Below are 110,731 nucleotides of genomic sequence, written 5' to 3' on the forward strand. Positions count from 1 at the left end.
GAAGTTCCTCACAAAATGCCTCCCAGTCTGTGATTTAGCCAAAGATACTGTCTATGACCATGATCAGTTTTGGAACTTCCAACCTTCTGGTGAAATATAAAGGAGATAAATATCAAGTCATGATAAACTATCTCCAATCTCCCTTTCTTCCCACAAAATGATATTCACACTCAGGTCACCCTGAGACCATAGGTTGTGAGTGGCCTCATTGCTCCAGCATAGAGCAATTGCCATTATACAAATGGGGCTATACATCTGCAAGGTATGGTGTTCAGTGATGACAGGACCTGGGACCTGAATTTCCTGGGGTGTTGCCAGGACCAGATATGTGCAGTGGGTGTATGAGCATGGCAGAGATAGCTACAGGAGAAAATCATTCTTCATGAGACTTAATTTTTCCCAACTTAGTGTTTAAATTCTGTCATGACACTATCCTGTCATGACATTTATATGGAGTTTTAAAACAGCTGCATATTTCTACCATCTAATTAATTAAACATCTCTTGGAATATGGGTCTCTTGAATACAACAAAAAGTAGTATGTGTGGAGAAAAAGAGGAAAATTAAAATCCTAAGGATTTCTTGGTAAAATAAATATGGTCAGTTCATTTAAAAAGCAAAAGAGGAACCGTTCCTTTGGGGAATTTCCACACTGGCTTGCTGGTGTGGAAGTTTAGATCCTCAATAGTAAAAGAAGTTCATTCAGGAGTCACATAAAGGAGAATGTTCTTTCCCTTTTAGAAAGCAAAATTAATGTAGATTCAGACTGAGTAGAAATAGTGTCTAGATCCTGACTAGGACAATTCCTTCCCCCTCCCCAAATCACTTGATTATTTCAGTGAGCGGCCAGTTTAAATCAAGCACCCCGTACACTAAATTACTTCAGAATACTTCTATCACATAATTTCAAACAGTGAATGAACTGTCCACGAGAATGGTCAAACATCAATTTGCAATTCAGAATCTTGAGATCAGGTGGTAGTGCTAGTGGTGATAATGGTGTGAGGTGGTCAGGAGGCTCGGGGACAGGGACGGTTACAGGGGCTTTCCAAACCACCTAACTCTTTACAGGTATTTCATCGCCATTTCTGTTTTCATTCCTTTGAAGCCAAAGCAGAAGAGACTTTGCTGCCATTTGAATCTACCATCCTGCAAAACTCATGGATTTGCGTGTCATATATTACTACGTTTCACCTATTTCAGATCCTGTGTTTCTGGGCTACTGAAGCAAACACTTGACCAATTACAGTTTGGTGGGGGTGCACCTCAATGTTCCTCCTAAGCCCCTGGGAATGGCGACTTCTGTCATCTGTGGCACCTGTCTTGCCTCCTGTAGTGGCCTGATTAAAAAGAGAATTGAGGGGACAGTAAGTAGCAGAGGAGGGTGTCCTTTCACACTCCTTCCAGACTTCTCCACCATTCTTAATGGTGCCTTTGTTTTCTTACTTGGGTTTATCCAACTTTCCATTTAAACAAAGATCTTTGGTTTCCAGAAGACACAGGATTATCATGGCTCATTGTTTCCTATTTCTGCCTGACACGTGAAGAAGTCACTGGCTGATCTTCCTCACCTAGAGTTCATTTTAAAAAGAACTTTAGCAAACATTTACCAATGACAGTTAAATTCCAAACTCTTAAAACATAATGTTATTTTTAAAACGTCACTTCCCCTAGTTCACTAAGCAATCAAGTATATTTCTTAAACTTTTCACTGAAGATTTGAAGACTGAGAAAAGGCAGCACCAAGTTATACAGATTGGTAATAGTTTGTTGAAATATATATACAAGTTTACAAAGAGCAAAGCATGATTTTGAAAAGGCATTTTTATAAGCCTAAGAGCATTGGATATTCTAACAAGAAGGAAATTTTTATAAGTTGGAATTCAGCTTGTGTATTAAGAGGAATTTGAATTATTCTAAACACTGGAAATAAGACAGAGTAATCAAGTGAAGTAGTTTTGAATTTCATCAAAATCTATAAGTTCTAAAATTAGTAATAATATGACAATTAGTATAACAAACCCAGTGAAAACTTTAATTTGTTCATGAGAAGAATAATAATATATGTAAAAAGTTGATACATTTATTAAAGCAATTTTAACACATTTGTAAAAGTACACTCACTTGAATTAAGACCAGTACACTCAACTTGAATTAAGAGGATTTGAAAATTAAAATAAAAGCAATGTCTCTTAATTCAGAGGCAATAAAAGCAATGGCAACAATAAACATAATAAAACTTTAATCTTGTAAACATTTTGAGAGATCCCTCTTTAAACTGCCTAGATCACTGGGTAATACAAAACAATCTGAAGTTACTCCATTTTTATATGTATTTGGTAGAAGTAGATAGCTAATATTTGCAAGTATAGCAAGTAGATGAAAAGGTCAAAATTCATAAACAGTCTATAACTTGTAATAACAAGACAAGAGAAAGTCAATATACTACAGCACACAGCATAAAAACTCTCACTTTTGATTCCAGTTATTTTGGAGGAAAGAAACATAAAATATGCAGTGACAGCAGATAGGAAACTTAGACAATCTATCATTGCAGAAAGAAAGTCCATCCATTCTTGCCAGTTAAGATATAATTTTAGCTGATAGTAGCCATTTCAAGTTCCATTGTAATACATAGCAAATAAAGGAAAATAAAATTTTCCTTCCTTCAGAAATTTTAGAAAACAATTTATGCACCAAAATTAAATAATACATGAAAACATTAATAATAAATCACTGGGTCTAAACATATTCTCTACATCTATTAGCAACTATTTATCTCTTAACATCTTGGATGTTTGCAGCCACCATAAGTGATAGATAATAATTTCCTGGTCTATTGTAAATCATACATTTAAAATTTTACTTCTGCAAAACACTTTGAGAAGAAGCATAAGTAATAAAATGTGAACTTGCTCAGAGTGAGTAGACATGCAGTTTTTCCTCTGGGGATCCTTTGCTGCCTCTTTGGTTGGTGATTTTGAAATCTTAACAGCAGTCACGAAAATGTGTTGACATGCTTGGTGCCACTTTGCAATAGCCTCTAGAACAGGGCTCCCTCTAAGCAAAAAGAGCCTTGTGCTGGGGAGCGTGGCTTGGACTGAACCTCAGTCTCTCCTTCAGCTTTGGGTAGAGCAAACTGCATCATCCCCCGGCGGGGCTGTTTAGGTCTCAGTTAAAGGTTTTGATATCCTTGTTGCTGTGTATCTATCTCCCTTCTATTGCATTCATTCTGAATTGCTCCTACATTTCATCACTCTCTCCTCGGCCCTTTAACATTAGTTTCTGCAACTGTTAAGAATTCATTCAGGCATTGGTACCCAAGTGTGTCACATGGTTTCCTCCCCCCATACCATCGTTTCTCATGGCTAAGGACTTGCTTTCAGTTCTTTTCCTCGTCTCAACGTTCTGTGTGTCCGTATTTACTGTTTTTCATGAACTATTTCTGCCAGTATTAACATATCACGGAAGGGGAAAGTCTTGAAGAATTTTGAGTAATTGTCAAGGAGCTTAAGGGTTTTGTTGTCATACTGATTAAATGAATGGCTAACAATGGTGTTTGTGGCATTTACCTTCCCAAGGAGTGTGGGCCGGATAAGAAAGCTGCTAGTATGTCAGCTGCCAGTTTCTTTGAAAACATAGTCACTGCTTCCCCATAGCAAGCCTTCCTAAATGGACTTCTATTTTGAGAAAAATCTGCCTACAAACTCTACATTCATATTAAATGTAAATTCAGTTTATCTTGTGCTTATCTTTTCTTTTCTGATGATTGAAAGGGCTGTATGTCCTTAGTGGTTTTAAATGCTGGGTCTCCAACAGAACTGGTCTTCCCTGCTATCATAGACTGTTCCCTTTTGCTGCCATTTAAGAGCCATGTTCCTGTGGGTTCTGACATGGAGGTAGGATTTCTTTTTGGTTAAAAAAACACAGGCAAGGGCAATGATACCTTTACATGTTGCATCAATTTATTCACTCATTTTGTCATGTATTTTCATTCATCCAATAAATGTTTATTGAACAAATGCTGTGGGCCAAGCATTATTCTAACTGCTGGGCAAAACAGACAAAATCTCAATCATGTGTAATTAAAAGTGATCCCAAAAGGTAGCTTCAAATATCTATGAATAATGAAATGATCCCATACATGTTCTAGTTCCCAAAAGATTTCGGAGCACTGATTCCTCCTCTTCTCTCTAGGAAGCTCCATATATTGTGGGAAATGGTATTATACATCCTCTGTATTTACCTGATCCATAATGAGACAGAAGTTTCTAGTAGATAAAATGTGGGGTTCACAAAAACAATGAAAAAGTCAGTCTCCTTTGCCAATGAGATGGAGGAATCCTTTTCTCCAAATAATTTCCATTGTATAATCCCAATCCTCTTTTTTCCTAAGATATTTAATTACATACATTTGCACTTTCTGCTTTTATGCGACAATATACTTTCAATACTTTTCTCCTATAATTCTATGTTATTTATAATAATGCATGATCAAATGGCTATTTAGTTCTCTATTTCCATTGATAAACATATTTTGAAATATTTTCTCCTGAAGAATATCAGAAATTTTTTCTATGCTGGCTAAAAATATTTATGACTTGTCTCCTAGCAAAGGAAAACTGCATAGCCAATATATATGAAAAGACGTTTAATCTCACTAGTAATCAAGGAATTACAAGTTAAAACTGATATTATTTTACACCCATCTGATTGGCAAAATTTTAAATTTGGTATTGGCAACAATACCAAGCATTGATAAGGGTGTGACACAAACTTTCACACCCTGCTAGTGGGGAACTAAATTAGAACTTCTTTGGAGAATAATTTGGCCACATCCAGTAAAGTTAAAGATGCATATACATGTTGACCCAACAATTCCATTCCTAGATATATATCCAAAAGAAACTCTAGCATGGAAGCTACATTTATACAAATTTATATAACTGATTCATCAGTGAAAGTGGTTGAATTAAAGCTATGTGTATTAACATAATTAATTCTCCAAAACACACTCTTGATCAAAGATGGAAAATTGCAGGTTACATGGACAATAATGCCATTTATATAAAAATTACAGATACACAAAACAGTAGTGTTTTTGCATTCATTTAAAACATGCATCCATTTTGGGTAAAAATGATATGTATAGAAATAATGAATACCACTTTAAGGATCATGGTTACCCCTAAACAGAGAAGGAAGAAAATTGGACTGGACAAGAGAGTATAGGGGACTTAAATTCATATTTGTAATTTTACAAAAAAATCTGAAGCAAATGTACAAAATGGTTAGATTGGACAAAGTTTGGTTTTGGATTCACAGTTATTCATTATTCTAACTATTTTTCCTGGATGTTCAAAATATTCTAAAAATAAAAAAAGAAAGTATATGTCAATGGAACGCAGGTGGTTTGCAAAAAAAGCTAGAAAGCCTGGGGTCAGAGACAGCAGCAATGTGTCTTGTTCAGTGAAACAATGAATTTGGAGGGAAGTGAATGTCTATTCAGCAGAGAAGCTGTCTCATCAGGTCATACATATCAGGGCTTGGACCAGTGGCTGTGTATTAGATTCATATGAGAGGTTTATAAGAATAAATTGGGGCTCACTCCCAGAGACTCTGATTTAATTGGCCTGAGAAGGACATCAGTAATTTTAAAATTACTGAGTGATTCTAACATATAATCAGGGTTAAGAGTCACAGGCTTGGGTGAAATCAGGTAAAATATCCCTCAACATCGTTTGTCTCTTTTCTCTGATTCTAACCTAAGAAGTGACTTTCCAAGGTCTCGACTTGAACACAGAGAAGGGAGGAGAGGCTCTGTGAAGGAGACATGAATATACTGGTCACTGGAAAATCCATAAAGTTTACAGAAAAAGTTCCATAGAAGTTCCTGTTCGTGTGAGTCTATCCACCAGAGAACAATCCATGGTCCTTATGCTGATGAAAACTAGCTTCTGAAACTGTGATGTCAAAGATTAGGCCTTGGATGTGGGGACACAAAAATTAACCTTGAGAAACCTTGTCGCATGTCTGGCCAGCCAGAAATCCTCACATGTCACCCTTCCCTTCTACCTAATGGTAGGATTCTATATAAAATCTTCGATTTATCATTGTCCTCAGGTAAAGGCCACATATTTTAATATGACCGGTGAGATTTCTGATCAGGGTCCTTCAGGCCTTTAGGTCTTGTCTTCCCTCCTACACTGCTGAATTGCTCACTTCAGCACCTGAAGTTGCCAAGTCTCTGAGCTTTCATCCTGGAACAAGCTGATGCCTTGCCTATGAGACTCTTCCAAATCCTCTTCCATGACCACTGTCACCACCCCCATTTTGGATGACTCATCTCTCAGTTTCCAAACTTAGAACTTACATTGCCTGGGGATCCTTCTCTTTTACTCAGCGTTATCAGAGCTAGAAGGAAGGACACAGTGGATTGGAAGGAAGTGCACTTTTTAAAGTTTGCAGTCACACTTCTATCTCTTGGAATGAATAGTTCTTTTCTTTATTATCAGTATTGTTCATCTAAGATGGAGGGTCATGTCTTTCCCATCCATACTATGTCACTACCATTTACCCAAATGCAAAGTGATTTCTCCCAAGACATTCAGTCTCCTATATACTTTTTTATCCCTTGTCACTTTACCTCTCCACACCTAAGGCTGTTAACTGCAAACACTGGGGTCCTCTATCCTTAGGCTTTTTTCTCACTATGGAAGAATGCTGGGCTCAAAGACAGCAAGTCAGAGCTGTTGGAGAGTCCTGTTCCCCTAAGAAATTCTCAACTAATGACAAATGGGGTGCTGGTAGAAAAGCACCCCACCTCCTCTGCCCCTTTGTTGAGATAAATCTGAGGTGGGTTCTCCACTGTCAGAGTTCCCCAGTGGACCTGAGTGTGATAATGCTCACTTCATTGGTTTCTTTCCTTTCCGTGTCTCATCTTCTCATATCCCTACTAGTATTTCCTGGAATTTCCTTCCCTGTAGGTTATTTGCACTGAAATTTGCTTCTGGGGCAACCCAAATCAGGATGGGGCCAATGAAAGAAGCATGTAAAGGGCCATTTAAAAACTTGAACCATCAAGATGTCTGTGACTTAGAGAAGCATTTTAAAAAAGAGAATGTCCTTAGTCCTCCCCAAGCTGTATAGGGTTTTTATGGTGAAATCAAAACAACCCAGAGTGGCATCTGTGGTATATATACATACATATATATATACGCTAGGATTTTCTTCTCCAACAGACTTGAGACTGGAGATTTGGATTCTAGTCCCAGTTCTAACACTATCTAAGGTGAAAAACTTCGGTCAAATCATATTCCTTCACTGGACCTTTGTTTTATTTTTTGTCTGTAAAAGGGGGGTTAAACTCTTTAGTTTTCAACTCTTGTGTCTTATGATTTTTAAATCTCTTAGCACTTTCAGGACTGATCTATTGAAAATAGGCTTATGGCTTCATCCATAGAAACTCCTGTTATCCCAGCTTTGTCAGTTCAGCTATCTTTGCTCTGAGGAAACAAATTACTGTCCAAGGTCCTGGGGCCACATGTTTGAGCACACACAATGGAACCTGAATTCAGAAGTAGATAACAGATGTTGAAGAAACAATTCCTGAGTGTTACTGGTGTATGTTCATGCTGACTAAAGGATATTTGTGCTTTGTGAAACTCTTAATCATAATAGTTTTCCTTCTAAGTTTTTTAAGTGAGCAGCAAGAGTAGACAGTACAGTTGGCTATCTGGACAAAAGATCCTTTGCTCCCTTTTGGAAAATCCCTACATCGAGCTAAGAAAGACCGGTGCTTTCTGCAGGGTGGCAAAGGAGTATTATATCTGACCCCAGAAATTTCATGACATCCAACAAACATCAGTGTTCTTAACTAATCCAGTGGAATAACTAGACATTAAACAAACTAGTGTTTGTTTTTGTTTCTTAAATCTTCCAAATTTTCTTTCAGGTCATGTTTTTGGGCTATTCATGTAAGTTAGACAAACTAATAAAAAAAACTAATAAATACAAATTAAGTCTTAACCTCACTGAATATTTCATTAGATCATTTGGCCAACAGCATCATCTTTTGTCAAGTATTTGGAATTATAGTGCTTAGAGTTGGAATAGATTTTTGGAGACTATGATTCAAATATGGCTGGTCATCACAGTAACCTGGGAGCATGTTAAAGACCCAGATTTGTGTGCCACAATTCAAGTAAGTCCAAATAACTTAGAAGCCCCAGATGAAAGACCTGGGACTTTTGTTAATGGTCTCCCAGGTGATTATTTTGATGTAGTCAGTTTAGCACCAATATTTGAACAACTTTAGAAGGTCAATGAACGTTTAGTTCCTCTACCTTATGCAAGACTTTCTATGTTAGTTATTATCCCTAAAGAGTATTAGTCCCCTTTCGGCTTGAAATTTGTTAAGCTATTGTCTTCTTACTTGTTTCGGCATATGGACAAAATTCATTTACCTGCTCTTTTCCCATTGACCTTGCCGTCAGTTGGAACTGCACAGAATGAATCTAATGCTACTTCACATATTTGACACCATCTGTGTCTTTCTCTTCTATAGGCCAAGTATGTTACTATTTAATTAATTATATTATGAATCCAAGTTCTTGCACCATTATCTTCATTCACAGCTGGATACAACCCACTTTGCTATGCTCTTCCTAAAACATGGTGGGCAAAGTTGACCTCAACATCGTGCAGTATAATCAGTGAACAGAAGAATGAGAATCATCATTTCTCTCTTCCCAAACACTGTAACTTGTCTTAATGTGTTCCAAGACAACAGAAGTGGTTTAGACCATTTCATCACATTACTGGCTAATACTGAGTTCATTAAATCTTGAAGTTGTTTTAACATGTGCTGCTTTTAAGCCACATTAGTGCTAATATTGAATATATCAATTTAAACATTTGAAGACATTTAAAAATTAACTAAGTGTAAGTGCTTATAGTTATATTTACAATATTTCTTTATGTTAGACTTGACAAACTTCTCCCAGGTCAGTATTACTTGGGATCCTAATCTTTTCAACCAGCTCTGGCTATTCATTCCTACTTCATATTAGTCACATATTTTATACACATGCTATGAATAATTCTTCCAAGTCACCCAGAGGGTCATAGTCAGGCTTTTATTTAGGGTGAACTATCAATTGCAGAGAATAATTATTTTGTAAATATTAAGGTAAAAATAAAAAGAATTTACCTGAAGCACAAAGTGGATCATGCATGTGCTTTACAGTAGTGTTTTGTAGTCACTGAACTATATTTCCCAACATGTGAACTTAAAAAGGGTTTAATTCCTCTACCTGGAGTTGGTAAGTCTTACTACTATTTTATTCTAGCTTTTCTCTGGTTGACCTTATTTACATAATTGAATTCACTTCCTTCCTTCCCCCATGGGTTTTTTCTTAAATTCTTGTAAGACTTCCCATAGGAAATAGGAACCAAGGTACATTGCACTTGCTTCTCAATTCTTCTTTTCCTGATCCTTTTTAGGTTAAAGAATGTGACAATAGCAACTTTGAAAGCTGGTTTTAAGTCTCTGATTTTTTTGTTGTTGTTAAAGAAAAGCTAATATTATGAATAATCGTATAATTCGAAACAGCTAAATGTACTGTCTTTAAACCAAAATAAAAAAGCTTTCTATTTTGGGGCACTTAGATATTAACTCATTTGAAGTTAGTTTTAGGTCTCCAGTAGAAATCAGAAGGTATCTCTATCCTGTCATAAATCACTTTTAATTTTCTCTCTTCTTTGGGTTCCTTTTGCTATTTTTGTATTTTCTGCCACCATTATCTCTAATGTAGTCTTCTACAATAGCTTCCCAAGTTCCCTCTCTTTATTCAGTCTCCAAAAATCAGATATGGAAGAGAATATTTTAAAAAATACGAAAACTCTGAAATTGATATCACAAATAATTATACTATTTTATAGTAAATTCTATCATATAATTATTATATAGTAATGTCACAATAAAATTATCATCTGGGTGTTACGCTTATAACAGAGAAATTGTGAAATAGCCCTTTCTCCTTTTTTAAAGACAACCAGAAGATAAAATTAATTTACCAGAAGGTAAAAAATAATAAAATGTTTCAATATTTTAAATTATTCAAAATCCATCAATTAGCTCCATAAAATGTAAATTTTGACTCCATTTGTTTATAGTCTATCGCTCCTCCTCCCAGCACTCCAGCTGGTTTCATTGACATGTCTATCTCCTGAGGTTTATATTGAGGAGCTGATAAGTCAGGGGCAGAATACTTCCCCTACCCACCAGGGCAATGGTTGCCATCCCTGGCGAATTGTCAGAATTACTTGGGTAGCTTTTTTTTAAATATACAGATTCTCACACCTCACCTGAGAACTCCTGAACCTGGTTAACCTTGGGCAGTCTGGGAATTTATAAATTTAAGTAACTCCACAGGTGATTCTGATGATCAGCCAAGGTTATGAAACCACAGCAGCTTTAGCAGCACCGGTAAATGGTAAGAGAAATTTGCATGCCATTGAGAGGAAGTATGCTATCTAAATATAAAACTTTACTGTTGCTAGCCGGTGGACACATGTAAATGAAGTCTATGAGAAAGGATTCAGAGACTGAACATGCAAAGCTATCCCTAGTGGATTTGTTAATTTTTTTTAATAATATAAACTCCAATGTCAGGGTTAAAAATGATTATTGCTATTATATTGAACTTGAAGAATGAGGTTAAAATTCAGCGTGGTTTCCAGAAAGTTTTCCTAACAAACTACACCCTTGGTAACACCCTAGACTTTGTTACACATAATATTGCACCACAATATTGCACAAAAAATTACTAATTCGAACATCCTCTTCTTTGTCTATAACCTCCTCTAAATTCAGCTTGCTTATTTAACTACTCACTCTTGACCTCTGTTTGACCTCATTGGGACCTTCTGTTGCTCTTCCCTACCCTTCTGATCCACCAGCCCACTCTTTCTTTAGTTCCTTAATCAATTTAGAGACTATAAAGCGCAAATTCACTAGCACTCTTGCCAGTAACACAAGCACATTTACCTTTCTGTTTTCTTATTACAGGTGTTTAGAAAGCCTCAAATCTGAAACAGTCTTATTTTTCTTTTTCTCTACAACTTCTTTTTCAACTGCAGGTTGCAGTGGCAGATAAATTTAGGGTAACCAATTTCAAATAGGTCTTCCACCTTGCATGGCAACTTCAAATTTTTTTTCTTCTTGTTAATTCACTTTCTCAATGATTATTTTGTACCTTCTTTATACGCCTTACCTTTCCAAACATATTGCCTCTTTCCTGCTGTCCCACCTGATTCTTAGCAGAGAAGTTTGTCTCTTTCTTCACTGAGAAGCCATCAGAGATATATTCTCCCATATCCTGCCACCAGTTTTATTAACTTCCATCTGCACTCATGTTTTCATTCTCTCCTGTCTCTACTCCTATTTAAGGTCAGTCATTTCAGCAGGGTCTTGGATTCTACTCTTTACTGATTTTTCATAAATATTACACTACCAAACAACTCTCTCTCTTCTGCATGTTAAAGTGCTTCCTAACATTGGATAATTCCCATTGACATTTAAACATACTTAAAATGTTTTAAAGTCTTTTTTTTAACCTCTATACCCAAACCGCTTTCTAGCTAACACCTCTCTTTCCACCTTTCTCTTCATTTTCAGAGCCAAGAATTTTAACCTCTTTAAAGAGTTACAGATTTCCTGTTCTTTTTAACACCTTTTATTGATGTTCAATCTACTTTAACTTGGCCTCTTCCTCTTGCCCTCAGAATAACAGTCACCTCCATACTGCCAAGCCCAGTGGACATTTTTCAGTTCTGAGTAGATTTTGACATTGTTAATCACACTTTTCTTCTTGAAACAGTTTGTTCTGCTGGTCCATGGATACTATTGGCTTTCTACCTACCTCTCTGGCCATTATTCCTTTCTGCAATTAAAAACTTCATAGTTTTTTCAGATCATCCTCCACTACTTGTTGATTCAATGTCTGAGTTTCTCAAAACTCAAGCCTAGTCTCTCTTCACATTCTACTATAACTCACAGGCAAATGATCTATTACCAAATATATGTACATAACGTAAAAAATTCTAAATCTAGCCCACACCTCTTTTAAGCCTAAGATGCTATAAATCTCATTTCACATCTCCATGTGGATGCTTCAGTCTCAACATGCCAAATACCAAACTCCCTCCAAAGTTCATTTGTTCTCTCTAATGTTTCTTATCTCATTGAATAGTTACATCATGCATATAGATGCATAACTTAAAAATCTTCAGATTCATCCATGATACTGGACTTTTCACATTTCAAAATTTAATCCATCTTAGAGATCCATCTCTTCTTGGTTCTAAATCTTTCTTCTATCCATTCACACTTTCCATATCTTCTGCCATTGTAGTCTGAGCTACCATCATCTCTAACCTGAAATAATGTCCTAGTCATTTAATTAATGTTCCTTTAATAACTGTGCATCACCATTCTCATCCATTTTTGACAACGTACTTAGTAATCATTTCCAAATGCAATTCTCATTTTGTTCTTCTCAGTTAGGAAAAGTCCCTTACTATTATTGAAATAATAATAATAATTTTAAAAGAATGTTGCTATCTCCCTTAGTTTTACCAATGCCTCAGGCTTTAAAGTCTTTAAAATCTTTCCAATGTTTTTAAGTTAAAGACCCAAATCCTTACCATCCTTGAAATCCTTGGTCTACAAGAAGCTGAATTGTCTGGCCCTTGGCAATCTTTCAAGTTTTGCGTTCCACTGCTATCCTCCTGGCTTTCCCTCTGTTCCTAAGTTATGCCACAGGCCTGTAATATTCTATAGAAAGGAGATATGATCAAGATCCCTACAGGCTAGATTAAGATAGAAGTGTTGAGAGTTGATGTAATAAGTAGAACAGAAAATGTGTATTGATGGCCCTTCCAGGTGATAGCAAACTACTTCTGGTGGTTTTTACTAACAGGTAGAAAGAGAAATATTTTCTGGATCAACAGCAATATAGCAGATGGGAAGGGCTGCGTTGATTGGCACTGTCAACTGGAGTCATCATCTCATTAAGTTAATGATAAGCCAATAACATTTTTATGACCCTTTCTCTTCTTCAGGAAAATGAGACTGCTTTTGGTTTACGCTTTTGGTAATAGCAGCAGTCCTAGGGGTTTCCACATTATGAGCTATATTTTCTTGTTTTTTGGCATAGGTGGTAATCTTTTATTGGATGCTAGACGTTATGAACTTCACCATATTGGGTGCCAGATATTTTTGTACTTCTATATATTCTTGAGTATTTTTCCTAGGTGCAATTAACCTACTTAAAAACTTTAATCCTTTTGCGTCTTATTTTTAATCGGGATCAGAGCAGTGCTCAATCCAGGGCTGAAAACTCTAGTGCCCTACATAATGCCCCAGGAGTTTTGAGGTTATTTTCTTAACTGGACTCTTCTATGCATTTAGAATCAATCAATGGACCACCCAGTCCTTAGCGTCTCTTCATTTCCATTAAAATTAGTTCCATAGGCTGATGAAAAAATAGAAATACATTTATTTCCTCCACAGCTGCATGAGGCACAGGTAATGTTTGTTTACAGATCTCCTAAGCGTGGAATTGTGCAGCTTTGTCTAGTGTATGTTAAGCAGCTGAAGTCTGCAGCAAAGTTACCCAGGTGTTTCCTTGTGGACAGTTACTGTCATGCTCCATTAATAAAGCCTTGAAGAACATGCACTTGAAAATCATCACAGTGATTCTTACCCGGAATTTAAAAGCTAAATTCCACAAGATTTTGGAACAATAAAGTTAATGTTTTGAGTTATAATATTTTAGTCTAGTTTAAGTAAGATTAGTTTAGCTTTTGATCTTGGTTATATAATTAAAAGTCCTTTAGTCACAGTAAAGGTTTTGTCTTTTGAGTTTTCTAGAATCAGTACCATAAGTTTCATCTAGAACTCTTGCCTCAAGAACATTTACAGACATCTCCCAAAAATGATTAAGAGCATACTTACGTAATATTGAGAAGTGAAACAAGCAGCATGAAGCAGAAAGAAAACCTGCCAGTTATTAAAAAAAAAAAATTCCCAGGGGCTGCTTCAGCATTTTAGAAGAGTGGCAAAATTCTTCTGAGAGAAAAATTGCTCTTCCATTTAGGAAAAGTTGATGAAGGGAGGTCTCTGGCTCTGAAAAGGATGGTCATGGGCCAGTCTCTATAGGGAGACAATCAGGAGCCAAATTACTCAGCATATTAATGGAACAGGAGTTTTACGTTTTTGCACTGGCAGCCTAAAACATAGAAAGTTGGAGCACTTGATCAGGAAAGAGAGAAGTAAAAAAAAATAAATAAATAAGCAAAAAGTCCAACACTACAGCAGCAGGCCAGAGACTAAGGAAAAGTTGCTTTTGTAATTAAAATGAACATCTAATTTCATAAAAATACTCGATCTAATTTTTAACTTTACATCACATATATTTGTATTTACATGGTGTTTACAATTAGAGGAGAATAATAAATGTTCAATATCAGTTAACATTTGGCTAAAAAAGATAATGGTTGCTTCACCCATCAGCTGCAGAACTGATAAACTAATTGGTTGGGTTCATACACTGGGCTTGCAGGTTAGTGACCTTGAGCAACAGTGACACCTGCTATTTGTCTGTAAGCTATTTTCTGTGTTTTGCAATATTCCCCTGCTATTACTAAACGTTTATAAAATATGTATTTTTTTTTGACATCCAGCAGCAACGTGGTTTTAGTGTTTTGGGGAATGTGAGAGTGCAAGCTAAGGTATTGATGAGAGGAAATTATAGCATTGTGGGGAAGGCATCAGATGAGTTTGGGTGACCCTAAGCAGCGCTGTCCAGTGAAACTGCCTGCAGTGATGGAATACTCTCTGTCTGCGCTACTACAGGAGCCACTCATCACATGTACTTATTGAATATTTACAATGTGGCCAGTCTATCTGGAGAACTGACTTTTCAATTTATTTAAATTTCCCTAAATTCAACGTGAGTAGCCACATGTGGTTAGTGGCTATTATAGTGTCAAACACAGAGTGCTTAGATAAAACCAGAAACAGTGGGTGAAAAAAAAATCAGAAGAACAGAAGCCGGTTCCCTGTCTTTCAGAAACCTCAGAACTGGTAGAGACAGCACTCAATTTCTGGGAATCACATGAAATAGAAGCTTAAAATATTTTATTTAGTTACATAAGAAAGAATGACTGAAATGTTGACTGGGACTATATATACTGTGTGAACTTAAAGTTGTAAAATACATTTCTGTGTTCAGAGAAAAGACTGGAAGGTTATTTTTCAAAATGTTAACTTTAGGTGCTATGATTACAAGTAATTTCTGTTTTTTCCTTCCTGTTTATTGTAGTTCTCAAATTTTCTCCATAAGCATGTATAAGTTTTTATTTTTGTTTCAAATCTAAGAATTTGTTAGGCTGGATAATATTTTGAAGTATTAATGGTGCCCTCTACCCAAATCTTCCCATTTCCTTCCCCCATTCAATAGATCATTCAATTGACCAGACCATGACCCATATTGCTTCTGGGAAAATATGTGGTTAACAGAAATGCAGAAGTTATAGTCAAGGTTTCTTGTTTTTTGTTGCAAGGTGTGAAGGTCTGCAAAATTTTTAAGAGAAATTGGGGATTTGAAAGAAACAAAAAGAAGGGGTGAAACTTGCCTCCAGAGAGCAAAATGAATTCTAGAGATTGAGAGAGGAGTCTGTGCATTTCAGGGTACCAGGGACCAGATTGGGCTTCTAATAATTCTGGGGCTTTCCATGACCTCAGAGGGAAATGGCTGCACGTTACATGGAGAAGAACTTATAGACCCTGGGGTTTCCTGCCTTGTAAGAATGCCCCATGTCTCCAGGGTAGTGGACGCAACAGAACTCTGCCAACACTGAAGGTGTCAAATAGAAGAAAAGAACATTTCAATGATAACTTGTGTGGACATAAGGGCCCAACTTCCAACACTGTGCCCCTTGGACTTCAACACAGCCCTGGGGTGAATGTGGAGGGCACAAGAAGGAATGAAGAGGAATTTTCAACCAGCTGGGTAGAAAGGATTTAAGAATTAAAATTAAAGTGACTTTAGTTTTTGAAAAGAATGGGAAGAAAAAGGAACCCTCATGCATTGCTGATCAGTATGGAAAATGGTGCAGCCCTGTGGAAATAGTTTGACAGTTCCTCAAAAAGTTAAACATAGAATTATCATATGATCCAGAAAGTCTACTTCTAGGGACACACCCAAAAGAATTGAAAGCAGGGACTCCAAGATATACTTGAACACGAGTGTTTATTGCAGCATTATTCACAATAGACAAAATGTGGAAACAATTCAAATGTCCATTATTAGAAAATGGATTTTTTTAATGTATATATATACATATGAATGTGTGTGTGTGTGTGTGTGTGTGTGTGTAGACAGACATACACAATGGAATATTATTCAGCCTTAAAAAGGAATGGAATTCTGACACATGCCATAACATGGATTAAGACATTATGTTAAGTGAAATAAGCCAGACACAAAAGGACAAATACTGTATGATTCCATTTATGTGCTGTACCTGGAATAAGCAATTTCATAGAAATAGAAAGTAGAATAGAGGTTACCAAGGGCTGGAAGGAAGGGATAATGGGAGCTATCATTTAGTGGATATAGAGTTTCAGTTTGGGATGATTAAAAGATTCTGCAAATGGATATGTTTGGTGGTGATGGTTACAAAATATGGTGGATGTATATGAATAATGTCACTGAACTATACACTTAGAAGTGGTTAAAATGGTAAATTTTATGTTATGCATATTTTATCATAATAAAAAAAATCCTGAAAAGAAGGATTAGATTATTCTTCTGCCCCTAAGTTTTATTAAATGGGTTCAGAACAGTCTATACTTGACTTACTTTGGCCCTGGTGTAAGGCAATAATAATACCTTTCTAGGGTTCTACCTAATCGCCTATGTGTCGAGGTCTTCCCAGTGAGACAGAAACTATTCTCAGCCTGTTGAGCTTCCAGAATGTTCTGCCTTTGTCCCCCCAGTGTTGTTTCCAGTATCCTTGAGAGGACCTCTCTGTAGAATTCTGTGCAGCTCCTCTTCTCTCTGATACTCAACCCTGCAAATTCTAGTCCCCTTGCCCACACTAAACTCCAGTCTCTGCCTGTCCATCCAGCAAGACTGCTGGCTCCCAGCGCTGGAGCCTGGTAACCGCCTCCAGGTAGAAGGTGTTCCTGCAGTGAAACCTTGTCTGTTTCCTTCTGTCATGGATTACCCTTCTGCACTGCTGCTTCTACAATATCTGATGCAAGGTGACCCTCAGGTGGATTTCAGGAGATCTTTCTGGGGGTAGCTCTCTCCACTCTCCCCAGAAAACTCCTGCCACTTCAGACTCCCTGAACTCTGATCTCTTCAAGTCTCTGAGCCCACTCTTCTCTGCCTGGCCATGCCCTCTGCCAGCTGTCATCCAAAGTATGTCTCCACATAGAATCCAGAGTGATTGTAGAGGTCAGCTAATTTGTTTCCCTTTTCTCTGGCTGTTATTTCATGTCCAAAAATAATTATTCTCTATATTTTACCCAACTTACTTGTTTATGGAACAGGGCAAGCCTGGTACTAGTTACGCAGTCTGGTCAGATATGGAAGCATGAATTACTACATTTTTAATTTTTAGAACTTCTGTTTTGCTCCACATGTCTGATCCTTTTCATTATGTCTTGCTCTTGCAATACGATTTCAACTGTTTTCTTTGAACATAGTAAATATTCTTAACTGAAGGCATGTTCGTATTTTTCTATTATCTGTGTTTCTTTGGATGTGATTTCTCTAGGTCATTGCCTGCGCTCACACTCTCTCTCTCTCTCTCTCTCATTCCTAGTTCTTTGTCTCCTCTTGTGGGTTATACATTTTTACTAGGAACTCTTCTTCAGTGGAAGCTGTTTCCACAGGAATGAAGTGTCATAGTTTGTGGTTTCCCTATGGGACAGGAGCACTTTTGACTCTGCCAAGGCCCCAAGGGTTTCAGTGTTTATAAGACTTTACCATTTGGGGTTTTCCATATAGACCAGACAATGCAAATTCATACAACACAGTGACTGAGGTTTAGGGGCAGTCTTTTGATTTTTTTCCTCCTTCTTGCTTCTTTACTGACTTACTGGCTGAGGGAGCAAGGTATTCTACTTTCCATTTTGTAGACTGGCTCTCAGGTTTATGAAAGGGCCCATTTCTAAGTGCCAATGTCTGAGACTTTGGGCTCAAGCCCAGAACTCTGGTCTGTGTCGAAACCATCGTCCCCCTAAGGACTGACTTCATTCTGTCTTCTCCACGGGCCACTGGGTTTAGCTCTTTCTCACTACACTGATTTTGAATATTCATTTCTTCTACTTGGGGCTTTCCCATTCTTAATTTCAAGGTCACGTGTATTTTCAAAATTAATTTGGGTTTATTGTATCCAGTTTTTCTAATTATTTTGTGTGGGACGGGAAGCTTCAAAAGTCAACCCAGTCTACCATATTGCCTTGGTGCATGTACAGTATTAAGTGCATTATTCTTCCTCTCAAGTCATACATTTTCCAGACTCATGGTTTTTAACTTTTGATGAATATATTATTTATCCCATACTTTGCTCCAAGAAAGAATTTTAAATTCTAGCATGTGAGTTTATTATCTCCTTATTTGATTATTAGGTACTTAAATGCCATGGAGCATGTTATTTTAATTTGCATACTCTCAGACTCCTAATGCAACACCAGCCTAATATAGTGTGAAATGAGTATCTATTGGAAAGAACACAAGGGCATTTTCTAAAATTTTATTAAAAACTTGTGTGCATGAAGTTCAACTTCTTTAATGTGAAACTTAAGACAAAATTTCACCTTTTTTATTTGGCTCAAGATGACTATTAACTATTGAAGCATGTAAATGTTCCTTAAACTAGTAGCTATTTTTAAAATTTTCTCTATTAATCTGATAAGAAAATATAACATTAGAAAAAACTCAGTAAGAAATAATACTTCCTGAAAAGAAGCAATTTTCCAGTTAGCTAATGTGGGAAGTGACAAAATAGGTCTAACCCTTTGAAATTGTTTTGGTTATTATTAAGTAATTCAGATGCACAAAGACCCATAGAGAATCATAAAATAAACATCTAGCAAGCAGCATAAGAAACAAAGCCTCACAAATGGGGATGGGAGATCAGGAAGGAGTGGGTGATGGCACCTTTGGGAGTCTGTCATTGGACCAACCAAGGACAACCTAAGGATCTGGACCCAGAGCAGGGTGGGATGCAGGGGCAGGGGACCATTCTGTGAGGAGGAGCTCTGAATTCTCACACTTGTTACTTGTAACTCCACAAAGGGTGGTGTGTCCCAGAGGGCTCGTGTAATGCAGGGCCTCCAGTTGAACTTCTGGCGGGAGACCTCAGACCCCATTCCTCCTTGCTTTAAGAAAATCCCTGGAGATACTTAGCTGGAAATTTATGCAACTGGGTTGCCCCAGACTTTCCTGAAGGAGGAGGAACTTCCTGCTGCTTTCTGCAAAGGAATGAATCATTTGGAAAACTTGGGACTCTCAATAGTCTTTGAGATGATTTACCTAAGAGAGAATGGGGAGGGGGTACATGATAAAAATTTGAGAAACCTGGGGAGCCCAGCAGGGGGATAATTTATTTGGGTGTCTGACTCCTATGTCAGGATCTTAGGGAACTTCTCTCCAGAAGGATCCAGGAGCAAGGCGGCTCCAGCACTAAGCACGACAGACTTGATGGATCCACTGCCAAGCTGAGAGCAGAGACAATGTTCCACCGCACAGGTGACTCCTCCTTCAGAGAGGTGATTGAGAAGGACCCTTAAAGAAAAAACCCAAGCTGCTACTGAAAAACAGCTAAATTCAATCCAATATCTGTGGTTTCCACGTATTTTTAAAATTTAGATTAGAGTTTAATAAAAATAAATAAATAAATAAATAAATAAATAAATAAATAAATAAAGGGAAAGAGGCCATGATACCAATGATTCTCCAAAGGCAGATAAAGACATCCCTGAAGTGGAGTCTGTCCTCTTGGCACTTGTAAAACAAAAGATCGACTTTGCTGACAAGGCAAATGTTAAATGCAAAGGGAAAGAAGAATCCTGTCTTGGAAGAACGCATGCCAAGCTGGCTTCGGTTATTTTTACAGCAGACTCTCTGGAAGGATGGCTCATAGAATTGACTCACTCCATTACCAGGGACTTTTGCAGCAAAAGTCAGAAATTCATTTCCAGCTCTCGATTAAACTGTAGAATCAGCTTAGTAATGCCAGAAGAAACTTTTGAGAGTCTTCAGTTTAGCTCATTTAATTTGCAAGAGAGGGCATTACGGTTCTGAAAGGTAGGTGAACATTCACATCAATGACAGCTAGGGCTAGAAGCTGATTTCCTGACACCCAGCTCGTGTCCTTTCCGTATACAACTCAACAGCCCTTCTGGGCTGGAGAGCATGCTCAGAGTTGGCCGATCTGTGAAAGACAATTAAGATAGTATTGACCTCAAGTTGGGAAGTCACGTGTCCAGACATAATGGAACCTTTCCCAGGGCAGAAAAAGGTATGGACTAGTCTGTACTTATTCATTACCTGTGATAGGAAGGAAGAAAGTCTAGGTTTCCAAACTCAATTTTAGGCCTAAAATTAAAATCTTTTGTGATTAGCTTTGAGTACACCTGGTTGGATTATTTAAGGCCACAAGTCATTCCAGTCCCCTCTGTCTTCAGTAATGGCTGACACGGAAGACTGAGTTTGCGATTAGACCTTTGGATTTTGCATCTCACTATTTTTAAAAGGACTGCATGTGGGACGGTGGCAGGGGGGAGGCAGAAATTGAGCTTGTAATTCAGTTACCCTCCGACGTAGAGTATGTGCTCAGAATCTGCTTTTCTACATGTACATGTAGCAGGTTCCTAAGGCATCACAGAGTAGAGGGGAACTCCAAGTGGATTTGGAGACTAGCTGCTCAGATGCTGTAGTAACTTGACAGGAACAGAAAAGACATGACTCAGCATTTATCTTTGGCCTCCATTCCTGTTGTCTCACAGTTTTATATAAGTCACAATCCCTTTGGCGAGAATAGAGTGAAATGGGAAAGGGAATTGTAGGAGGAGGGGAAACAAGAACTTTTTCAAGAGAAAGACCCTGACTTTACCCTTCTCCACAACTAGCCTCCAGCCCCCACGTGCCAGCTTCTTACATTTAGTGCCTTATAGACACAATCAAAAAATACGGACACTTAGCTTCTTTCTTTTCCTTTTTTCTTTCATTCATTCTTTCTGTTCTTTCTTCCTCTATTATAAACAAATAGCATGTTCAGCTATATAGCATCTTCTCCTAGTCACTCTTCTAATTTATGACAGAAATCTTGACTTACCAACAATTCCCCCAATAGTGTTTTAAGATGACTATAGGAAAAGAGTGGGGACATAGAAAATATATATTTGTATAGATTGCATGTATTTAAAACCTCTCAAATTTCTGGAGGTTTTTTATTTTAGTGGTCAGTTCAATTCTACCTAATATATATAGATATATCTCAGGTATGTATGTATATATATGTATACACATGCATTCACTTCTATGAAGTATTTTTCTGTCCTATCTGCCTAGAAACTTCTTACATTCTGAGACCTTTATTATGTAATTTAACTTATATTACTATTTCATGTAAGCATTTGTATGAATATTAGCTCACTTAATCATTATCATTGCAAGTGGGAAGAGGTCTCATAAAAAGTCCTGAATTTTCCATCAGGAAATCTACCATAAATTTCCATCTCTGCCATTTCTCTGTTAACTGAGGTTGGATAAGTTATAAGATCTCTCTGCACCACCTTTTCTTCATCATAAGACAGAGTCATAAACACATTTTTTATCCTCCTGGCAAAGTTGTGGGAAGACTTAAGTGAGACCGTGTGTATAAATGCAGGGGGTGCTGCAGATTTGTTGAGTGTTTACTGATACTGTTATGGATATGAAGGCTCAGGAAGATTCAGCTGGTAATTGAGGGAGAGTCATCACAAAGGTATTTAAATGTTATACCTGGAACTTTTTATTTTTAAGTAAAGTGTTAATAACTAACTTCAGCTCTAAAGTTTAGGACCAGGCAGAGCTGATAAAATGGCCATCTAGCTAGTCGACTTCATCACATAAAAAGCACAAGTATCTTTAATATATGGTTTTAAATTAGAATTTTATATTTTATAGGGAAAGATCTTGTTCGTATTACAAAAAACTTGATGCTACTATTTGAATGGAAGAAAGTAAAATTTAAATAAACGTATCGCTCAGCAGAAAATATTCCTTCCTGTGTAACAGCAAGATAAATTGTGGCGGCCCTAGTGATATGTACCCAATAGCAACCACCGGAATTCCTATTTATTCAGCACTGCAGACGTATCACAGTGTGAAAATACAGGAAATAAGGAAAATAAGGTTTCCTTATAGAACAAGTACTTGAAATATATTTCTACCACTAGATGGAGACATAACCATAGCTGATCAAAATTCACTTACCTGTTTGAAAGTACATATAGAAAACATATAGAAAAGTACGTGTATCTTGGCTATACAATATAATAACTTGACAAATCATGTTTTAAGTAATTATATACAAATATAAAACAATCACAATTGTGAAAATTACAATAACTCTCAAATTCGGTGTAACGTCTGCACATTCGATGACGAAGATAAACAATTTCACTTGTTCCTCGTTCTGAGGCGTCAGGTGTTGTGAATCTAGACCATTCCTAGTTTTCCTCAAACCTAAACACAATATGGTGCTTTTTGTTTCGGTAATTTTTCCACAATGAATAGTTCTATTGTCTTGGTTTGAATTTTTTTTTCCCCCTACAGTAAATAATTGTTTTCTTGGGAGCAATGCCACATATTGCCCTGTCATAAATTACCCAAACTTAAAGAAAGACCTTTTTCTCTGAGTGGGACTTTCAGGAGGGGAAAGCCTCTGCGGACTGCTTAACTGTAAGTCAGCCTGGTTAAAACGTATTTCCCACAGTCTCTCCTACCAAGACTCTCAGAACCACACTATATAAAAGGTACCCTACAGTTAGCAACATACCCCCTGAAAGCATGGGAGTCTGATTGGTTATTTTAATAATGTTGTTACCCCTAGTTGTAAAATTTAAATTCATGTATCTGTTTTATCAAAGCTATGGATACTTATGAGTCTTATTTTGGGGGAAGACAAGGGGGTGGTAATTAGGTTTTTATTTATTTATTTATAATGGAGGTACTGGGGATTGAACCCAGGACCTCGTATATGCTAAGCATGCACTCTAGCACTAAGCTATACCCTCCTTCTCTGAGCTATACCCTGCCCCATTGTGAGTCTTATTTTGAAAGAAGAGGTTTGAAATTTTGTGGGCTTTTTTCCCCATCATTCAAAAGATAAAGTAAAATCCATAGTTTGGTTGAATTCCTTATTTAGACAGAGAATTAAGATTCCTTGTCTCTTAAATTAACAACTGTTTGAGGGTTGAGTGATTAAGCCGAGGTGGGGGTGTATGCTGACAGAGCTCCATCTGGGGCTCAGAGGGAAGGCTGTCTGAGACCCTCTGTCCCAGTTGCTGGTTGTTACTGACGGTGGATCCACACGGCCCAGTTTTGTTGTTTGTTTTTTGTTTTGTCTTTCGTTTTTAACGATGTGAGGAAGTCTACAAGCCTTCGAACTTGAGGATGGGTGGTTGAACTCCTAAATTCCGCGTTTCTGGTGTGATAGTTCACTTGACTAGAAACCTTAGTCTGATAAAAGGCAGGCAACAGGTTTCTTTCTTTGCACAAAGTGAGGGTCCAGCCAGGGAGGTTCTGTTTTTGCAGAGTGAGTGGACAGCAGTGGACCTCCGGAGCTCTGGAGACAAACCGCAGGCCTCCCTAGACACGTTGCTTACTAACAGTGCCCTGCCACCCACCCTCGTGGATGAATATGCGATGTGCCGATCTGGTTCCCTGAAGCTCACTCGGCTTCTATTGTGAAACTTCTGGTAGAACGGTCCTCTGCAAGGCCATCCTCTACCTGCCTAGTTCGGAGTTTGCTCTCTCTTTCCATTCTTTCTCTGGGCAAAAAAAGATGGACATAACCTCCACTTTGCCCAAGTGTTTGATGAAATTCTGATCATGCTTTCTTCCCTGAATTGAAAGACAGGGAATGGCTTATCCGAGTGAAACTCACAAGTTCTAAATGCGGTAGTGGCCACAAGTGGGACTTCTATAGAGGAAAAAAGAGGGTAGAAATTGGGGATTACTTTTAGAGGCTTCAGAGCATGCTGGTTAAGTAGCACTGCTGGAGAGTATCCCGTCTCTACTCATTTGCGGAACCACAAGTAAGCACTTACCTAGTCTCTGTGCTTCAGTTTCATCATCTGGGAAAAGGAGATAACATTGGTAACACAGGACTAGAGCACTGTACACTTCATGTTCAAATTCCTCTCTGCCTTTTTCCTTCTCTTCTGAAATTTTATTGTCTAGGGGTTCTACGGGAGTTCTAGTCTTTAATTTTGGAAATATACCACTGAAACAAATCCCAGTGAGATAAGAAAATGAAGAGAAAGTCAGTTCTGACAAACTGGTGAATTGAGAACAAACAAAACATAACACCAGCCTAACTCCTCTGTTCAATACAGAAGATCGTATAAAATGCTATAATCCTGTTGGCTTTTGTTTGACAAATATTTCTTTAAAAACATCCAGGCATCACAATGATTGCAAACTCTTCTGAACTTTCATTGAAATAATCCCACAAAGTCTGCAGTTGTGACTAGCTGTCTTACTTCAAATTTGTTGACCTGATAACTTAAATGGACACCTCTGTTTTCTTAAAGGTATTAAATAACTTATGAGAAGTCTTTGTGTTGTGAGAGTAAGAATTTAGCAATTTCTTTTTTCCCCTTTGTGCAATAAATATAAACAGAATCCTTTACTCTCTTGGATTGTTTATTAAAACACAGATTCTTTAAGGTCTTTGTCTTGTTTCCATTAACAAGTAACAACTGCATTGTAAAGTACAGGACAAAACATAGTGGAAATGCCTCTAAATGAACCTGCCTTCTTCTGCCTTCTCACCCCCATTTTTTCTGAACCATCTCAAACAAAGTGTCTGCTGAGAACACCTTTATCATACTGTGGGAAAGCAGGAGCACTGAGGAATTATGTTCTTGCAGCTTCTGCCCATTTTATTTGTAGAAAGCCACAGAACTGGTGCATCCAGCATGTAATTTTAGATTTATTACTTTACTTACTGAAGTTGTAGGGGTGCAAAATTCACCACCCCACATTGTGTCTCTTTGGCATAAGGATTAGTTTTGCCTGATTATTTTTAAGACCCAAAAGTCTCAGGAAGAACTTCTGACCTTCCCCCAACTGCCTACCAGAATGTAGATAGAGGATGTGTTCCAAGAAAAGAGCTATCACCATACAGGACTACAGTCTGCGCAAGGTGTGATAGGCAGGGAGGAACCTCGCAGAGTCTGTCAGTTAAAAGCCCTCTCTGTGTCCCAACGTCTTTGCCCAGCTCAGCAAACATTTGTTTAACAAACATTTGCTTTTCCATCTCCATGTAAATTACCTACCTCCCCTTTGAAGTTCCAAACCCCTACCCACAACTTCCTCTTTTCTCCTTAGCTGAAGGCAAGGTGAGCGGTTCACTCACTTTGATGAGTTAGTCTGCCTGTGTCATTTGTATAACAAAGAATTATTCCCTGTCATTTTTCTATTGACTTTGTTCATTAAATCTGATTTTAATTTTCCCAGTGTCAGAAATGTCTGTACTTCATTGTGTAACTCTTAGGATTCTCAACTTTAGGTTGAGATCATAGATTTTATTGAATGTTTTGTTTTTGTATGTATCCTCACTGAAATGTTAGACCTTATTAATTCTCTTCTCCTGATGACTTTTGATTTGGTTTGCTGTCCTTTGTTTAATTTTGACAGATGAATTACGTATGTAGGTGTGTGTGTATGTATGTATGTATGTATGTATGTGTGTGTACGTATGTATGTATGTATTTAGGCTTAAACAATGGAACTTTGTTATCATAGTTCTGGAGGCTGGAAGTCTGAGATTATGATGTTTGTTAGCAGCAAAAGAATAGGAAGCTAACTAACAAAATGGCTTCCCTGATGCTAAAGCTGTTTGCTGATTCATTCTGACTTAAAAATCTTGCAACTTGTTTTTCTCTTTTCTCTGACAAGTCCCCATCTCTGCTTCACTTGTTCAACTGCTTTTGCTAAACAGCCCCCAGCCTTCCCATTATACTCTCCACTCCCTATACATTCGTTATCCAGAATAATTTATCCTTTAACCCAGAAGCTGTGTTACAGGAAGGGGGTCACAGGCTGATAGCTTCAAAAGAATGAACAGATACTCTGGAGTTTCTCTTGATGGCAGATGTATTCATCAAGATTAAAAAAAAAAAGATACAGCATCTGGAAAAACACCCTGATTGTTGTCACCTTTCTGGCCAATCTGGTTTTTCTGTAAAACCTCAGGACACCAACCCCAAGATGGACTCACAGTCACTAAGGCACTAGCCTGCTATGACTCCCCTTTGCCTGGCAAAGCAATAAAGTTGTCCTTTCCCAGTTGTCCCCAAACTCTGCTTCCAGTCTCAATTTGGCTATTGGGGTTCAGAGGCCAATTTTTCAGCAACAGCAGGATAGACTTTATCTGAGAGCTGTGAGGGAAAAATCTGTTCCCCCTCTTTTTGGTTTGCAGATGGCTGTCTTCTCACTGCATCTTCTCTCCTGTTTCCGTGTCCAAACTTTCCATTTTTATAATTACACCTGTCATACTGAATTAGGTTCCACTCTAATAACCTTACTTTAACTTGATTACCTCTGTAAAGACTCTATCTCCAAATGAGGTCACACTGATGTAGGTTAGGACTTCAATATATGTTTTGAGAAGGGGATGGGTAGAGCACATGCTTAGCATGTACAATGTCCTAGGTTCAATCCCCAGCAACTCTATCCCCAGGACCTCCATCAAAAAAAAAAAAAATGACTGGAATAAGTTTTAAGGGAACACAGTTCATCCTATAGCAATATTTTTTTCTCTTAGAACTTCTAAACTACTCTTTTCTGATGTTGACTGTAGCTATGAAGAAGTTTGAAGCCAGCCCGATTTTCCCCCTTATGTATAATTTGCTTTTTCTTCCTAATCGCCCAGAAAGTCCATCTTGACTTGAAATCATTTTACCAGAATATGTTTTGAATTTATTTATCTTTATAATATTTTTCCTGGGACACAGTTTGCCTTTTTGATTTTCAGACTAGTTTTTATTTGAGGGTTTCTTTTTTCCTGTTAATAAATATTTTTCTTGTTAAAGCTTTGAAAAAAATTATTCCTGTTCTGTTTCTTCTTCTGAATCAATAATTATGCATATGTTAGATCTCTTTTTGACTTCCACGTCTGTCATCTCTCAGGTATTTTTTTTAATCATGGTACCATTTTTATGTTGTTTTGGATGCCTTTTCAAGACTAACTACCACAATTATGACTATATTTTCCCTTCTGTTCTGTCTACTTTTTAGTATGACTAAGGAGGCTATTTTTATTTTATCTTCTTTTTAATCCAAAGCTCTGCCATTTTGCTTATATCATTATCCGTACATGTTTTCTGTTGGCTTAAAATCTCTCTTTTGACTTCTCTTTTAGAGATCACATTATTATAATTTCTTTAAGATTGAAAAGAACTATATTTATCTGAACTCCTCCACTGTTTTCTTGATCTTTCTTTGATAGAGTTGGAGAGGTTGAGAAGAGACAGTATCCATGCTTAGGTTGCTTGCTTTTTCTTTCTATCTTTACTAATCTTTAAGTGAGGCCAGGTATTTTTCAAAACACAAGGTGGGAGGAACAGGCTGTTGTCTCGTGCATCCTACCAGCATGTCTGTTTGTTATGTCTGCTGCTGGAGATGCTCTTTCCCCAGTTTTTAGCATTATGGGAGGTCATTTTGGCTCCTACTGGAGTCCCTTTTTCCACAGTTTCCTGTGTTGGGATGTAGTCATTGCTACTTCCCCTTCCACTTTCACTCTGCTTCACCTCCAGCAGCGTTCCTCGGTAGATTACTGGTTTATTATAAAAGGGTACAGCTCAGGCACAACCAGCTGGGAGAGAAGCATGGGGCAGGGGACTGTGAAAGGGCATGGAGTGCCCCTGCCCTCTCCAGTGCACCATTCTCCCCGCATCACCAAGTGTTCACCAACCTTTATTTTTAATCTTTTTTTCCTTAGTAATAAAAGCATTTAAAATCTACAAAAAAACAGTTTTCTCTATGTTCCACATTGTTTGGTGAAAATTGTTCTTCTTTTCACTATTCTTTTTTTTTTTGACATTCACTATTTATTATTGGCTTTGTGCCCTAATTAATCACCATTTTCATCATTTTCTAAATTTTTTTTTCAATTTTCTCTTTGACATAAGGGTGATCTAAGAGGGTGTTTCTTCATTTTCAAGTAAAGCTTTTGATAATCACCTTATCTTTTCTTATCATTTCCTATTTATTAATGGAACATTTTTTAAAAGCTAATATACTTTGTGACCAAGTATATGATGTCATGTACAAATGTTTCATGGACATAAGAAAAACAAACAAAAAAACCCTATTTTTTTAATTCTAAAACACATTTCCACCCACATTTGGATGTTTCTGGAATTGAAATGCATCTCTTTATGGCTGTCAGTCCACAGCACTGGTCATGCAGTTGTGTAAAACACTCAGTTTACACATTCCAGTAAGATCAAGAAGCCAAGACAGCACCAGCATCAAAGTGTCTTAGAGCAGAGGAAAACCATCATATTCTCTCTTTGAGTGATATAAGATTCTTTTTCTATGTCCTGGGTTTCTTTCTGTCTACTATATCTGTCATCTATCTATCTATCTATCATCTATCTATGATTGTGACAGAGATATATTGAAATCTCCAGTCATAATTGTATTTTATCAAACTTCGTGAATGACTAAAAATTTTATGTATTTAGATAGCTGCTATGTATTTCAATGTCTCCATATTTATGAATGTTTTATTTTTTCATAAAATTTGCCTATTATAATCATTCTTAACCTTAAATTTTATCTTTGCCCATCCTTCTATTTTCCACCTTTCTTTACTGATGTGACTGTGCCCCTTGTAGACAACTTTTGTTTTCTAGCCCAAACCACCAGTCTGAGCGCTTTAATGGAAGAAGAGTACTGGAAGGAGAAGATAATCCATTCACATTTTCTGCAACACCTGTAACTTATTTTGTTGTTACCTGTTTTATATTCTTGTTTCCTTTTTTAACTTTTTCTTTTTGGGGGAGAGGGGGTTAGGTTTATTTATTTGTTTTTTAATGGAAGTACTGGGGATTGAACTCAAGACCTTGTGCACGCTAAGCATGTGCTCTGCCACTGAATTATACCCTTCCTTCTTTTTAACTTTTTTCCCTGTTCTTCTATTTTTTTTTTTGTTTGTATAGATTCATCTCATTCGTTCTCTCAAAGATCAGCTATGTGTTTCCATCTTTTCCATTGTTCATAAGACCACTTTCAAGGCAGAGATATATGAATATATGTCTCTCCCCATACAGCTGCATTAGCCCAAATTACTTCCTACATCAACTAGATGAGATCTCTGGAACACTTCCTTCTTCCTTCCTTTTTTTCTCTTTCCTTCTCTGCTGATGAGACTTTTTGGAATGATTTTTCTTTGTCCTTTTGCAGACTTCTTCAATCCTTAACATCTCACAAGTCATTATTTAAAACTTTCATTCCAAAAGAGTCTATATTTATTGAGAGTCAGGGAGGGTTCAGCCTACCTCTTTAGCACCTTCTTGAACTTTTTTATATTCATAAACAAAACTGCAATTGCAGGAATTGTTCATACAATCTTAGTGAAGTGTTATTTTTTATTAACTTTACAAAGTGAAATGGGAAGCTTTTCGATTTTTTTATGATTTGGAATACTTTGAATAATAGCAAACAACTTATAAGAACTCACTTAAAAACCATCTGGTCTTAAAACTGGTGCCTTTTGAAATTAACAGTCTTTCTAATTAAGTTTTTTGGTATTTTTGAGGCATTCTGTCCTCTTGGGTCAAATTTTTGTCATTTATGCTTTACTAAGATTTTTTTCTAAATTTTCAAATTTCATTGTCAAAGAGTTAATTTTTTAAACTAGTGTATATTTAGTGATAATATGTGCCAGGCTCTATCTATGCAATGAACAATAGAATGAAAAACAGTCCCATACCCTCATAGTTATATTTAGTCAAGTGGAGGCAGAAAGAAAGCAATCATGTCATTGTGTAAGTGTGCAAGGGTGTTTGTTTTTTCATCACATAGTTAAGTGACAGTGTTCTTTCCACAAATATTGAATTATATAGTATATATTGCATAGTTTTATTAATGACAAATGTCAATTTTCTCTAATTGTGTAATATGGGGAAAAATTTTACACTTTTACAAGCTTACACTTGGATAACAGGAAAGAATAACATATCTTTAGTAAATCATTAATTTCTGTGAATCTTATGATTGGTTTATATTCTTAATCTATAAGCAATAGACCCCAGTGAAAGCATCATGGTGGGATATTATTAAAGCATTTGAGGAATGCATATGTAGATGAAGCATTACAGAATAAATAATTTAAGGTTTAGCACTATTTTTTACAACTATGTGTCTGTTAAATGTATTAATAAAGTTCAAATTCATTTAAATGAAAAGAAAAAAATTATTTGATCACCAGGTAAAGTGGTGTCAAGCCTTCAGAAGCTTCCCAACCCCCTGACAAATTTTCATTAAAATAACAAAAAGAAAAGAAAAGATCCTAAACAATCTGTATTATCAGATGGCTGAGAATGAAGGGTGGCTATAGATTGTCATATGTAGTGGCAAGTAGATGATGACTCCCCTTTCAAAAGGAGAAAAACAAAACTAGACTCAGATTTAAGGTAGAAAAATAGCCCCATAAAACGGATAAGTATAACTTTAAAAAAAAAAGTCTGTAAATATATCATTAAAGTATTTAGCAATCCACAAAACAAAACAAAAAAAATCTATATCACAAAGGAGTACTTCTGTGATCTTGCCAGTCTTGAATTTAAATATAATTTTTTCAATGGAAACAGAATCAACTGATTTTATGCTCTTTGGAGAAGAAATGTGTATAGAAAAGGTGGATGATCTGTCTGGCCAAGATCAGGAGAAAATCAAAGATCTTGGAAATATTCCAAACACAGTAGAGTTAAAGAGCCCCATGACACAGCTTTTTCCTTCACATTCCATGGCAAATTTATCACCACTGTGAACTTTATATCTAATTCCACTCCGTTTTTATGGAAATTAATAATGAGCATTGTGTTCCAAGAAAACTTAATGAAGATGAAAGCACATATCCAGATATTACTTCCAAATTTGCAGGATAAAGAAAAGATACAAGAAGCATCCAGGCAAATTAATTGAGTTATCCTCCAATAATGAAATTTCAAAAAATTACCCCTTTGTAACTCTAAACACAGTAAAATAATAGCATAATACCAACAGAGCTTTCAAGGAAAAAAATGATTCTAAAGTTCAAAACACTCATGAAAGCAACTGCATACAGAATGGTTGCAAAAACCATTTTCTTCTTCTCTCTTCTGAATAGAACTCTCTATTTCTGCATCAGTACAGAGCCACATAGAATAGACAATGTACCTCCCAGCCCCCATTGAGTTGCTATGGGCTTTTGACTAAGTAGAGGTCAACTGGATAAAAGGAGAACTGGTATGTGTTATTTCCAGAAAGTGACCTTAAAAGAAGAGGTGTATACCCTTTCTGCTCTTTCTTAATGTCTTCTCTCTGTAACGCAGACATAATCTTTGTGTTTTCAGCAGCCGTCTTGGATCATAAATGGAAATTATGACTGAGGACGGCAGAGAAACAAGACAAAATAAACTGGGGTCTGTAACGATTTTGGTACCAGTCTTGAACTGTTTTCCTCTGAAGTTGGTTTATATAAGAAGCACATAAACTTCCATCTTACTTAAGCCATTTTTATCTTTGTTTTCTATTCTATGCAGTTGAAACTAATTCTGAGACAGCAATAAAAATTTATTCTTAGCTATAAAACAGTAATAAAAACTACTGGTTGCACACTCTGATACAAAAGCTCAAGTCTTTCTTTTATCACCCTGATTTTTCTCTCATCCATCCTGTTTCTTCCTGTTCTTCACGGTATTTAGTTACATAGTAACTAATCAACAATATGCTCATTTATAAAGGAATGCACAAAGGGTATCTCGTCCCTAATGAACACAGAGAGACACATGCTTCCATTACGAATAAGGATTTGAATAATTCAGCTGAAATTTAAAAATTGAAATCAAATTGTGTCCTTAAAGTAATATTTTTAAAAGGAATGTTAACTTGCAAAAATAAGTTCTTATATTCCCTGCTTCCCTCTCAAGAGATAATCTTGAAAACGAAAAGTGAAATCAGAGAAATGATATCAAAACATTGACTCTTTTGTTCGCAGCACAGGACACCTGGGATCATGAATCATGGCCACAGGAAAGCAGGTTCTTGCTTACCAGAAAAAAATCCAGAATTACAAGGAAATGTTGCAATAGCTATATATATATATATATGAATCAAAAAGTAGTCATCCATTTAGAACAACAGAGAGTTCACAGAAGAAATAAAAACAGAAATCATTTTGTAAAAATAATAAATGAGATTTTAAAAGGCTATCTTCCTTTTATTTCACATTTTGAGAAAAAACTTAGAATATATAAAAGTATAAAATAATAAATATAACAAACACTCATGTACCCATAACTTCAAATTAGGTAGATTAAATTTTTTGTCAAATGTTTCAAATTTTTTCCTTTTTAATAAAATAAATAAAACATTACAGGTAAAGCTGAAGCACTCTCTGACTCCTACTCATTTCTATTTCTATTTGTCCTTTGTGTTCCTTACATCGTAAGTCCTTATCCTCTGACTCTAACTATAAAGATTTTAATATACATGAAAGTATTCATGAACTACATATATATCTTTTTTGGACTTATTATTTTAAATTACATGTATTTTGTCCTTGTGACATGTCCTCTTTTTTGCTTTCAACATTACATTTTTCATAGGTATATATGACAAGAGTATATATTGTGCTTAGGGATTCTATTTTTCAATAATGGTGGCCTAAGACATTTGGACTTTTCACCCTCTAAAAAGCAACCAAAGACAACTGGGTTAAAAAAATTAAAATTTATCTTAAAATCCATTGATGAGCCAACAGGACAGAGTGGAAATTGTCAGAGAATATTCTAGGAGAAAAACTGAACCCAGAAAAGAAAGGGGGGATATCATTAACAAAATTAAATTTGCCCTGGGGGCATTTCCCAGAAGTTGTCCCAGCACTGCCTTGAACATGCAAAGGAGTCCACCCTCAGGCTTAGAATGAACCAAAAGTTAATCAGCCTTTTCTGAACCCAAACCCAGAGGACTGCAGAGAAGGTTACCAGAGTATTGAATCAAGCAGAAGAAATTTAAAAGGAATAGAAATATAAAAACTTAACCCCAAGAATGTGCAGCCACTTCCCAATCATTGTGAGGATTCACAGCCAAAGTTTCCATGACCTGGGTGTGTCAGGAAATTCCACGCTCTAAATACGACTCTTAAATCATGCAGTGCCCAAACGATACTGCCAAATACATCTGATAGAGGAAAAATTATCTCTGGAGGGAAGTATCTCCACCCTATGCTTTGGGGAATCCCAACAAGTCATTTTACAAAGAGGAATGAGCAGCACACTCAAAGGCAACCAAGTACAGAAGGAGATAAGCTGTCCTGAATGAAAATCTGAAGAAATAAGTGAAAGAATGACCGGGTGACTAGGAGGCAAAGAGACAATTCAGGCTTGAGAATTCTATTTAGCAAATTACTTGGTGGTGGCAACTGTCCCATGGCGTGCACTAGAAGCAAATAGACGAGAAGCCTACTGGGTTTTTGAGAGGATCGCATAGTCAGAGAGATTAAGAACATGGACTTAGGAGGATTTTGACCGTTCAAGCTTTTGGGTGCCCCATATTTCATGTGCAGGAAAAGGGCTTCAAAAGCTGTACATTCCCCAAGGAGAACATAGACCCTGACCTCCATTCATGGTCGTTCTGAAGTGGGCATGGAGGGAAATGAACAAGGAAGAGCCTCCCTGGGGCAGATCCACACCACCAGTGACAAATGGTGTTGACTACAATGAGACTTAGAACAATACGGAAATCAAAGTGAGAGCAGAGTGTACAGGGTTCCTAAGCCCTTATTGATGTCCCACAGAAAGAGATGTTTGGGCCAGCCGAGCATAAACCCTGTGAAAGGTAATTTAACATAAGAAATCTTACTCTAGCACCACTTTACACATTTATAGGTTGGTCTAGTGGAGAGTATGGAACACCAGTATGACAAAGGGTTTCATAATTCTTTTTGAAATATCTATCTATTCTTAGTCGCCTCCTCTTTGGGTAAACCAGGCTTCTTTGTGTCCATGCCATCCAAATCTGTTCAAAAAGATAAAACCATCTGCTAGGTATTACCTTCATCCTTTCAGAGGTCTTAATAAAGTGTGATGACAACACCCCTGCACTGGTCTTTGATGCAAGGCTATGTCTTAGATTCACTCTAAATCCAAGTTTTCTTAACTTTAGCTTCTATTATTTGGAGAAGAGAACTAGTTCCATTTCCCTACCCTACAAGTTTTGGACATTCTGGGCTCTTTATATATTTTTTTCAATTCTTTGTGCACACTGGCCAGTTAAAGTCTGAAAGTATCTTTTTCTTCTTGTCACATATAGAAATAGTAACCATTTATATTATAAAAATTCTGCCACAAACCCTCTTTGCTCAGCATCACAAGTTGAATGGGTACATATCTGTCTTCCAAATTATGTCAGGCGAGAGTGATATCTAATGCATCACCACTTCAGGGCTGCTATGTTTCCAGCCTCCTTTAATAGATGCATGTTTTAGGATTTTTTACAGCAGAAACCTGCTAAGTATAAATTTCTTAGTCAATCTTTGCTGTAATATAACTCCAAATCTTAGTGGCTTACAAAGCCAACTGTTTTCCTTTCTTTAAAGTTGCAAAGCAGGAGGCTGGATGGGGTTTTGCTAGGATTAGCTCCAGACTTCAGGTCTGGCTCCAGTTTGTTCCCAAGCCTTGGCTCATGCAGATACCCAGCGCATCTTCCTCTCACGGTTGATAATATGATCAGAAGAGGCCATGCCAAATCAGGTAAGGCATTTAAAGTGCCTGCTTCCATTATGTTTGTTAACATTCTGCTGGCCAAGTCATACAGCCTCCCTCAGTATCAGTGGAGTGGGAAAGTTCATTATGCCTCTTATAGCGGGAGGTACTGAAAAGCCACCTAGCAACGGGTGTCCAGGTAAAGTCTGTGAAATGGAAGGGGTGAGGAGTTATGACATTAATACAGTTTACAGGAGAATGAAACAAAAATGAAAATCCACTTTTAAAAATTTACCGCCTCTCTGACAGGTGTTCCCAGCATCCCTCTCTGACGAGGGGCATCCTCTCCTCTGAGGGTGTTCCCATCATTCTTCTCTGACAGCCTGTTCTCAGCATTCCTTTCTCTGATGGCATGTTCCCTGCAATCTTCTCTCTGACAGGTGCTCCCAGGTTCCCAGCAGGACACAGCCAGCCCCATACAGGCACCACCTTCTTCTAGCGCCTTCTTCTAAATAACGATCAACTTTTCAGTTCAAAGGTCTTTTCCAGGGCAGCTCAGTCTCTGGTATCCTCCTTAAAATGACTCTCAAGGTAGCAATGACCAGGGTCTTCTCAGAGGGTCAGTAGAAGAGGGCTGCCATATGTTCACAATCCAACGTGGCAAGTGAGTCAAGTGAACAATAACACTGGCAGGATCAACTTGCTTTGGGACAGGTAATACTCCACACTACACACAACCTTATGAGATAGACATTGTTATCCCCATTTTACAGGTGAGAAAACTCAGGCATGGAATGTTGAAGAAACTTGATGAAGTGGTAAAAGCAGTCTTCAAACATAACGACTGCAGATTGAGAAAGTGCTTGGATGAAAAAGCCAATCTTAAGAGGTTACATGTTGTATGACTCCATTATACGACATTTTTGAAATGAGAAATATACAGAATGAAAAACAAAGTAGTGGCTGCCACAGACAGGGATGAAGGGGCAAGGGAGGGGTGGCAGGCGGGAGCTGGGTGTGGTTGTAAAAGGGCAACAGGAGGGAATCATTGTAGTGATGAAACTTACACTGTATCTAGACTGTAGTGTTAGAGAAATGAATTTACATGTGATAGTGCTGCACAAAACTAGATGAGGACCACTGAGAAGTTTGAATAAGATGTATGGATTGCATGTCAATATCTTGGGTATGCTATTGTACAATAGTTCTGCAATATGTCACCATAGGAGAAAAATTGGTAAAGGGAACATGGGATCCCTCTGGGTTATTTCTTTGAATAACATGTAAATCTACAATAATCTCAAAATAAAAACTTTAATTTAAAAAATAGAGTATTTGTTAAATATGTACATGTTGAAACGTATCAAATTTAGTATTTATCTAAAGGATATTGGATATGCTCTGATGCACTATGCAGAATTTGTTATTGCTTCACTTTATCTAGCAACTTTTATAAATTGTATTTTAAATACACATTGGGAATCTTCAACTAAAAACTAAAAAAATAATAAAAAAAAAGAGTGTTCAGAAATTTTGAGGGAGAAGTCCCTACTTGCTGGTATATTAAGACAGGCTATCTTTTTTAAAAAATTGCAAATCACAAATGCAAAATGTGAAAAAATGGAATGTTAGAAGAGACTGCCAATAGAAGTCAACATTTAGACAGGAATTCACTACGGATGAAATTCTTTTTAATAAAAAACTATGATAAAAACACCAAAATAAACATTTGGGGGAAATTAATGAAGGATAAACATGCATTCATAACTAAACTAAAACAACAGTCAGGTGCGAAGCCCAGACTGTCAAATATGAAACAACTAGAAATCTTAGAAGTGGACAATGTAGTCATTTAAAATTGCAATTTCAATTAATTATATTACCTTTATAGTGGATACAGGTTACGACAGAATCAGTGGGTTGGTAAACCATAATTTATAGAAAAGAAAAAGAAATAGATTAACACAAAAATAATTAAGACTTGTGGAACATTGCATTAGTCACATTTCAGTGCAGAAAACAGAAATCTCTCTGTTTCAGAAAAATAAATAAAGAAGAGCTGGGAAGGCTAGAAGTCAGAGAACCATTTCTAGACTGTTAACTCCAAGGCCACATCACTGAAGTCATGATCTGCAGGTCAGATCTATCTTTCACGGTAGATTTTTATTCTCATGAAGTTGATGACTAGATAGAGGAAAGTGGAAAAGAGCCACCACAAACATTTACCTCTGTCTGCTCTCTCAGTTTTCTGAAAGTAGAAGCAGTAGGAGGAATTTGGACTGTGCCCGAATTCTGATCTCCAAATACTGTAGGACGGCTTTTACACGATAGCCGTAATTTCCCTCCAGACTCTCAGCTTTGATGGAATCTGAGAAATTTAATCTTTAGTTTTCTGACCTCTTTTTAAAAATAACAACTGTGAAAAGAGGATTAAGAGAAGAAATATATATATATGTAAATTATATATAAAATAAAAATTATATATAGTATATATGAGGATCAGTTTCTTAAAAAATCCCTGCTGGGATTATAGATTAATGTGTGGAAAAGTGACATCTTAACATTATGCCTTTTAATTCATGAAGTGATATATCATTTGTTTAAGTTTATAATTTCTCTCAGCAAACCTTTAGTTTTCTTTTTTTTAAATTTTTTTCCTACTTTTAAAAATTGAAGTATAGTCAATTTACACTGTTGGGTCAGTTTTCATAATTCTTGCTATTATAAACCTGTGATCATTGCTTCCAACTTTTAATTTAATCATGGTAGAATAAAATACTTGAAATTTAAAATTTTACTTTTACACTGATCACATGACATACCATCACCCTCTCTCCAAGCCTTTCCTACTTTGAACTTGCTGCACTATTTTCAGCCCCTAATCCTGCCACGCGAACCTCACCTACTTGTCCTTTCTCAATTTGCACCGTGTCTTGAATGCCTCCCCCACCAATACTCACCCACTTAGTAAAGACAGCATAAACACTCCCTGTGTTCTGCACAAGTGATAACTATAACGCAACTCTACATTCTTTCTCTCAATAAGTGTATCCTTTTGGTCTTCCTGTGGCAGACAATAAGCAACTTGTGGGCAGATACTGTGTGGTAGTCATTTGATAACCTCAGCCCATAGCACATGGTAACCTGCACATAGTAGGCTCTCGGGTACTTTGCTGAGCAACTGAATCAGTGTTACCCTTGCCACTACCTCAGGAAGCCCCAGATTGTCACAGAGTAGGCAGAGCAGACCCTCGAATTTAACAAGCGAATGAATTAGTAGGTGGATACGAATCTATTTGTAGAACTTTTAAGAAACTTAAAAGAACTTCCTCATATTAGAAACTGTTAGGAAATTACCAGTTTCCTAATAATTTAGGAAATTACCAATTATCTTGTTAGTTGTGATGGTTGTGGTACTTAGAGGGGAAAAGTATTGTTAGAAATTTACAAACCTAAGTATTTATAGTGAAATGCCATGATGCAACAAAGTAGATGAAGCAATATGACATAATAATTATTGTTAAATTTAGTTATGTGTGCATTATAGTCTATTCCAACACTTCACATGCAAGATGACAAGAACACATAAAGAATCTGGAAATTAGTGTGATTGCCTTTAGGTAAATCAGTAATAAGTAATACATTAAAAGTAACTGAAAATGATTCACACTAGGATAACCAACCAAAGGATAGCATTTAAACTGCTCATGGGAAGCAGGAAAGGACTCTCTTATTTACAAATAAATTATCTACATTTATGAAAATATATTTCAAATACCACATGAGACAAAAATGTGATCAATTATTTATTTCTATTTAGGGAAAATAAATTTTTCTTTACATATCTTCTTGAACTTTTCTTGGTATACATGTAAAACTAATGTGTTTGCTGACATAAATAAATATAAATTAATCTTAATATTATAAAAGAATAAAATTTATGATTTGGCTATGAACATCTCACTTCAGAAATAAAGACGCTTTCCTTATATTAATATCATAATATCTCTGGGTACTTTTAAAGATATTAAGTCAACAAGATATCTTTTGCCCTTTCACAGGGCTCTTTTTCCAAAAAAAATAGTACTAAGAACAAAATTATAGCTGATCCATCTTACAGATAAGAATTCACTATCTGGGCTAGTATGACAAGGAAAGAATTACTCTTTCATTCTGTACTCCTCCTTCGCTACCAACTAACCCAAGAAACTCAACACTCGTGTCATTAGCATGTCTTTTCTTTAAAATATTTTGCCAAATGATGCAAACTCATTTTAATGGAATAAGAAAAGATGAAAATCCCTTACAGTCAAGAAGAAATTACTTTATAATGTGGGTCATCTCTCTTTGGCAATTTTTCTTAGAAGAGACTAGTTTTAGTATTTTGTCTGTTTGTTTTCAATATCCAAATAATGTTTTTCAACTTTATTACCTTTGTAAGTAAAAGTAACATTACAGATTTGATGAAAAAAAAAATCCCTTTCTTCCTTTTCTTCTTGCTCTGATTCTAAGCATGAACAAATCTCTTTACTTTCCCACATTTTTAGGAAAGTAATCACTCTCAGTCTTGGGAGTTGTTCTATTTTCAAGAGTCTTAGGAGTGTTGAGAATGTGATTCCAGGACAGATTCGTTTCTCCTTGCTTCATGGACATTCCTATGCAATTAAAGACAGTGATAGCATGCAAAACAAAGAGCACTAACACATACACTGTATCCACGCCACCAGAAAGTTCTAAGAAACTAGAAATAATCTGTGGTCTTGTGTGCACTTTCTTCTTAACTCTTCTTTGGCTAAGTCAGCTAGCCAATGGTAACTAGCATCACAAGCAAAACTGTCAGTGTTATACATGCATGTCCTGAAAGTTAAAAAAAAAAAAGGTAAATCAAAATAATTTTACTTACTGGTGATATACATTAATTTTTTAGTTACTATGTGATAAACCATGAAAAAGAATTAGTCGGTTAATTTGGCATGCAAAACAAATGCAAAATTAGTTAGTTATAGTATGGACAACCTCAGCCAGCATGGAGTTTAGAGTTCAGTAGCTTTAGTAACATCAATGAAAATATGGCACTTAAGTTTTTAGTTTCTTGGGATTAAGCGGCCAAGTTAGAACCAACCCAGTTACTTTCATATTAAAAATCAATGAAAATCCACCGAAACAGAAGAATGTTTCATCAAAAGAAGACACCTAGAAAGTTTCATAGATACATACAAATTAAGTTACTTTTGCATAATAATTTGCACAACAATGTAAAAGATGTATCTCACAAGATCTACAAACATGACTTATAAAAGATATGTTAAAACAGATTTAATATTTCTTAAACACTGGAAACTCTAAAAGCCATCAAGCAGAAGGAGACGCAAATGCAGTTCAGGCCAATCATCTCAGGATGCAAACAGTCACAATGAAGGCATTCCTATTTGTAAGCCTGAATGTATTTCTGGGTTGTTTTTTTTTCCCCAAATATTTGTAGCATTGTGAGCAGCCAATCATTACAATAAACGGAGTGCAAAATCCAGGATGAGATGATGAGCATATTGCTGAAGAGTGGAGGATGGATGACATGTCATACTAATGGAAGAGTCAATGTGTTAGTCCCTCATTCAACAAAGAGAAACAATTCTGACAATAATAGAGGGTTAAGTCTCTATTATCCTTAAATAGTCACTGATAAATCCTAAGCCAACTATACTGGTGGACATTTTGCAAGACACAGAAATGGGATTTTATAATACCATATACCTTTTATAAATTACCAGAAGGTCTTCCTTCTGTGGCATCGTCATTCACTTACATTTTGAAACCTAACATTAAGCGCTTTGTTGGTCTCACGAGTATCGTAAGAGCTGGATAGCAGAGAAGGAAAACACTAATTGAATTATGAAGGTATTACTTCAATCAAAAAGCAATTATCAGCATTTGCTTACAATCACATTCTTCTTGTAAACTAAAATGTATCATACATACCCAACACTAAAAGATGTGAATAAATCCTTTGATAGGCAAGCACAAAGGATCACCAGGTGAAGGTACATTATCACCTTCAATCATTCACATCAAATTTTTAATTAAATCTGTATGATATTGGGAGAATAAGCAGGAATGTATAAAGTTAGCTCTCATCCTTCACAGCTTCCAAAATAAGGCACATGGAGTGGTTTTAAGAGCACATGAAAAAGGCAAAGTTTTTCTTAGGGGTTCACATGAATTTCCCGATTCAGAAATAGAAGAATTAGATTTGCTGCAAAACCCCAATGAAATACAAAACAAATATTCTCTCCTACATTTCAGCACATTTCATCCTATTAAAAATATCATGGCCAATTATTTTACCAAAAAGTATTTAAAAAAACTGATGCTAGCCACGGGAGAGCCTCTTGTAAACTCATCACGCTCCACCTCCTCTCACCTATTAAGCCCCAAAGCACTGGCTTTGGAAAGTAAATTGATAATGCTCCAATTCCAAAGGAGAGCTGGAAAAAACATAAGAAAGTACACAAGACTGGTGGTTTACTCTTTTTTCCAGAGTGGTTTTCTTGAAGCATCTGTGCCACCTTAATTCACTTCATATGATTTAGAATTTCTGTTTGTTTTTGCTGGGCTCTAAACCACAGTCTTAAAAACTTTCTGAAAAAATCTGAAGAGAAAGTTATATTTTTTCTACATTTGCTGTTACAGCATTTAGAATATTTTATTGGCAATATACAAATATTTGTAAAAACTATTTAAAAAAAAAACCAGGACGTAATGGTCAAATATTTTAGTAAAAGATGGAACCATTGAGTAATTTAAAGAACGTTTACATACTTTAGCTTATAATGAGCTTAAATAATATTATCAATTTAAAGAAAAAGGAAAGAGCAACGGAGAATAAAAAGCAGATCGCTTAAATCACCCAAAGACTTGAAACAGGCAATTTAGTAAGAGTATTAAAATATAGTTGTTCTTAATAAATTAATACAAAAATATAAGAAGCATTAGGGCACTTTGGAAAGAGATCAAGCTTGTGTGAACTCCACAGTTCGTTTTCTGAACAATGAAATCTATAAAACAGAAGAAGGTCAATTTAAATAATACCCTGTTTGTCTACAGGATACATCAGAGCCAACCACGACATTATACTTAACACATGTATTCAATGCAGATCAGATGCTTCAGATACTGACTTTTGTGTATGTATGTTGCCGTTTCACCACAAGTCCTTACCACGCATGTGTCAAGTAAAGTTCTAACCTCTTTACAGGTGGCAATTCATTTGATCTCATGAAGCAGATACTACAAAGTAGGGACTATATTTCCCCCCATTTGACAAATGAGAAAACTGAGAAGTTAAGCTGCTGACAGTCACATGGCACGTAAATAGTAGACCCCGAACTGGAATCAAGAAGTCACGTTCCAGACCCTCCTCTCTTAACCACTGAGCTGATTTTGAACAGACTGGCATCAACTAATAAATACAACTCAGAAAAAGCTCTAGTCACAGGCAACTTAGCCATATGTTAGAGGTTCTTTTCCTAGAATCTTTTGCGTCTGTACAACACACAGACACTATCATAAATTGTATTGAACAGGGGAAAAGGTGAGTTGATTAATAGATTGCAAAATGAGACTCTGGCTTTCAAATCACTATCCCGAATGCCCTTATACATGTTGAGAAATTAAAAAAAAAATTTAAATATATCAATTCTGTTCATCCAGGATAGTAATTATACACAAAAGGAATAATGAGAGAGCATGTCAAAAAATACAATGAAGCTAAGAAAGTAATCTACTGGTACAGTGGCAAGTTTTACTGGAAAGAAGATAAGAAATTTTCTTAAATCATCAGAATTTCTGCTCACCCTGATTTTCCATAGTCCCAGAAAGTTTTGACTAGAATTAGGATACCAATTAATATAGTAGCAGCAACAATTCCTTGAGAGGGAAAAAATTTGGTAAGACAGTTAATACAGAAACATGGGCAATCACATATACAGTGTAGTTTCATAATGACAAATATAGTGATTATGAAGCAAGATCAAGAAAAAAACAGGAAACATGATTTATATTTTGTACATGGCTTACTTATGTCACAAGTTTGACAATAAAAACTGCATGTTATTTATTCTGTTATCTTTCAAGGAAAAATGATATATTTAAAATGAAGTATCACGATGCTCAAATAAGATTGGACAGCTTTGAGAGGATTCTCCCTTGTTTCAACTCCACCACACTCCATTTTAAAGGGTTTGATCATTGATTATTTAAATCTAATGATTGCCTTATGTAATTTCAGCACGTGAAGGTGTCTTGGAGTTCACTCTCATTTTGTAGATTAGTAAACTGAGCCTCAGAAACGTGAAGCTTATATGTGTGGTTAATGGGAAAGCCACTTACTTAGTTCATAGCAAAGATGACAGAAATGGTGGCATTTTTCCATCCTCTTCTTTGAGCATGGAGAGTAAAACTCACTTTGACGACAGAATATGTTTTCCAGAATTCAGTCCATTGCAGATAAAATCTCATATGGGGAAGCTAATATTTACTTTCAAGATTAAATGTATTATTTTGAGTTGAACAACAGCAAATAATTGGTCAATAAGTTGATCAACATCAAAAGTATTTTCTAGTGTATTTTTACACATAAACTTTCTTTTCAAAACCACCCATTTGCCCTTTCCCCTCACCACCTTTGGTCTCCCTTTTCTTCCCCACTTCACCCTCCAAAGTCCTTGAACTCTACTTTTGATCTGTACTATGAAGAAAATTATAGATGACACTAGAAAAGCAACTGAAGTTAATGTGATTAATAAGTCTATCTAGTTCCAAGTGAGCAAAATACTGTAGATGTTGCACAACTGAACCACTGTATGGATACGAAGTTAAACACAGCTATTTCAACCACAGGTTTTATAGTATTTTACCCAATCAACTCCTTTAACTGATCCCTTAGCACCATGAAATTAGTTTGGAAAGACTGTATTCCTAAAATAAATCATGATTCTTCAAAAATATGGGGTTTCTTTTTCTTTCACCACTCCCCATTAATCCCACCATTTTCAAACGTCGCAGAAAAAAATCTCATTTTCAATTTGAATGATAAGTGAAGATAGAAAATTGTAAAGTGAATCAGAATACCTGGATGACAGAAATAAAAGCCTATTCTTAGGTCACTGGTCAGCACATATGGGTAATTCTAGAAGAAAAGTGTGTGAAGGTTGATATTTTAACAGAAAACCAGCGCAAAATACAGAAATACAAGAAATAGAATTCTAAGTAAAGGATTCCTCAGTAAATTAATGAGAGTATTAGTTCCCCAATTAGAAATAAAGAAAACTTCAAAGTACAAAGGCAGTAGTTTATGACCTTAAAAACCATCCATCAGTGAATCAGTGTCAAGATTTACATAACCTGGGATAAGTGAAACTAGGAAATCATAAGTGAAATTATGATTATGATTCTAATGTTCTCAATTATTAATTGAAGAGCTCTTAGGTAGCAGAACTACATAATTTTAGAATATGTTTTCCTCCGAGTAAAAGGAGGTTTTTAGTAATGTTCCCCATTATGTAGAACTGTATTTACATAGTGCTTAAAACACGCAAAGCAGTTTGCCCTAGTTATCTTATTACATCCAATAACTAGCATGGTACTTGGTAAATAGTCAGAAGTGTTTGGTAAATATTTATTAAATTGCACTGAATGACATTCTTTTTGCAAATGAGAAAACTGAGACCAGAAAAGGATAAATCAAATAGTTTATCACCAGATGAAAAACCTATTTCTAACCCCAAGTTCAAGTCATGATTTTAACTGTTCATAATATTCTCAATAAACACACCTGAGATTATTCAAACAGAATTTATATTAGATGGGTATTACATTAATGTCTAGATGATCATCTCTATTCCTGAACAATCCAAGTCAGAATCTAAACACAAGATATGGTGTCATTAAGTGATGCTTGTCTCCTTTTCTGAAGAGAAGTGGATTCATCCTGGCACTTCAAAGAGCCTCACTTATATAACCAACAAAGTGGAAATATAGTCTACATACTATGAAAAACTAAGAAAGCTGGGAGTAGGTTTTGTTCTTCTTTATAATCTTATTTAACATAAAAGGGACTGAGGTCCGTGGACAAGTGAAGTTACAAGGAAAGAGACTTTTGTAGAGAGAAAAAGAGTGCACTCAAGTAAATGTTAAATTTTTAGATTGTATAAATCAGGATTCAACACCTTCCCTCAGTAACATCCACAGGACCCTAGAACTGTCTTGTTGTTATCATTAGATTTTCTGTGCCTCTGTGATGCTTCAAAATTTTTAAGTAAGGGAAATTCACACACTTCTCTTTCCAGACTAAACAGATCACTGAAAAATTGCATGATTATCTGACTTCTTAACTCTGAATAATATGTATTAGATAATTGAAGTGACTTTATAATGGAATTTAAGTTTGGCAGGCGTCAAAATAGGTAATATGACAAATTGAAGACCCCTGTATCAGCAAATTATGCATTTCAAATCACCACTGATGATTCAAGACTCTTGAAAGTGAGCTTCAATTTGGGCTGGTCTGTAACATATGCCATATTCAGGTAGATGTATAAAGCATAAGTAAATATGCATGTGGTATTTAAAGGATACAGAAAAAGTATTTTAGCTATTTCACTAAGTATTCTTGAATTTTTTTTCTTTAATATTCCTTCAATTGACCTAAACCTCATAAAGGATTTATGAATGTCACAATATAAGATTTCAGCAATGGAGAAAAAACAGTAATACTTATAAAGAATCAGGAGTATCTTAATTGTCAAATTTGAGTAGAGCCGTTCTAGGACATGAATCTTTCTATCCTTTCAAGGACCTGGTGCTAGAAAAACTACTCATCTGCCTCTATTTAAATGCCTAATAGCTGTGTGACCTTGAGTGAGTTAAAAATCTTGCAAAACCACAGTTCTCTCAGCTATAAAGTGGGACACGGCTACATGATACAACTGTAGTGAGAAGTAAATGAAATAATGCATAGAAAATCTTCAGTACAATACTTGTCACACAGCAGACGTGCAAACATTACCCTAGTAAAGGCGTGGCCAGAGAGAATGATAAAATTACCAGAAACCCATCTTAGGATAAAAATAGTGACTGCATTCTATGAATTCTTTGAGCTAATATTTGTTCAATTTTTAGCATTATGCTAGTAGTTTTCACATCTATTATCTCATTAAGCTTCTAAGACTTTAAGCACAAATCATGATCTCCATCTCATAAATTAGAAAATTGGGACTCAGAGAGATTAAGTGAATCACTTGGGTTGAATTATTACTAAACGAAAAAAAAAAAGTCAATCCAGAATTCAAACCAAGCTCTGAGTCCAAAGCACAAGCCTTCCTTCCATAAGACACTGCAAACAAAAACGGAAGCACGAAGCCCCACAACTACATGGAGAATGTATTTTCAATGGGGGTTGTATCATCCAAAGAGAGTGAAAAAATACTACTTTTTTATATATAAAGTACAGATATGCACATGGCACATAAATAGATTTACAGTATATCTGTAGTATTAATATTTCATGAGGATGACTAGGAAAAAAAATACCTAAAAAGCTCCTTGAGGAGGAAAGGGCAAGGATAAAAAAAAAAATTGTTTTTGAAAATCACTGATACAGACCCAGCAGACATAGCTTTAAAATTCACAATGCAGGCTTCACTTAAACGGCAGATGAGGAAGTTCTAAGACTAGTCAGTCTCTCTTTCTCAGCGGAATTAAATAGGAAAAAAATTCAAACACTTGCAAAGTGCTAATATCATCTGTATCATTCATGTACCTTGCCGTACAATCAATAAGAGAAATTTCCTCACAGTAGAGTTTGCTTATCTTTAAAATACGGAAACTGACCTCATTCACATAACAAATTGAAGAAATAAAGATAATATTCAGGTTTATATTTTGTAAGTATAGGATCCCAAAGAAAAATATTGCCATATGACTGATTCGGGAGGGAAGGAATTCCTCTATTTCTGAGCACAAGCTGGAATTGCAACTAACATTAAGATAAGGAACGTTTCTGGGAAGTCACACACTTAAAGAATTTCAGAGAAAATAGTAAGCACCTCCACCCGTCACTGAATGCTGCTGAGCTGGTAAGAAAAAGCTCATCTATTAAATTTGTCACTGTTGTTAACAGTAAATCATTAAATCATGAGATTTTCATTTAGAATACACTTCTTTTTATTTAAAATATAGAATGAACACAGTGAATTCCAACTGTTGGAATCTTTCCACAAAATCTCTTAGCTTAAAAAAAGTTTCATCTAAAAAATAAAAGGTTAAAAAAGTTCATTTAAAATATAAAAACTAAAATAAATAATAATAAAAAATAATAAAGTACCTGCTTTCACTTTTAGAGTCCCTTGGTTAATTCACGCATGTGTAAGATATCGGACTTCAGCTTATAAGTACATACATTCAAATACACACTTTTTTATAAGTGTACTTTCTGTTAGACATTACTTATCAATATGCCAATTTTAGCTGTAATTGTTTCTCAACAGACATTTCTTTTACCATCTTCTTTAGGAGCTTATGAATCTTGTTAATGCATAACATCAAATAATATATTCATGAACAAAGAAAGACTGGACCAAATGCTAGAAGGAATTGCAACACGGGTATTTGTTTTTGGCTTCATGTCTAAGCAACAGAATATTTCTTTAAAGATAACTTTACTCTAAACCACTGACAAGGAAAGGAAAAGGGAGAGGTTATAATCAAAGGTAGCATTCTCTTTGTTTTACTTGGGATAGGATGGAAATTTAGAAATGGTCAAAAAGTAGTGTATGATTAATTATAAAATATTTGAGGATAAAAACTATATTGATAATGCTCTCCCTTTCTGATTTGTTAGCCACTAGAATGATGAATTGAGACAATAGGCACGTAATAATACTCGACTGATTGGCCAAATGACCTGAAGTTGTCCTAGAATTACCTTGGAACAAGAACATGGTTGGGAATACTTAGGAACATACCGAGTACCTAACGGTGTCCACAAAACATGTCGATAAAATGCATTTACCTGCTTTCTCTTTGGCCCCCGTAAACACTGCATTTTAATAGTATTCCTAAGACATTTGAAAGACAATATTCTTTTCCAGGAATATGGATGGTACATTCCACAGTAATAACAATTTCTTTTAACTGCTGGAGAGCCAAACTTACCAGATGCAATGATGCTAGCACCTAAAGGAGAAAAAAAAAAGAAAAAATTACAAAAATAAAAATATTTTGCAGTCACTGATTTGCAAGCCATTTAATATATTTATAGATCAATCAGCTGTACTTGAAAGTTCAAAAGTAACTCAGACTTTCATAACTAAAAGAAATAATTATAAGCGAATTAATGAAAACAATTAGACATTACTAACATAATCAAGAAACAGGAATACCAGTGCCTAGATCTATTAAACAGTCAACACGATAAACATAAAACATGAAAAAAAGTTATTGAACACTGAAACAAACAACCTGTAAATCTGGTTATATGACTTGATGGCAAGTCAAGGTTGTTGTAAGGCCTCACTCGTGTTGACAAATGGAAGGTGCATGATGTAGGACACCATGTTACACAGTCAATAAGTAACCACTATGACTTTGTAAATAAAAGCAAAGGTATGTAACATTTAAAGAATAAATTAATTGTACATAAAAGACAAATTTGATCCAGACATTGATTGTATTTTTATCATAATAGTTGTTGACTCAGGTTCAAGTTAAATTTGTTAAATTATCTTGTATTTTTGCGGAAAGACAGTTCGACAAAGTTAGCTCTGTAACAAATTTGCATAAGTAAAACTTGTTTCTCTCTGCCTTGTCTCATTAAAAAATTGGACGTATTCAGCCTAAAGCATTTAGGCCCAGAGATGTCATAAAAACTTAAGAAGTCAGCAACCCCATATAAGTGTGAGAATTGATGAACTGAATCTAAAATGTGTGAATATAACCCAGAAAAACAATGTTGAGTGCAAAAAGTCGTTAGATAATGAAACATATAACATAATGTGGACATAAATTATAAAAAAAAAATACAAAAACAGTATTATGTATTATGAATGGTGACATAAAAACAGACAGGAAGCCTGCACACCAAACTTGAGGCAGTGATGGCCTGAGAGCAAGTGAAATGGGAGTGGGGAAATGTGCGAGGAAACTTTACCAATAATATCTGTAATATTTAAATTCCTAAAAAGATTCAGGTAATGGCAAAATCGGCTTCCGGATAACCATTATTAAATGTATGAAATCATTATGAAAACATGGGCATGATGGGTAAAAACGATTTTAAAAAACAACTATTTGATGCCACTAAAGAGTGCTCAAAAGCAGGCAGGAATTGAAGTTCCCCTTTTAAAGAGGGGAACTAAATGGCATGAGATTCTGTCTGTCTGTGTGTATTTGGCTTTTTAGCTAATGGAATAAAGAAACATACAAAGGGAATTTCAATGATAATAATGTTTTAAGTTCTTAAAAATTCTGGGTGATGGCCAAATGGACTTGAGAGTGGCAATTCTGAAATCTGGACAAAATCTTGAAAAACAACAATCCACAAATACTTGAAGGCAGTAAGAGCAAAGTCACTCAGGCAGAAATTTAGCGAAGCCTTGAGAGCTCAGGCAGGAAGTAAGTTGCCAGAATGAGATTTGCATACATGCAGCTGAGGGAAATCCCTACGTCACATGGCACAGGGAGCAGAAAACCAGAGTCTCACTTCAGAGGATGGAGTCCATGACCAACAGAGCATCTGGAAAGTGAGGGGCTGCTGATGCCCTATTTCTCAACATGTGTGGTGGTGATATGATTATTTGCTTCAGAAAAGTTATTAAGCCTTATATGTATATTTTACACAGCTTTTTGCATGTCTGTGGATTTCAATGAAAAATTAAAATAATTTAAAAAATTATCTCCTGGTTCAGTGTCAATAAGATTTTCCAAAGAACTAAAAAAAAACAAAAGTATCTCTATTCGAGAACAGAAATGTCCATAAAAATGGCTAATACATTAGGCAAATTGTAAAACAAGAAGGCATCCTGGTGGCCCAAAGCAGCATGAATTAGGCAGAAGAGTTTCATTCACTCAACAGGTTTTTCTAAAGTCTACAGCATATTTTACTCTGCTTTCATAAAAACTGTCATTTAAAGAGTTAATATAAACTATTTCAAAGAACTTTGTGTTTTCAATTACTGAGAGGACACTATTAAAGTGCTTTACCGTGTTAGCAACTCTAGTGGCTTTGGAGAGTTCCTTTAGTGGCTTTGTCAGTGAATCAGACCCAGAAATCAATTTTAAGGGTTATATATATTTGGTTCTTTGAAGAGTCTTGAAGAATTAAATGACTCTCTAGAGCTACTATTAAAAAAAAAAAAAACAGCATTTCTTCACCATCCTTAATTTAGCATTGCTTTTCTGGACCCACAATGTTTTTTCTATATTATTGCAGACTGTTTCTTTCTTAAAGATTTGCCCTAGCACAATCCAAGCCCACCTCTGAAAGACAGGCAGAACTTAAAAGTGTGAAGAAAAATTCTGCCTACAATACATCAGAGACTGCCTACTTTTACAACCCCAATCAAGTGGAAACTTCCACCCAAACACCTCAGATCCATACTCAGAAACTTGAACAGTCAACTGACCTGAAGAAGGGCTTTTATGTCCTTTCGAGGTGCTTGTTGTGTGAAAACGCGTGGTTGCCTTGGAAACAGTTGGACTCTTCGTTGCTGTAACATGAGCAGAGGTCAATCTTTGTGTTGTGTGGAAACCCTTGGTCACTGGGGGATGTAGAGCAGTGGAGTTTCGTGTTGCTCGAAGATTCTGTGTAAGCGAAGCTTTTGCTGTGGTGAATTTTTGGGTTGTTGGTACAGCCTGTGTAGCAGAAGCATTTGTCTTGAAGGGATTCTTGGCTGCTGGAGAGTGAGTGTTTGGTGTGGGGAAATTTGGGGGTTTTGTGACTGAATTATTTGTTTTGGTAGGTTTCTGAGGAGTTGGTGGGACTTCTGCAGCTGGAATATTTACCATAATGGGTTTCTGAGGAGTTAGTGGGGACTTTGTAGCTGAAGAAGTTATTATGATGGGTTTCTGAGGAGTTGATGTGGTTTTTATAGCTGGAACATTTACAATGGCGAGTTTCTGAGGAGTTAGTGGGGACTCTGTAGCTGAAGAAGTTATTATGATGGGTTTCTGAGGAGTTGATGTGGTTTTTATAGCTGGAACATTTACAATGGCGAGTTTCTGAGGAGTTAGTGGGGACTCTGTAGCTGAAGAAGTTATTATGATGGGTTTCTGAGGAGTTGATGTGGTTTTTATAGCTGGAACATTTACAATGGCGAGTTTCTGAGGAGTTAGTGGGGACTTTGTAGCTGAAGAAGTTATTATGATGGATTTCTGAGGAGTTGATGGGGTTTCTGTAGCTGGAACATTTACAGTGGTGAGTTTCTGAGGAGATGGTGAGGACTTCGTAGCTGGAGAACTCACTGAGGTGGGTTTCTGAGGAGCTGATGGGGCTTTGGTACCTGGAACAGTTACTGTGGTGGATTTCTGAACTGTTGGTCTGAACTCGTATACTTGAGAAGCTCCTATGGAGGAAAAATGTTACAAATAAAATTAGCTGAAGAAAGTATCCAAATTAAGATTTAGGAACCAACTGTTTGCTCTATGACTCTTCTCCTTCCCCACAAACACCAAAACATGACTTTTAGGAAACCGAGTCTTCTCATATATTTCCCAAGGAGCCAAAATGCTCTACTGTCTTCATTTTGATATAAATTATATTTATAGTAAACTAAAGTAGATTTATACGAGAGTAGAACCGCTCTTAAACTGTTTTCTATGTGGGAAAAAAGGAAACCAAAGTCAGAGCTGGCAGCGATCTCATTCTGTGACACACCCAAACAGAGATAGTTTCTCTCAAAGACTTTCTTCCTTGCCAAGACCAAAGAACAGCAGGATGCAACCATGAACCAGCAAAGATCATCCCAGCACAGTTACTTTTCCCAAAGCTTTCAGGACACGTTAGTGGCCTTGAAAACTTGTTTTGTTTCACTTCTTTTTTGAAGCAATAAAGTCAATCAGAATAAAATAACTTCCTTTCCCTCTCCTGATATTGGTTACCAACTTTCTATACATTCGTTTAGTTTCCCTTTGGATTTTATATGAGATAAACTATCTGAAATGCAAATTCGGTGAGGATTCTATTCTGAGAATCAAAAATCTAACGACATTAAAATTTTAGGTCTTTAGTGCCTGTTTGACTTTGTGTTGCATCTGCCTCCTAAGGCAGGACCCATCAGTACCTGAGTCTGTTTGACCACATCCTAGAGACTGTTTTCAAGTTTTCTAATCCCTCTAAGCTTCAGTTTTTTCATCTGTAAAATGAAGATAAAACAAAGCAGATCTTACAGCGTTATTGTAGGGAACCAGGAAAATAAGTTAGCGAAGTTATCTCACAGTGTCTGCCCCTGAAGCAATACACTCTACCACCCAGTAGGTGCTGCCGCTGCCAGCAACATCAGCACGAATTCTGCCTACCACTCAGATGTTGTGTGTCATTTACTCTGCTTCCTTTACCTATCTCACAGGATGCTATAAAGGATACTTATAAAGCATCTTCATGTTTTACCTGGAATTATTTTCATTCTACTTGAAGGATTCCTTTTAGTTTTTCATTTTGTACAGTTCTGGTCTGCTGGTGACAAAGTCCCTTAGTTTTTGTATGAGAACATCTTCATTATTTTGCATTCAGTTTTAAAGGATATATTCATTGAGTCTAGACCCCTAGGTGAGCAGCAATTTTCTTACAGTATTTTAAATTTCCTCCTATTGTCTTTTGGCTTCCATAGTTTTTGTTGAGAAGTCAGTTGATCAGTATTATTGTTGCTTCTTTGAAGAAAATGTGTCTTTGTTTCTTGATGCTTTGATCATTGCTTTGAGTTTCCAAAATCTTGCTATGAGGTGCTCAGAAGTTGGAAATTTTTCAGTCATTATCTCTTAGAATATTTCTTCTGTTTCTCTCTCCTACCCTCCTCTCTCCTTTTTTTTTTTTTAACATATGTTAGAAGAATTTTACATGTCCCAAATATCTCTGAAACATGATCTATGTTTTGCATTCTTTTTCCTCTTTGTGTTTCACTTTGGGCATTGTTAATTAACCTCTCTTTCAGTTCCTGATACTGTCTTCTGCTATGTTCAAATTGCTGCTAAACTTATCTATTATGTTCTTAAATTTAGATATATTTTCCAGTTGCAGAATGTCTATTTTACTCCATTTTTATAGATTCCAATTCTCTCTTGTAGTTCTCTATTTATCTTTTCTTTTAATATCATAAATATATTGATCACTTATTTTAAAGTCTCATTTCTCTAACTCAATTATCTAGATTTTCTTTATCTAGTTTTGATTTCTTGTAATTTGGTTATAATTTCTTGCTTCTTTGCATGTCTAATCATTTTTATTGTATGCCATACATTGTATATAAAACATTCAGATGATATGCTCTTACAAAGGGAGGGTCTCCTTTTCTGACAGGCAGATTAGTTTGAGGTGATCACATCCTCAGCCTATGAGAGACTGAGCTAGGTTACAGTTTCAGTAAGATTGCCGCTCTTGCCTCTGCTCCTTGTAAGTGGCTCTTCTGGGTTTTTAATCTGACAGCCTGGTGGATCTGTTTCCTCAGACCTAAGAGACTGCAGGAGATCCAGGTCTGTCCTTTAGCAGTGCCCCAGCCCAGCAACCTAGCCTCCTTCACCACACAGTTTCAAAGTGAGCTTGGATGTCGTAAGGGGGAGACTGTCTACATACTTGATACAGGCCTGCTCCTCCAATGGGTTTGTTGTCCAAATGCCATAAAGTTCAGGGAGATTTCATTTAGCACTTTGGAAGAATTGTGTCCAGCTCCCCAGTCTCACCTGTACCCCCAGAAATCAACAAATGGCTCTTGGGAAAAATTGGGTCTGCATTTGAAGACTTCAAATTTCCAGTGCATTATCCTAACTCACTACAACCATTGAAGGCTTTGTTAGTTTCTCTCTTTCCTGGCAGTGGTCTTTTATCTGAGTTAAGATGGATCCTCTGCCCAGGCACAGCTCAGAATGGTTTGCCCTCACTCCCCAACTCCAAGAATTTTGGTTCATTCAGCCCTAATTGATCCCATGAGAGAAGAACTTACTCCTTTAAAATATGATTTAAAAAAAAAAAAGCTACCCAGGTGTTTTAGTTATTTTGAAGGGAGCATTGATCTGCCATGACCTCCTTAGGCATTATCAGAGTTGTAAACTCTAAATAACTGATGATTTAATAAAACACAGGAAAATAAATATGAAGAGGATCAAGTGGCTAAATTTTTAAAATACCAAACTTCACTCATAATTAAGTGAATTCAAATAATAAAATGAAATTTTCACCACTTATATTATCACATCTCCATATCATAATAACCATTATCATTTTTGGTGCAGACACCCAGCACAATGATTGGTAGGAGAGTAAATTGGTACAGTTTCTTTGGAAACAACCTTAGTGACATCTACCAAAAAGTTAAAGGCATGTACCTTTGATACAGTAATTACACTGCAAGAAATTTATCATAAAATATGTACTTACACACATGTGCAGTGATCAGATGTACAATAATATTTACTGTAGCAAATTTTTTAAAAACTAGAACAACTAAATTTCCTTCAATAGGACACTGGTTAAATAAATGATACATATCCATACAACTGATATGATAAAAAAATGAAATATGTGTATGTACATTTATTTCTAGAATAAAACAAAAATTTGTAAACAGTGGTTACTTCTGGAGGAAAACTAGACAAGATTTTAACTTCTCATTTTATACAATCATCTACATGGTTTTCATTTTGCTTCATTATGTTTATGTGTGCCACTTATATGAAAAAACTATTTTTAACAAGCAATGATATTTAAAAATGCATGCTAATAGACTTCAAGTATAATTATAAAAGTAGCATTTGCTTGAGTCATATTCCACTATGACACTGCTTAAGCAAATGTCTCTTACTGGTCCTGTGAAATGTTACAATTCAGCTTCACTGATCATCTAAATACGTCTTCACAGATGTATTTAAGAAGCAGTTCAAAAGACTGAGAGAACAGCCCAGGTATCAAAAGGCAGTAAGGGTGGGTGGGGAGTTCTAGAAAGATGAAGAAGAGAGCATTCTCAATAAGAGAAATTCTGGAGGCGGAAAATAAATAAATATAATTCAATGAAGTCAACAGACAGGCAAGAGTTTTTCTTAGTTGTCACAACATATATGATCATTATCTAGATCCCTCAGTTCAAGATAAGATTCTCTCCAAATTAAATAAACTTTGTGTAAACAAAGAGATATCTGTATTAACTCGCTGAAAGTAACATGGTAAGAAACAGCAAATTTAAGCTAATTCACTAAAAACATGAGACATGTGTGTATGTGTATATATAACATGTGTGTGTATATATAAACATACATAGATATATTCATAGAGGTCATGTGTCTATTTATTTATTTATATATTACTGTATGTTCTCCACATCAGTGGTTCTTCCTTTTTGGAAGTCATAGACCCACTTAGACTCTGGTGAAAATTTTATCCCCCTGCAAAAATACAAGCATACATATATACAGATTTTATATTCATTTCTCAAGGAGTTCATGGAATCTCTGAAGGCCATATATAGACCTACGGGTAGGAATAAGACAGAAATATTGCTCTGCAAACTGATTACCTCTGCATTCAGGTGGGGGGCCGCTCCACGCTCCTTGGTCATCTTTTACAGTGCAATAGATAGAGTGCTCTCCATACAGGGTGAAGCCTTCCATACACTTATATTTTACAGACTGACTATATGCATAACTCTCCTGTTTCTCTGGAATTATTCCATTGTCAATTTCTGGTGGTTCTGGACAAAAAATTTCTTTAAAAAAAAATCCAACACATTTTAAATTAATTAAACTGGTGAAGTAGTTTTACAAATAAGTAAGACTAAAATATGTTAAAAATTTTATTTTAAAAATATCAAAATCTACCATTTTTCTAAATTCAGGATTAGCAACAAGGGATGCTTCTAAATACCTATTAAGTAATCGGTAGTATATTTGGAGCTTTGGATACGAGGGTTATAAAACATGAATGCTAACTTTGAGACCAATTTATAGAAACAGTAAGATTGAAAACACATATGTAAAACAAAAATTATTGTAAAGCTTGCACATGTTATATATCAAACCAGTGCTAGTAAAAGTAAATGCTGTAGGTTCAGAGGCAAAGGCAGGGCAGAGACTTTAAAGAATAAATGGACTTCAAATTTAAACCTGAAATGGATCCCTCTAAGAAAGAGCAGAGAAGAGGGCTCTTCATTCCAGGTAGTAATGATGCCAAATTAAAGGAGTTGGGAACATAAGTGGCATGCTTGGGAAAGAGGGATAGATCATTCTGAATAGAACAAAAGATTTTAAATGGAAAGTCAAGATTACACTTTGACTTTCAGGTTAAATAGAATTTGTAAAGACATTCAAGCAGAGTTATTTTAATTATATTACAAAAAGAGGCTCCTCCCAGGCAGATGCTCTGATAAAAAATTCAATGGTTCCACATTCTCTGGAGCCAGGAAGTTGTATTTCTTTCCTCTTTTTTAAGCAAGAAAGCAATCTGACCATATTGTGAACATCAAATTATATTACACCAAATGCTCTTAAATGCCCAGAGAACACTAGCAATTTATAAATTACTTTTCGGCCGTTGATCAAAGCAAGGAATAAAAACAAGCTAATCTGATTTACACTGGGCTGGGTGTCTGATGACAACACATATCACCATCAGTTCAGTTCAAACGTTTTCTGAGCACTTAATACATGTCAGACATTGTTCTGTAAATAGAAGGACAAATCCAAGTAAGATAGAGTTTCAGTGTCTTAAAATACAGTGGGAAGAGACATTCAAAGAGATCATTTTAATACAAATGGTGAGGGTTATCACAGAGAGATGCACAAGGGTGTGGAAAGAAAGAAGGACAGTTAACCAGCCTGGGGGGCAGGGAGGTCAGGGAAACCTTCTAGAACTACCAGAGCAGACCCATAGTAAGAAAAGAAAACGCCAAGCAAAAAAGGGGCCGAAGGACATTCCAGGCAGAGGCAGTAGCATAAGGAATGATGTAGATGCATGAAGCGCAATGAGGTACATGGAAACCAGAGCCATTTGCATGCGTAGAGTGTAAAGCATGAAGGCAAGACATGCGTGGAGAAGCAGGTAGACCACGGCTAGCCTTGTACATTATAGGAAGAAGTTTAGACTTTGTACGTGATGAGGAGACACTAATAGACATTAAGAAGGAAAGAGACAGGTCACATTTGTGTTTTGGATGAATCACCGGGAAGACTGAGTGAAACAATAACAGTGTTAAGAATGGAGACTGGAGGCCAATGTAATCAGTGTCATTTTTGCACTCAGGTAAGTGGAACTTCTGCCCTAGCTCCCACACCTAAAAGGCCGTGCCTGGCGCTCCTCTGGCTGTGCCTCTCTCTACTGGATGGAGAATCTGCAGGGCTGAGGGGATGTGTCCAATGAGAGCTCCTCCCCCACCCCATTCTAAATCATTCTCCAGGAATTGGCACCCAGAACTCCCTGTGCCAAAACCCCTTTCAGGGCCTGAGGGCATCCTTTCTCCTGAGTCATATTCTTGAGGATGGTCTATACTTCTGTTGTGTCCACATTTAGGTCAAAGTTCAATGGAGTGGGGATAAGGGTCATAGGGGACACTAACTTGGGTGTGTAGGCCAAGCTGTCCATTTACATGCATCAGAGACCCCACACAGGGCAAGAAGGGGACCCCTTACTAAAGAACGGCTGGGTCTTAACGGGCCTCCATTTATACTCGTGTCCTGGACCCTGAAAATGTTAGGGGTGGCCCTTATTGCAATAGTTTAGATAAGGGATAATAAACTATATTAGAAGTAACACAGATGGAGGATAAAACACAGATTTGAGAAGTAGATTGAGACGGTAAAGGAAAATTATTTAGTGATTAGGAGTGGGAAGTTAAGATAAAGAGAAGGGTCTGGAATGACAGAAATGACACAGCAGGGATTGACCCCAGGCTAGCATGTACCAGCAGGCAACTCAAATTAGTTTTGAAAATGAAAACACTGGCAGAGAGAAAGGGAAACAGATCCTTTTAACACTGAGGCTTCATTCAGAGGTCAACAAGTATCACCTCTGATTGATGAATAACCAAGGATAGTTTTTAAATTGTTTGTTCCTTCTTTGTATGCAAACCTTCATATCCACCTCCACACATGGACATCAGTGCTGTCTCATGTGTCTACAGAAGCCAGGGCTGCATACCTGAGGTGAAACAGCTCATTGTTTAAGAATTTATACTTTCCACTTGATCCTCTGGATACTGTCAAACAGAAAAGCTATGTGGAAAATAAGTGCCTAAAAGAAGTAGGGCTTTAAGTTGAAGGCACTGGCGTTGCTGAGGAAAAAAGACTCTTTCCGGCGGGACACAGATGTCAGTGCTTGCCGAGTTGGAGAGGGAGATAAGAGTCAGAGAGGAAAACATGAACATCAGGATGAAGCTGAAGATACCAGACAGGGAGCAGGGCCTGGCCTAGCCACAGGCAAGCACGAAGAGAGAGTGCATTTGCTCTTCGATGCCGGAATGCGTGCTTGGTGTCCACATTTCTGTGAAACTCATGACAGCAGTTGCTTGTAAAGATACTGGCCTCAGAGGGGGAGACTGCTTGTCCAGACATTGTGACAAGCTGCCTGTGTCAGAAAAAGATATGGTCCAGCTCCTCCTGGCTTTCCATATTTGCTTTAGTATCATTTACAGCATCCCTTACTGGATGGTGCAAGCAGGAAAGGTGATGGTGAGCAGTAATGGATATTTGAAAATAATAATGAGGAAAAAAGGAGAAATAGTAGACAGAGGGTGGGGTGCAAGGTGGATGTGGCAGGAGTCAACTTCTGGTGGACAAGGCTTCATTTTGTCTTCATATCCCATGCATTCCTTACCATAGAGCGTCAATCAATAAATGCTTGATAAATTACACTATATCTACCCTAGTTTTCTGCTCCTAATAACACCAAAGACTTCAACTTAGCGATATTTTTAATGAGGATGAGAGAAAGGAAGCTTACATTTTTAAATACTGTATATATTTATTCCTGCCAATTTTTAAGAGACGTGGCTCTAATGCACATACATTTGACTTGATACATCCATTTATGAAATTATCTCTGTGCCCTATCTCCCCTTGAGAAGACAAGGTTTCCAAGTTCAGAAACCATACTCCTTATTATATAGGCTTATTTCTCTAATGATAAAAAATAATCACACTTTAAAACATTTCTAGATAATTAGCTCAGTTAATAATCCTTAAAGAGGCATGGCGGTAACACCAGGTCTTGAGAAGAATGAAGAATGAAGAATGAAGGTTTGAAGTCAAGCGATCCGGGTTAAATGCTTTCTTTTGCCACATATTTTGGGGTATAGGGTCAAGTGATACAAACTTTCTGATCAGTAGTATTTTAATCCATAAAATTAAAAATTATGGGAGGAAAAAAAGCCACATCTATTTCACTTGACTCTTAGAAGGAATGGTAAGATTATAAATGACCAAGCACAATATAAACCTTAGTTTGTGTTTAATCCTTTATCCCCACTGTCAATAAATTAAGGAGCATTACTAATAAAGGTCTTTACATTAGATAAGACACTCACAGGTTGGAAGGTAAGGGTACCACAGATATATACTGTGGATAATTCTTAATGAGCAGAAAGTAACTTATCATTGCCTATCCAATCCCACAACCTTAGTGCTTAGAATTTTCCAGTCCTACCTTGGCATTTTGGCAATGGATCACTCCACCCAACAGTGTTTTCCACAAGAGAACAGTAAATAGAATCTGCACCAACTAATCTGTACCTAAACAATGAGGGGAGAAAAAAGTTAAGTTCAATGCACACATATTTGGACTTCCCTTAAATTCTCCAGAATATCATCTTAAAATATTTATGGCACCAGTAGGTGTAGATAAAATAATGGCTGATAAAAGTTCATATGGTCCTTTAAAGGAAAATAAAAAATGATATTTAAAAGGGTGACATCAAAGGCTAAAAAATATAAGACGTTCAAAACATTTTTGATTTGGGTGGGGCACATGTCGGAAACTATTACAGTGTTTTAAAACACTTTTAAAGGATACAGATGCTTAAATATTTTCTCTTTCTGAGTTCTAAAAGATTGATACAGACTCCTAGAAAAATAGAATGTACTTATATTTAAAGGGCTCAAAGTACTCCCAGATTTTATATTAATGATATTAATGATCCAAACATCTGTGTTTAGTACAGAAGACAAGTGATGCTGATATTTTTAATTTTATAACGAATAGGGACACACATAGAGTAAAATATCATAAATCAATTTGCAGATACTAAATGTGAAAATGAATATGGAGATTCTGGCAGCATCTGAAACGCTGATGATACTGTATGAGGACATTCCTTTTCCCCGCACAGAGAACCTATGAAAGACCTTAGGTCAGAATGGTATTTTCACACCAGGAGCAATTGTTTTTAACCTATGGTATTTTATAACAGGTTGTTTGCATATAGAAAAAAACATAATCAAATTCATTATTTAAGTACATTAAACATTAGTTTCATATTTGCAGTGAAAGTATTTAATTTCTACAAGTATCATCAGCTTATCACAAGTTTTTTTCCTTTACTAATTACACTTAAAGTTTTATAATGATGCATATATACTAAAATCTAAGAATTGAGAGAATTTTGGTGGCATAAGAAGTCTTCCTTTCTTGCCCCATTTTATTAAACTTAACTGTGAAGAGCTCAGGATGAAGGATCTTTGAGCAGACGGGTTGTTTTACCGCTGCTAGCTTGTGAACACCGGCCACAAATCTAGAAGCTGCCATCTTAAATCCGAATTTGTTTTTTCACTTGTTAAATGTAGCGTTTAGTATGACCACACTTACCCTGTGTCACATGAGAAAGAGATGGACGCGCCGAATAATATGCCGTCTGGTATAATGACACGACCATTTTTTATTTCTCCAGGACTAGGACATGGTTTCTCTAGAAGAGAATACAAATTGATTTTTCTCATTAAATTATCAGGCACACCTATGTAAATTCATCATCTGAACTACTGATATTCCTTCTCTGTAGACTATTTAAATCCTACCTTCATTTCCCCAGTTTCAAAATTTCAAAACTTCAAAATTTATTTAGAATATAAACTTATTTCACTTTAGGTAATCTTAAACTAATTAAATGTGAAGCTAGTGAGTAAATTAATATTCCTATCTCACAGGGATTTAGCTTGTCTAATTTAAAATAAAATGGTTCTAATGGTTCTTTTAAGAATCATTCTAAATGATGTACTCAGACTTCTGCTATGCATGAAGGAAGAAACTCTTATTTCCCCAAATACCAAATGGTTAAGAATACTCTTTAAAATTATACTCACTTTTACAAAATTCAGCGGGTTTGGACCATGTAAAATCCTGAAGGCAAGTTAGGTTTCCTGACAGAGACTGGTCCCTTCTGTAGCCCCTACGGCACTCATATTCCACAGTGGAACCCGCTGGGAAATAATTCTGTTTGCTGTAAGACTTTTTGAGTGACGCAAAAAGTAGCCTGGTTGGGACAACACAGCTACCTAAAAGTATTAACAACAACAACAACAACAAAATTAATAAAAGTAACAACAAAAAAAAATCACTTTATTTTATAACCTATGTTTAATTATCTGGTCCTTACATCACTCCTTTTTCTGTATTTCTTTGTACATGTTCGGTATTTAACTATATTAATATTACTATAGCATTTACAGTGTATCAAGCGTATTCACATATAAATTTTCGCTTCCTAATTACTAGAGGCCTGTGAAGTAGATTTGGTACATAGTAGTCACTCTGCCTACAATTCAGAAAATATAATCCATTTAAGTTGCCTGGCACAGTTCTGGCACTAACTCAATCACAGGGGTAGATGAGAACGGACATTTCTAGATCCTTAGGCTAGTGTCCTGGACAACAACAACAGTTAACACTAATGGCTAATATTTATCGAGTACTTTCATTTAATCCCCAGAACAACCCATGGGAGAAGGATCAGACGCACCAGTGATGTACATAAAAGTATTTACTAACTGTAAACATCCAGGCAAATGTGAATTTATAGTATACAGTACAGCACACGGGGCATTAGATTTATAGTCAAAAGACTCAAGTTTCAACCCTGGCTCTCCTGCATAAGGAGCTCCTGATCTCAAGGAAGCTATTAACTAGGGGGCCTGCTTCCTGTACTGTAAAATGTGGGTTAAGTCCCTAACTCACTTCATGGAGTTGTCTGGATGGTCAGATGAAGTACTATGTGTAGAAGAGTTGGAAACTCTAAAACATGATACAAGTGCAAGATTTATGTACTTCAACCTCCTGCCTCCTGTCACGGACAGATACAAACAAAAAGTTAAAGCTGACTTCACACCTGGTTTCAAAAAATATTTGTGGCAGTTTCTATATTTACTGTAGCTTCTACTGCTCCAAATTGTTCAAAGGTAGGAATCAAGTCTCATCTTTATCTTTACTTGTATACGTCCATTCTAGGCTATGCCTATAATGATAGATTTGGAGATTAAAAATAGAGAACTGTTTAAAATAGCACCATAGAATTTTATTTGGTAAGTCCTACTTCACAAAATGAAATTAAAAAAAAAAAAAGAACACCTACGTTATGTGTCTCAAGGTATTTGCCAAACATAGTTACAGATAATTTACTCCCTAAACAGTACCTATTGTTTGTTTTCTCTGTTAATCAGTTCAGGAGTTACAGTGTTAGGGAGGGGGTAAAAAAAAAAAACCTGTTAATGAACAGGCAGGACCAATTTCGGAAAGTAATGCCATCGCCATCAATTAGCTAGATTGTGAAATGCCAACAGGTGTACACCCTGGGGTTTAATAATGCTAGAAAACTATCAATTACCAGTCACTCCAAAGAGGGCTAAAACTAAACTTAAGAAACGTTCCAGTCCCATAATTTTTCTGAAAAGAAAGGAAGAACTTACGATTACAAAACTCTGCAACCGTTGACCATTTACTGGTAAGACAGACAGCTGAGTCTGGCTTGCCAGGAACTTTTACAAAGCCTTCGTTACATTTGTAGGTTACTGTGCTTTGTTCAGGAAAATTTGTATTACCTCCCAAAGCTAGATGGGCATTAGGTACATCTGGGGGAAGACCGCAGTCACCTAGGGAGGAAAAATCAGAACTGAAGGAAATATCACTTTTCAATTCATAGCAACATTGCTTTCCCGAGACGAATAAGATAAACAGGCTTTTGAAGCACTCATAACACGTCCGTCCAATGCTGCACTGCCATACCAAGAACTTGCCAGGCTTCTTGTCAATTAATTTAAGATTAAAATAGTCAAAAATAAACACCTCCCTTCCGTTATTTAAAAAATATATTTTTTATATTTCTAGTGGTTTAGACTTTCACATAGATGCTGTTGCACTTGTTTGTGTGATACTCGGCACACAGTAAAGACAGACACCCCCTTGAAATATTACAGCTGGAAGTGAGGCGCAAACTTGGAGCACTGCCTCTGTACACGACTGAACTCTGTTAAGAAGCTAGAGCTGTTAACTGTTTGGCCTCCCACCTTAGAGAGATGCTAAGAATGCAAGCTATTCGAGCCCTGCATTTTGGCTTCCTGGCGTCTGTTTCCTCAGCCATCCATGCCTGAAGCCCTGCCAGCTGGGTCCGGCACGGCAAGCTTCCTAATTGCTGGCTAGCGGCGGAAGGACTCCTCCCGTCCCAAGGGATCGTGCCAGCAGGAGCTCTGATCCTTAAGGGCAGAGGATTCCGGGATCCATTAGGGAGGCCCACATTCCCCCCAAGTCCGCGGGCTTTTCGGTCGTCGCGAAGACCGCCACGCCCCTCCCACGCCGCCTAAAGATTTACGCCGCCAGCGGAGTCCGCGGGCCCCACTCACCCTGCACTGTCAGGGGACGCAGCAGCAGCAGCTGCAGCAGCAGCAGCGGCAGAGGGGTCAGCCCGCCCAGCAGGCGCAGCTCCGCGGGGGCCCTCGGCCGGGCGGGACTCATGACGCGCAGGGACAGGGACCCCGCGCCGGGATTCCGGGGCCTCCGCGGTTAGGACGGGGCGGGCTCGAGCGAGGAGCTGGGAGAAGCAGCGGCGCGCGGTAGTTCTGCAATCCGCGTTCCGAGTTAAATTAGCGCCGTGGGCGGGGCCAGGGCTCTGAATCACCAAAAGACGCAGCGAAGTAGAGACCGGTGGAGAAAGGATTTGCGTGCACCAGGTGCTGGGCAGGGTGAGGGTGGGGGCTCTAGCGTCACTGGCCCTCGGGGACCCCAGCAGGGGAACGAGGGAGAAAGCTCTCTGGCGCGGAACGCTGGAACTTTGTCTTTGCTAGGGAGGGGCCTGCAATGACGTGCCTTGTAAATATGTGCTTTCTTAAGTAAACCAAGAGATGGGGGGAAACGGAGGGAGAGGAGTGGTTAAGTGGCGCAGGCTTTGCTTTCTGGGAACCTGAATTAGTTCAAGTGGAAATTAAGCGTGTTGAGTGTTTGCAGGCTGAGCGGTAGGTGCGGTGAATTTTGAGGTTGCTCCCGGGAGCTGAGAAATAGTGCCCACCCAGGGCCGCGGTGCGTTCAACTAGGAGGTCTGTCAAATGCCAACAAGAGGAGGACTGGGGGGAAAGACCACAGTGTGTGTGTGTCCTAGGACACTAATCTGAAAACGGCAAGTGGGAAACATCCAAGAAAACAGATCAAGCAACAAACACAGCAGGGGGTGAACACTGTTCGTACCATGTTTGCATGAGAATCGCTTTCTTCGCCAGAATTCTTATTTACCAGGGACATCTCTTGAATTCTACTTGGCAACTACTGTAGTGTGACTACAGAGAGAAAGTCACCATCCTGCGGAGTATGCATGGGGCGGGGGAGGGGGGTGCGCGCGGTGAACGGGGTGGACAGGGAGAAAGATGAGAAAACAAACCAAGCGCTGGAAAGCTGAATGCTAGGGTGGTGGATTTAAAGAGGAAGGTTTTTTAGAAAACCTCAAGTTTATGCCAGTGATTTACGAGGCTGGCCACCCTTAAGATCACGCGGGGAGTGTTTTTAAAATCCACATGTTTAAACTACATCTACAGACAACTTAAATTAGGATCTCTGGAGATGGGACCACACATCAGGATTGTTTAAAAGGCACCAGGTAATTCTGCTTTGCAGCCAGGTTGAGAACCAGAGATCTACGTGGTGCTGGCCAGAGTAGAGACCCAGCCAACTCAGCACCACCTCTGTTAAAAACACAAAAGAACATTGATGAAAAGGCCAGTTTCTCACTTTCGTGGAGAGTAACCCCAAGAACATGTTTCCCTTGAGTAATTCACCTGCTCCAGTTAGCAGAGTCCTAGCCTAGGTTTCCCATCCCCTCAATCACTTCACCAGACTAAGTGAAATTCCTGACTTGGGATTCTGCCTTGATCCGCGGACCGTCTGTAGGGTCCGTGCCTCCTATCCTGATTTCCTTCCTAAATGCTTTCTGATCACTCTTTATTGGTTATTATGAGCTTTATAAGGAGGCAAACAGCAGTTTCGACAATAGTGGCTTCTCTGACTTGTGTCTACTGAGCTGAACCTGGTGCCCTCAACGCCAGATTCCAGGAAGGGAACTCCTATAGGCTTTCACTGAAACCTATCAGTATTCAAACAATCTAGAGTTTAGAAGTCGGGGGTGCGTGGGGGATGCTTTTAAAATCCTCTCATGTGATCCTCATCTTTGATATTAAAATATCTTATTTTTACTCCCATATTTGACATAAAATCACCAAGTATATCAGGGCCCAGCAGTGTTTTAGAAGTAAAACCAGATCTCCATGTATTCTTCCAAAGAGCCTCTCATGACCTTAACCACCACTCCCTTCTGCCACACCAGTAGAGGCAGGAAGTCTTCATTCCTGCTTGAACTCATAGAATTGGTATGAAGGGCAAGGTGGCATCATGGGACATAGTTGGTCAAGGCCAGTTATGTAGCTGTTAGAAGAGTTAACTATGAGCCCTGTTAGACCTAACTGTTTATTAAGTGAATATAATAACCTTTTACCCAGAAAAAAACATGAGTCCTGCAAATGCCAGAAAATATTATAATTAGCTACACTAATTCCCTAAGCATTTAGTACTTAGTTCATAGTACATTTTTCAAGGAACTTTTATGAGAAATAACTGGGTGGACTCTTTAGTGAGATGTTAGTAATACTTCTCTCAGCATTTCAACATTCTCCTCAGAATGTTGAAAAAAGGAAGAAAAAGGGGAAAAAGAAATCTGGTAACAATTTACTCAACTTAGAAAAAGGATCTATGATTAAAAAAAAACAATTATGCATTATCAACAAGAAGTAAGTGAATTTGTAATTTACTGAAGACTATTTTAAATAATGGCCTCAATTTGTTGCATTCTAGTCACTTCATATATATGATATACCATTTCTCCAACACAACTTCATAGAGATAACTGTCCACATTTTACAGATGAGGAAACAAGCTGAGAAGGTATTCAATTTGCCCAAATCTGTGCAGCTAATAAGTGATCGGAACCAGAATTTCTGGTTCCCAAGCTTATGTACTTATATATCCTGCTCTGCCACACTGCATTCTTTTTGTTGAAACCATTCAGCAAAGATTTCTTCTGCGTGGAGGATACTGAATTAGGCATTTTGGGGGAAGGTGATTTGGGACTCTCAGTTGAGTCTGGAGTCAACATTGGACCTGAGTCTTCATACTTGATCTACCAAGAGCCAGCTATGTGTTCCCAGGGTCTCATTCACTCACTGATTAAGAGAGAACTTGAGACTAGAATAGTCCCTATAGAACTATCCAATTCCAAAAATGTTTATATAACAAGGTTTAAAAACATTTGAAAATATAGAAAGTAGGTCTATGATTTTGGCAGAGGTTAAGAAACACGGCTCAGCCGTGTCCCAGGAACCATCCCATGACTACATCAAAGACTTTGAATAAATCAGAGCACACTCCGAGCACACTAAGAAAGTACTAACACTTGTGTTCAAGAATCTATAGCCTAAGAGGGAGGTTTTACGTGATAAATGCTAGGAATCAATGTGATGCAGGGTTCAGAAAAGAGAAAGGAACACGGCAGTCGGAGTGGAGGAGTCTAACAGCCTAGTGATTCGGCCAAAGATGACAGATGAGTATCGACGCAATAGGGAAAAAATATGAAAAGAGGTAAGAATGGTATGAGCAAAGTTTGGGGTCAGTGAAAGCCCAGTTGATTCTAAGAACAGTAAGGAGCTGAGTTTAGGAAGAGCAGGAGTAACTGAATTGGAGCAATAAAAGAAGAGGCTGAAGATAGTCTGGCAACAGACTTGAGGATCTTTAAACACAGGCTTCTGCATTTTACGATCTGCAGAAGCATTGGACGACTGACTGGAAGATTGTTGAAGTTGTTAATCAGGGAAGTACAAGGTTAGTTTGGGAGGAGTGTGTCAGATGTTGCCATGGGAGTGACTGAGCAAAGACTAGATTTAGCTGACGATGCAATAGTCCAGTCATTTAAGATTAAAGGGCAGAAATGTCTTTAATTTGAGTTTTAAAATTAATAAATCAGAGGAGAGGGGATAGCTCAGTGGTAGAATGTGTGCTTAGCATGCACGAGGTCCTGGGTCCCAGTACTTCCATTAAATAAATAAATAAATAAACAAACAAACCTAATTACCTCCTCACCCCCCCAAAAAATTTTTTTAATAAAATTAATAAATCTATATTTAGGAAGCAATCTTGTTACTCTAAGAAACCCCTGCCACAATGACTAAAGCCTTGTGAGTTTCTATGTTCATTCTGACCAGACAAGTTTCAAAGGAAGAACTCATAGAATTTGGTGACTGACAGATAAGGAAAAGGAAAAAAGCGTTAAAGCTGAGTCAGAGGTTTGGTGCCTGTGAGACTGGGGGTCCTATTTGAAAGAATGATCTGTTCTGAAAAAGAAGACACTAATGTACTCATCTACAAAACAGAAACAGACTGGCAGACACAGTAAACAATTTTATGGTTAATGGGGTAAAGGGGGTGGGAAGGGATTAAATTTTGGAGCTTGAGATTTACAAATATTAACTACTATATATAAAAAATAGATTAAAAAACAAATTTCTTCTGTATAGCACAGGGAACTACATTCAATATTGTGTAGTACCTTTAATGGAAAAGAATATGAAAATGAATATATGTATATGTATGTATGATTGGGACATTATGCTGTACACAGAAATTGACACACTGTAACTGACTATACTTCAATTAAAAAAATATTTTTTCCCAAAAAAAAACATTATCTATTCCAAAGTCAAGAGGCAATTTAGGGAAGAAATAACAAATTTGGCTGCACACTTGTGGAATTTAAAAATGCCTTGGCAAGGTGTCTACATGGAGATGGACAGCATGAGATGAAAGTGTAGGAAAGATGGAGCTGGAGTGTGAGTGAGACATGGCTGAAGGCAAGGCAACCAAGGGAGAGAGTGTCAACAGAAATTCAGAGAGGCCCAAGGAGTGAGCCTTGCCTCCCACTCCACCCCCTACCCCCACACACACTCAAGTGCAAATAATAAAGGGGAAGGAGAGAGCAGTGGAAAAAGAAGAGAATAATGCAATTTCCTAGAGCCTAGGTACACAAAACTGTGAACCAAACATCACCCTAGTTGTCAGTGAGATAAGTGAGTCAGTGTTTAAGGAAGTAAAGTAACCACACACACACACACACACACCACACACACACACCCCGTTACTCGGTTTGTGAGGGATGGAGCTGGGGCTTGGGATCTTAACCCCTATGTCACAGTGCTCAGCCATCACTTCCTCCAGGAAGGCATCCTGCTTCCAACATCAGACCCAGTACCTTCCTCTACGCTACCAAAGTACCCCACGTGTCTGTCAGTTCCTCAGTTCTAAGAAACCAGTCTATTTCACATTTGCATTCATAACTCAGCCTCAAATTATCCCCAATTAATCGTAAAATGGCCAAGGAAAAACACTTTTTTTGAGGTATGTTGTCAGGCAGCTGCAATCAAGGGCAGCTGTGCTTCGCAGATCAGTAAAGTATGTGTTTTAAAAATGAATGAAAACAAGGACACAGACTCCTGTTTCTTATAAGGGAAGTTTATTCTCCAGGAATTCGCTAATCAGGGTAGCAGTGTGCAATATCACATTATTTTTTTTCCCACTGGGTAGAGGTTGAACAGGACCCAGAAAACTGGCCTCATGCCTTGTGACGTTTTCATCTGCACAATGGCATCCTGCCCTGCCTCTGGCTTCCCTGTGTGTGTGAGGAAAGGCTCGGAAGTGTGATGGAAGTGTGATGCTTGACTCGCATAAGCGGATGTTTCTTTGCCAAGCCATGGTTTTCTGAGACAGCAGTGAATTTTTGCCAAAGTGGAGGTGGTACAGTGGAGGAGGCGGCAAACTTTGGGGTGCGCACGCACGTGCGTGCATGTGTTTGAATGTATCTGTATGCGAGTGAGTGTAGGTATGTGTAGTAATGTGTATGTGGCTGGGTGTCTGAGTATATGTCGGGGTATGTGTATATGTGTGTGAGTATATGTGGATGTGTATCCATGTGTGTGGATGTGAGTGTGTGATGGGAGACAACATAGCACAAAGACCAAGTAGGCCGGTTTGGGAGTCATACTGACTTAGTCTCAAATACTGACTCTGTAGCTCCCTTACTGTGTGTGTGGCCTGGTACCCAACCACTCTGTGCCACAGATCCCTTATTTATAACTCAGGTTTGGTAATGTTGCCTACTTCATAGGGCTTTTGTGAAGGATAAATGAGATGACGTATGTAAAGTATTTGATACATTGCTTGGCCCACAGTAAATACTCAGTAAATATTAGCAACTATAGATGGTGATGACAGACAGGAATGAAGACAGACAGGAATGAACACTTCATATACCAGGACTTGCCCACTTTTCATGCAATCTATAAAAAGAGTATGTGATGGCATAGAATCTAAAAAAATCTATAATTTGTACCTCTTGGGGAGTGATGGAAATGTTAGCTATCTTGACTGTGGTAATGGATTCATTGGCGTATACATCTATCAAAATTCATCAAACTATGTATCTGAAATATGTATAGTTTATTGTACAGAAATTATACTGCAATAAAGTTGTTTAAGAAAATTTAATTTAATTTAATTTAATTTAAATGTAAATTAAAAAGACTTCACATCATGAAAAAATAAAAATAATTTAAAAATTTAAAAATCTATAAAAGAAATATAAAATTAAAAATTTCCAAAGGAGATTCTAATAGTGTTGAGATCATTCAGTTACTCTCCTTATTCTGTCCCCACCCAGATGAATTTGTTCTTTGGAAAACATTAGTCATTTACAAAAATTCAGACTTGTTTAAACATTGTCCTTCTTTCTCTAACTCCCCTGTAGTCCCATCTGCATTTTGTTTGCCTTGATTTATGATCTTGCGAATTAAAAAGCAGAATTGCAATCTGAGCTCATTAGAATTGCACAAGGGTGAGGGGAGAAGGAAGAAATTTGCATTTAAGGATCACATAGAATGTGCTACTCTTAGTCTGAGGTTTAACCTCGCTGCTTAACCATCACAGCAATGCCATGGGTACATTAGTATTATGTGATAAAACACAGTTTCAGAAGAGAAAATGATAGGACACAGATGGCAAAGCCAAGGTTTGAACCCAAGTCTAACTAGCTTTAAAATTAGGCTCTTTTCGCTACATAGGCTACTTTATATTTGTTGGGACATGAAGTTAACTGTTCCTTGATATTTCTCAGGATTCACCTGTGGGTAAATATTTTCCTACAGCTCTTGTTTTTGTTGTCAAATTAAAGCCAATGACCTCTGTGAGGAGCATTTCCCTGGGATAAACTGCACTTTCTCATATAAAGCCAAAAAGTCTGCTGTAAAGAAGGCAATTTATCTTAAACAAGCAAAAACTGTAATTGCTGTGGAAAATGCCGCTCTTTTCTCAAGGTCTCCATCTGTTACCACCTCCTCTAAGATGCCTGTGATAGCCTTTCTTTCCTCCTCCCTCACACCAATCCTTGTGTTTCAAAGCACTTGGCCTCTCCTCTCTGGTACATTCTTAGTTCATTCTGCCACATCTGGGCTGGTTGAAGGGCAAGTCTAAGTGCAGGGAGGGTTGAACTCAGTGAGGGCAAATATAAGGTCTAATTTATCTTTGTATCTTTTTATCCCTAGTGCAATTCCATGCGCAGAGTAGGCACTGAATAAATGGCTGTTAAACTGTATTTACCAGTCTATCTTCTTGATGAGCCTGGAATTTATTGGCTTGTTTGATAAATATTTGTTTAATAATTATTAAGATGAGGGCTGAAAGCATTCTTTCAACCTTTGGCCATTTCTCTCTCATAATTCATAGTTTAGGTCAATCTTCCCTCACTGCTATATCCGATTGGAAAGAATTTTCCAGGATATAAGACCTATTTAAGATGATTTTGAGTTTATTTGAGACGTATATGGAAGTGAGCTCATTTTTATATTTAATCACCTTTCTCTCTACTTCAAACTTGTTTTATCTCAAAGAATGGTACCATTATCCATCCAGACCTAGGCATCTCCCCATATATTGCTTCCATTCCTTGAAGACATTTTACAAAAAAAAAAAAAAAACATATTGAATGGCCAAAGCAAGCACAGGGGGAAAAAATAATTCGACATCATTATTCATCAGGGAAATGAAAATCAAAAACAATAAAATACTACTAAGCACCCACTGGAGTGACTAAAGTTTAAAAAGACCTTAAAAATCCAGGCATCAGTGAGGATATAGAACACTTGGAATTCTCATACCTTGCTAGTGAGAATGTAAAATATCATAGCTGCTTTGGGAAACACTTTGGTTACATCTTATAAAGCTTAACAGATACGTTATGACCCAACAATTCCATTTCTAAGTATTGACCCAGGGGAAATAAAAACATATTTGCAAATGACTTGCACGCAGCTGTTCACAGCAGCTTTACTCATAATAGCCACAACTGGAAAGAGTTCAAATGTCCATCAACAGCTGAATGGGTAAACGAAGTACAGTGCTTCCATATGTTGGAACTTCTGGATGGCTACTCAGTACTGGTAAGGAACGTTTTAGTGATACAAACACCAATATGAGTGAAATGCAAAACCTTGCTAAGCAAGAGAAGCTAGACACGTAAGAGTACATACTCTATGGTTCTATTTATGTGATGTTCTAGAACATACAAAACCAGTTTACAGTGATAGAAGTCAACTTAGTGGCTCCCTACAATGAGCACTGGAAATGGTCTGATTACAAAAGGGCAAGAAGGAACTTATGAGAGCAACAGAAATCCTCTATGTATCGACTGGGGGTGGGGGGTGGTTACATGTGTATGCATTGGTCAGCACTCATCAAACTGAATACTTTAAATGTTTCCATTTGGGTAATGTTAAGTGGCACCTCGATAAAGGTGATTAAAAACCATAAAATGAGATCAAAGTTTTCAGTTCTGGAGTTGGTGGACTTGAGCAACAAAGAACCAAGTAAGTTATAACATCAAGGATAGCACAATCAAATATACCCATTCCCTTTTTCCTCCTTAAGTTAGAAGATTGGCTTTAATGAAGTGGTGTTAACTTTGCTTGTGAAATCACCTTAGCCTGTAAGGAACAACAGTACTGGGCTTTGCTGACTGAGTTACTATACATATAAGAAAGTTGACAACATGACAAAAACATTTATAAGCAGGCTGGATCAATCTTTTGATTTGGATAGGATAACCCAGGTTGTTCACTATATTCTGAGAGGCACAGGGTCAAATCAGAGGGCTCACCATTACCAGAACATCCGTGGGAACTTCCAGTGTGACCTCCCATCGAATGACAATCAAGGAGATTCCAACATTCACACAGTTTTGATCCCAGTTTGTTCTCACTTCTCCATCTCAGGAGCTGGTAATGTGTTCTAGGGCTAGTGAGGAGGGTTTCAGGCTCCCATGTTCAGTGATTCCCCACTAAATCGTGTGCCAGAATAACGTGGAGGTGATGTGATGACAGCAACAATTTAGGTGCAGGGAGGATCTTCTTGCCTCTGGGGTGTTTTTCACTGATATCTCATTAGTCCTCCATCCATCTCATGAAGTAGGTGTTATGATCATCCTCTAAGTGGATTTCAAGGATTACCTAACTAGTCCAGAGTCATACAGTTGGTAATGGTCAGGGCAAGACTTGAACTCAATCATCTGAGGGCAGGTTTTGTGCTTAGTGCATCACACCTCTAACACCTCACAACGTAAGGTACCGCGGGATGAAACAACGGCCCCTCCAGGCGCCGCGTTTTTAAGGGGTGCTGTGTATTTGGTCTGCTCACCCCAAGCACCGTAGTTTTCACTGTGTCGGTGGGTACTAACTGACTCAGATATTTTTTCCACAACCTACTGTTTCTATGAATTCAGGATTTTAAACCACAACCTGATGAATTAAAAGAATAATTATACCTATACTTAAGAATATACTGTGTTCATTTTCCCAGTTAACTTAAATGTAAATGCATGTAAATAAATGTAAAATGCTCTATAAAAACACACAAGTAGAGATATAGCTAGAGTGCACTTCTGCTGTTAATTGTCAAGCCGTTGTGCCTCCTTGGATGTTTCCTCTGCTAAGACTTTTTCCCATGTGTCATTATCAGTTGACCTTCCTTCAGGGGCAGCAACGTGGTTAAAATAAACAGTCATTTTGTTGTCTCACTAAGATTTGCAGTTTAACTGTTTCCTCCCCACCAAAATAGAAATTATGTTTAAACTGATTTCTAATTTCATACTCTCTCGTTTTTTCCTAAAGATTTTTATCTGGAAAAATAGCCTAAGGTTTTTCACAATTCAGCAAAAAGACTTTAAGCAAAAAGTTATCACAATTACATTAAAAAAAAAATTAGAAAGTACTTAAATATCCAACTATATTTGGTTAACTAACTTTTAGTACATACACCTACATTCCTGAATGTTGTATAATTATTAAGAAGTATACATACAAATAAATTTGTAACAAAATATGAAATGTTTTATTAAAATGTTTTTCAAACAAGATGAAAATTATAAATTCTATACATAATATGATCATCAACTTGACTAGGTGTCAACATGGAAACAAAGTTATATATAAAAGAGACTGAAAAATAAAATAAAATAAAAAGGAGACTGAAAAAAATAAACCAAAATGTTGACTAAAATTTTATCTGTAGGGTAAGCTTACTGATTTTTTTCTTCTTTCTATTTCAATTTATTTCCTATATGAGCATATATTACTATTAATTCTAGAAATATTTACTTTCATTTTGAAAGAAATCCTATCAGCTGATTCAAAATCATAATTGCTTAGTATTTGTTCCGGGTTGTAATTTATTTGAGTCCAGTGATTTGAAGGTATACTACTTGAACTTCTTGCAGTTTAATTACATTTTAATCATATCTGTTCCATCCTTTCTGGTTTGAAAATTTTTCTCCTTGGTAGAGAAGACAAAAGCCAACATTTTTTTTTTCATAAGTCTTAGTTCTTCCCATCCAAAATCCAGCCCTTTCTTTCCACTTTCACTAACCCCAGTCTGCTGGGAAACCCTTACCAGACTTTCACAATCAGCCCTTAGCTTTTCTTCCCACCTCCTCTGCTCCTGGCAAGTGATTACCCATATTATGTCCAGATTAAGCTCTCAAATGATCAACAATTACTTCCCATTTCCACCAGATAAAATCCAGTCTTTTGGGCCTCCCCTCAAGGCCTTTTGTCGTTTGATATTAACCCTTCCTGCCTTGTTCTTGTTGCAGCAAAGTGTGTTACAGCTCAGTGTTACAGCTCAGTGTTATACCTCAGTTGTGACAGCAACCTGGATCCAGGCGAGATTTGTCATTTGATATTAACCCTTCCTGCCTTGTTCTTGTTGCAGCAAAGTGTGTTACAGCTCAGTGTTACAGCTCAGTGTTATACCTCAGTTGTGACAGCAACCTGGATCCAGGCGAGAGACCAAGCAGCACTACGGGGGATGGAGAACTCAGGTTTATTATGCCAGCGGGCCCAGAGGAGTTAACACTCCAAGCTCTAGACCCCATCTATAGGTTTACATAGCCTTTTATAGGCTACCAGTCTAGACTTTGCAACATTTTGTAACATCGTATGCAAATAAGGTATAATAAAGGTGACTGATTAGGAACAAGCTTTATAGAAATGGACCAATCAGGAGTTAGCTCAGGGAACCAATAGACCCTTAGGGGTAAGTTCCACTTTCCTAGAAGTAAGCCGTTTCAGAGTTTAAAAAGTGAGATAATGCCACTGGGCCAGGGAAGCAGATGGTGACCGCAGGAGAGTAGTGGCCCTGCCTGGGCGTCCTGCCAGTCTTTTTTCATGGGACTTCCTACCTCACTCTCACTGGTCTCCTATGGATGAATAAAACTTGCTACAACCGAGTTAAATCACCTTCTTTGCTGACTTCTGGCACAGTTTCCCACGTCCGGTCTTGACTCACTCACAAGGAATGCCCTTCCTGCCCAGCTTGGTCCAAGTAGGTTCTTCCTTGATCATCAGCCTGCCAGGTTCTCACTCTCTCCTGAGTCCTAGTAATACATTTATTTTCCCTAAAGTAAACTTGCATCCCTTTGTGACATCTCTTCTAGCATTATGCTGAACTCTTTTCAGTCTTACTAGGACATTTAGCTCTGTTTGTTTTTCTCAACCAGATCATAAAACAGTTTGACAAAGTGGATACCAGCACAGACTCTCAAGCCTTGTGCTCGGTTGGGTTTGAATCCTCGCTTCATCTCTTATGAGCGCCATGACCTGGACAAGTCACTTCATTTTACTGGGCCTCAGTTTCCTCTTCTGGAAAATAGAGGTAACAATAGTATCTAGGTAATAGAAAAGAACAAATCTGACCTCATATTAGATCTGTTTCTTTTGCTTTAGCCCTGTGCCCTGTTTTATAGGCTTAGTCTTGCCAGCTCTTCACCTTTTACAAAAGAATGTTGCCTTTAGCCTGAAAAATACAGAAGAGCCTATTCTCAAAGCTCTAACCTTTAAGGATATTAACACTTTTGCACTTATATAAACATAACAAGTTGCAAAACGGAAAATAACATTTGTTTTGTTGGAAGTTTACAGGGGCACCATGATCTGACCCACATGAACAGCTACAAGAACAAAGAATTCCTACAGCCAGAAGTTTGCAACAACCAACCACAACCCTTCCCCTTTTTAGTATAAAAGGAGCCTGAATTCTGACTTGAGTAAGATGTTTCTCTAGGACATTAGTCTGCCGTCTTCTCAGTCTACTGGCTTTCCGAAGAAAGTCACTGTTCCTTGCCCTAACACCTCATCTCCCGATTTACTGGCCTGTCATGCGGCGAGCAGAACGAGTTTGGACTCGGTAACATCTATCTTACAGTGAGATAATTCAAAATACTTGACATAATGCTTGGTGTTCACTTTACACCAATTACATATTAGCTGCCATGGCAGTTATTATTTTAGTGTAAGAATTATGTTTCATATTTCTGTATATCTCCCACAGCTCTTAGTAAAGTTTGTTTTACTAGGGAACAATGAGTAAAGATTTGTATATTTGTTCATTATTTTGTTAAGGAGACTGCCTTTATATTACAAAGTGGTAAATCTTAGGAATTTATTAATACTCTACAATGTAGCAACACTATATTGTGTGTTGTATGTACATTTTTTTATTTTTTACTAAATATTCACAATACATCTTTTTTCCTACACAGCTTTATACGTGATTTTTAAATTTGAATTTAGGCTATATGTGTGTGTGCGCAATTTAAAAAGCCAAATAGTACTTTTTAAGGACATGAAGCAGCAATACTTTGACCCAGTATCCCCCGAAAAGGTAGCATTTTCCAACATTTTTAACTCTATCTTCAGGTATATAGTTCCATGTCTCTATTCTTCATGTTGAACTATTTATCAATTTTAGACCTTATTTGTTGACTTCCTATGATGGAAGATCAGAATTTAACTGTCTTACACCCTCACCTCCCACACATACTTCCCCTTCTCTCCCCCTCATGCTTTCAATATAGTTCCATTACCATTTTTACTTAAATTAGTATTCATTAAAATGTATATATATTAGTAGAGCATAAATATTAACAGATTAGCATGTAGTGTATTATTATTAAATTTCTTTTTTTTGCACTAATTTTTAAAGATTTCTTTCCACTGATAAATGCCTCATTCTACTGCTTTCTCCACTTTTCTATGTACATTTCAGTAACTTTACACGGAACTGTAAAATCCCCTGAAATACGCTCAGACATTAAATAAACTATGAGTTCCATTTTGTTCCTTCTTTTTGGAGTACAAACTTGTGTAGTCTTTCATTATCTTCTACAAATCTGCACTTCTGCCATCTTGGGACTTCCTTTTACCCTGATTCTGAGAATTAACTTTGCCTCTTTTGTTATTATTGTTACTGGATCTCCTGCTTCTGGCACCTTTGTCTTCCTCGTCATGTGTTTCTCCTCATTTTGGTAGCTTCCTGAAAAGGGTGAGAGGCGTGGGAAGTAATTTTCTCACTTGAAAATTTTTTTAATATTTGAAAACTCTTGGCTTACACACAAAGTTAATGGAAAGTTTGTCTAGACTTCTGTTGTTGTGGTTGTTAGAGAATCTAAGCTGAAATTCCTTTTCTTAGAATTTTGAAGGCATTTCTTTATTGTCATCTGCTTCCAGGATTACTACCTTCTAGAATTTGGATGTCATTCTGACTCCAAATTCTTTCTGTTTGACCCAGTTTTCTCCTCTAGAAGGTTACAGTTTCTTCTCTTTGACCTTGGAACTCTGACATTTTATCACAACATGCCTTGTATTAGGCTATTAGTCTTTTTTCATTCACTGTGTGGACAAGTCAGTCTAGAAATTCATGTCCTCCAGTTTTAGGAAGGCTTTTCCTATTATTCTTTTGTTATTTTTCTTCTATATTCTCTTTCTTGAACTCCTAGTTAGACCACTAGCCCTAGGATTCCTACTGGTTCTCTAACTTTGTATTTTTTTTTTTGCTATCTTTTATCACTTTGTCTTTTTGTTATAGTTCCTTAAAGATTTGCTCAATTTTATTATGCATTCCTCCTATTAAACTTTTATTATTGCTATGATCTTTTTAATTGCCATCAGTCCCTATGTTCTGAATATCTTTTTTGCTTTTATTAGCATCCTTTTCTCATTTCATACATATATAGTAGTTTGTTTTATAGTTGATGATATTAATTATGCAGGTTTATTTTTTCTACTTTTGTTTTTGGTGGTGGGAATTTCTTCTGCTGTTCGCATTGTCTGTGTGTGTCTTCTGAGTTTTGTTGTTTTGGTTTTGGTTTTGGTTTTTTGTCTGTATTTTTTTCTTTTTTTTTAGTTTTGGCTTTTTTTTCATGCTGGAGGCCTTTCTCAACTGTCTTATGGTTTATAACTTTCCTTTATAATTTAAGAGTAAGGCTTCAAAAAAGCTGCTCTGTGTGTATGTGTTGGTCCAGGCTGATTTCCTGGTCGGCTTGACTGTAGGGTCATTGGGTTGGAAACTTATCAGTGTAGGAAGTAGCTCCGTATGTTATTGTCTGAAAATATTTTCTCTTAGATTCATTTGTTTCTCTAGGAAGAAATCCTCCAAAGCCCCTGGGATGGGGCAGAGGTTTAAGCCTCACTACCAACATCCTGTGTTCTTAATATTTTTCTTTCCCACCCTTCTTCTTTCACTTTCTGGTATCTTTGAGTCAAACATTACTATGGCTTGATTTTTCAACTTAATACCCACTGCCTTCTGCCGGGATGGTCACCTGGATGCTCTGGATATGAGAAGGATCTTTGAGGTCTATATACTTCATGTAAATTTTCAATCCATTCTCCTGTTTTCCGTCCATACCTTCAGTCCTCCATCTTCAGAGGCTCTTGGTGCCTCCAGTGTTTCAGCTTTTGTGAGGTTCTTCAGCATATAGACGGGCTTCTCCCTCCACAGACAGGTTTCAGCTTCCTACTCTCTGTTAAGTCAGGAACCATTCAAACACCTGTGTGTCTCTCCTTACCCTTCATCTTTCTCTTGTGTTCTTCTACCTTTTAGAAAATGTCTCTCCTATCACTTCAGTGGCATTATGGGAAAGAGTAGAAATCAACATGAATATGCATTTCATCATCATTTTAAACCAGAAGTCACTGTGTGTGTATATGAATTTTTTTTAAGCTTGAGTATTTCATGTGATGTTGTTATCACCTAAAGGACAGAGACTTCTTTATCAGCCAACATTCATTTAGCATCTGGATAGGACCGGAAAAAATTGACTATATCAATGAAAAACAGAGAACAGAGTGCAGAAGTTGAAAAGTCTTCTTTGTTCTTAAGATAGAAACATCCAGCAAGTAAGGCAAACTGTGGATTAGCTCTTTCCTTTTAAGTGACTTAGAGAGTAGGCTCTTCTTATCCAAAATATTTCCTAAAATGCCCCAAAGTGTATCAACACCTGTCCCCTGAAAAGCCAATGAACTTGTGAGTTACAGAAGAAAATCTGGTCTACTCACGTTTCTTAATAAAATCATTCACAAAATGCTAATTCAAAATCCAAGATCTAATGGAAGTTACAGTATTTCAGATAGCAGACAGAGCTAATTTTTTTTCATGAATTTAGCAACTGTTTATCATGTGCCCCCATATTGTGTGAGGAACTAGGCTCATTGGCCATTTGACACAAGTACCTCCCATGGATAAAGGAATATGCATGTTGACCCATGGGGAGCCTTCCTCTCTAAAGCACCAGATCCAGAAAGGCTGCCAAGGATCACAGGTGCTCAGTCTGTGCACAGAGCACTAATGTTTTTACTTCTAGTTGAAGTACTGTTTGACAAACACAATTTTCATCACTTCAAATATGGGACAAGCCTAAGTTTCCAAAAGAAGCTGACAAGTTGAGAATTTTTCTGTGATGATAGCAACATGTACTTTAGAGACCAATCAGGTTCTTTGAGAGATGTCGGTGGTTTTAATCCAGGAGCTGAAATGTCATGGCTTTCTCTTCCTCATTGACTAAGACCAAAATGTGACAAAGAAATGTAAATAGTTTTCGTGTGGATGACGCAGTTTGAAATCAATTTAGCCATTATCTTTATTTCTTCATTCCAAACCCACATCCAACTGACCATTTCTAGAAGACGTGATTCCCTCAAAGTCCTACCAAGTATGGGCAGCAGCTTTAGTCTGGCAATGTTCACATTGAAGAACATCTAAATATTGGTGGTGCTTCCAAAGGAAGCCTTTTCTGCTGTGAAGGACCCACAATGTCCAGTATATTTTCACGATGAGCAGATATAATGTGCAGAGATTACAAACTGGTAGATAGCCTTGCACACTGGACCCGGAACATGGTGTGCATCATTTGTCTAGGCTCCCAACCTCTACTCGGACCCTGGACCCCAACCTGCCTCTCCTACGTTAGGACATTCTTCCAGTAATTGCCTCCCCTCTCACCTGCATCATCGGTTTTTTCTCAGTTGGATCTTCCTTGCAAACATACACACATACTATAATTTCTCTGATCTTCAAAAAAACACCAAAAGTCCTCTCTTGACCCACTTCTCCTTTCAGCCACTGCATCATTTTTATTTCCCTTAAAATTCTTCAAAGATATTTACAAATACTTCCTGGGTCTAATTTCTCTCCTCCGTCTTGAAACCGTTCCAATCAAGAGTTCACCCATCCCCCCATCACGCTACTAAAACTGCGCTTAATCCAGGTCATTAGTGATCCTCACATTGCTACATGGTCATTTCTTGGGATTGGCAACTGCATGGGAGCAAGTTGACCACTTCCTTCTTCTTAAAGCACCTTATTCTCTTGGATGCCACGTTGTCCTGGTTTTTCTTCTATTTTGCTGGTTGGCTTTGCTGGCTCCTCTTCATTTCCCCAAATTCTAAAAAACAGTGCTTCAGTGCTCAGTCCTTTGACCTTTTCCTTTCTCTATCAACACTTACTTCCCTGATAACATCTTGTCTAAAAGGACGCTATGAACTCATCTACAAAACAGAAACAGATTCACAGACATAGTAAATTATCTTATGGTTACCGGGGAAAGGGGGTGGGATAGGATAAATTTGGGAGTTTGAAATTTACAAATGTTGGCCACTATATATAAAAATAGATTTTTAAAAAATTTCTTCTGTATAGCACAGAGAAATATGTTCAATATCTGGTAATAACCGTGAAAGAAAAAAATATGAAAATGAATATATGAATGAATGTATACGTATGACTGGGACGTTGTGCTGTACACCAGAAACTGACACATTGTAATTTACTGTACTTCAATAAAAAAATAATAAATTTTTAAAAATTAAAAAATTAGCACTATGACTCCTGAAACCATATGTCCAGTCTGAATTACTCCCCTGAATTGTAAACACATATACCCAATTGGCCAATTGACAAGCCCACTTGGAGATCTAATGGGCATTATTTCAAGTCTACCAGGTAAAAAATACTGAGCTGCTATATTTCACCCCACCCCTAACATCACAGTCTTCTCCATCTTCGTTAATGACAACCACATCCTTCCAGATCAGGCCAAAAATCCTGGGACTCTTATTTGACACTTCACTTTCTCTCTTACCCTACATGGAATCTATCAGCAAATTCTGTCATCTCTGCTTCCAAAATACATTCCAAATCTGACTCCATCTCCCCACCTCCACTCTTTCCAGTCTTGTCCAAGCAGCTTCCTCTTTAGCTTGGGTTACTTTAGCTTCCTCTCAGGTCTCCTTCTCCTGACTCCGTAGAAGTGTTCTCTCAACATAGCAAGCACAGAGTCACCGGGCTCAGACGCACCAGTGGCTTCCTGTCTCCCCCAGGATAACAGCCCAGACCTCACGATAGCTGATCAGACTCCACAGGATCCTGTTCTTTCTTACTTCTCCGATCTCATCTGCTCAGACTCTTTCTGGATCTCCCTGCTTTGGCTGCATCGGACTCTTTGAGCTCACTCATTTCTTGTGTTTATTGTATGTACCCCCACACTGGAATGCAAATTTCACCCAAGAAAGAGATTTTTGTCTCCTTTATGTACTGCTAAGTCTCCAGGTCCTAGAATAGTGCCTGGCACATAGTGGGTATCTGACATACATTTGTTGAATAAATGAATTCATGCACAGGGTTTTTAAAATCTGAAAATTTCTCATAAAACTTTGTGTTTATAGCTCTCCTTAAAATGTCAGAAGATTGGGCACCATGGGTTCTGTGCCTTCCCAGGCCCACCATCACCTCGAGTGGAGCAGGGGCTTTCCTGCAGCTGGTGGATGCCCTCCAGCCTCCCACTGTCTTTCATCCAGCTATTACGGTGCGTTGTCTGATTCTGCAGCAGCACCCACTTCTATCCCACTTGTGTTGGTAAGAGAACACTTTCTCATTTTCTTTCATTTCAACAAAGATGATTTCAAACTAGCAGGAAGGAAATTAAAAGAGAAAAAAATTTTCTCGGTGTCTGTTTCACAGATGCTCCAAAATTCATCTCAAGCCTCTCAGGCTGAACATCTGTGTTCTCTGTGTCTGCTTTCTAGGACCTACTTTCATGATCTTGGTGAAACCTAGACACTGACATCTCAGTCACATTTTCAGCCTGAACTCTTCCCGAGTTCCAGACTCAAATAAACAATTACTTTGTACAGAGGCCATTAGCTGGGAGTTCTGAGAGACATCTCAAATCCATCCTATAAAAATGATCTTATCGTCTCCCTCCCTTACTGGCAACTCAAATCTCCTCTCCAGCCAAAACTCCATTTCCTCCGGTGTTTCTAGACATAAATGCCACCATAAGACACCAAGTAAATTTGGGCTGGACTTCTGCAGTCATTCTGGAAGTCCTCTACTTTTCTCTCATTTCCAACCTGACATCTCATTCAGCAAGTCCTGTGAATTCAACCTTCTAAACCTCTCCTATTTTTTTTTCTTTTTTCCTTTACCATACCAATTTCTTCTTTTTTTTTTTTCCTTTGTCATAATCTGTTAAGTGATCTTCTGGCCTCAAGCGAACCCTATTCTCACCCCCGATTCCATTGTCAATCGTGTTGCCAGCATTGCCATCTAAAAAAAAAAAAATTATCTTAAATCCTATATAGCCTTGACTTTCCGTAGAATAGAATCCAACCTCCTGAGCATGGCATTCAAGGCCTCCAGGATCTGCTCCCTCTACACCCTCCCACTGATATCATTTCCTTCCTCTCCCTACACACCCTGTGCTAAAGCCTAGCTGAGCTGTTTGCTCTTTCCTAAGCTCTGTGCTCTTTTCACCTCAGCTGCTAAGCCCTTTACCTGCGATTCTCTTATTTCAGGATGCAGATTAACTACTGTCAGCTTGTGGCCTTCCCACACAGACATTTATAGCACTTTGTGCCACATTCTCTTACAACACTTTACAAAGGTCCGTAGTTACAGTTGACCCTTGAACAACAGAGAGAAATTGGTTCCAGGATCTGCTGAATTTTCCAAAATCTGTGGATACTCAAGTCCCACAGTCCACCCTCTGCATCCATGGTTCTGACTCCTGTATTTGACCATCCACAGATTCAACCATCATGTAATACTTGTAGTATTTATTGAAAAAAAAAAATGCCTGTAAAAGTGAACCCCTGAGGCTCAAACCACTGTTCAAGGGTCAATTGTCTTTTTTTATGCCACTAGACCACAGCCTCTCAAAGTCAAAGATTAAGAATTCGTCACCTTTATGTTTCTAGCAACTAACTTTATGTTTGTCTAGCAGTGGCTGACATAAAAAATATAGTCAATAAATAGGTGAATAAGTGGATAAATAAGTGAAGCTACCAAAGCAGAGATTTAATTCAAATCTCTTTTCTTTCATCAACACTCTTTGTCAAGGGGCTGTGCACACAGTAGGCACCATTTTATGGGCTTATAATAATACGATGTCAGATCACTTAGCTACAAATGAGGGATTAAATATCTCTTAATCTTTCCTAGGAACTGGGGTCTGGGTGTGGTACATTATATGCTTTGTCATGATATGTTACAGGGCTGTGCAAACAAGTAAACCCTTTGACCAGGCACAGAGCAGAGCAGAGCAGTTTTAGGAGAGCATAAAACTAGGATAAACTCAAGGGACAGAAAACATGATGTAAAGAAAATATACCAGCAAGAGAACAAACTACATGCCACATTCAAGATGCTAATTCTTGTTCTATTTAAAATTTTCTAAAAGAGAAAGTTAAAACTACCAAGTCAGCCTTATCAATTCTGTGGTTTCTATGGTAAATAGTATGTTTTTCCACACTGTCAATTTCAGGTTCTTTCTCTTCCAACCTCTCATTAAAGAAAGATTCCCTGCCTCTGTGGAAGGAGCTCCGTAGAGCAATATGATGATTCCACGCCTTCTGCTGGCTGTCAGCTACTGGCCTCTCTTCCCCACTGCCCTTGATTCACTGAAGACCTTGGCATCCTCGTTGTCTTCTTTTCTATCCAACCTCGCCCATATTTCAGGATGATGTCGTATCCATGTTTATCATCCTAAACACTTATTTCCTGAACATAATCATTTCCAATGACTTCCCCACTTCAGCCACCCATTCTCCTAGACACACCCTGAAACTTGTCACCCAGAATTGCTCCAGATCTGAACTTTTTTTTTTTAAGACATCTGACTCTGAGTATAACTAATCAGTTACTCACAAGCCACCATTCTTTGTTCTCCCTGTGGTCTCCAGTTCATAGGCTCCTCTACTTCCTATCGTTTCTCACCTCCTGTCTTTCATCCCTTCCTTTCTGACTGAGATTCTCTGATCCATCATTTCCCCCCTTTTTCTTTCCAGCGCCCTTAACTTTCTTACCCTCCTGTTCTCCCACTGGACCTGCCTGGCCAAACACCAAAGCTGGGTGGACCTCCTTGAAGCCCCTTTCTAAATCTTCAGGTCTTCTACTGGAGAAAATAAGACAGACCAGTGGAAACTAAACCATCTGGACTGGACCTTCAACATTGCCTATGTTTTTCCATCAAATCTCTCTGTCTTTCTCTGTCTCACCTATTTCACACTTTTTCCAGTTTTCTCAAATATCTACCCTTCCCTTCTGCCCAACACATTTCTCTTTACTCTCAATAGAGGATTTTCCCTAATTAGGGAAACACACTTCAAGATTGACGTCACCAGTGTTTTAAGAGAAGAAAGGCTTTGTCTCTTGAGCCTCTAGAAGCTCCTTGACCACAGTCTTCTCCTTCTCATTTCTCCTAACGCTCCAGGAGAAGACCTCCCTTTGCTGCTGATCACCACCTGGAACACGTAGGCACAGCCTCCTCAAAGTTATGTAGATTTCACTGAAGGGGTAAATGTAGGGCAGGCCACACTTTTCTTTCTTTCTTTCTTTTCTTGTTAAATTCTCCATCCATTTATTCTTTGCAACACTATCATGTAAAGCTATCCTGATGCATCAAACTTTTCTGATGAGTTACTGGTAGATCAAGAGATCCTACTGTGTAATGGGAAATTAAAAAGGCAAGCAAATAAAAAACAAAATGATGGCAACCAAAACTCCTGGCTAAACATAATTGTAACCATAGTCCCAGAGAAAACAAGGGAAAAGGTCAAATTATTCACAAGAAGTGCCCCCCTGGACAGACCCCACTGAATGGCATCAGCCCCTGGTCCTGTAGGGCTGTATGTCAGTTTTACCACCTACTTTTGGATTTTGCTCTAGCCATAGGATCACCAGGCTCCAGGAAATGCATGTGTAAATGAAAAGGAGCAACAGTTAGGTCCAGGAGGGAAGAGGCCAAATCTGTCTTGCTTGCTCTTGAAATCTAAGACCTAGCACAAAGCTTGAAAGATAAGATTTCAGTAAATATTTGAGGCACCAGAGGAGAGAAAAGAGGAAGAAGATGTAAATGGAGACCATCTTGATGTTGACTTTGCCTAAGTCATATATTGGGTATTTTTGTATTTTCTTCTGACAAACACTGGCCATCTCTGACTTTATCTCCTTTTCTGTAGTCCCTCATATAGCCCCTTTGGAGTTCAAGTGGGCCTTCTATAATGTCCATTTATTCTTGGACCTGAAATTCTTGGTCTACCTATGACTAACAGAGTAAGTGCAAATCATGTCATGAAGCTAGCATCCTTACAGAGTGCTATATTCTTGACATTTACCCATAAACATTTATTTAATACTGGTTAATACATACTTTAGCAACAGGAGCCAATTTGATGTCAAGTCCCTCATAAATTACATGGGTCACTCCCTCCCTGTTGTCATATATAAACACATCTTCATTAAAGAAGCTTACAATTTTGAGAAGCAGCAATTCTCACCCATCTCCTACCAAGCTAGCGAGGAGGGGAGAGGAGGAGTTGGTAACAGCCTTATAAACAATAAGAGAACCCTAAGCTCTCGAGTCCAGATTGCTTGCTGTAACTGCAAGACCAGAAACTCCCACTGTGGCCTACTAGGACCTGTGCAAAGACAAACAAACAGCTTTTCAGCTCAGAGAAATTAGCTGAGTCCAGCTCTGTAAGAGACAGAGATGCCGAGAATTACTTCCTTTAAAGAAGGATTTCCCTTCAAGACTTTGAGATTCTCAATATCTCTATTTTCTGATTATTTTACTCTCTCATACCTCAGTGTGTCTGAAGTTTGGGGGACACTCCTCCATTTTAAAGACCATTTTTGGCCTCAGTTCCACATGTGGCTCTTTGTATGTTTGCTGTATGTTGTAATAATTGATTTGGCACCATTTCCAGGTAATCAGTCGGGGGGGGCATTTTTTACTTTCATAAATAAATTATGTAACATTTTCATACAATTTGTGCATGCTATTATGAACATATGCTGTTGGATTTATTGGGAAACACACAGATTGTCATAACGTGAATCAAGGAGTTTCTTGGGCCAGCATCTCAGATCTTATACTAGGTTTTACAGTTGTTCAGTTGCTATTAATCTGAACAAGTGATTCCCAACCCAGTACTAGAATCCTTTTTCAATATCCAAACCTGGATGGTTGCATAAATAGTAGCTTTACTTTTCTTAGCCTCTTTGATTGAAAATATATATAGTGATTAAAAAGAAAGCTACCATGAATTTAGAAATACTTTAAAAGTAATTTTAATTTTAGTTTATTAACTAATAGCATGTAATACTTTTTGAATATCAGTTTATTAATTTGTTTTAAAGAAAATGGTTCCACCAAGCCCAAAGATTCACAGACATCCTTAGCCAAGGGTTTAGTTAAAAGAAACCAGATCCCAAGCACGTCTTCCAGGCTTTTAGTTTTTCCACTGTATAGTGTCTGTTATGAGATGTCACATTGCTCTTAACGTTTACATGGATCACCCATCATGTAACATCCCTTCTGGACCAATTTCTATTCTAGGTCCTGGACGAGGGCAGTAGGAACAAGTTCCACACATCAAGGTGCTTATGATATAGTAAGTATGATAAAGTAATGAGCTTTTAAACAATGACTTAACACACCCAAAAGTAATTCTTCGCCTTAAATGCGAATGTAATTTATCCATTTTTAAAAGCTGGTCATGTGTATTTCCCTTTCTCCACATTGCAGAGATGTACTACATACCTCCTTGTTGACAGAATCATTGGATAAAAGCAGTCAGAACCAAATTATAGAATGCTATCATTATTTCAAATTCAGCACCTGCTAAACCTTGCCAGGAATATGTTGGCCTCTGTGGAAGTCTCTGTAACCAGGCAAACATGATATTGCTACGGCATTGTCTCTTGGAACAAAATAATGCCCCAAGGTCTTTGGGGAGTTGAGGCTACTCTGGACCTATAGATCAAATTGGAGTCTAAAGAAGCCAACCAGAAAGTACACCAGAGGGATAGTATATGTTTATATACACATGGACGCACCCACAAATATAAACACTGGGTTCCCACTGTTAGTGTTCTAAATGTGTAACTGGTTCTTTGCTAGGATGCTTATTTTTGTCTTTTGACAGAAGAGTAGAACTTCAACTTAAATATTTATTTTGGAAAACAAGATTGGCTTATTTTAATAACGCAAGCAACTGAAAGGAAAAGAAAACCAAGAGGTGGAAAGATTCATTTATTTGGGCGCGGGGTGGGGGAAAGCTCGAGTGTGGAAGAACCTGAAAGGGGACTGAACAAACATCAATAAGCAGGTTAGGAGGAAGGTGTAATTACAACAGAGTAAAAGCACTTTGATGTCCAAATATGGAAATCGCTTTTCAGACAAGAGTCCACGTGAACACACATTGCCAGAGCCCCTGTATTGAGGTTTGAAGCCTGTGTGAAAATGATGCCAGTAGGAAAGGGAAAAGAACATTTCTGCACAGCTGGAATTTTCATTTTCCTTTGAAGCGAGAGTCTCCTACTTCCTAAGCACTCCTGGCTTAGGTGCAAAGTCCTGGGCTTAGAATCAAGAAATGTGAGTGCTGGTATCAAATCTCATAGCAATGAACAGGCTCACTTTAGGAAAAGCAAAGAATAATAGAATGACAGCCTTGGAAGAGAACTTCAAGTTTTTCTCAATCCATCACTTCACAGTGGCTGAAATGGAGCCAGGACCTGTCTATGCTGCAGTCTTCTGTTCTGTCAAATGCACTTACCGCTTCCCCTGCTTCCATAATAGAATCATAGTGAGGATCAAATGAAATGGGAAGTTTGAGAGTGGCTCATCCGCATCATCTCTTTCTTATCTGGATTCCTATGCTATTTGCTATTAGTTTCGTCATTTTTTTAAGTTTCCTTGACTTGTTAGCTACACTGCATTTGCCTACCTTTGATTTTACCTTGATTTTGAAAGCCAGGACCTATATGTTAAGAATACAGTGTTATTAAGCACATGAAGAGCCAGAATCATATTATTTGTTGACTGTATACTAGCAAATGAAATTCACTATGTGAATTTCACTATGTGAATTCACTATGTGAATAGCACCAGGCCCTGGGCTACTGTGTACAACAGTCCTTAGAAGTGGGTATCATTGATCGTCTTTTCCATCTAAGGAGACCGAAAACCTGAGAAGTTAAGCAGCTTCCCAACAACACACAAATAAGAAGAGGTGGAGGAGGACCAGATTCAAATTTCTCTGGCTCCGAAGCCCTTACTCTTTTCATGCCAACAGGCCTGATTAAGTTTAAAGTCCAACAAAATCATGACAATCACTGCTTTTTCCCCAGGGACCTAAGAGATAAGTGCTGGAAAAATAAGGAGGAAGCAAAAGAAGAAAGATCCTTTTGATGTCATTGAAACCAGTGGTGAGAGAACTGGGAAACTGCCATGGACCCTGTACTTCCAAGAATACTGCCCAGGAAATGTTATTCGTTATCTTCACCCCTTTCCCCAGCCTAGCTCCTGGCCCACCAGATAATCTCCTGCTCTTCTCTTCATATGCAAATGACGCAGAATTGTCTTTAAAAATTAGATTGCTTAAATTTAATCACTGTCCAAGTCTCTTCCATTTTATACTTTCAGGCCCTCTTGCCTCCTCTCTCCCTCTCTGGCGGGGCAGTGCAGTGTGCTCAGACTGGGGCCTGACTCTCAAGATTTGATTCCATAATGAGTGGAAATCTACAAGCCGTGCCCTCAGGGAGCGCTTGAACCCCGCTCTCTGCAGCTTCCACACTTTCAGGAGGCACTGGCCACCAAGGATACCTGGCACTGAAAACAACTGCATTTTTAAATGGCAAATCCTCCAGGAAAAGACTGTGTTTATATCTTTCTCAGATTTTTCTACAATTTTTAACTCCTTTTTTGATGTATTCTCTCCCAAGTTTTTTTCTCTCATATGACTTTTACTTAATATTATATTGTGAACTTTCTTATTGGAATAAAAACTCTTTTAAAGTAGTTACACAATAGTCTATTTTTAACCTGTCAGTAATTTATTAATCATTCTCCTATTGTTGAATGCTTAGCTTATTTCCAGTTTTTCACTATTGTAAAAAGCAAAGATGAAAATTCTCTATATATTTTCCCAGTATTTAAATTATTTCACTGGTGGACATTTATCCTTTACCTGCAAAAAGAAATCAATTCAAAATTGATTAAAGACTTAAACATAAGACCTGAAATCATAAAACTTCTAGAAGAAAACATAGGGAAAAGCTTCTTAATATTTACTTTGTCAAAGATTTTTGGATATGACACCAAACACAAAGACAACAAAAGCAAAAAATAGACAAGTGGGATTATATCAAACTAAAAAGCTTCTGCACAGCAAAGAGAATCACTAACAAAATGAAAAACCTCCTATGAAATGGCAGAAAACAGTGGCAAACCATATATCTGATAGAGTTAACATCCCAAATACATAAGGAAACTTTTCAACTTGATAGCAAAAAACCAAAAATTTAAAAATGGGCAGAAGAACTGAACAGAAATTTGTGTAAAGAAAACATACAGATGGTCAACAGATATATGAAAAGGTGCTCAATATCACTAATCATCAGAGAAATGCAAACAAAAACCACAATGAGGTATTTTCTCACACATCTTAGGATGACTGCTATCAACAAAATGAAAAATAACATGTTGGTGAGGATGGTGAGAAAAGGGAGCCTTCTTCACTGTTGGGAATATGAATCAGTGTAGCCGCTATGGAACACAATACGGAGGTTCCTCAGAAAACGTAAAATGGTATGATCCAGCAATCCTGCTTCTAGTTACATGTGCAAAGGAACTGAAATCAATATCTTGAAGAGACGTCTGCTATCCATGTTCAGTAAAGCATTGTACACAATAGCTAAGACATGGAAGCAATCTAAGTGTCCACTGACAGATGAATGGATAAAGAAAATATGGTATATACAATTTGCCCTTGAACAACAAAGGTTTGAACTGTGTTGACCCACTTATACCCAAATTTATTTCAGTAAATACTTACTACAGTACTACTACATGATCCACAGTTGGTTGAATCCATGGATGCAGAACCAAGGATACAGAGAGCCACTATAAAGTTATACAGGGATTTTTGACAGCACAGAGGTCAGCCCCTCTAATCCCAGTGTTGGTCAAGGGTCAACTGTACATGCAATGGAATATTACTCAGCTTTAAAAAAGAAGGAAATCCTACCACTTGCAACAAAGATGGACTCTGAGGATATTTTGCTAAGTGAAATAAGCCAGACACACATGGACAAATACTACATGATACCACCTATATGAGGGATCTAAAGTAGTCAAACTCACAGAAGTAGAGAGTAGAACGGTAGGTGCCAAGGGCTGAGGGGAGGGGAAAACAGGGAGATATTAGTCAAAGAGTACAAATTTTTGGTTGTACAGGATGAACACTTTTTATAGATCTCCTGTACAGCATACTGCCTACAGTAAACAATACTGTACTATCTACCTAAAACTTTGCTAAGATCTTATGTTAAGTAATCTTATCCCATACACAAAATAATAATAAATAGAGAGGACAGGAGAAGACTTTTGGAGGTGATGGATGTGTGTATGGCATAAATTGTGTTGGTGATGGTTTCATGGGTGTATACCATTCTATCTCCAAACTCATCAAGTTGTCCACATTAAATATGTACAGCTCAGTCATACCTCAATAACAGGTCCATGTGGCTAGTGGCTACTACACTGGATAGTGTGCAGATAGAACATTTCATCATTACAGAAAGTTCTGTTGGACAATGTTGCTCTAGAGTTTAGGTAGTTCAGAAGACTCATTGTCTGGGAAAAACTCATTGTTTTCATATACTCATCTTCACAACACTTCTGACACCAGACATGTGGGTTTTCCACACCAAGAATTCCTGACCCTAACTCCCTGGAGTTCATGCAGACTCCACAAGTCAAGGGCTCGGTTACACAAGACTGCCCCTGCCCCTGCCCCGGCCCTTTCAGATGCCAACTGCAAGTAGTGGTTAACCACATCTTCTATCTGACTTAGCTACAAATCTGAGGTTCCCATGACCCTCTCCGTGGGTCAGTTATCAGTAATTTGCTAGAGTGGCTCAAAGAATCCAGGAAAATAATTTACTTACTATTGCTGATTTATTACAAAAGATATTTTAAAGGATAAAAATGAGCAGGCAGAAGACATACCTAAGGCAAGGTCTGTAAGGGCCAACACACAAGAGTTTTTGTCCCTGCGGAGTTGTGGTGGGTCACTCTCTTGACAGGGATGTGTTAACTGAGCTTCCAGTCCTTCCCCTCTCTGGAGAATAGGTGGGTGGGGCTAAAAGTTCCAAGCTTCTAACCATGGCTTGGTCTTTCTGATGACCAGTCTCCATTCAGTCCACTATGAGCAAGAGATGCTCCTATCACCTAGGCAACCAACGGAGCTAGGAGCTCTGTGTCAGATGCTCCTATAACTCAGGAAATTACAAGAGTTTTACAAGGGTTTTGTCAGGAACGGGATTCAAAGACCAAATGTTAGCAGGAACCTGTGGCAGAGACCAATATATGTATTGCTATATTTCATACTCACAACAATGGCTGTGCAGTGGCCAATATTTAGAGATTTTATAATTAGAGATGAAAGATCCAATTTGCTAGGTATGAAGAAAGGGGACATGGTTCTCCTGTTTTCTAGGGTATAGTTAACATTCTTTGAACATCAACTATTTTCAGCGCATCTTTCTGTAAAATGCAATCTAGAATAAAGGCAAAGAGAGGCCTTCAATATTAAGATTTCTAAATCTGTGAAATTTTTTTTCAGTTAGAGATAGATTAATTGTATGTCCCAATTTGCCTGGGCAGTCCCAGTTTGCACCTGTTTTTCTTGATGCATAGTTATTATGAATTCTCTGTTTTAGTCTCAAAATGTCCCTGTTGGGATGATAAATTATTTGATCATCTTACTGATGACAAATTGAAATTACAATGGAGTAATCATAATTCAGGCATACAAAAATCAAGTCCAGGCAGTCATGGAGGATGTGGTCTCAGACATGTCTCTGCACCACTGAGAACTTGAACTTTCTTTGAACTGTACCAGATCCAAGGACACCATCAGCCATATTCAGAACAACACCTGCCAGCTGCAACCTTATGGTCTCAAGGTCTTTCCTTGTAACTGAACAAACATTTTGGACCCCAGCAAATACTTAGCAAGCACTCTTACTTCTTGCCAGCTCCAATTATAATTCTTGATAAGCAAACCAGATAACTAACGGTAATCCTGCGCTTTTGCGTTTTATAAGCCTCCCTCACTTTGCAGTCTGGCAGAACTCAATTCAAGTATGTCTTGAATCTTTACCTCCCAGACTGCAGTCCTAACAAAACCCAGATAAATGCCTTTTTATTTCAATCAAGTCTCAATTTCTCAAATTTGGTTCATACTACGTATAGTCTTGTGTCCTCCTTCCCCACTGAAACTTTGTAGATAGGCAAAACCAAAGCCCTCTGAATGCTGGTTTCCTGAAATCAGTTTTGCCCAGGTTCCATTCAGATCTATAGGCTCAAAGACTATAAAACTGTTTCCCATATATTCACTTACTTGCCAACTTACTTGTGACAAAGTTCCACATGTATTTCTTGGACTTAAGGTATTTTCTTACGTATGAACAATCAGAGAGAACACTGTTGAACTAGAATGCAGAAAATATGTGAATAATTTGGGGATATGTAAACTACATCAAAAGCTTGCATATATTTATCTTCTGTATCAACAGGTTTCCATGAGTGTGCTGAGGGAATACATTGACAGAAATGTAGAAAGAGAAATACTTAGCAGAAAGAGAACTGATCTGGGAGCCAGAATATGTGAGGTTTTTTTGCTAATTTAGCCTCACATACATGAACTTGGGTTTCCACTTTTCACGTCTTGTCCCTGTAGATTTCAGTTTTTTAGAGGGAAACATATGATGTAAATTTAAAGCATTCTTCATTTGAGCCAGTTTGAATTTCTAAACTTCTTTCAGTTCCTTCGGAATACCAGTCTGTCTCTCTCACTTCCTGACCTTTGCACATGCAGTTTCTTCATTCTTTAATTCTCAGCATATCACTGCCTCATGAAAATCTTCTCTGATCCCCTAAATCAGGTCAAGTGATCTCAAGGTCTCTTTATCTTATCAAAGCACTGAGCTTTAATTTCTTGTTGAATTGTCAAAATACTCTTTGAGACCTTTAAGCTCTCTGAGAATAAAAACCATGTCTATTTGATTCGCTTTATAGCCCCAGCCCTAGACCAGAATTCACATAGTTGATACTCAGTTATATCTGTGGAATGAATGAATGAGCAAGGCTGTGTGAAAGTCTTTGTATCCAAAGATATAGGGCCAAGAAAGACATGGTTCCTATCCTGAAGGAGCACACAGTTAAGGCCAAACTAGCATGACTTTAATACAAGCAAAATAAGTTTCAAAGAAGGGGTACAAGAAAGAAATTCTGTAGGAATTCAGAGGGAAATGACAGCACATTAGAGTTAAGAAAAGGCTTCTTGAAAAAAGGGACCATTTCCAATAGGCCTTAAAGGGAACCTAGAATTTCAACAGGCAGAGATAGTTAATAGACAGTTAACATTCAGTTTATTGTAAACCTATTATGTAAAGGAAGATATTGTTTGGGGCACTAAGTTAGTAGGAAGACAAATAAGACAAGGATCCTGCCTGAGAGGAGCCAGCGATCTAACTGAGAAACATATAAAAATTACATTAAATCTATGGCATGATGCAAAATGTATTCCATGTTGAAACAGTGTAAACAGAGTGCTATGGGAGCTCAGAGGAGCAGGGTGGGGAGGTCAGACAGACAAGAGGGACCAGTTCTGACTGGCTCTGTCTCTTCCACTAGGGTGGAGAACAGTAGAGCAAAACCCTGCAGCTGTGGATTTTAATGAACTTTTGGAGCCTGCCTTTGTTTCTGTTGTTGCTTGGCAATGCTCATGCTGGCTCATGAGATGGTCTCCACTGGGAACAATTTTTTTAAAGGCTAAACTTTAAATACCCCACTTACACAGAGACTACACCTGTAAAATTTCCCTCCAGATAACTGCCTACTGGGGCAATGTCCTTGGCCATGTTAAGAGCATTTCATTCAGATTTTACCTTCCCTATATGTTTGCCATACCCTCATGGAGTAACCACTGGACTCTTTCTAGCTTCAGTAACTCCCGGGGAGATCTGAGCTGGTTTCTTCCAAAGGGAGCTGTGACTGGTTAGAACGTATTTCAGGTAAGATCTATCTATTTCCCCCTTTCCCTCTTGGACTCTCACTCTGGGAATTATAGGCTGCACTGCTCTGCAGAGTCCCCGTGGTGTATGTGTCAAATGGCATGCCCAACTCAACTGGCTGCCTCAGCCCTTGGGATGCTCCAAGGTTGCTCAGCAGCAGCCTGGGAGAGAGAGGGGTTCTTTTGTCTTCAATTAACCTGAGGCTAATACGTGGATTCTAATTCCTGCGTGGACTCACATGCACTGTGTCCGTGTTAGTGTCCATGGAACTGAGTAGAACCCTGCAGGGGCCTCCTCAAGCACAAAGGCCCCCTCCAGGTCCCTTATCTCTTATTTGTAGAAAAGCTGAAATCCCCCAGGCCTCTCTGAGTCACAGAGGAGCAGGCTCAAGCAGCTAATGATTAGGATAATAGAGTCACAGACTCACTGTCTGATGCACATTTCTGAGTTGTTTTGTGGATACTAAACTGCCAACAGAGGGAAAAAGCTAACTGCATGGTGACCAGACTGCAGCCATGAAAGCCACTCCACCTTGAGCAGTACTGAAATGGCTAGCACATTTCCAAGAACTGGCCTTAAGAGCATGGGACTAACACTATTGCTCATAATAACCTAAATCTTTGTGGGGATCAAAACAATTATAGCTTGCTCTACCCATATATATAGGCAAGAAACTAAAACTGTCAGCAAAGAGGTGCTTCAAGCCCGTGTTGTTATCTTTCACTCTAAGACCTAGACACCCTTTCTCAGGATGAAGAAGTTACAAAAGACTGATTTTCGTCCCTAATCCCATAGAAATGAAATGATACCTGATTGGGGATTTGTAAGCAGCTCTTTGCAGAAAACCACCCTCAGCAGGATACCCTTTTTTTGTCACTTTTGTCAAGCTATATTGTCACTAACTTTAAACCAGGAACCCTTCTGCTGTTCTCATCTCCTGCCCAAGCACACCTTTAAATCTTTTGATCACACAATCCCTTGCCTAACATGTTGGTCCTTTCCATAGATCAAAGGCATAAAAATAAAGAATAAATAATTAACAGGTGACCAAATCTTTTCCCTAGGTTTCCCCTCAGTAATCTCATGAACAGACTGTGTGAACAAGACAGCATCTTAAGAAAGATCACAAGGAGTCAACAAGCCTGCAGGCAGCGGGAGACAGCTGTGAGTCTGATCCCCTATCTCAGTGATCAGCTAAGATTACTTCCCCTTTTCCTGTTAGAAACTTCCAAGTCAAGCAGAATCTTCAGAGTTGGTATTGGGACATGAGTCTGCCTTCTCCCTAGACTGCCAGCTTTCTGATGAAAAGCAAGTATCCTTTCTACCAACAATTCCCTCTCAGTATTGATTTCCAGCAGCTGGACCTGAGTTTGGTAACATCCAGGGGGATTGGAGCATCAGTGTCAATACAATTACTGACATGACAAATCTGGGGGGGTCCCCTGAGTCATCAGCATCATGGCCATTAGTTGTGACCACAGACCCCTACTACAGACCACTGAAGATATAAGGCCGGTATTAACATTTTCTAAAAAGTTTTTGGATACATCAAGTCCTGTACACTGTTCTGTGGTTTATAGAATCCCACCACATCCACCCCCACCCCGCCCCCACCGATATTTCTGAAAAGATGGGAAAGCTGGCAGGGAACTTGTATTTTTCTTGGAAGGGGGTGTCTTCTAGAAAGAAGGAACATTGTTAAATTAGTAATTGATCTGGGGCCACAGAATGGTATAATGAGACAAGAGATCATCTCTAAATGCCCAAATCCATCTAGTTCTCACTAAGGAGAGAAATGTAATTTACACAAATGCCAGGTGACAGCACCAACGTTATCATCCATGCTGTCAGCACCTCCTGACTTTGGAACCTCTCCCCATTCCACAAAACTGTGTCTGTTTTGCAGATAAATTCTGTTGCAAAATCTGGAAGTGCTATTTTAGAGCAGGAAGGACGATATAGATGCTAAAAGACACGAAAACATTCATTTTCTTGTTAACTTAAGCATAGCTAATGCAAAGTCAAAATAGAAAACATTTCAGAGCAAAAATAGTGTCCTCTTCCTGTCTCCAGAATTCCTGAGTGTGACCAACCCACCCAAAGAGAATTATGCTGAGCAAGTCCTTTGTCATTTGTAAACCAGATGAAAATCTGTGGAAAAAACAACTTTCCCATTTAAAAAAACAAAACAAAACATCTGTGACTCTCATGGCTTACTCATGGGGCGGGTTTGATTTTTAATTTGTAGTTCTTTAAAATAGATACATCAATATCCATGCCTGAGAGGAAACATTTTCCTCTGCCCTTCCTGGTTCTTCTGGCTGGTATAATTAATAGAAGAAAATCAAACTTAGTCTTGTGTGGAAGAGGATCCATAAGAATATGAGGCCCCAAAGGGCAGTCAGGCAATTCAGGATTATAGGCTACTCTGAGCTAAGGGAAGGGGGCAGGGACCTGGGACTTCAAAGGGGAGAAAGACAATTCAGCAAATGTTTGGTAAACAAAAGTTTAACCGTGCCACTTGAAGGAGTGTTTCTTGTGTAAAACAACATTATCTTTGGTGGCGGCTCTCTTCTGAATTCTTTTAGACAGTTAAGGGGGAGGTGGGGGAAAAAAAAAACTTCCAGACTCTTCTTTCTTTAAAGTAATTAGCCTAAAATAATCCTCATGCCAAAGAGACAAATTTTGCTGTGGCAAATTTTGCTCCCCTACATCCAGAAGAAGAAGAGTAAGGAAAAAGAAGAGAGAATTTAAAGAAAGAGATGCACACCCATATGATACCTATATAAATGCTTCATGAAGTTATGTTTTGAAATCAGTAGTCATTGCTAGAAAGCTGAGAATCTGGTTACTATTGACTCTGAGGCATAAAAAAACACTGCTGACCGAGACCCACATCCTTCCATTTCACTGATTCAGTTAACATTTTTTCTCAACTGGAAATATCTTACTATGCATCTGGGAAATCCCTTACCACAATATTTGAAGCGCAAAGATCTAGAGAGGGCAGATTTTGGCTCAAAACAGCCCCTTAAACCAGGCATCTCATAGTGGCTCAGCCGATGCTGAAGCCAGTGAATTCTGGGCACGCTCATGCCTCTGGGACATGCCAGGAATATTACAGGAAAGAAATATGGGTTGCTGTGAAGGATTCTGTGAAGCATCCTTGTTGCTTACGGGAAAGTGATTACAAAGTGTACTATGCTGGGTACATGTCACGCTCATCTGAACAACTCAAACCTTTATGTGCTGTCTTTTTTACAGCTATGAGGAAGTTAAAGGAGAAATAAAAGGCATGTACACCGATAAGAACTAAGATACCGCTGAGAACATTACCTGCCATCACTGTTCTTGGGATGGGAGATAATTCACAGGCAGTCTCTATCAGACTAGTCATCATTCTGTTCTTTTTCCTTTGTGCTCTCCATTCTTAGACTGTCCTCTCCCTGTGCCCACCACCTTGTGAAATCTCGTGGGAACATTCCCTTTTCTGCATATTTCCTTTCAGCATCTGAAGAGTGTGGCTTTTGCTCTTGTTAGCAGGCTTGTTCCTGCCACAGCTTCACATGGGGCAGGATCTTGTGAAGAATGGACAGAAATATCTGAACTTAATTCTCAACTATGGCACCAGACATTTCTGGGTGTCTTAAAATGCCTTTGGCTGAGCTCCAGGCGTGGCTGGAGGCACCAGAGCTGGAAAAGTTCAGCTGTATTACCTTTCCGGGGTCACAAAGATAGATTTTTGCTGTGTTCTAAGTCCCCCTTGAAAGAAAAAAAAAAAAACTGTTTTTCTCCTGAGGTTTGAGCCTCGGTAGAACTCAGTACATGTAAAATAATCATGCCAATTCTGGGTGATCTTCTTTCACGAATCCTACTGACCTGTGGGAGCACCATGTTGCTTCTGCTCCATTCAGAACTGGGCTAATGCGGGTCTTTAAAACTGATAATATTCAAAATTCTTAGGCCTGCTCAATGGAAAGAGGCAATCAGTAAGTGTACATTTCGTGGCTAAAACCCCACCTCCTCCACAAAGCCTTCCAGCTAAAAGGGTCTCCTTCTCAGCCCTGAATTTCCATACATGGCAGTGACATTTAACCAAAACAGCTCTGACCTTCCGCTTAGTGATTCTACTACAGTGCCTGATCTCTCCAGGTGGATTTTGGATTGTGAAAGGAAAGAGGCTTTGTTTCAGCTTTCCCTTTATGTCCTGGTAACGCCTGCTTCAATAAAGTTGTATTAAGCCGTCATTAAATATTTGCTTAACAAATATCTTCCCTTCACCTCTTCCAACAGTCCCGTCAGACTAAATTGATTCCCTCAACATTTTACATGCCAAAGACTTTTGGGAGAAAAAAACAAACAAACAAATAAGAAACCCACAGGCCCACAATGGTGTCACTAGCGCCAATGCCCAGGACACCAAACCTAGTCTTTATACCTGACTTAATTGCAGTTTTGACCTTCCCCAGAAACATAGTCTTAATCAGCCATTCTGGAATTTTCTCATCAGCCCCACTGTGGTAAATCTGTCATGTGGGCCCTCTCCATTCCCTCCCACCCGACCCAGGAAGAAGCAGTCTAAGTGAAAAACCCCTGGCATTCCCTCCCTGCCCCGAAAGCTGTCCTGAAATAAAAATATTTTCTTTGCTTCCTTGTCCCCACATTTTTTCCTACACAAACCTTCCACTTTGCAAATCTCCTCAGAGAAAACTTTTAGTCACTGGATTCATGAGTCACTTAATAAAGCCAGTTAGGTTTTCAGATTTACTCAGTTGAATTTTGTTTTTTTAACAAGTCCAAGTATTGCACTGTTTTTGTGGTTCTGTTCGTTAATCTTCACAAGACTGACTGGAGTAAGTGAGACAGGCAGCATCTGGGAAAGACTGGCCAGTAACACTCTTACCAGGGGACATTCCATTTGCTGTCACCACTCTCATCCTTCAACCTGGCAACAACCTTCAGAGGAAGGGAGGGGACAGGACATGTTTTCCAGCCACACTGTCATTGAAAACAGTGCAAAACAGATAAAATATTGAACTTACATAAATTATAATTAAAATTGGGATGAAAAGCTTGTTAAATGATACTCTTCTCATGACATTTTGATGTTAATTTTCAAGGTCATTCTTATTTACAAACTGAAAGGAAATCTAGCCAGAAAAACAACTGTGACCAAGTCTAAGCAGACCAGACATAGGTAGTTTATCCTAAGTGTGGCTCATGTGCTTACTCTTCCATACCCACCCCTCTCCTGACCCCCTGGCCCAATTCCACTGTGTATTCCACCACAGACTGGCCAGTTATTTACCATTATTTCTGACTTCAAAAAGTATGTTACAAACAAATGCAGCTTGTTATCTTTTCCCATGTGAGAAAAAAATCCTTTTAAGAAGATGCAGAAAAGCAGTAATGAGAATCAGAAACGCATTGTTAGTGACAGAAATTCAAGCATTAATTAGCCCAGTACAGGTTTAAAAAAAGTGTTTTTGTTTTTTTTAATTTAAGGGTAAGCAACTACTGACGTTAAGTATTAACAAGGTAGGCTCAAACTGTAATAATGTTACAGGAAAAAATGGCCTCTGCACACCAAAAGGTGAGTTCAAACTCTGAAACAGAGTTTGAGAGCCAAAAGAGTGACTTTATATTGCTTTGCCGGGCAAAGGGGAGTCACAAGAGGTTAATACTTTAGTAACTATGAATCCACCTTGGGGTTGGGGCTTGGTGATTATATAGGCAAACAGGATGGAGCATATTGGTGATAACCAACAATAGAGACTTTTACAAAAGTTTATCTCATGTCACCAGAACTTTTGGTGGTTGTTGCCCAAGGCCTTGGTGTTATCTGGTCTGATCCCTCTGGCTCTTGGAAGATCTGACTGTTCCTTGGTTATTGTTCTGTGACCTTCTTTTTGGAAAACAGCTCCTGGGTACAAATTATTTAGGGTAGGACGTAAATCATAAGGTTGGGGTTGCTAAGCACAGAGTCATTCAGGCAAGTTAAGTAATAGCAGTAACAAGGAGAAAAACACGTTAGTCAGTCAGATGTAACTCAAAGCAAGTTAATTCATTATGATAAATTCCTAGAGCTGCCTTAGCATCAGGGAAGCCATTTTGTGACTCCTTCACTAAATGTCTTGGTCAGATAGAAGAGGTCAAGTATTTCTGCACGAAGCACTTAAAGTTGTTTTAAGGGGTGAGATCATCTCACCCACCTGTTTGGTGATCAAGTATCCTGGGATGAAAACAGCTGAGGGTCAGTAATAAATATTTCCTAAGACTGTGATGATATTTATACTTTAGAGGTCTGGGTTTGCCTGGAAAAGAACTGCCAAATCCATTAATATAAGGAAGTAGAGTACTTCTAAGCTTTCATTTTATAAAAGAACTTTTAAATGTGTTCCACAGCTGGCCAAGTGGCCTTGCTCTTCCCAGTCTACCTTCTACTCAAGGCCCTCAACTTTTGGTTGTTTCTGCCACCCTATACTGATCCCAACTTGAACTCTATGCCCTTTCATTTTGGCCAAATTGAGGACACAAACTCATTTCCCTGTTTCCCCCTTAGCACGGCTAAGACAGAGTGAAACTTTCACAAAAGCTTTTCTAAATACCAATTAAAACCAAAAAAGAAAGGAAACCTAAAATACATAAGTACATGAAAACTCTGTGGTATGTAAACTACAATTTTCTCATTTTAGATGTGCTGATGTTCACCCAGGAGTTATAGACCTTGTCCTATTTTATACCCTGTCTGAGAAGGCTTTACTTAGCTGTAAATGGCTGGCGTACATTTACAGCCTTCTACCTGTGTTCTGACATACAACATGCTGGCCCAGCTTCCTATGCAAGACATCATTTGAACATGCTGATTTCCTTCTAGACATCTTGGCTAAATTGTGGTCAAGATCAAGTGAGATGGGCTTCCGCTAGGTCCCAGGGCCTTCCCCTTCATCTCGCCCAAACACTGACAGGGCTTTCTTCTATGTTCTGATCAATGCCAGCAGCAAAACTTGCTCCCCTCAAATGGTCTCTCTAGCATGAGGATTAATTTAGAATGATTATTTTTAAGAAACAGAAGACTTGGGAAGTTTTTCTTGTTACCACCTCTCCCTTAACTGCCTAAAAGAATTCAGATAAATGATCTGTTCTTGGGATAAACGTTTTACCAGAGATATCCACAAAGAATATGGGCTAGGTGTGGTGGAGACATATCAGAGTCCACTCTGTGTGCCATTGTCTCTGCACAGCCCAGCAAACATTTGTTTATCAAACATCTGCTTTTTCATCTCCATATGAATTGCCTTCCTCCCCTTTGAAGTCCCAAAACCATGACCCCCAACATCGTCTTTTGTCTTTAGCTGAAGATGGTATTTAAAGTGAGGGCTTAAGCCATTTTAGTGAGTTACTCAGTTTTCCTGGGTCTCTCCCATTTATACATGTTATTAAACCTTTGTTTAATTTTCTCTTGTTAATGTCATGTCAATTTAGTTCTTAGACCAGCCAGAAAAACCTAGAAGGGTAGATGAAAATTTTCCACCTCTACACCAAAGAAACACAGATTTAGTCAAGTGATTGATGCCCTGAATGGCCCTGCTCCTTAGGTGAGAGTCTCCCATGCCCACACACAAGAAGGTGTCTTCATCCTGTAAAGATTCAATGATACAAAATACCATCAATGATTAATTAACACAGCACTCCCATGTCCATACAGTGAGAGTGGGGAAGAAGGTGAGGGCAGCTCAAGAGCTGTACCTTCCCCCATAAAAATAAGGATAAGCTATTCCCCTCTCCTGAATTAACACTGGAAATTACCAAGATTTTTCTTTCCCTGTAGCTCCTCAGTGGGCTCATGTCTCTGAAAGAGTAGGAAACTAACAAAATGGCTTCCCTGATGCTAAAGCTGATTCATTCTACTTAAAATTCTTGCAACTTGTTTTTCTCTTTTCTCTGACAAATGCCAATCTCTGCTTCACTTGCTCAATTGCTTTTGAGCTTAACAGCCCCCAACGTGCCCATTACACTCTCCACCCCCTATACGCTCTTTACCCAGAATAGCTTATCCTTTAACCCAGAAGCTGTGTTCCAGGAAGGTGGTCACAGGCTGATAGTCTCAGAAGAATGAACAGACCCTCCGGAGCTTCTCTGTGACGTCAGGTGGATTCATCAAGATTCATCAAGAATACAGCACCCTGGGAAACATCCTGATTATAGTTTCCTTTCTGTTCCATCTGTTATTTCTGTAAAACCTCAGGACACCAAGCCCAAGATGGATTCACAGTCACTAAGACATCAGCCTGCTATGACTCCCCATTTGCCTGGCAAAGCAACAAGGCTACCCTTTTCTAATTCTCCCCAAACTCTGTCTCTGAGTCTCAATTTGGCCATTAGGGTACAGAGGCCAGTTTTTCAGCAACATCATTAGAGTGCTTATTGAAGCAAAGAGGCTTGATGACTTTTCCACCACTATACTTTTTATATAAAATGACTACTACTGATTCATTTGTATAAGATTTCCATCACTAAAATCTTTCGTTTACTCTAGTCTCATGAAATCAGCTTTCCCAAACCTACACAGGAACCTGAATTTATCTGAAAAGGTTTCATGAGCCTTTGCAAGGAGAGTGGAGTCAGTCAGAAGAAACTGGGCCTGCAATGGACAAGCTGAAGTTCCCAAAATAGAGAATTAGCTATTTGGTCATTAATATTTGTCATTGTAAATTCAGTCATTCTAATTGCATGACAAACGTCGGGAAAATAATGAGTAGGAAAAGGAACTGCTGACTTATGGCAGGACCTTCCTCCCGTTTAAAAATAAGGATGAATGGACTGAATCAAAAGGCTCCACATTTCACTGGCCTCTGAAGCCTGAGAAAAGCAGGATATGGACTTCTGACCTCCTGACTCTACCGAATTCATAAACATGAATTCAGACAAAAATGAAGTGCTTTCTATTCATTGGAAAAACAAAAGAGCTCTAGAAAGCATTTGTTGCTCAGCTCTCAAATATCTAAGTAAATTCAGGAGGGTTTATTTGGAATAAACTATGCCTACACGAATAAAGCTATCAATTTGGAATCTTCCTGCCACCCACCTCAACCTTCTTAACCAATAGGATTTGCTCTGGTTTGTTCTTCCCTGCCCTTGTGCTGAATTTTATTCCCAGCCTGCTACTTAAGCATTCAGTTTCCTTCATCCCTGCTACTAGTTACTGCCTAAAAACAAAAACAAAGACAAACAAATCAAAAACATCACCTCTGTTTTCCCATCAAAATAAGCCAAGCCACTCTACTCTCCATCATCAGACTTTCCTACAAGAACCAAACCCATAGCTGGTCTTGTTGAACAGGCTCACCCTGATTGCCTCTTATCTTAACAGAAACCTAGCTATTTTGATGTTGTTTCATGCCCAGCTTGCTTTTCCTCATGAAATCCCCACCTTCCACTCCCACTTGTTTTATGATAGAAGAGAAATTTCTATCCTGTCATGCCATTCAACCCATTCATCTATTTTTATTAGAAGTCTTGCCAACCCTTGATCCTTACATTTACTTACTTCTGGCATGTAAATCTGCTCACTGTCCACATGGCTTTTAGGGATGACATTTGCTCTCCCATTTTTCTTCTCCATCCAGATTCCTGCTATTCTCATTCACTTCATGAACTAACACTTTTAAAACATCACCTATGTTCCAGGTCTATTTGTTTCTACTGTGTTGTCCTCTTTGACATCTTTATGCTGCAATTCCTATTTCTCCAGCTCTGCTGATCTTCATCAGCTCTGCACTTCTCACTATGTCTACACTCTGACCCTAGTCATCTCAGAACTCCTGAACTCCATCTCGACACTCTCCCATTGAACCATTCCTTGCTTTCTTCTATCTTTACCCACACATGTTCCATTTTCCTATATGCACTAAGCCAACTGTTCACTCTCACTAGAATCTCTCAATCAAAATTTTTTTCATTCAATCTATTATAATTATACAATTCCCAATTTTACCCTGAATCTAGATATTTCAATAGCTCCTGATAATCCACCCATTCATTCATTCTTCCCACAGATATATTTTAAACATTCACTATGTGCTAAGTGCTGAGATATGATTGAGGAAGAAAATACACATGACCTCTGCCTTCATGGAATTTGCAGTCTAACAAGAGAGTAAATGAACAAGTGCGTAATTACAAAATAAGTTGAGATCTATGAAAGGTACTAGGAGAAAATAATGAGGGATTCACTTTAGATTGGGAGAGTCATGGAAGCACTGTCTGAGGAAATAGAAAATGAAGAGGAATAACATGAATGTAGGACCTGAGATAGGAAACTGTTGGGTGTATTTGGGGCAAGGCCAGCATGGCAGGAGCAAGCAAGAAAGTGGGTCCAAATGAAGTTGGAGGGTTAAATAGGAATCAAGTCATCCAAGATCTCGTAGACTGTGTTATGGTGTTTGAAATATGTTCTAGGTGCAGTGGAAAGTCATCAGGAGTTTTAAGCAGATTAACATAATAAGCTTTGCATTTTAAAAAGGTCTCTGGGTTTGTTCAATGCAAAATGAATTAAAGATGGCAAAAATAGAAGTAGGAAGAACAGTTAGGAGGCTATGATAGTTATTATAAATCAGAGATAATGATCCTTGGACTAGAGAAATGGCAGAAGAGATAGAAGGAAGAAATATTTAAAATAGATTTTGGAAGTCAAATCAACAGAATATGAAAAGAGATTAAACTGAGAATCTGAAAGCAGGGAAGAATTCAAGACGATCCCTAAGATTCTCACTTGGGACCTAGGTGGCTAATGATACTAATGTGGTCATGAAGGAAAGAAAAGAGATCTGGTAGTGCTAAAAAACAAAATTCAACTGAGCAGGTTTGAAGATCTGATAGACTTCATTGAACGATTCATGAATCAGGCAGCATCCCATCTAGAAAACAGAAAGAAGCTCTAAGAAGATGGATGGGACCAGGACATAAATAAAGGATTACTTCAGGCAAGGTCACCTTCCTTTGGAGGAAGGTAGGGTTCTATGTAGCAGATTACCTCACTAGTACAGACCAGGAATTTCCAGACTAACTGGTTATAAGTCACATTCCTGGGAGAAGCTGAAAACATAATTTGGTTAAGTATTAAGACATGATTTGCTGATGTGGGGCTTAGCACAAGTAACTCCATTTTGTGCCTACTGTTTCTTTTTAACAGTAGCTATGGGTCAGACATGGCAGACAGAGCAGGTAAAGAGCTCCTGTTGGTACACATTAAATTTGAGATGACTACAAGATTTCCAAGCCAAGCAGGCAGTCCTGCCTGCCCCCATCATATCTACCCTGCAATTTTTCAACTCGGGAATACATTTAGTATCATCTCTTACTCAGCACTTGAGCACAGGCTACAGTGCTCCTGAGGAAATATCCAGACCAGGAAAATCTGACTCACTGGATGTGTGGCAGAGATGGCTGACTGCCCACCAAAGAGCTGGAATCCCCTTTCTTAGAAAACAGCTTTAGCTGTGAAGCATCTGCTCAGACAGCTTTAAAGACAAGGTGATACAAAAATAGGTGAAGGAGAGGTGGTTAATACATGGGTCCCCCTTCTTTATATTCTCTCTTTTGCCTCCTGACAGTTTGATGAAGATAAATAGGGTGACTTTGGAAGCCATCTGTTGAAAACAATGGAGACACAAGAGCAGGAGCCCGAGTCCCCAGGTCACTATCTGGAGGAAAACTGACCAGGGACAACCTTTTTGGACTTTGCAAAATGAAGAAAGAAGCTTCAACTGCATTAAACCACTGAAATTAAAGAGCTTATGTGTCATAGCCTCTAGCATACCTTCACATATTTAGCTAACATCCATTTCCCACTGGACTTCAATTTTTGCTTAAACATCTTTTGTATCAGGAGTTACAGTGGGATCTGACTTACACATTTTTGTAGGAACTCTGGGACATTAAGACAGACCATTTAGTCCCTCAGGGTAAATGCCATAGGGATTGACGGAAACTGAGGGTAAGGTTCCTGAATGCCTAGGTTTAACATCTACATTAAAAATAATAATAATAATTCAGACTGCCCAGAAACAAGATCCTACTGTATAGCAGAGGGAACTGTATCCAATACCTTGTAATAGCCTATTATGAAAAATAATATGAAAAGAAATATATTTATGTATAACTGAATCACTATGCTCTACACCAGAAATTAACACAGCATTACAAACAGACTATATTTCAATTTAAAAAAAAAACTGCCCAGAACATTGCCCACAGACAGAAAAAAAGTTCAAGTTTGGTCAGAGGCTGGATAGAACACCAATATCCCTCACTCCAACTCAGTCTATAGGAGAATTTGATCATAGACAGAAGGACATAGATCTTTTTTAAAAAGCAAGGCTACCATTTAGTAATCAAAAGAAAATGATTGCTTAGAGGCTGGATTATCTGAATTAAATTAGACTAAAAGACGTGACACTTCCTGTGGACATATTCATCCACTTGGAGTGGATGGAGCAGCAGATCTCAGTGGAGGGGTTATTGACGAGAAACTGCATGGAGCAGGCGCCTCTGGCAGGGTGGAACCCCGCATTACAGTAGAATCAACAAAGTGGTGACCACCTACAAGGGAAATCGGAACCAGCACTGGTGGGTAGTGGTCAGTGAGTAACAACAGGAAAGTAAAACAGCCAAGGAAAACAGTGACACAGGGAAAGTCACCCAGAACCCTCTGTGTGCGTCCCCCGCTCTGTCCTGATGGCCACAGTACAGTTCCTGATAGGATGTGGTTGGAACCAACGCAAGAGGGAGAGAGAAGGGATGGGAGGAAAGCAACTTTATGGAGCCAAAAGTTAAAAATATTTGGCCGAGTCTTTTCTAGGATCATACTTTCAATCCTCTGTCTCTTCATCTTTTTTTTGCCCTGTAATTCATCTGTTTTTAGAAACAAAAGATATGCATTTTTCTTGAAGCATCTACACGGTCTCTAAGGTACAGCCCCCAGCAGCCACGCCGTGACTTCTTGCTGTAGAATGTGGAGGCCACAGCTCCACGTCTCTCACTCGACCCGCCCTTGGACAGTCTCCCATCCTGCTTGATGGAGGTGGAATGCGTTCAGTGTAACCCCACCGAATTAATGCCTCCGACTATCCCTGTCTGTAACCGTACTCCTGTACGTCAGTCTTAGCGCACGTGAACGCATTTCTCTTATTTCCCTTCTCCGTCTTCCTTTTGGACCTTGTCCCTCCGTTATACCCTGTCATTAACTTTCTTAAGTTTAAAACACTCTATGGCCTGGAATCGATTTTTCTTCTTCCTTTTGATATAAAACTCTTCAAGTGTTGCTTTTATTTTTCTTTGTAGACCTAGACTTGAACTGCTTAATCCTAAAAAGGGTCTATTTTCCTGATAATGATGCCATTTTCAGGTGATCTTGAAATTCTTTTTATTTTTTCTTTTCAGTCTCCCTTTCCCATCTCACTGCCTACAATTCACAATACAAAGTCACTAACCCCATACAGTGGTCACTGAGTTGGTTATTAATTCATGCTTATTTATATCTAGTTATTAGTCACATCAGTTGTCTCATGAACTGCTGAAATAACTTTGAAAGTAGTTTCCTTCCTCCCTTCTGTCTCAAGGAATCATCTTCTAGGCAGGAAGCTAAAAGAATCTTTCTATATTGCATATCCAATCATATTCTTTCTCCTTTTTAAATTAATGATTCTCTGTAACCTAGGGTAAATTCCAAACTTCACAGTTGCTTAAAAGAACTTTATTGCGGCATCTTTCCAATTTTATTTTCTGACATGTCCTGCCTGCAAGTTTCACGTTGCTCATTCTATCCTTGTCAGACTGCTTATACATCCATATGCACATCACAGCGCTCTGTGCTCTCTGCCTTCTCTTAATGGGACATCTGCTTCGCCCCACCGCCTGCCAGGGTAACTGACAAATCGCCACATATCCACGGGCACATCTGCAAAGCCTGCTTTTCACTTTTTAGAATGCATTAAGTGTTTTCTACTATATATGTCATGTCACAACCATAGTTATTCAGTATAGTCGTGGCAAGACCAGAGCACTGAGGAGGGTTCACCACCTTTCAACTGCACTAGGTACTGGATCTCACCAGGGTGGTGGCTGGACTGTATTTAGAACCATGAGTTTTCTGAGCATCCTGGACCAGAGTTTGACATGTTGTGCTTTAATAACTGATACCAGCTTATATTGGTTTTATTTTCTTTTCAGTCCAATACTTATTTAGGAAAATGAGGTGAATAATAAGAAGAAGAAAATGCATACTTAAATTATGTTAAAATTTATAACACAGGATTCATGAATCATAATTAGCATTCTTATCATCACCATAGCTAATGTTTATTGTTTACAATATATTACACACTGTGATAAGTACCTTATATTCATTTCATTTCATCCTCAAACTATTTAATTCTACTCTCACTACCTTGTTTTAAGTTACCTCCCACCCACTCCTACCATTTCCAATCACCTTTACCCATTACACTTCCTCTTCTTTCCCAAAGTAACTTTCACCTTCTAACGTGCTGCACTATTTACTTGTTCATCATGCTTACTGTTCATTCCCTGTCTTTTCTTTCCAAAATATAAATTCCACAAGGCAACAAACTTTGTCTATTTTTTTATCTCATTAAAGTACAGGATAGGTCTATAAATATTTGTTTGTTTAGTAGCCACAATTTTATGAGGTAAATAATAGTTTTTAAATCCTCATTTTATGAATAGGGAAATTGAGACACAAAGAGTTTAGGACACATAGAAGGTAGATGGAGGACCCACGATTTGATTCGACAGTAGATTCTAGATTCTGCATTCAGAACATCACACTGAATGTAGCGTACCAATTTATTTGAAATTCCAGTATCGTTCATTTAAAAATTATCATCAGTCATGCTCACAAAGGCTAGTGGTCAATTTTGTGAACACAGTCATCAAATGGTATTTGAAATATCTTTAGTTTTTTTTTTATTTCTGGCTCTCATGTTCCAAAAGTGTTTTGTCTTTAACATTGTTCATATTCTTCCTTCAGTTTTATTTATTTATTTGCATTATTGTTGTTGCTTTCCAAACCAGGGGATTTCTTTGGAAGTATATTTAGGGTGCTTAAATTTAGATAATAAATTAAATCACTTGTTCCAGGCAATGATAATGTTACATCA

General features: G+C 37.9%; 1 protein-coding gene and 1 long non-coding RNA gene across 7 annotated transcripts; one reads left to right on the forward strand and one right to left on the reverse strand.

The window, feature by feature from the left end:
• Window positions 1–37,641: 37,641 nt before the first annotated feature.
• LOC140688687 (uncharacterized) lies at window positions 37,642–64,773 on the reverse strand. 6 transcript variants are annotated; one of them, XM_072948309.1, is made up of 11 exons: window positions 64,343–64,773; window positions 63,413–63,595; window positions 61,814–62,005; window positions 61,320–61,419; window positions 60,162–60,247; window positions 56,044–56,232; window positions 50,950–51,888; window positions 48,482–48,502; window positions 43,123–43,195; window positions 41,024–41,127; window positions 39,997–40,129 (listed from the first exon to the last, which is right to left on the reverse strand). In XM_072948309.1, exons 1-10 carry the CDS (start codon window positions 64,452–64,454, stop codon window positions 41,064–41,066), a joined length of 1,959 nt encoding a protein of 652 aa, XP_072804410.1. In that variant the 5' UTR covers window positions 64,455–64,773; the 3' UTR covers window positions 39,997–40,129; window positions 41,024–41,063. The 6 variants fall into 6 exon arrangements, with proteins under 6 accessions (XP_072804413.1, XP_072804412.1, XP_072804410.1 ...); XM_072948310.1 differs by lacking the exon at window positions 43,123–43,195; XM_072948312.1 differs by lacking the exons at window positions 39,997–40,129; window positions 41,024–41,127; window positions 43,123–43,195 and adding an exon at window positions 37,642–37,688.
• Window positions 64,599–90,182, forward strand: LOC116285181 (uncharacterized). Its single transcript, XR_012063402.1, has 3 exons — window positions 64,599–64,669; window positions 87,805–87,859; window positions 89,598–90,182. It is a non-coding gene; the product is annotated as an uncharacterized lncRNA (long non-coding RNA).
• Window positions 90,183–110,731: the final 20,549 nt, after the last annotated feature.

Source organism: Vicugna pacos, chromosome 23 (genome assembly GCF_048564905.1).
Source record: "Vicugna pacos chromosome 23, VicPac4, whole genome shotgun sequence".
In the NCBI taxonomy this organism is placed as follows: Eukaryota; Metazoa; Chordata; class Mammalia; order Artiodactyla; family Camelidae; genus Vicugna; species Vicugna pacos.

Excerpts from the sequence above, each read along its gene's own strand:
- LOC140688687 (XM_072948308.1), bottom strand. The coding sequence starts at position 64,454 with ATGAGTCCCGCCCGGCCGAGGGCCCCCGCGGAGCTGCGCCTGCTGGGC. Across the intron at positions 61,420-61,813 it reads ACCCGCTGAATTTTGTAAAA|AGAAACCATGTCCTAGTCCT; the intron begins GTGAGTATAATT and ends ATTCTCTTCTAG. Across the intron at positions 51,889-56,043 it reads CCCCCCACCTGAATGCAGAG|GAGCTTCTCAAGTATACGAG; the intron begins GTAATCAGTTTG and ends TTTCCTCCATAG.